Below are 144,179 nucleotides of genomic sequence, written 5' to 3'. Positions count from 1 at the left end.
TCCGCATAGTTTTAAAATAAAAGAAAATTTTTGATTTTATTTATTTTAAAATATCCTTACAATGGCATTTGAGGAAAAATTGTTGCTTATATGATTCCATTAATAGCAAAAGTGGAAATATGAAATTGATTCTTTCATTTGTGGTAATGTCTAAATTTACCAAATAAGGAAAGATTCTCATCATCCAAAGTCTCAATTGGACCGGGACTTGGAATCATGCAAGTTGTATAGCATGATGAATGAGAACTTTCAAGTATTGGAAAAATTAAGACTAATTACTTGTTCACATGGATGTGTGAGTCAAAGTAATGGACTAAGGGATCGAGTACATAGTCATGTGCACTGATTAAGTCCACCACAAAAGATATAAGGCTATTCGTCATAGTTTACTAAAGCTCAGTAAATATGATTATACTTACAAGCTTAAGTGTAACTCTGAGACATTGGAAAAAGGTTCCAATGTAAGGCAGAGCGAATAAGAAGAATCAAATTAGGCAGAAGGATAAAAGTTTCTCAAATCTGAAAAGATGGGAGAGTACTTTAGTATTAGTTTTGTGATCATCTTAATGATTAAGAAACCATATCAAAATTAGTTCTCTAAGGAAGTCTTAGTTCATTCTTATGACTAAGAAGAAGGGATCTTGAATTGTTGAAATGGTTAAATCAAGAAGATGAGTCATACTTCGTTCCAATACAAGTCTTAGAGTCATACTCCAAGATTGTAATTTGAGTGACATGTCTTAAAGAAGGTTTAAAACACTTATCAAATGTAAGAGTAAAAGTTTTCTACTCTTGTACATTTGAAATTGGTAAGTTGTGATGTTTTGGATAAAACAAAGACCAACTAAGGCCAATTGTGTGAAGTGTTTGTCTTGATTAGAATCCACACTATCTCTTGGATGTTTGACAAGGAAGTCTTATAGGTTAAGAGGACAGTGGGAGTCTTAAAGGTCTTGAAATTCTCAAGAACTAATCAAGAATGAAACCTGAAGTTCTTCACTAGCACACGACTTAAGGTTTATAACCTATCGTGTTGACATATTCTGTGCCCATTCTAGTTAAAGTTGGCTTTGCATATGAGTTCTTAGAGTTCTCAATGTGTTGCACAACAACTTGGAAGCAATGGTAGGCCCTTGAGCTGCCAGGTGGCAAGAAATTAAGATTGAGTTCAATCCATATTGTTTTGGATTTGTCATTATCCTTGTCTTGAGATTATGGTTTTGACAAATTCATATGGGTAGGAACTCATACACCAATAAATCTAAGTGTCATAAGGTTTCTCTCTGATTCATGAAAATGATGGTGAGGAAACACTTCCACTAAGTAGATTTTAGCGAGATAGCAATTGGGATATTTGCATTCTCAAAGTCGTTAGTGGAGCGTGTGTGGTTTACCGGCACACTAACTTGGACTTGTGAGAAATGGCAAAGGTCAAAACAATCAAGACTATGATTACGGCATCCCTTTTCATAGTTCTTAAAATTGTTTTGACACACCCATGAGCTATCTAAGGAAAGGTGTATGTTTTTGATATAGTTTTATCAAAACAATCTAGTATCAGAAATCTGAACTTTGGTAAGAAAGTCAATAAAGTATTGATTTCTAGAAGTCCAGTGATTTCTGAGTACATGTCAAAGCTAGTGGGAGCATAAGTGTTATGCTAATAATCATCATGTTAGTGGGAGCATGATAATTACGATAAGTATTGCAAGCTAGCAATGTTAATTATAGAAAACAAAAGGTTTCAATTGGGAAAAAGTTGTTTTGCTATAATTAAGGGAGAAGAAATTATACTTCATCTCAAATCTATAAGCTTAGATCGTGAGGTTTTAATCATTTAGTCAAGGATATATATAATTTCATGTTGAATATGGCTCAACATAAGGAAATTCTGTATATGGGTCCGTTATTTGCATTCTTAAATTCGATTATGATTACGGCATCCCTTTTCATAATCTGAATTATGAGAACTTGGCGAATTGAAATGGAAATGTTATAGCAAAAGACTGGTTTAGTCTTTATGTGAGACATCATGGATCGTGTCCCATATGCTTCGGATATAGGATCGATTACATGTGCTATATTCATCCTTTCTAAAAATTTCCCAATGCCTGGGGCATTAAGAAGGAAAAAGGTTTAGAACTGGATATGACTAAAAGGATTAAACAATTGTCGAGGACAATCTAAGGTTTACCAAAGATTGGTTGCTCAAGGACAGTTGGAAGTGTAGTGATAATTCTGGAAGGACCATATTGACATAATCTGTAAGGAGGCAACTCTTGTTCAGAAATGATAGTCGAAATGGAATCTGGAAATGTTTCAAAGTTAGAATTTTTCCAATCTATTTAAGATTAAGGAAACTTAATGCAAGAAGGATGTTTCCAAGGAATTGATCTCCTTTGGAATACTCTGTAGTGATTGTTGCAAAGTCTTTCTGACTTTGTGCATAATCATTACAAGAGAATCGTTGCATATAAGTTTAGAATCTAACAGATTTCAGTAAATGACATGAATTTGGAATTCTTGCATTTGCAGTAAGGATTTGGGAGTGTGAAAAGAGAATCATTGAAGTTATGTTCATTTGATCTAGTTCACAAAATAAAGATCATAGTCAAACATATTATGCATACTTGGTGTATGGCATGACTATTGTTTAGAAAACATAGTGTGCATGCTTGGAGCATGGGACAACTATTGTTTTTAAATTCAAGAATAATGTTGATAGCTGAAACAATATACAATGAATAATGTGTAATCATATGGTGATAAATAAAAGGAGTTTTATTTATATTCATAAGTTCTGAGACCATATTGGATTCAATTATTATTGTACAATGAATAATGTTGATAGCTGAAACAATATACAATGAACCTTTCAATTCTTCGATCTTGTGGGTTAGGGAGAACAATTGGAGGAGGAGGAGGAAGTGAAGCATGATTTCTTGTTCCTTGATCGAATTGTGGAATATCTGTTGGATTAATGTCTAAGTCCATAACTATAATTGGTAAGACTTGACCCGACTCGGCATGGTCCATTTGGGTTGCATGGCATCATGCACTTGGATAGACTATAATGAGAGAAATAAGACACTTACGGTTATTAATATATTATAAGTTCTAGTATATTAATAATAAGAATAATGAGATTATTTAATTAGTATTGATCAAGAATTAATCTAGTATTAATTAAGTGATCAAAAGTAGACTAATTAAATATATGGGTTGATTGTGTAAATCATTCATTCTTATATATGTGGGCTTGTGATCCAAGATTCCTTATGTTGGACTAAGTCCATGGGGTGACCCATGGATACTCCATGGAGGTTAAAACCCATGGAGCATAAGGAATGGGTAAAGTCATGAGTTACATGGTGTAACCCTAATAGCCACCATATAAAAGAAACCCATGGCTCAAGAAATCGTGACTATGACACTAACACTATGTGTATGTATGAGGGCTACACGATTTCATGAAGTGTTCTAATTTCTCTCTAAGTTATTCCAAGTGCTTATGGTGTTGTGTGAACCATTTGAGGTGTCACACTTGGGGCACTAAGCACTCAAGCTTCATGAAGACAAGCACTATCAAAGAGGTATGTATTCTATCTTGTTATATCCATTATTTTGTATGCTAGATTAGGATAATACCTTGGATGTTCATATTTGCATGTATAATAGAGAAAACATAGATCCAAGGTATTTAGGGTTGCATGTACACTTAGGAGTGTTAGAATGCTCAAAACCCAACAATATCATCTTCATGTGGAATGCTTGTTCCACGGGATTTGGGAAGACCATAGTTGTCGAACTTTGACATCTACAAAACGGGAGAAACAAATTCAAGTTAGTTGATTGATTGAGTCCTTGGTAAATCACCCAAATGAAATTCCAAGGCTAGGACCCAACACAATACGCTACAACCTAGAAAAAGGATGCCGCAATCTAGTTGCAGAATATTTGAAGGTAAGTGAATGACGATTCACTAATTTCCACCATGAAAAACGAAAAAGAAATTTAGGTTTTAAACCAATGAAAACTCCTAGATCCTTTGAGATTCATTGAACATTTCAATGGCATGTTTAAATCTCGATATGCCCCTCTAGTTTGTGACTGGGATGCCGAGGATCACAAAACGTGTGTGAATATGCAAACTTACATGGTGCCCTCACATGTTACAGTCACCTATTCGATGTACCGGTAAACCACACACGCTCCACCGAACTATGACAAACATTGAGTCACCCTTTGGTACCTTTGCTTAGAACCATTTAGTGTGCCGGTAAACCACACACGCTCCACTAACGTCTTCGCAAGGGCACAAAGTGTAATTTCATGGAATTTCATCAATTCACTTTTGCCTAAGTAACTAATATTGGGAATTTGAAAATCATTTAGTTACTTTTGTACTTCATTATACTTATAATGGAAGTTTTCGTCCTATCCTACCCGTTCGGCTAACGACCCTCCACTAGTCAAGAGTGCGGTGGGTAAGAGTGGATACCCATTCAATCGCCATATTATAGGCAATTTCCTTAAACACCCCTTATAGACCAGCTTCGTGAATGAGGCCTACTAACGGTAAGACTGACTTTTACTCATACATATATATAATGTTATACTTTTAATGTTATATATAGTATAGGGTGTATTTTACACTTTGAAAATACTAGGTGCTCAAATTTAATAATTATACCTTTAATTCAATCAAATTGTATACCTAAACTTTTATGGATTTATTAAACCTCTTTTAATTATACACCTTAATTAATTAATAAAACCATAAGGGTGTGATTTGAACTTTTCAAAACATTACTAGGGTTTTAGAATTTAACATTCCTAATTAAACCTTTTAATCAACTTTTAAATTCCAAAACTTGAGGGCAAGTTTTGAAACATTTCAAAAACATTAGGGTTAGAATTTAAATATACATCAAAATTAAACTTTTAATCAAAATTTAAATTCCAAAACTTGAGGGCAAGTTTTGAAACCTTTTTCAAAACATGAGGGTTTTAACTATTTAAATTTCAAAACAACAAAACTTTTGAGTTCAAATTTAAACTATAAAACCTAAAAGGGAAAATATGAAACTTTTCATAATAACAAGGATCAAATAACAAATAATCTAAATTAATATTTAATCACATAATTATCCATGTTTGATTTATTTAATGATTTCTTGCAAAACAATTTACCAATTTAATCAAATAATTAATCAATTATCACATAAGGAAACAAATATTTTTATTAATTGATAAATATCTTCAGTTAGATCAAGAATATATATATATATATATATATATATATATATATATATATATATATATATCATAAAATAGGATTTATATTAATCTAATATGATAAAGGCAAGTATCTCAAAGATAAACAGCAAGAAATCCCGAAAATATCTCCATCTGATGCTCGAACTCGTCGAGTACCCCCATGGACTCGCCGAGTAGGGGCAACTCGTCGAGTCCACAGTGGGACTCACCGAGTCTATGATGCAGAACCACAAATATCAAAATTTTCAACGTACAAGGGATCAATACAATAGAAACCAATCTAGTCTCTAATACCACTGATGGGTTTTGGTCATAAGAACATCCTATGTGCTCATACAAACCCTAATGCTTAGATCTAGGTTTCTTTATGGTACATGCAAGTTATCCAAGACTATAAACCCTAGATCTAACATATGATAATCAATATAACATATAATTAGGGTTTAGCTCATACCTTGATTTTTATATAGCAATAATAATCTCAATTCCTCCTTTGACTTTAGAAAGCTTAGAGTCACAAATGTCACTCCTTTAATGGTTCACAAACACAATAAGCAAGAGGATGAAGAGGAGAGAGGATGGAGGCTGCCCAAAAACGTTTGAAACCCTAAAACAAAGCTTAGCCACGTTTTTGGTCCTTAAGGGGTCTATATATAGTGAGGCTATTCGGGTTATCTAACAAGGAAACCCTAATTTGGATGCTTAAGCCCTAAGCAACCCATGGACTCCTTTCCTTAAAGCCTTGGATGATTTCCCCATGGATTTTCCCATAAAATTTGTCCACTCCTCAATACAAGACAATCTATGGCCCAAATTGCAATTATCTTATAATTACAATTCCAGTCCCTTAAGTTTAATTAATCTCTTTCAGTCACAAAACTAATTACCAATTAATTATTGACTAATATTAATTAAACAATATGATTTCTCCTTTAATATATTATTCTCATAATATATTAATAAATCATATTTAATACTTTCTCTCCATAATTCATCCTATCAAGTTGCTTTGGTGAAGGTAACCTAAAAGGACCATGGACCATTGGGTCATGTACATACCAAAATAGTTATGGACTTAGACACTAATCCAACAGGTGCAAGATGGGACCATTAGGTTCCTTGATGAGCCATTATATCCCTGATGAGCCAAGTATGCTATGAAGTCCTATATGATTGTGTCACACCCCAAAACCGGAACGACGGAATTATTCTGCGGTCGATGACGTCATGTCAAGTATCACAACATATGCAGTATAGTAATCAAAGTACAACAACCATTGCGTTAATAGTAATAATTTTACATAGTTTACATTGAATAGAAACATCAAAGTAATACAATAACTAATATAGATGCCGCTTGGTACTAGGCTGGCTTAAAAAACGCTCCCGGGATGTACCTGTCTATTGCTGACCTGAGAATACATGTTATTTTGAAAGCGAGTATCAACATTTTTATAAATGCTAGTGAGTTCATAAGTATTTAGTTTCATTTATGTAATTAAACATTTTATTCAAAATAACTTTAAGATAAGTAGTAGTTTAGAATCTACAGTGTATTAGTGTCCTTTCCAGAAAATCCTATATTTTCTAAATAAAAGCAGTCTTCTACCAAGACTCGACGGACTTATGTTTTAAAGAGTAAATTTCCATGAAATACTATCATTAACAAAATACGGTATTTGATTTTAAAGAAAGTAGGAGAATAAACATTAGGGAAAATAACATATGCCTCAGCAGAGAATACTGCTGACTAAGGCAAAAGAAATCATAGACTCCAAGAGAGTATCAAATAAATGATACGCCTAGCTCAGTCTAACAAAAGGGAACACAGAACCCAAACGGTATCAAATGTACGATACGTCTAGCAAGGTCTAAAACAAAGAAGCACAGACCCTAGACAATTTCAAATGAAAGATACAGCTAGCAAGGTCTAAAACAAAGAAACACAAACCCCAAACAGTATCAAATGAAAGATACAGCCAGCAAGGTCTAAAACAGTGAAACACAAACCCCAGACAGTATCAAATGAAAGATACAACTAGCAAGGTCTAAAAATAAAAAGGGAAATCCTAAGTGGGTTGTTTTAAGAAGACATTGTTAAATTCTCATTACCTTAAGGCCATGAATTATAAGGTGACCCCGAGATACTAGTAACCATACTGATAGACACTAGAGAACATGACGGTCTGCAAGCGTCGGAAAGAATGTGATATTTGTCACCCCTTGGCTTGGTAGGCCGTGGAATGTAGCTAGCAGTTAGGGTATGGGGTTGTCAATCCTATATAGATCTATACACAGAATTCCCGCTCTCCCTACATGAGACTCTGGTTACCAACTAGACAACGGAGAAGGCCGTGTCCTGAGGATGCATCTCGTATAGTGAGATCTGATGTAAAATACTGGACTAGTGAAAGAGACATACAACTGAACTGACCGATGTAACGCTATATGTCTATGCTTGTATACATAATATATAACTAATGATCAAATTGTTGGAATAGTGTCTAAGGCTGCAACTATATTAGGCAAGTATTTGATCCGGTTGTGCATGGTCCTTTTGGGTTGCCTTCACCATAGCAACTTGATGGATGATTTGTTAAGAGAGAGTAAATATTATAAGGAATAATATATGGTTATTTGATTAATATAAGTCATAGATTAATTGGAATTAATTTGGTGACTTAAAGAGATTAATTAAATAAGAGGTTATAAACTGTCAATTGTTTGATAATTACACTTTAGACTATAAATCCTTATCCAAGATAGGATGGACGATTTCTAGGGCTTGGATAAGCCAAAATCATCCATAGGGTTATCAAGGAAAGGATATGCATCAACTTAAAGTCTAAGTTATCCAATTAAGGTTAAAGTTGTAATCCTTAAGGAGTCTACAAGTATAAATAGACCCTAGGGGTGAGGGAATTCGACAGATCATCAAAAGTAGAGATACTCTGGCCGAATTCCTCCCCTCTCCTCTCTCTTAAATCATCCTTCTTGCTATTGGTGTTTGTAAGCCATAAGAGGAGTGACATTTGTGACTCTAGAAGCTCCAAGACAACAAGATCAACAAGGAATCCAAAGGTATGATTCTAGATCTATTTCAATGTTGTTATTTATTCTAATTAGCCATTAGAAGTCTTGGATTCAAAGCATGTTTAATTAGAAAGCCTAGATCCGAGCATTAGGGTTTTGCATGCGCACATAGGAAAGTTCTTATGGCTAAAACCCATCAGTGGTATCAGAGCCTAGCTTGGTTTTCTTTAAATTCTTGCTTGATTAACTGAAACAATCCTGCAAAATTCGATTTTTGGGTTTCTGAGTCATGGACTCGGCGAGTTCCAAAGTGGACTTGGCGAGTAGGCCTGACTCGGCGAGTCCCTTTGTGTACTCAGCGAGTCCGGGCGTCAGGATTAGGAAAAACCAAGATTTTTTCATGTTTATCTTATGGAAACCTACCTTAATCATATTAGATCAACCCTAATCCGATTTTTTGTTATATATGATTATAATCTTCATCTAATTAAAGATATTTATCATCTAATAAAATATTTAATCTCCTTATATGATAAATGATTAATTATTTTGATAATTATCTTAAAAGAAATCTTGGATAAATCAAATAAAGATAATTAGGATATTAATTGTTAATTGGAATTATTTGTTATTTGATCCTCCATGTTTTAAATGTTTAAAACTTGCCCTCAAGTTTTGAAATTTATATATTGTGATTAAAAGGTTTTAATTTAGACAACTTAAATTTCAAACCCTACGTTTTAAAAGGTTTAAAACACAACCATATACTAATATGATATTACTAGAATAATATATATATGTATAACTAAATGCTAGTCTTACCGTTAGTAGGCCTCATTCATGAAGCCAATCTATAAGGTGGGTATAAGGTTGCGGCCTATAAAATGGTGCTTAATGGGTGTACACTCACACCCACCGCTTGCTTGATTGGTGGAGGGTCGTTAGCCGAACGGGTAGGATAGGGCAACCTCATCCTCTCATTAAAAGTATAATAAGAAATACAAAGTAACTACACGTTTTAAAAATTTCCCAATCTTAGTTACTTTAGGAAAAGTGAATTGATGCAATCCCATGAAATTACACTTTGCACCCTTGCTAAGAAGTTAGTGGAGCGTGTGTGGTTTACTGGCACACTAATTGGTTCTAAGCAAAGGTGGCAAAGGGTGATTCATTGTTTATCATAGTTCGATGGAGCGTGTGTGGTTTACCGGCACATCGAATAGGTGATCGTTACAATGAAGGCACCATGTGAATTTGCATGGTAATTCACACCCGCTTTGTGATCCTCAGCATCCCAGTCACAAACGAGAGGGGCATATCGAGATTTAAACATGCCATTGAATAGTTTCAATGAATCTCATCCGAACCTAGGAATTCTCAAAAACACTTAGGACTAATAGTTTAAGTTTTGTAATGGAGAATTAGTGAATCGTCATTCACTTACCTTCAATTTATTTTCATGTTAGATTACTGCATCCCTTTTCTAATATGTAAATGTTATTGTTGGATCCTAACCCTAATTTTTCTTATTGGGTGATAATTAGGGATTCTTATTCTAATCCATCTTTTTCCTTTCGATAGATGTCGAACACAAACAACGCTGCTGCGAGTTCTTTCACGTTGATGAGCCTTTGCCAAAAGCTCACCTTCGATGGAACGAACTTTAGCGAATGGATAAGATACATTCGCACCATTGCTCGCTATGAGGATAAGGAGTATGTCCTCGATGAAAAGCTTGAGAAGATCAACCCCGAAATCGCTACTCCGGCCGAAATCACCGCTTTTGAGACTCATGAGCGAGATGCAACGAAGGTACATTGCATCATGATTGCCACCATGAACTCCGAATTCCAAAAGTCCTACGAGGACATGTATCCATACGAGATGCATCAAGACTTATTGGAGAGATACCACCAAAACGCGAGACAAGAGCGTTATGAGATTTTCACTAACATGATCTCCGCTAAGATGGGTCATGGAGAATCTCTTACCGTGCACCTGCAAAAGATGCAAAGGTATGTCGATCGCCTTCGCAAATTAAATGTTGAGTTTGGGGAAGACTTGGCGATCGACATGGTGCTTCACTCTTTGCCTCCGATGTACAACCAATTTAGGATGACCTACCACATGAACAAAGAGGAGGTCACCCTAAGCAAACTCCAAGGTCTTTTGAGAGTCGCTGAGAGCAACTTCAAAGACAAGTTTGTTGCACCTACTCCCAATCTGTCTGCTGCTCCTGTCTTGGCAATTGGTCAAGGAAAGGGAAAGAAGAGGAAGGCTTCATCAAAGAACTATCACAAGGTTAAAGCCCGAGATGGTGCCTCTTCTAGTGGGACCAAAGTTGATCCCTCTAAGCCTTATCCTAACCCGAAGGAGGCAGACTGTCACCACTGCCACAAGATAGGACATTGGAAGAGAAGCTGCCCAGAATACCTGCAAGAAATCAAAGAAGGAAAGATCAATCCATCTTTCGCAGGTATATACACAATTAAATCTAACGATTCTAATCTTGTTATTTCTTGGGTTCTTGACACCGGTTGTGGTTATCACATTTGTTCAAATGTGCAGGGACTAAGAAGAAGTAGGGATGTGGAGCAAGGAAGGATCAATCTAATCATGGGGAACAGAAGATCGTCGCCTGTTACCAAGATTGGAGTGTATTCTTTAGTGCTTAGGAATAATTTATTTTTAGATTTGAACAATTGTTGCTATTCGCCAGAAATGGCTAGAAACATCATTTCATTTCATGGTTTATATAGACAAGGATTTAGATTTTCTTTTAACAATGAGAATGGTTCCATTATGGCTTATCTAAATAGTGTCTTTTACTTTGAATCTATACCATGTGATGGAATATATGAAACTGTTATGATTGTTGATAACTTAGGAAATGATGTTTTGAACATTGATTCATCCACTAGTTTGGATAAAGCATCCTTGTGGCATTGCCGTCTTGGACATGTCAACAAGAAATGCATAGCCCAACTCCAAAAGGATGGAGTGTTGGAGTCATTCGACCTTAGGGAAGATGACACATGCGAGTCTTGTTTACTTGGAAAGATGACTAAGTCACCCTTCACAAATACTTGTGAAAGGGGTGAGGGGCTATTGGACCTAATACATACCGATGTATGTGGACCCTTTAGATCAACCACGAAGGATGGGAACCGCTTCTATGTGACTTTTACCGATGATTATAGTAGATATGGGTATATCTATTTAATCAAGCAAAAGTCAGAAACCTTTGAAAAGTTCAAAGAGTTCAAGAATGAAGTGGAGAATCAATTGGGCAGGAAAATCAAGATGCTTCGATCCGATCGAGGAGGAGAGTACCTAAGTCTTTAATTCCACGATTATCTCAAGGAGTGTGGAATAGTTTCGCAATTGACGCCTCCTAGGACACCGCAGTTGAATGGTGTGGCAGAAAGGCGTAATCGAACCTTATTGGATATGGTTCACTCTTTGATGAGTCGTGCTTCACTACCTATATTCTTTTGGGGGTATGCCTTAGAGACTGCCGCCCATATACTTAACCGAGTCCCTACTAAGAAGGTTTCCAAAACACCTCACGAGATGTGGACGGGGAAAGCTCCCTCGTTGGCACATATCAGGGTTTGGGGTTGCGAGGCTTTCGTAAGACGAGATACTCACGACAAGCTTGAACCTCTAAGTGAGCGATGTATTTTCATCGGCTACCCGCAGACATCCTTTGGATATCTCTTCTATATACCGAAGGACAATGTTGTCTTTGTTGCGAGGAGAGGTGTTTTCCGAGAGCGAGAACTCATAAGCCAAGGAGACAGTGGGAGGCAAATCGAACTTGAAGAGATTCAAGAGTCGATAGATGAAGTAACCTCTACTGCTGGCATTCAACTCGAGGAGGAAACTCCGGTTGAACCGATTGACGAATCCTTACCTCTTAGACGTTCCGATAGAGTTAGAGTTCATCCCCAGTTTTATGGTTTTCATATTACTACCGAAGGGGACACGTATATTAGTGATGGTACACTAGTAAATCTTGATGAACCTAATAGCTATAAGGAAGCCATGGCAGGCCCGGAGTCTGCGAAATGGAAAGAGGCAATGGATAGCGAGATCCAATCCATGTATGATAACCAAGTTTGGAATTTGGTTGATTATGTGCCCGGACGTAAGACCGTTAGGTGCAAGTGGATCTTCAAGAAGAAGACCAACGTGGATGGGAACGTACACACATATAAAGCGCGATTGGTTGCGAAGGGCTTTACTCAAACTCCAGGAGTTGACTATGATGAGACCTTCTCACCAGTTGCGAAGATTAAATCTATTAGAGTGATGCTAGCAATTGCCGCATTTCATGATTATGAAATTTGGCAAATGGATGTCAAGACCGCCTTCCTTAACGAAAAGTTGGCTGAAGATGTTTACATGGCTCAGCCAGAGGGGTTTGTGAATCCGAAGCATCCAAATAGAGTGTGTAAGCTTGAGAAGTCCATTTATGGACTTAAGCAAGCGTCTCGCAGATGGAATCTTTGCTTCGATGAGAAAGTCAAAGAGTTTGGATTTGTACGAAGTGAAGACGAATCTTGTGTATAAGTCAAAGCCAGTGGGAGTATAGTAAGCTTCCTCGTTCTATATGTCGATGACATATTACTCATAGGAAACGACGTCCCGACTCTGCAGGAAGTCAAGTCCTGGCTCGGGAAGTGTTTCGCTATGAAGGACCTCGGAGAGGCTTCTTACATTTTGGGAATAAGGATAGTAAGAGAAAGAAGTAAGAGACTAATTGGACTTAGTCAGAATACTTACTTAGAGAAGGTACTAAAACGTTTTAGTATGGAAAACTCAAAGAAGGGAGAACTACCGATACAAGGAAATGCCAAGTTGAGTAAGACTCAAAGTCCGACTACTGAAGCTGAAATAGCATAAATGAGTCGAATATCGTACGCTTCCGCAGTTGGCTCAATCATGTACGCTATGACTTGTACTCGCCCTGATGTAGCCTTCGCTTTGAGCATGGTTAGCAGATATCAAGGGAACCCTGGCAAAGCACATTGGATTACGGTGAAGAACATCCTTAAGTACCTTCGGAGGACGAAAGAATGGTTCTTAATCCTTGGAGGGAGTGATGACTTGAAGGTGCGAGGGTATAGTGATGCCAGTTTTCAGACCGATAGGGACAACTACCGTTCGCAGTCGGGCTGGGTCTTTACCCTAAACGGAGGAGCAGTAACTTGGAAGAGTTCCAAGCAAGAAACCGTAGCTGATTCAACGTGCGAATCAGAGTACATCGCAGCGAGCGAAGCGTCGAAGGAGGAAATATGGCTAAAGAACTTCATTGGTGATCTTGGAGTTGTGCCTGCCATAAAGGAGCCCATGGAGATTTTCTGTGATAACGAAGGTGTTGTTGCCTTGACCAAGGAACCGAGGGATCATGGTAGATCAAGACATATCGACAGAAAATATCACTTCATTAGACATCATGTAGAAAAAGGACAACTCATAGTTAAGGGGATATCATCAGAAGATAACTCAGCAGATCCGCTTACGAAGGGACTGAGTAGGGTTAAGCACTTGCAGCATGCTAGGAGTATTGGGCTGAAGGATGATATTAGTATAGATTAAATAGTATTAGAAACGTATAATAGATAAATGTAATTAGCATTTGATGATTAAATAAAGGAGTTTTATTTATAAGTAAAGTTACTGTCATATGTTAATTGTTTAACTATTGTTTCACTTTGCATGTTTTGACTTCCAGAATAATTGAGTTTATTAGGAATAATCGAATTATTCAAATTGTCCACAATCGTTCATATGTTGGAAGTAGATATGAATGAAGATTGTCATGAATTGGTGTGTAGATTGTCTAAATGGTGTTATACATAGCAAGGGTTGCTGCAACGTTCATGAGTGCTTACGAACTGGTTTTGAGCATTGGAACAAACCCGCGCTTGCTGGAATCACTTTATGGAATACGATATAAAAGGTGATCGCAAGACGATAATATCATATAGTCTTAAAACCTAGATATATGGTTTATTATTTGTTAATTGATTGTACATTGATAATGCGAAAACGCATCAGTAACTTGGTGTTATAAAACGCATTATTGTGTATAGTTGGTTAATGAATAAGTAAATGCATATAAGTCGAAGTTTATCTGTAAATTTTATCCTAAGAGGGTAGAAGAGATATCTTGGCCACTCGATGATTTGATTTGACTTATGTGCCGGGCCCGGTTAGAACTGAATTGATGTGTTTGATTAAGTTCTATGTCGAATAAATCGGAGATCGAGAAATCTAATCCTAGACTAACCATTCCATAGGATTGTCAGCATGATATCTAACAGAGGACTGTACGATCCCTTATCTAAAGGACAAGATTGATTAGATCAGAGTTTGATAGCGTCTTTGAGAGCTACGATTGCAAACCGAATTGTACTTGTATAGTTACTAGACTTATCCAAGTGGGAGACTGTTGGAATAGTGTCTAAGGCTGCAACTATATTAGGCAAGTATTTGATCCGGTTGTGCATGGTCCTTTTGGGTTGCCTTCACCATATCAACTTGATGGATGATTTGTTAAGAGAGAGTAAATATTATAAGGAATAATATATGGTTATTTGATTAATATAAGTCATAGATTAATTGGAATTAATTTGGTGACTTAAAGAGATTAATTAAATAAGAGGGTATAAACTGTCAATTGTTTGATAGTTACACTTTAGACTATAAATCCTTATCCAAGATAGGATGGACGATTTCTAGGGCTTGGATAAGCCAAAATCGTCCATAGGGTTATCAAGGAAAGGATATGGATCAACTTAAAGTCTAAGTTATCCAATTAGGCTTAAAGCTGTAATCCTTACGGAGTCTACAAGTATAAATAGACCCTAGGGGTGAGGGAACTCGACAGATCATCAAAAGTAGAGATACTCTGGCCGAATTCCTCCCCTCTCCTCTCTCCTAAATCATCCTTCTTGCTATTGGTGTTTGGAAGCCATAAGAGGAGTGATATTTGTGACTCTAGAAGCTCCAAGACAACAAGATCAACAAGGAATCCAAAGGTATGATTCTAGATCTATTTCAATGATGTTATTTATTCTAATTAGCCATTAGAAGTCTTGGATTCAAAGCATGTTTAATTAGAAAGCCTAGATCCGAGCATTAGGGTTTTGCATGCGCACATAGGAAAGTTCTTATGGCTAAAACCCATCACAAATGACCTTCGGACGGATATCCGATCCGACCAGACCACATCTCAACGAAGAAAAGGAAATAGGGCTAACTAGCCTTCCTAAGTCCTTTAAACATTATTTATATAACTATACAAGCACAGACATACATTTAACCAAGTAGAAGCATTTAACGAAGTTGAAGTGTTTAACAAGTAGAAACGTATCGTGAAGTAAGAACGTATTACGAAGTAAAAGCATATCACAAAGTAAAAGCGTATCACGAAGTAAAAGCGTTACGAAGTAGTAGCATTAACTAAGTGGAAGTATAACGAAGTAGTAGTATCTAAGAAAGTAGGAGTATAAAACATGGAAGAAAACTTTGATGAAAACTTTGGAAAACCTTTATACTTGAGAAAATCACGACTTGGTATTCTATTGTAAAATAAGTTTGAAAAACCTTTAGAAATCCTTTGAAAACCTTTCATTAACATGCTTTGAATGTAATTTCTGAAAAAAAAAACAATATAAGTGAAGAAAACCTTTGTTTTGAATATTGTTGTAACTGAATTTAAAGTACAACATACAGCGCTAGAGACAATTTGAGAAAAACTTTGAACAAGTAAAGACGTTTTGGGAAACCATTTACAGTATCATACTTGGTAAAACAGCTGACAGTGTAGTAAATCATTGTGCATGCGGGTTATCAATCACAGGTGATTGATATGATAACTGCCATGTTTTAACTTGTATTCCCCCCCCCCCCCATAAAAGCATGTAAAAACATTCAAAAGGTTAATTTAGGGGCATGAACTCACCTGATGTAAAACGAAAGTGTCGGTTGGGTGCTCGGTGTCAAGTAAAGACTTGAACACACTTAGCGACCTATTAACATATGATGACATATGTTTACATACAATTAGTAAATATATTACTAATTAAACATTTATACGCATCCTAAAGTGCGGAAAACACTTTCATTAAGTGCTAAGGGTGTCCCGGGTAACATCTATAGGTATGTATAGGGAGAGTAAACTCTTTATAGATTTCACGGCCCTAAGACCAACTCCCCATGAGTTTACGGCCGTAAACTCATGGTGGGGGTGTTCTAGGATGCTAAATGGTCTTATATTATTCATAGAATTAGGCTAGGTCCAAATATAAGGCATATGAATGGGTTTAAGGCAACAAATGGACCATTTGAAGAGTTTACGGACCTAAGAAAGGAGTTTACAACCATAAGTTCCTAAGTGCACATTCCTTTGGTGTATTAGGGTCTTAAATGGTAGGAAATAAAGTTCTATGCATTTTTCCAAGTCAAATGAAAAAGTTATGGCATCATTTGGGCACTCTTTGGGAGTTTACGGGCCATCGACCAATCCTAGGGGGGTTTATGGCTATAAACTCCTATTTCCTTGCTTTAATTGATGTTTAATGCCTTTACTTCAATGGGGGTCGCTTCTAGACCTTTTCCAAGGCCATAGGAGGTGTTTGAGGGCATTTCTAACACCTTAAAATGTGTTCACGGCACTTGAAGAGGGATTTACGGTCCAAGAGTGTTCTTGGGCCATAAACTCATGTTTATGCTCCATATCATAAGGTTTTGGTGTTCTAAGCTCGAAGGTGTAATTCCACAAGTCATATCTAAGCCTTAGGGGTAGTTTAAAGGGGTTTTGGGGCTTAAAAATTGCACTTAAGGGTGTTCACGGACCAAGAGTGTTCTTGGGCCGTAAACACATAACTTGACCCCTATTTGATGTCTTAAACACGAATTTGTATGTTGACTAAGCCACACAACAAGTTAGGATAGATTACTTACTAGTTTGGGGCTCGGAATGGGCGTTTTCGGCTTGAAAACAAGTTGTATCGAGAGAGTGTAGAGAGAGAGAGTGTGTGTGGAAAGAGTGTGAATGGAGTCCACTTCCTCTTATATAGGGGTTGGAGTTGGGGGTCAGTGTAAATCTACCCGATACTGCCGTTAAACGGGGCTTTTTGGTCGCACCCGATTAAACGGTCGTATTTTGACTTGGTTGAAACAAAAACTTTTTAAGGGGAATTTTGTGGGTGTTTCTAATTTGTTTCAACCCTTACCAAGTCATTATAAAAGTCCCACATTAATTAACCTCTTCCAAAAGGTTAACGGACAGTTTAATAAAATGAGGCTTATTGACGGAAGGAGGGGTTAAATATGACGGAATAAATTTCGGGTTGTCACACCATCCCCCCGTTAGAGGGAATTTCGTCTCGAAATTCAGATTTAGGCAAGGAAGTAGGTATGAATGATCGAGTAATGAGATGAAGGTACTTGCAATTAGGCTGGTCCTCGCACTCCCAAGTGAACTCTGGCCTTTGCTTGGCGTTCTAACAAAACTTCACTTACGGGATGCAGATTTCATCTCGTGCCGTTAGCGATTCCTACTGGTTCTTCTACGAAGTTAGGGTTCCTAATGGGTTCTATCAAGATGAGTGGGATATAAAGAGCGACGTCGGGCAACCCCTTATCAAGTCTAAGAAGTGGATTGATCTGGGGTGAAACTTGTGGAATTTCCGAAAGTAGTAGTGGTCTGACGAGGGTTGGACCAATCTCCGTAAAGAATCTCGGATGGTCCTAAACTCTAGGAAGGGTAGAGCTTTTTAATACTTAGAACATAGTGTACTTCTATGGCGAGATCATCACTGGCGTGATCACCATTCCGAAGTTCCAAACGTTCTATCTCATACTCGAAGTGTTGTCCTTCTGGTTGGTTCTTAGAAAGCTTCGGTTGTCCTTGGATTCGTGTAGTAGTGGTCTGACGAGGGTTGGACCAATCTCCGTAAAGAATCTCGGATGGTCCTAAACTCTCGGAAGGGTAGAGCTTTTCAGTACTTAGAACATAGTGTACTTCTATGGCGAGATCATCACTGGCATGATCACCATTCCGAAGTTCCAAACGTTCTCTCTCATACTCGAAGTGTAGTCCTTCTGGTTGGTTCTTAGAAAGCTTGGGTTGTCCTTGGATTCGTGTTTCTACTGTTGATTGGCTCTCCGAGGTTTTCCGGATCATCGGATGGATTGCATGCCTTCGGGTATCTGTTTGCTGTAGAGTGGATACCTCAATCTTGTGCAAAATGAATCTGCACTTCTAATTGTTGAGATATTTCTAACGGAAACCCTTAGGGTCGGGGTGATAGGGTTTCACCAGACGAGTGTTGGACTATTCTGGGGAGGTGGTTCTACTATCTCTGCACGAGATAGTATTCTCGGAACACCTATCAGTCTAGTGAAACTCTAAGACATGCCCTATTGTCTAAGGTGTTGGTTTATTCTAGTAGCAGAAAGTGCGTGTTCTTTTATAACCCATCGACTAACACCTAGACTGGTGTCAATTCTATAATCTCTTCAGGATCTGGGTTATAAGGCTTAACACCACCTACTTTCGCACTTTATTCATGTATTCTTGGCTGTGGAGGTTATCATGTGGTTCTTGGTATTCTAGTGTTCGCTTCGGAGAATGCAGTCTATCGTCTATAGGGCGACGATGACTTCTTCCAAACGAGAGGGCGGAGGGTCCTAGGCACTATTCATCAGTAACGGGCTGGACGAAGTGCCTGAGTAGTGTGAACATATTCTGCAACTACTCTTCCAAAGGTTCTGAGTTTTCTCGATCTAGGTCAAATCTAGTGAGTATAGGGTTCCATCACTCGGAACTTTAATCTCTTCATCCACTCTTCTCGGAGTCTAACTTATCGTAGCTTCCAGGGTTCCGGGATATTCGCTGAGATGCTTAATTTGTGGGATTAAGCATGAGTGGACGTTCGTAGTCAATGTCCTTGACTCTTACGACTCAGATTTTCTTACCAACCGAGGGTGTTGGCTACGATGTCGGCTTAACAGGGATGAAAACAAACTTTGGATTTGTGGTCATTATAGTAGCTCAACCCGCAGGGGTTCTCTTGACTCTAGTTCCTATTCCATGGAATAGGATGAAGGGTTTTACTATGAGGTTCGTGGTAGAGCTCATACTTGGCTTAACCACTAATACTTGGTGTATGCAAGCCGTATATAATTGAGGTCGGCAGGATGTTCAGTTGTGCAACTCCACCCCAGACCCACAACCCAACGAGGAACAGGGAGTACGGAGGAAGCACACATCTTAAATCTTTTTGATCTCAATTATATACCACCCTTAGGCATATACTCAGTCATAGTGGTCAGTCCCATGAGTTCTATCCTCTTGATTCACGAACCTGATTGCGAGGTGCGAGGGTCATTCTGGGGAATCTACGAAGTCCGCTTCGGGTGGTTATCGTCTTCTGGGATGTTTGCAGTGTCTTTTGTTTTGGTTTCTATTTGTCTAAGAAGGGTTGGTTAACAGCGCGCGGTACCTTTCTCCTGGGTACTTCGGAAGGTTTGAAATACGAGCGACGATTGACGGATCATATTAGTCTTTATTATTTTTATTTTGTTTAGGTTCGGAAGAACCTTTATTTGCCGAAATGGCTATGGAGAAAGTTCTTTATACACAGCACTAAGGATTTACACATGGTTGCACGATGTCGAACCATGATTGATAGTAGCGTCGAAGTTGGCATACTTTAATGTGATATAGAATGAGGGTCGATAGAGTCATGTGCCGAACGGGCACACAAGTTCTAGGCATCTCGGGTTTCGTCCCGTGTATCACTATCGCGGATACTTGGACCGATAAAGTCGACGCAGAACTGTAGAGGGTCCTGAGTGTTTCTGAATAGGGTACGTTTCATTAATGGATTCTCACTAGGCCTTTCTATTATCGCCTAACATATACTGGTCATGTATAATTAAGGTGGGGAGGACTGTTGACTGAATGACTCTGCCTTAAATCCACAACCAAACGAGGAACAGGAAATGAGGTGGCATTCACTCACTCTAGGTCTATCCATCTCAATTATACATGGATGTAACGTATATATCTAGCCATTATAGTTTTACCTGATGAAATTTTAAATTTTAAAACCGTGCTGCGACTTTCGCCTTAACGGGGAAGTATTTACATTTATAATTAGCCTTTTAATGTTTTCGGTTAGTTATCTGAGATTGACAGACGTAGCAAAAAAATCTACCGGTTTCCTTGATGCTTCTCCCAAAGCATTAGAGTTAGACTCTTCCTGTACCCCTGTCGTTTCTCCTACAGCAGTGATCCTTAGTATCCTCCTGTATGCACTGGAGTTATTTATTATTGGACAATCCCTTTTGAGGTGTCCTGTCTCACCGCACTGATGACATGATTGGTTCGTACTGGTATTGGTAGTAGGAGTGAGGTGCTTAGTTAGAGTTACGTGTACACAGGTGCCCTCCTCGTTCCTCCACTTTGAAAATTTCCCTTCAAAGAGTCCGACTTTGACACAACCATTGTGTGTAGGGTTGGACCCGATGCCAGGGACTTGTGAAAGGGGTTGTGTTGGCGATGAAGGGGTGGGGGTTTCCACTTGCTGCTGTTGCATGGAAAGTCTGTTGAGTCGTTGGCGCTCCATTCGAGCTTGATGATTTCGTTTCCTCCTTTCTGTTTTACCACTTTGCATGTTCGTGACTGTCGCCATTCGTTGGCTTCCTAGGTTTAGTCTTGTAGATGTTGGGATGGAATGGTTGGTAGGGTTATTGACTGTCTCGGCTCGTTGCTCTTCGAAAGGTCCTTGAGCTGAGGTACTTCCCTCCTTTATCTTGAGTTTTCTCTTCAGTGGATTTGGTTGAGGTTCTTGAGTGGCTGGGTATACAGGTGTTGGTTGCTACTGTCCATTGTTAGGATCGGGATTCCCGATAGAGCTCTTGCTGACACTTGCGTTGTTAGCATTCAGTTGAGCTATGGCAGCTGCAACGGCTGCCGAGAATGCAGCCTGGAAAGTAGCTTCATCGAATAGGAGAGTCGGTTTCTTGCCGGCGGATGGGTTACGCTTCCTCGGAGGCATGGTTTTCCTACACGGAAAGGAACACAAGCTGATGAGAGACGATGCTTAACCCGGGACATATCTATCCTTACTATATTAGGCATAATTTTTTTTCTCATGCTTCGGATACTGGTTGTCTGAGTGTCGACCTACATCCCTATGATGTAGTCCAGATATTCAAGGTAGGAGTATGAGTATCGGAAAAGGCCATAAGATGGTAATCGTTCCTACTACGTTACCTTTATAATGGGAAAGGTTCACTCTCCTCCTTAGAAAGATTTGAGAACAGTTCGGAACGAAGACCACGGGAAGAAAGGCTCATGAAGACTTATGGCTAAACACTCTCAATAGAGGTGTTGGGGATCCGCTCTAAGCGTATTACTTGCAACGGGAAAAGGCGACTTACCTAACACATAGTGTGACTAGTGTAATCACTAACTCACTAAATTGTATTATTTTATAGGTGTATTAGCGTGACGAACATGCGGAAAAGACACTTCCCGGGTTCCATGTACTGGCTCCCTCTGTCTACCTCGTATCTTTGACTGGGACCAATGTTGGTTTCCTTCGGGTAGTTACCTAGGGTTCTCTCCTCGTATGGACATATTGAATCTCTACTCCGCCTTCCTTCTGATTCCGACACTGAGTGTCATCACTTCAGGATGGATGAATGGAAATCTCAGAAGTTTAGGCGAATTTCCCACCATGTCCCTAAAAAGATATAGTCACTTGGTGGTTTCAATAGTCTCGACCTTATTCATTTATTTCCGAACTGGAAATATTCTCAATGAACTTTTCCTACATCGGCATCACCTCTTCTGCCGAGTACTGAAGTGGATAGGGTTTTCTACAGGGTTCGTGCGAGAATGGAAATGTCTAAAGAATCCTAAGAGATTATTAACATTTCACTGGGTGATCCATATCGAGTCCTGCTATGATTACATAGGGTATACAAATCATATATAGCTTAGATCCGATAGGACTTCAAATTATGTGATACTACTCTATATCCACATCCCAACGAGGAAAAGGAAGTAGAGCGAAACCACACATTCTTAGCCTATGGGATCCTGATTATAAACAACCTTGGGAGTATACTCTCTGTAATTGTAGGTATATCAATAAGGATCTTTTTAGTTCTTCACACAAGGTTATCTATGGATCCTAAAATACCCTTATCGTATTTTAATTTCTTGTTTGTTTCTTATCTTTTGAATATGATTCTGGGATTAATGTGAGTCTTTTATTATTCCAAAATACTCCCATAGTATTTTAAACTTTATGTTTGGCTCTAGCATTCCTAGTTGGTAAGTTTCAGACTCGTTCCAACACCACTATCACTCCCAAGAACACGTTCATCGCATCTCGAATAAATGTAGTTGATCAGGTTACATTTATTCCAGCTTACAATTACATAACTGCCCAGGTTTGACGGTAATGCTCAACATCCGAAGACTTTTATTCTTGTTCTTCTTGTGATACGTGTGTTCGAGTGTTTAGATTCTGGATGTTCTTATACTTTGGTAAAATATGGTTATATTTTAAAGTATAATTCTTGGTCAGAGCGTTTTATCCCTATGTATTCATAGGCTGTATATCTTTTATGAATTGATATACTTAGCTCACTATAAACAATGCTCTGATACCAATCTGTCACACCCGAAAACCGGAACGGCGGAAACGTTCTGGGGTGGATGACGTCATGTCAAGTATCACAACATATGCAGTATAGTAATCAAAGTACAACAACCATTGCATAGAAACATCAAAGTAATACAGAAACTAATATAGATGCAGCTTGGTTCTAGGCTGGCTTCACAAAAGCTCCTGGGATGTACCTGTCTAGTGCTTATTATTTTGAAAGCGAATATCAGCATTTTTATAAATGCTAGTGATTTCATAAGTATTTAGTGTCATCTATGTAAGTAAACATTTTATTCAAAATAACTTTAAGATAACTAGTAGTTTAGAATCTACAGTGTATTAGTGTCCTTTCCAGAAAATCCAATATTTTCTATAAAAAAAAAAAATAAAAAAAAAAAGCAGTCTTCTACGAAGACTCGACGGAGTTATGTTTTAAAGAGTAAATTTCCCTGAAATACTATCATTACCAAAATAAGGTATTTGATTTTAAAGAAATTAGGAGAATAAACATTAGGGAAAATAACATATGCCTCAGCAGAGAATACTGCTGACTAAGGCAAAAGAAATCATAGACTCCAGGAGAGTATCAAATGAATGATACGCCTGGCTCAGTCTAACAAAAGGGAACACAGACCCCAGACGGTATCAAAAGTACGATATGGCTAGCAAGTTCTAAAACAAAGAAGCACAGACCCCCAAACAATATCAAATGAAAGATACAGCTAGCAAGGTCTAAAACAAAGAAACACAGACCCCAGACAGTATCAAATGAAAGATACAGGTAGCAAGGTCTAAAATAGTGAAACACAGACCCCACACAATATCAAATGAGAGATACAACTAGCAAGGTATAAAAACAAAAAGGGAAATCCTAAGTGGGTTTTTTCAAGAATACAGTGTTAAATTCTCGTTACCTTAAGGCCATGAATTATAAGGTGACCCCGAGATACTCGTAACCATACTGATAGACACTAGAGAACTTGATGCTCTACAAGCGTCTGAAAGAATGTGACATTTGTCACCCCTTGGCTTGGTAGGCCGTGGACTGTAGCTAGCAGTCAGGGTATGGGGTGTCAATCCCGTATAGATCTATACACACAATGCCCGCTCTCCCTACATGAGACTCTGGTTACCAACTAGACAACAGAGAAGGTCGTGTCTTGAAGATGCATCCCGTATAGTGAGATCTGATGTAAAATACTGGACTAGTGATAGAGACTCGCAACTGAACTAACCAATGTAACCCTATATGTCTATGCTTGTATACATAATATATAACTAATGATCAAATGACCTTCGGACTGATATCCGATCCCACCAGACCACATCTCAACGAAGAAAAGGAAATAGGGCGAACTAGCCTTCCTAAGTCCTTTTAACATTATTTTATATAACAATACAAGCACATGCATACATTTAACTATGTAGAAGCATTTAACGAAGTTGAAGTGTTTAACAAGTAGAAGCCTATCATGAAGTAGAAGCGTATCGTGAAGTAGGAGCATATCATGAAGTAGGAGCGTATCATGATGTAGGAGTGTATTACGAAGTAAAAGCATATCACGAAGTAAAAGCGTTACGAAGTAGTAGCATTAACTAAGTGGAAGTATAACGAAGCAGTAGTATCTAACAAAGTAGGAGTATAAAACATGGAAGAAAACTTTGATGAAAACTTTGGAAAACCTTTATACTTGATAAAATCACGACTTGGTATTCTATTGTAAAATAAGTTTGAAAAACCTTTAGAAATCCTTTGAAAACCTTTCATTAACATGCTTTGAATGTAATTTATGAAAAAAAAAAAAAAACAATATAAGTGAAGAAAACCTTTGTTTTGAATACTGTTGTAACTGAATTTGAAGTAAAACATACAGCGCTAGAGACAATTTGAGAAAAACTTTGAACAAGTAAAGACGTTTTGGGAAACTATTTACAGTATCATACTTGGTAAAACAGTTGACAGTGTAATAAATCAATCTGCATGCAGGTTATCAATCACAGGTGATTGATATGATAACTGGCATGTTTTGACTTGTATTCCCCCCCCCCCCCTACATAAAAGCATTTAAAAACATTCAAAAGGTTAATTTAGGGGTATGAACTCACCTGATGTAAGCAGATCGAACGAAAGTGCCGGTTGGGTGCTCGGTGTCAAGTAAAGACTTGAACACACTTAGCGACCTATTAATATATGATGACATATGTTTACATACAATTAGTAAATATATTACTAATTAAACACGTATACGCATCCTAAAGTGCGGAAAACACTGTGATTAAGTCCTAAGGGTGTCCCAGGTAACATCTATGGGTATGTATGGCCTAGATAGGGAGTTTACTCTTCAAGAGTAAACTCTTTATAGAGTTCACGATGCTAAGACCAACTCCCCATGAGTTTACAGCTGTAAACTCATGGTGGGGGTGTTCTAGGATGCTAAATTATCTCATATTATTCATAGAATTAGGCTAGGTCCAAATATAAGGCATATGAATGGGTTTAAGGCAACAAATGGACCATTTGAGGAGTTTATGACCCTAAACAAGGATTTTACGGTCGTAAGCTCCTAAGTGCACATTCCTTTGGTGTATTAGGGTCTTAAATGGTAGGAAATAAAGTTCTATGCATTTTTCCAAGTCAAATGAAGTTAGGGCATCATTTGGGCACTCTTTGGGAGTTTACGGCCTATGGACCAATCCTAGGTGGGTTACGGCTGTAAACTCCTATTTCCTTGGTTTAATTGATGTTTAATGCCTTTACTTCAACGGGGGTTGCTTATAGACATTTTCCAAGGGCATAGGAGGTGTTTGAGGGCATTTCTAACACCTTAAAAGGTGTTCACGACCCTTGAAGAGGGATTTAGGGTCCATGAGTGTTCTTGGGCCATAAACTCATGTTTACTCTCCATATCATAAGGTTTTGGTGTTCTAAGCTCGAAGGTGTAAGTCCATAAGTCATATCTAAGCCTTAGGGGTAGTTTAGAGGCGTTTTGGGGTTTAAAAACCCCACTTAAGGGTGTTCACGGACCAAGAGTGTTCTTGGGCCGTAAACACATAACTTGACCCCTATTTGATCTCTTAAACACGAATTTGTATGTTGACTAAGCCACACAACAAGTTAGGATAGATTACTTACTAGTTTGGGGCTCGGAATGGGCGTTTTCGGCTCGAAAACAAGTTGTATAGAGAGAGTGTAGAGAGAGAGAGAGAGAGTGTGTGTGGAAAGAGTGTGAATGGAGTCCATTCCCCCTTATATAGGGGTTGGAGTTGGGGCTCAGTGTAAATCTACCCGATACTACTGTTAAATGGGGCTTTTTGGTCGCACCCGATTAAACAATCGTATTTTGACTTGGTTGAAACAAAAAATATTTAAGGGCATTTTGTGGGTGTTTCTAATTTGTTTCAACCCTTACCAAGTCATTATAAAAGTCCCACATTAATTAACCTCTTCCAAAAGGTTAACGGGCAATTTAATAAAACGAGACTTATTAACGGAAGGAGGGGTTAAATATGACGGAATAAATTTCGGGTTGTCACTAGTGGTCAAGATCGTTCAAGGATACTCAATAGTTGGTCTTGCTTAAGGATTACATTGATGTGTGTTGCTAATGCTCATGGGTTGCATTTCATAGAAGAATGTTCTAGAAGATGCTGAATGGGGGAGTATGATTGGTTGTCACCATTAATGGGCCTATGGGCCAATGGGCTTGGCCCATTGGGGTTTTAGGTCTGATCTCTCAAGTATAAATAAGGATACATGCAGAGTCATTTTAAGCGTCTTGTGTCTTGTATCTTGAATCCTTAGTGAGTAGGACGACTATTTGGTGAATTTTACATGTAACCACTGTTTGAGAACTCTAAAATAAAGAATATTCCCCTCCTACCTGTGGATGTAGGTCACCTTGACCGAACCACATAAATATTGTGTCTTTGTGTGCTTATAGTTTTGCTTGTTATCCACATTACCTCATAACAAGGGGCATGAAAACCTAGCAAGTGGCATCTGATTTGTTCCGAATCTTGACAAGCATCGATTATTTTCCCTACCAACCGTTTGCACTGCCCTCGTCGTCACACATTTGACCTTCGACATCGTCATTGACCTCGTTTCGCCATTAGCTTCCACCGTTCTCCTTGTTGGCTTGCTCTTCAGAATGTCACTTAGAGTGAGCATCGAGCTTCTCTCTTTCTCCCTTTGAGGTAAATAAGAAGTACATGTTTCGTAAATGATGCTTTTAGTTTTTGATAAATGTGATAGCTTTTAGTTCCAACACCATTTTTTGATATATGAGCCTAAAATATGATGATGTGCTTTTGATATATGAGCCCTATATGTGTTGATGTGCTGGAAGTTTTTTACATGGTGATATTATTTTATTTTAATTCTCTTTAGTTTAAATGTTTAGCATTATATATATCGACATAAAAAAAATATAGATTGTAGTTTATCATTTTTTTAAAGATAGGTTGTGTAAATCAAATGGTGTCATAACTATGTTTTAGGAGACCAAATTTGTTTATTGCTATGATTACAAATATTTAGATATAATTATTAGACTTTTAGTTATAAAATCCTAATATCCATTATAATATTTAAATAAATAAGTTATTTTATTGTAGAAAATCTATTTTGCTCCATTTGAACAATTATATTGATGTAGTGTTGTTCGTATACCCTGTTATTTTCGTTCATATATATATATATATATATATATATATATATATATATATATATATATATATATATATATATATATATATATATATATATATATATATATATATATATATATATATATATATATATATATATATATATATAGTTTAAAGGTGATATATTGGCATACTTACATTGACATTAAAACAACATTAATCTTTTTCTTTTGCACTTAAAATTAAAGTTAATAACCAACACATTATTAGAATGTCATATTATTGTGAAATCATATACGTTTCTGATATTGTAAATTTCTGGTTCCGCTCGTGATATGATTTTGAGATGTTTTGAACTTATGAATGTATTACTCTAATTTATGTTATCAAATAATCAAATATTACGTTTATGATTTAATGATATTGTTTACTCCGTTTTAAAAATGAAAATTTTGGTTTGATATTTAAGACATTATATGGTTTATTTTCATTTTTGGTAAATAATGAGGAAAAAATGCATTTTTCTGTAAAAATAAATTCTAACTTCTTTTTGTATATTAAAAACTAAAAATATAATGACCTATACAGATTTTCCTAGATGATTATATCTATAAACAATTACATTGTATTCTCATTGTTATAGCTTCCATGTCTTTGTCAAACAAATAACAAATTTATGTCAAACGCAATCTATATATATATATATATATATATATATATATATATATATATATATATATATATATATATATATATATATATATATATATATATATATATATATATATATATATATATATATATATATATATATATATATATATATATATATATATATATATATATATAGGGGCGGATTTAGGGTGGGTCACCGGTGGCACCGGCAACCCCTAACTTTTCCGGCCGTAGTGGAAAAATTTTCGAAAATTTTTAAAATTTTTATTTTTTCTACTATCGTGCAACCCCTAACTTTCCTGTGCACCCCCTACCGAGAAATCCTGCGTCCGCCCCTTATATATATATATATATATATATATATATATATATATATATATATATATATATATATATATATATATATATATATTTTACATTTTTCGTGTTTACACTTATAACACGCTATATCTTGTTTTGTCAAAGAAGTATGATGTCTTTTTCCTTAAATATATATTCTTAATTATGCATCCGTAAGTCTTTCCATGATACACCATAAATATATTTACGACCATTGTATTGCTATAACCAACAAAATAATATTAACAAGGTACATCCATTATCATAAAAATAAGAGTGACGTAGTTTCGATTTCGGCATCGACTTTTATATTTTGTGTTTTCAAATCTTATATATGTATTTTAAAATTAGTTTCAATAGTACTTTACCTATATTTCATTATATTCATATCTTTTATTTTCGTTTTTTCCTATAAATATTGACATCTCAAAAAGTTTTAATTTAGGATGTCGGTATATGTTAAAGTAATGAATGATACATGTTTATATCTTGTACGAACGGAAAGGCCAAGGCCCTTAAGCAATGTAAAAATTGGACAAAATGTATAATATTATGGCGGAAAGTATATTGAGAGATGTTATGATATTTTATAACGACTTGTGTGACAAATACATAGATAAAGTTGAGTTGCTATGGTGTGTAAAACAAGATAATGTTGAGTGGTTATAGTTTGCAATTTGCAAATGGTACAAAAATATAATCGCTTCGGCATAAGTACATAGAAATAGCAAACTAAGTGGCTACCGTTTGCAAATGGGACAAAGTGAGTTGCTATGGTGTGTAAAACAAGATAAAGTTGAAGAAACTTTTTAATGGATTATGGTGTAAGAATTACAACAAAAATTATTGTTTGTGCAATACATATAAACGTATTAGGAACACAGAACCGAAACACATATACTTGTATTCAACTTCTATAGTGATTTATATGGGTGTTCCGCTAACAGCCCCATTAGTTTTATCAGGAGGAGAATTCTGAATGTTTAAACTAGCTTTAAAATCGTTGAATAGTTGAGTAGGAAGGCCTTTGGTGAAGATGTCAGCATACTGAACGGAAGATGGAACATAAAATACACAAACATCACCTCGAGCAACCAGGTGACGAACAAAATGAATATCAATCTCAATCTGCTTCGTGTGTTGGTGTTGAACCGAGTTCGATGTCATGTAAACAGGGCTAATATTGTCATAGTAAACAATAGTTGCTTTGGTAGGAGGGCATCGAAGCTCACGAAGTAAATTACGAACCCAGCAAGTCTCGATGATAGCATTGGTAACGCCGCGATACTTCGCCTCTGCGCTGGATCGAGAGATGACCCCTTGTCTTTTAGAAGACCAGGAAATAAGATTATCACCGAGTATTAAAAAAATACCCGAAGTTCGAATGACGAGAGACGGGACATCCGCCCCAATTGGTGTCTGAATATGCATGAAGATCAGAAGTCGGGGAAACATGAAGTTGGAGACTGTGGTCCAGAGTCCCTCGAACATAGCACATTATACGCTTGAGTGCATTCATATGAGGCTTCCGGGGATCATGCATGAATAAACATATATGCTGAACAGTAAATGCGATGTTCGGGGGAGTAAACGTGAGATACTGAAGAGCACCGACAAGACTGCAATATATTTATGGATCCGCATCAGGAGTTCCAGTATTTTCCATCTTATGAGTGGTCTCTGCAGGGGTACGAGCTGGATTACACTAAAACATATTGGCTCTCCCAAGAATCTCAGAAGCATATTTCCGTTGAGACAAAAAGAGTCCTTGAGGAGAGTGAGTAGCAGAAATGCCGAGAAAATAGTACTTAAGGGCCCCAAATTCTGTCATGGCCAACTCTCTGCTAAGTTGAGTAATGATTGAATGGAGGAGAGAAGTAAAGGAGCATGTGAATACAATATCATCCATATAGAGTAACAAGTAGGCAGTGTCGCCTCCATGATGATGGATAAATAGAGACAAATCGGTAAGGCTGTGGTGAAATCTTATATGAAGAGCATGTTGAGTGAACCGCTAGTACTAGGCTTGAGGTGCCTGCTTGAGACCATATAGAGATCTATGAAGATGAAAAACATGGTCCGGGTGTTGAGGATCACGAAGACCGGGCGGTTGATGCATGTAAACGGTCTCCTAAAAAGCATTTTTCGCATCTAGCTGGTGAATGGACCAGTCCCGTGAAATAGCCAAACTGAGTACCAGGTGTATAGTAGCCGGTTTGACAACCGGGCTGAACGTCTCATCACAATCAATCCCCTGCTGCTGATTACGCCCATTTGCCACCAGGCGAGCTTTATATCGAGAAAGAGATCCGTTAGCATTAAATTTCTATTTAAAAAGCTACATAGAGCAAACTACGTTAACCCTTGAAGATTGTGGTATTAGGACCCAAGTACCATTTGTAATAAGAGCATTATATTCCTCGTGCATGGCTTTATGCCAGTTTGGATATTTCAAAGCCTGGAGATGTGACTTGGGACAAAGGAAATGGAAGTAGTGTGAAGTTTTAGGCGGGTGACAGTTTTGACAGTACCACTTTTGGAGCGAGTGTGCATGGGATGAGGAGGAGGTGAGGTTGTGGGGGGCTCAAGAGGAGAAGGTAGGAAGGGAGACTCCTCATGATCATAAGTGGGAGGGGTAGGAGAAGAACTAATATGTTCTATAGGAGCAGAAGTAGGAGGGGTAGGATGTAATATATGACGAAGGGTAGGAGAAATATCATATCAGATAACAAGTTATAGGAAGGAGGTTTGATAGGAGTGATTGAATCATATTGTAGCACCTGGTTTCCGGTTTTGAGGAGAAAGAGGAGTAGATCAAGAAGAGGAGAAGGAGATCAGTCATCCTTGTGTCATTTCAACATTTTCCTTGAGGTATATCTCGTTTTTCCCCTGTCTCTATGCTTAGGATTTCATTTGGGACACTCTTGAGCAATTCTTCAAGCTTGCTTGTGCTTAATGTTTCGTAATAAGTGGATTAACCTTTAGATCTAGGCAAGATTGAGCTCCAGGAGCTCAGATCTGTGAGCTTTATGGCCCCATGTGGCTTGTTCATCCTAGATCTACCCTTTTGAGGCATTTTGCACCCTAAAATCCACATTAGTGAATATCCACACGTAAAGTTGGAAACTTTACGTGTGATTTGGGTCCTAGAAGTCCAGATCTATGAATGGCATGGACTGAAATCGAGTAAATCTGTGTATTTGGTGGATGCATGGCGACGACTCGGCGAGTCGTATAGGTGACTCGGCGAGTCTGGTCACGAATCACCGATTTGGTCCCTTCATGATGTGTCGAGTTGAGCCGTGAGTCACAGGGGGTGACTCGGTGAGTTGGGAGCTGAACTCACCCATGTTAGGACTCGGCGAGTCAATGCCCTGACTCGGCGAGTCCAAGGCAATCTTCATAGATCAAGAACAGACTCGGCGAGTTGTTCATACAACTCGGCGAGTCTTAGCATAAAGTGTTCTTCGGATGAAGATGAACTCGACGAGTTGTTCATACAACTCGGCGAGTAGGATGAAGGAGTTGAATGACAGTTAGAAGGTGAACTCGTTGAGTCATAGCCCGACTCGACGAGTAGAATCAGGGACCCAGGACAATGGTTTGCTAGGGACTCGGCGAGTGGTGATCCACTCGGCGAGTCGGGTCAACTGAAAGTTGACTCTAGCATTGGCTTAGAGCTAGACCAGGGGTAAAATGGTCATTTTACCTAAAGGACAGTTAGCAGTGTTTGATTGAGTATGTTGTGGGAATTGCAGCCGGAGGACTCCCGGAGCAGCAGCAGTCAGTTAGTTCCCGATCAGTTCAGCAGCTACTTTGAGGTGAGTTACCTTCCAGTAGTAGTGGGTCTAAGGCCACACGGCCGGCCCACCAGTAGGAGATGTATGATAGATGATTGTCTTTGTGATATCATCTAGGTTTGCTATTACCTGTTATGTTGCATGCTATCATGATACTGTTGGATTAGTGTCTAAGTCCATAACTATTTTGGTATGTACTTGACCCGATGGTGCATGGTCCTTTTGGGTTGCCTTCACCAAAGCAACTTGATTGGAGAAATGAATAAAGAGAGAGAGGATAATATGATTTATTAATATGTTATAAGAATAATATATTAAAGGAGAAATCATATTTGTTTAATTAATATTGGTCAATAATTAATTAAGAATTAGTTTTGTGATCAAATGTAATTAATTAAACTAGAGGGGCTGAATTGTAATTATGTGATAGTTACAATATAAGGTAAGGATTATCTTATATAGATGGTGAACGAATTAGAGGTGTAAATCCCTTAGAATTCGAGTATGATAAGGATTCAAGGATTATCTTATTGGTTGCTTAATGGATAATCAACTAGATAAGGATAATGACTGAAACCCTATCTCTACACCTATATAAACACCCCTAGGGCCATGAATCCGTGTATCCCTTCCCAAGAGGTCCTAAATACGAATTCTAACCTCTCACCCCTCTCTTTATACCTTCTCCACTTGCTTATGGTGTTTGTGAGCCATTAGAGGAGTGACACTTGTGACTTTAAGCCTTCCAAAGTCAATACAAGGAGATTTGTGATTGTTATTGCTACATAACAATCAAGGTAACATTATAAACTCATTCTTATGTTAATATGATTATTTGAATGCTAGAATTAGGGTTTATAGTCTTGGATTCAAAGCATGTACAATAGAGAAACCTAGATCCAAGCATTAGGGTTTGTATGAGCACATAGGATGTCTTATGACCAAAACCCAACAGTGGTATCAGAGCCTTGATTGGTTTCAATTGTATTGATGCATATTTGATCGAAATAAGCACTGAAAATCGATTTTTTGAGTTTCTGAATGTTTGACTCGCCGAGTCACTTGGTGAACTCGCCGAGTCAGCTGTACTCGACGAGTCCAGGTCCAGACTCGACGAGTCAAAGGGTCTGACAGCTCAGATTCGCGATTTTCTTCCTGTTTTGGTTTTGGATAATTACCATAAACTTGTTTTTGTGATAAAATCCAAATTTTTTCATTATTATGTGATTATCCTTACCAAAATAGAAGATAATTTTCAAAGTTTAGATAATCACTTGTTTTATTAGATAAAGTTTGATTATTTGTAATTTAGATTTGAATTATCTTGTGAAATAGTTTCAATTTATCCCTTTAGGTTTTATAGTTTAAATTTGAACCCCAAAAGTTTTGTTGTTTTGAAATTTAAATAGTTAAAACCCTAATGTTTTGAAATGTTTCAAAACTTGCCCTCAAGTTTTGGAATTTAAAGTTGATTAAAAGGTTAATTAGAAATGTTAAATTCTAAAACTCTAGTAATGTTTTGAAAAAGTTCAAATCACACCCTTATGGTTTTATTAATTAATTAAGGTGTATAATTAAAAGAGATTTAATAAATCCATAAAAGTTTAGGTTAACCTTTTAATTGAATTAAAAGTGTAATTGTTAAAGTTAACCATATAGTATTTTAAAAGTATAAAATACACTCTATACTATATATAACATTAAAAGTCTAACATTATATATATGTATGAGTAAAAGTCAGTCTTACCGTTAGTAGGCCTCATTCACGAAGCTGGTCTATAAGGGGTGTTTAAGGAAATTGCCTATAAAATGGCGATTGAATGGGTATCCACTCTTACCCACCGCACTCTTGACTAGTGGAGGGTCGTTAGCCGAACGGGTAGGATAGGACGAAACCTTCCATTATAAGTATAATGAAATACAGAGTAACTAAATGTTTCGCAAATTCCCAATCTTAGTTACTTAGGCAAAAGTGAATTGATGCAATTCCATGAAATTACACTTTGTGCCCTTGCAAAGACGTTAGTGGAGCGTGTGTGGTTTACCGGCACACTAAATGGTTCTAAGCAAAGGTAGCAAAGGGTGACTCAATGTTTGTCATAGTTCGGTGGAGCGTGTGTGGTTTACCGGCACATCGAATAGGTGATTGTAACATGTGAGGGCACCATGTAGTTCGCATGGTTATTCACACCCGCTTTGTGATCCTCGGCATCCCAATCACAAACAAGAGGGGCATATCGAGATTTAAACATGCCATTGAAATGTTCAATGAATCTCAAAGGATCTAGGAGTTTTCATAGATTTAAAACTTAAATTTCTTTTTCGTTTTTCATGGTGGAAATTAGTGAATCGTCATTCACTTACCTTCAAATGTTCTGCATTTGGGTTACGGCATCCCTCTCCCGAGTTGTAGGATATTGTGTTGGGTCCTAGCCTTGGAATTTCATTTGGGTGATTTACCAAGGACTCAATCAATCAACTAACTTGAATTCGTTTTTCTCCCGATGTCAAAGTTCGACAACTATGGTCTTCTCAAATCCCGTGGAACAAGCATTCCACATGAAGATGATATTCCATGATTCGATCGAGGAACAAGAAATCATGCTTCACTTCCTCCTCCTCCTCCAATTATTCTCCCTAACCCACAAGTTCAAAGGCTTGAAAAGTTCAAGATCACTCAAGCCCTTTTGGCAAGTAAACATAAAGAGGGCAAGTCAGTGTGTGCACACGTCTTAGGGATGAAGTCACACATTGATAGGTTAAGAATGTTGGGATCCGTTGTCTGTGAGGAAATGGCTGTTGATTGGGTTCTTCAGTCACTTCCCAACTCATATAGTAAGTTCGTAAGAGAGTACTATATGATGAGCTATGACGTGACCCTTATAGTTTTCACCTATATGCTTGTTGCTGCTGAATCAGCAATGGTTTGGCGCAATAGAAAAGCAAAGTTAATTGGTGAATCTGCCTTCAAGACCTCTATGGATATAGACAATGGCAATGAAAGACATGCAATGATCGAAAAGTTTGATCATAAGAGAAAGGCGATGTCTGAAGTAGTTCCATGTGTTGTTCCAAAAGAGTCAATTTGCTTTTATTGCCAAGAGAAGGGGCATTGGAGATGAAGTTGCCCTATTTACCTAAGAGATCTAAGAGATGGGAGAGTCAAAAGTATGACTACGCTTTAGGTAAGAATCCACTATCTAACTCCATTAAGTTCCTATTCATTGATTCTTAATACATGATGTGATAAGATTGCATTTGAATGTTTTGAAGGATCGGTGAAAAGAAAGGAAGCTTAATAAGAGAGCAAGATGAATCTAATCACAAGAGATGGATCTTGATCGCATGGACTTGAAGATTGGATTTTGAGCTTAGATAGTTATGATAGAGTTGTTAGAAATTTTCCTTTTACATAGTTTTCAATGGATTTTGCATTGTAAGGACAAATGTTTTTCCGCTGCTTTTATAAATAAAATAATTTTTTGACTTATTTATTTATTTGTTTACTTCCTTGCAATGAAATTGTTATGAAAATTGATGTTTGCATATTTCTACAACGAATGGATATGATTCTTAGTTATGTTATTTATGGAAGGGTCAAGAATTTACCAAATAGGGAGAGTTTCTCATCGCCCAAGTTTCAATTGGACCGAAACTTGGAATCATGCAACTTGGTTGCACGATGAATGAGAAATTACGTATTTGGAAATTAGACTAACTCATTGACAAAGTGTCAAGTGAAAGGACTAGGAGATCGAGTACACAAAGTTGTGTGTTGATCAAGTTCACCATAAGAGTAACAAAGATATTCGTCATCATTTACTGAAGGTTTAGTAAATATGATTATACTTACAAGATTAAGTGTAATTTTGAATTGATTAAAGGGTTTAGATCAATAGCAAAACGAATAAGAAGAATCAAATAGGCAGAAAGATAAGAGTTTCTCCATTCTAAGAAGAAGGGAGAGTGGCTTTTATGCTTTATGATAGGTCTTAATGATTAAGAACCATATCTCAATTGATCCTCTAAGTGAGTCTTGGTACAATTGTATGTCCAAGAAGAGGAATCAAAGATTGATGAAATGGTCAAATCAAGAAGACAATCATACTTTGTTCCAATAACAAGTCTTAAAGTTAAGATTGTGACAATGAGTAAAAAGTATTAAAGGTTTATAACATTCATCAAATGTGGAAAGTTGTGATGTCTTGGATAAGACAAAGACCAACTATGACCAATTTATGAAGTGTTTTGATACAAGCTACACTAACTCTTGAAAATTTGTTTGTCAAGAAATGTTTATTGACAAAAGAATCTTATATGTCAAGGAGTCAGTGGGAGTCTTAATGGTCTCGAAAAGTTTCAAGAACAAATCAAATAAACCTTATCGATCATCACTAGCACACGAGTTGAGGTTTACAACCTATCGTGAAGACATTATTTTGTTTCTGTGCCAATCCAATCGAGTTAATTATGCATGTGAGTCCTATGAGTTCTCATTTGAATGCGTAAAACGCAAGGACCTTGATCAATGAAAGGTACATTGATAGGAAAAAGGTAAGATACTTAACTACTTGGAAGACGTGGTGGGCAGCTGTGCTACCATAAGGCAAGAAATCAAGATTAAGAAAGTTCGATCCATATGAGTTTGAATTTGTCGTAAACTTTGGTTTTAACAAATTCGCATGGATAGGAACACATATACCGTTTAAATCTAAGTGTCATAAGATTTCCTCCTTCATGAAAATGATTGTGAGAAAATGCTTTCACTAAGAAAGATTTTAAAAGATAGTGATTGTAAAATTGCATTCTCAAATTCGATCATGGTTACGACATCCCTTTCCATAATTTGAATTGTGAGGTTTGGCAATTAGTCTTAATTATTAAGACACACATATGAGCTATCTAAGGCAAAAGTGTATAAGTTCAAGAAGCCTTGATAAAAGATTATCAAAGCACTAAGTATTAGAAACATGAACTTAAGAAATTCAATAAGTATTGTTTTTCTGAAAGTTAAGATGTTTATGAATACATGTCGAAGCTAGTGGGAGCATAAGTGTTATGTTTTATAATAATCATCATGATAGTGGGAGCATAAATGTTATGATTGTATGATTATTAAGGCACGTATTGCATAGTTGGCAATATTAATTATAGAAAACAAGAGTCATACTTTGCAAAGTTGTAAGAGTTGAAAGGTTGTTTTGCTATAATTAAGGGAGAGAATATTATGCTTCATTTCAAATCTAAAGGATTAGATTGCGAAATGTTGATAAATTTAGTCAAAGGTACATAGTGTGTTCTTAAAATTTCGATTGTGATTACGGCATTCCTCTTCGCAATTCAAGTTTTGAGAACATAGCAAATAAAACATTATGCGTCGTGTCCCATACGCTTTGGGTATAGGATCGATTGCGAATGCTTTAATGTTTGACCATTCTAAAATTTTCCAAATGTATAGTGCATTTAGAGGGAAAAGGGACTAGAATTGGTTTTGACTAAAATAATTAAACAATTATCAAAGGACAATCCAAAGTTCGACGAGGATTGGTCGCTTGCGAGTAGTTGGAAGTATAGTATTGGAAATTATGGAAGTGTTTCCATATTGGATGGACGATATCGACATCATTACGAATAGATAAGATTCTATTAAGAATGAGTTGTCATATGGAAAATATGGAAGTGTGTCCATGTTGGGAAGTAAATATTGAAAATCTATGTCTAGATTAGAAACTTTTATGCAAAAGGATGTTCAAAGGAATGTACTTTGAGAGAGAGACATCATATCTAAGGAATTGTCTTGTAACAATCTCCGATAGAGGACTTTGTAATATCATTGGCAATAGTCTTTGTGACTTTGGTGCAGTGACATTACGAAAGGATCGTTGCATAAAGTGTTAGAATCTAATATATTCTATAAGTAACAAGAATTTGATATTCTTACACTTAAGAAAATGGATTTGGAGTTGTAAAATGAGAATGATTGGAAATGTGTTCAATTTGTCTATTTCACAAAAGTAAGAACCATAGGTAAACATTGTGTGCATGCTAGGAGCATGGGACAAGTTTTGGAATTCAAATGCGAAGTTGATTACCCGAAACGACAAATAATGAGTAATCGATATGGTGATAAATAAAACGTGTTTTGTTTATACTCAAAGGTTTGAGGCCATATGGGATTAGTATTATTCTTGTGTTTCACCTTGCATGTTTTGACTTCCAGAATAATTGAGTTTATTAAGAATAATCGAATTATTCAAACGGGCCACAGTCGTTCATATGTTGGAAGTAGATATGAATGAAGACTGTCGTGAATTGGTGTGTGGATTGTCTAGAAGAGTATTAGACATAAGCAAATGTTTGCTGCAACGTTCATGAGTGCTTATGAATATGATTTGAGCATTGGATTAAACCCACGCTCACTTGGATCACTCCATGAATTGTATTACGGGTGATTGGTGAGACGATAACATCTTATATTCTTGAAACCGAGATGTGTGAGTTGTATCTTGCGAATCGGTTGCACATTGATAATATGTAAACGCACTAGTAACTTGGTGTTATAAAACATATTGTTGTGTGTGATTTGGTTAGTGAGTGCAAGCGAACATTGTATCAAAGTTTATCCGTTCCTTTTATCCAAAGTAGGATAAAAGCGATATCTTTGGGCCCCTCGATGGTTTAGTGATGACATACGTAAATGCTCGGCCGGGCTAGGGCTAATTTGATTTGTTCAATTAGTCTGTTGTCATAAATCGGAAATCGAGAAGTAGTACAAAGAGAATGATTAGAAATCATATCTCATACGATATCTAGAATGGAGGAATATATGATCCCTTATCTAAGGACACGTGTATCTGATATGATCAGAGTTGACAGCAGCTTTGGAAAGCTACGATTGCAGATCAGGATCTGAAGTCATACGCAGAATAGTTGTTAGACTTATCCAAGTGGGAGACTGTTGGATTAGTGTCTAAGTCCATAACTATTTTGGTATGTACTTGACCCGATGGTGCATGGTCCTTTTGGGTTGCCTTCACCAAAGCAACTTGATTGGAGAAATGAATAAAGAGAGAGAGGATAATATGATTTATTAATATGTTATAAGAATAATATATTAAAGGAGAAATCATATTTGTTTAATTAATATTGGTCAATAATTAATTAAGAATTAGTTTTGTGATCAAATGTAATTAATTAAACTAGAGGGGCTGAATTGTAATTATGTGATAGTTACAATATAAGGTAAGGATTATCTTATAAAGATGGTGAACGAATTAGAGGTGTAAATCCCTTAGAATTCGAGTATGATAAGGATTCAAGGATTATCTTATTGGTTGCTTAATGGATAATCAACTAGATAAGGATAATGACTGAAACCCTATCTCTACACCTATATAAACACCCCTAGGGCCATGAATTCGTGTATCCCTTCCCAAGAGGTCCTAAATACGAATTCTAACCTCTCACCCCTCTCTTTATACCTTCTCCACTTGCTTATGGTGTTTGTGAGCCATTAGAGGAGTGACACTTGTGACTCTAAGCCTTCCAAAGTCAATACAAGGAGATTTGTGATTGTTATTGCTACATAACAATCAAGGTAACATTATAAACTCATTCTTATGTTAATATGATTATTTGAATGCTAGAATTAGGGTTTATAGTCTTGGATTCAAAGCATGTACAATAGAGAAACCTAGATCCAAGCATTAGGGTTTGTATGAGCACATAGGATGTCTTATGACCAAAACCCAACAGATACGTTATATGCAATAGTAGTAGAGTTCGGTTGTTAGGACTGCTGGGTAGTCAGACACCCCAGAATTATCTGACTGTATGTGATGGTATGCTTGTATGTTGGTCTATTATGTTATGCGATAGAGGTAGCGGAAGGGGACCAGTCCCCGAGGATCGGTTGTTAGGACCGATGGGTAGTCAGCACCCCAGAATGGCTTGACATGGGTAGTTAGCACCCCAGAATGGCTTGACACGGGTAAGACGGCACCCCAGAATGGCCGTATGGGTAGGTCGGCACCCCAGAATGGCCGTACTGGGTAGTCAGGCACCCCAGAATAGCCTGGCATTGCGTATGTTATGTGATTGTATGGTATGTGGTACGTTGGGGGAACTCACTAAGCTTTGTGCTTACGTTTACAGTTTTGTTTTCAGGTACCTCTGCATCGAAGGGGAAGGAGCCGGCGCGGTAGCGGCACGTCATACACACACTCTTCGGTTTCCGCATTTACGAGATTTACTGGGATTGTACTCTGATATTTTGATGGTATGTATGGTTTGACCTTTTAGAACATGGTTACGATGTGTTATGGTGTGATCAAACAATGTTTTTATTTGTTTTCTAAAGTAATATTTTAAAATGAAATTTTCGGACGTAAAAATTGGGTCGTTACAAGTTGGTATCAGAGCCCTGGTTTGAAGGATTCGGACACGCCTTCGGGAGTGTTTGGACTCAAATCGAGGGATTGAAAGATTTTCCAAAAGAAATTGTTCTTTAAAACCCAGAAAAGAGTCATAAGAAAGAGCAAAGTGTGTGACGTGCGCAACCGGCCGAGCTCAAGTAAGTATTCCCCATAGTACCCATACAAGTTTATGTTATGTTTATCAGCTTACGTAGAACTGCATGCTAGAATAGGCTAAGGATCTAGGAGTGATGCCTTATGTGCCTGCTTATGTGTTACAGCTTTATGAATATTGCATGCTAGAATTGAGTAGACAGCAGTAGGATAGCCTGTTTAGGTTATGCCTGAAAGTATGAGCTTAGCATCCTATGCTAAGTGTCGTTTCTTGTTATAAGAATAGTTTTGGCTTGAGTCTGTTTTTCCCTTATCCGAATGCTGCTTGCTTCGTGCTTGGTGGGATTCTGAGTAATGGGAGTTAGCCACTAGGTAAACACGTCACACCACATGTAATCAAGGTTGAATAATCCCAAAGTATTAGAACTGGCCCTATTGCGTAGCTCTTGTTTGAGTCCAACCGTTGTAGGGACGGATCTTTTACTTGAAGGATTATCTAATCCTCATCACATGTGATGGTGTTTAGGTGGTGGCTAACTGGCATTATGAGGAGACCTACAGCAGCTGAGGACCAGTCGTGTTGAACTTGAGTTTTCCCTAGGGCAAGCCTAGGATGAGAATAACAGAGAGTAGCGGTAGTAAAGGGGAGCTGGTGGAGTCGAGGAATTCCTCGAGAAGGTACGGATAGATGTGGAAGGTAGTATGGGCCCGTACTACTGAAAGCAGAGGATCCGTACCCGAGCCGAGGAAGGCCAAGACGAGACCAAGGAACCTGTAAGTAGTTGAGATCCCTCAGAAAGTAGCAGTACCACTAATGATTATTATGATGTTGTGCAGAATGGTGGTACTTCGACCGAGACCGACAGATGGCGGGTCAGGAGAGGGGTCAGGTTCGGGATCAGGCACCGAGCCGATTGATGAGAGGCTACGTGAGTTCATCACGTCGGAGATCACTAGGGGCATCCTTGAGTCGACCCCCATCATCTTTGGGTCGATCAAGGAAGGGATCGTGGAGTTGATGGAGGATCGCCTACGGGCATTCAGGAGCGACTTGGCCTCTAGCCAGTCGGGATCTCGCACACTGTCCTTCAAGGACTTCAGGGGCAGTGGTGTGCCGGATTTCCATGGGGTGAAGGACCCCATTGTTGCCAGGCGATGGATTGCGGATATTGAGTCCGCCCAGTTGACCAGCTTCTGCCCTGAGGGGTCGAAGGTGAGGTACGCAGCAGGGTGTTTACGGGACCGAGCCCGGGATTGGTGGGAGTCAGTGGGTGACTCGTTGGGAGCCTCGGCTATCGAGGCAATGACCTGGTCGGACTTTGTGGCTAGTTTCAGGGCGGAGTTTGCACCAGCGGTCGAGCTTCAGCAGCTGGCCAGGGAGTTTCTAGACATGAGACAGACGACAGAGACCGTGGCGGAGATCACCGCCAAGTTTCGGGAGAGGGCTTTATTGGTGCCCCAGTATGCAGGTGACGAGGATATGAGGAGGACTCGTTACCATGATATGCTACGAGCTGACATTCGGGAGCATGTTAGCTTTTCGGCTTGCCCTACCCTGGACTCCATGATTGCCAGGGCTAGGGAGAGAGAGATAGATTTGGAGCACATCTGGAAACGGAAACTTGAGGACGGTCAGGCAGCAGGGGCTTCGGGGAAGAAGCCCAAGGGATCAGATGGGAGGCCGAAAGGCCAGTCGGGACCGAGCCGCTGCAGGAGGTGCGGCAGGCCGCACGAGGGGGCGTGCAGGATGGGATCGTCAGGCTGCTACAAGTGCGGCAAGTTTGGGCATATCAGCAGGGATTGCACTGCTCCTGCGACAGTTATTCAGACATCGGAGTTGCTGTGTTTCCACTGCAACCAGAGGGGCCACAAGAAGGCCAATTGCCCCATGTTGACAGTTTCAGCGTCAGTGAAGGCGCCAGCTCCAGCGACCCTGCGGATCACGGATGGCCGTTAGGGCAAGGCAGAGGCTCCAGTGGTGAGGAGTCGGGCATTTCAGTTGACTGCCGAGGAGGCACACGCCGCGCCCGATGTGGTGACAGGTATGATTCCTTCCTTCTATCTTTTATTTTACGTTGTTATGATATTGATATGTGCTCCGTGTGTATACATGTGTATTAGGATCGTTCCATGTGAACGGCATCCCAGTTCAGGTATTGTTCGACTCGGGTGCATCCCGATCGTTCGTTTCTCTTGCCCTTAGCAAGAGATTTCATGAGACCTCAGGCAAGTTAGATTGCCCGTTAGAGGTAGAGATTGCTGACGATCGATCGGTGCGAGCATCGATGGTGTTTTGAGATTATGTTCTGCGACTGTTTGAGGAGCGTTACCTGGTAGACTTGGTTCCCATTCCATTGCGTGGGAACAAGGTGATTATTGGTATGGATTGGTTGAGCCCTAATGGGGCAGTGATAGATTGCGCACAGCAGCTAGTGCGAGTCAGGACCCCAAGCGGGGGAGAGTTAGTGATTCATGGAGAGCGGCCGCAGTGTGGACCCACTGTATGTTCAGCAGCAAGGGCTAGGCGCTACCTTCAGCAGGGATGCGCGGGTTATGTCGCGTATGTGATGGATACCCGGGAGGCGGGTAAGGCGACCGTGAGCGAGGTCCCGGTGGTTCGAGATTTTGCTGATGTTTTCCCGGAGGAACTACCTGGGATACCTCCGGAGCGACAGGTGGAGTTCAAGATTGACCTCATTCCCGGTGCGGCTCCGATAGCCAAAGCACCATATCGGTTGGCTCCTCCCGAGATGCAGGAGTTGTCTACGCAGCTGCAGGAGCTGCTGGACAAAGGATTTATTCGGCCGAGCAGTTCACCCTGGGGAGCACCGATTCTGTTTGTAAGAAAGAAGGACGGGTCGCATCGGATGTGTATAGATTATTGGGAGCTGAACAAGGTAACGGTGAAGAACCGATACCCGCTTCCAAGGATTGACGACCTATTTGACCAGCTTCAGGGAGCATCTTGGTTCTCCAAGATTGACTTGCGTTCGGGGTATCATCAGATGAGGGTCAGGGAGGAGGATATGCAGAAGACTGCGTTTCGGACGCGCTATGGTCATTACGAGTTCGTGGTGATGCCGTTTGGGCTCACCAATGCTCCTGCCGCGTTCATGGACCTCATGAACCGCGTGTGTAGACCGATGCTGGATCGGTCTGTGATAGTCTTTATCGATGATATCTTGGTCTATTCCAAGACTCGGGAGGAACACGAGGAGCATCTGAGGGAGGTATTGGAGACCCTGAGGAGGGAGAGCTTGTATGCCAAGTTCTCCAAGTGTGAGTTTTGGTTGCGCGAGGTGCAATTTCTTGGACACCTCGTCAACCAGAACGGGATTCTGGTTGATCCAGCTAAGGTCGAGGCCGTGATGAGATGGGAGGTCCCGAAGTCTCCATCCGAGATTCGGAGCTTCCTGGGATTGGCAGGCTACTATCGGAGATTTATCCAAGATTTCTCCAAGATAGTCGTACCCCTGACACGACTGACGAAGAAAGCCGTGGTCTTTCGGTGGGGACCCGAGCAGCAGGCTGCGTTTGAGATGCTGAGACAGAAATTGTGTGAGGCACCGATCCTAGCCCTGCCTGAGGGCGTAGAGGATTTTGTGGTTTACTGCGATGCGTCCATTTCAGGGTTGGGCGCAGTTCTGATGCAGAGGGGGCATGTCATTGCCTACGCTTCGCGGCAGCTCAAGCCTGACGAGGCAAATTACCCGACGCACGATTTGGAGTTGGGGGCGGTGGTCTTTGCCCTCAAGATTTGGCGGCATTACCTCTACGGGGTTCGGTGTACCATCTACACGGACCACAAGAGTTTGAGGTACCTCATGGACCAGCCGAATCTGAATGTGAGGCAGCGGCGGTGGTTGGACGTGGTGAAGGATTATGATTGCGAGATCCTTTACCACCCGGGGAAGGCCAATGTGGTGGCCGATGCGCTTAGCCGCAAGACGGTGCCGATCAGGGACGTCTGTTTGAGGATGACTGTGGTGACTCCCCTGTTGGAGCAGATTCGGGAGGCTCAACAGGAGGCTATCAAGGAAGAGCATCGGAAGAGCGAGCGTGTGGTGGGTCAGGTTTCCTCCTTTGATTATGATGGCAGAGGACTTTTGACATTACACCGTAGCGTGTGGGTGCCGTATCACGGTGGCGTGCGTCAGACTTTGATGGAGGAGGCGCACAAGTCCCGATTTTCTATTCATCCCGGGGCGACGAAGATGTATAGGGATCTTCGTCCGGATTATTGGTGGCCTTGCATGAAGCGGGATGTGGCATGGTACGTCGAGCGGTGTTTGACCTACAGGAAGGTCAAGGCCGAACATCAGAGGCCGCATGGCAAGATGCAGCTGTTGGACATTCCACTGTGGAAATGGGAAGATATCACGATGGATTTTATCACAAAGCTTCCCAGGACCGCACGGGGAGTGGATTCGATTTGGGTCATCGTGGATAGATTGACCAAGAGTGCTCACTTTATTCCGATTCAGGAGAGCATATCGGCCGAAAAATTGGCCGACATCTATATCAGGGAGATTGTGGCATGGCATGGGGTGCCAGTATCGGTAATCTCGGACAGGGATGTGCGTTTTACTTCCAGATTCTGGAAGAAATTTCATGACGAGTTGGGCACTCGTCTGCATTTCAGCACCGCCTTTCACCCGCAGACAGATGGTCAGAGTGAGCGGACCATCCAGACTTTGGAGGACATGTTGCGGGCATGTGTACTGGATTTCGGTGGTAGCTGGGATACCTATCTTCCTTTGGCTGAGTTCTCCTACAACAAAAGCTATCACGCGAGTATTGACCGACCCCCGTTCGAGATGTTGTATGGGTGGAAGTGCAGAACCCCGATATGTTGGGGGGAGGTTGGCCAGAGAGTCATGGGAAGCACCGAGGTGGTGCTAGAGACGACCGAGAGGATCCAGCAGGTTCGGCGCAGACTTCAGACTGCTCAGAGTCGGCAGAAAAGCTACGCCGATAGACGTCGATCCGACTTGGAGTTCCAAGTCGGGGATATGGTCCTCCTGAAAGTCTCACCTTGGAAAGGTGTCATTCGATTCAGGAAGCGGGGCAAGTTGGGCCCAAGATTCATCGGGCCGTTCAGGGTTGCAGCCCGGGTGGGCAAGGTGGCGTATAGGCTGGATCTGCCAGTCAAGCTCAGTCAGATCCACAACACCTTCCATGTTTCGCAGCTGCGGAAGTGCCTGGTGGACGATTCAGCAGTAGTACCGTTGGAGGATATTCAGGTTGATGACAGCTTGAATTACATTGAGCGCCCAATCGCAATACTTGATAGAAAGACCAAGACGTTGAGAAACAAGAGGGTAGAGTTAGTAAAGGCGCAATGGCAGCACCGCAAGGGTTCGGAATGGACTTGGGAACCGCTGGACGAGATGATGGAGCATTACCTCGAGCTGTTTCAGGACCGGGCAGCAGACTTCGAGGACGAAGTCTAAAATAAGTGGGGGAGATTTGTAGCACCTGGTTTCCGGTTTTGAGGAGAAAGAGGAGTAGATCAAGAAGAGGAGAAGGAGATCAGTCATCCTTGTGTCATTTCAACATTTTCCTTGAGGTATATCTCATTTTCCCCCTGTCTCTATGCTTAGGATTTCATTTGGGACACTCTTGAGCAATTCTTCAAGCTTGTTTGTGCTTAATGTTTCGTAATAAGTGGATTAACCTTTAGATCTAGGCAAGATTGAGCTCCAGGAGCTCAGAATTGTGAGCTTTATGGCCCCATGTGGCTTGTTCATCCTAGATCTACCCTTTTGAGGCATTTTGCACCCTAAAATCCACATTAGTGAATATCCACACGTAAAGTTGGAAACTTTACTTGTGATTTGGGTCCTAGAAGTCCAGATCTATGAATGGCATGGACTGAAATCGAGTAAATCTATGTATTTGGTGGATGCATGGCGACGACTCGGCGAGTCGTATAGGTGACTCGGCGAGTCTGGTCGCGAGTCACCGATTTGGTCCCTTCATGATGTGTCGAGTTGAGCCGTGAGTCACAGGGGGTGACTCGGTGAGTTGGGAGCTGAACTCACCCATGTTAGGACTCGGCGAGTCAATGCCCTGACTCGGTGAGTCCAAGGCAATCTTCATAGATCAAGAACAGACTCGGCGAGTTGTTCATACAACTCGGCGAGTCTTAGCATAAAGTGTTCTTCGGATGAAGATGAACTCGACGAGTTGTTCATACAACTCGGCGAGTAGGATGAAGGAGTTGAATGACAGTTAGAAGGTGAACTCGTCGAGTCATAGCCCGACTCGATGAGTAGAACCAGGAACCCAGGACAATGGTTTGCTAGGGACTCGGCGAGTGGTGATCCACTCGGCGAGTCGGGTCAACTGAAAGTTGACTCTAGCATTGGCTTAGAGCTAGACCAGGGGTAAAATGGTCATTTTACCTAAAGGACAGTTAGCAGTGTTTGATTGAGTATGTTGTGGGAATTGCAGCCGGAGGACTCCCGGAGCAGCAGCAGTCAGTTAGTTCCCGATCAGTTCAGCAGCTACTTTGAGGTGAGTTACCTTCCAGTAGTAGTGGGTCTAAGGCCACACGGCCGGCCCACCAGTAGGAGATGTATGATAGATGATTGTCTTTGTGATATCATCTAGGTTTGCTATTACCTGTTATGTTGCATGCTATCATGATACTGTTGGATTAGTGTCTAAGTCCATAACTATTTTGGTATGTACTTGACCCGATGGTGCATGGTCCTTTTGGGTTGCCTTCACCAAAGCAACTTGATTGGAGAAATGAATAAAGAGAGAGAGGATAATATGATTTATTAATATGTTATAAGAATAATATATTAAAGGAGAAATCATATTTGTTTAATTAATATTGGTCAATAATTAATTAAGAATTAGTTTTGTGATCAAATGTAATTAATTAAACTAGAGGGGCTGAATTGTAATTATGTGATAGTTACAATATAAGGTAAGGATTATCTTATATAGATGGTGAACGAATTAGAGGTGTAAATCCCCGAGAATTATCTGACTGTATGTGATGGTATGCTTGTATGTTGGTCTATTATGTTATGCGATAGAGGTAGCGGAAGGGGACCAGTCCCCGAGGATCGGTTGTTAGGACCGATGGGTAGTCAGCACCCCAGAATGGCTTGACACGGGTAAGATGGCACCCCAGAATGGCCGTATGGGTAGGTCGGCACCCCAGAATGGCCGTACCGGGTAGTCAGGCACCCCAGAATAGCCTGGCAGTGCGTATGTTATGTGATTGTATGGTATGTGGTACGTTGGGGGAACTCACTAAGCTTTGTGCTTACGTTTACAGTTTTGTTTTCAGGTACCTCTGCATCGAAGGGGAAGGAGCTGGCGCGATAGTGGCACGTCATACACACACTCTTCGGTTTCCGCATTTACGAGATTTACTGGGATTGTACTCTGATATTTTGATGGGATGTATGGTTTGACCTTTTAGAACATGGTTACGATGTGTTATGGTGTGATCAAACAATGTTTTTATTTATTAATGTTTTCTAAGGTAATATTTTAAAATGAAATTTTCGGACGTAAAAATTGGGTCGTTACACATATGGTAAAATAGACTCATCAAATGTAACATGATGAAAGATGATGATCTTTCGAGAGGACAAATCATAGCATCAAAACCCATGATGGTGTGTTGGGTAGCTAAGGAAGATACATGGGGTGGAGTGGGGATGAAGCTTATTATTAGGAAGAAGGTGAGGAAAGCAGAGAAAACCAAACACACGAAGATGGTCATATGTACGGTGGCAATGAAAGAGATGATAGTGAGGGGTATCGTTTGAGATGGAAGCGGATGGTAATATATTGAGAAGGTGGGCAGGCATATGAAGCGCTTCATGACTACTAACATTATTTTTTGATAAACGACTAGAAATTGAACTATTGGATGACAAATGATTCAAAACTTGATCGTTAGGATGACCAAGTCGTTGATGCCACGTGGTGGGAGTGGTAGTGACAAAGAACATGGTTTGGCATGCGGAATTAAAGTTTGCACAATTGAACACGGTGATTTGGGTGTTTAAGGGATGTATTGATTGTATATGGTGTTACAAAAAGGATCTAGATCTAGACTACATAAATAACACACACTTACGCACTCACTTTTACATCTCTCAAGCACACCTCTACAAGTGGTATGAACCCACTATTTATAGAGGTGTTTACATGTCTCTCTCTCACTCTCTATCTCTCATGTGTCACAAGGCTAATACTCCACATGCAAGTGGTTTTTACAAAAGTCAAACATTACAAAGTCATTCATGGAAAACTTTGCACCGTAACATTCTCCCCCTCAAAGTTAGGAATGAATGACCCACTTCAAATCTTCCAAAATCAAACACTACGCGGTTCGAGCCTCAAAGGTGACAGATGTCGACACGAACTTCAATCTTCAATTCTTCCATGATTCTTCAATTTGGGCTCTAGGATGTGAGACAATACAATCCGAGCAGCAACGAATTATCAAGAGTATTCTAAACTCCAAATAGTCATCCTAAAGTTGCGCATAAAAACACACCCCAAAAATCTTCAATAATTCCAAACCCAATTCAAATACATCACTTCTGAACTTCCAATTGCATCATCTCGTAGGCTTCAAATCTTCAAGATCACTTCGGTCTTCAAATCCGCGTAATGTGAAAAATTCATGTTCGAATTTCCATATAAAACTTCTCCCCTTTTTTATAATCGAAATTTGATTATAAAACTCCAAGGAAAAAGAATGTTGAATATGTCAAAACTTACATAGTCAATTTTTCATGTACTTCAATCTGGAAAACCAAATAATATTCAATTTTTATTGTCGTTCACGGATTACCTTTGACAAAATTTCTAAAAAATGGGTAGCAATTGTCAATTTCAAAATTCTGCAGTGACCCGTTGCGCCAAAAACAGCCAAATATGTGAAACACACCCCCATTTGCGAAACTGGGTTGAATATGTAAATTCACACAAACTACAGGGATCTGATTCGAAAATATTCCCATTGCTCAAATTTGTTACCCCAAATGCGAAACTGGGTAAAAAATTTCACCTTGCGTAGACTACAGGGATGCGAAATGGAAATTCTGCATTTTTGTCATTTTATGACCCTATTTGCGAAGTTGGATCAATTTTACCATGTTTTTTAAATTTCAGGGACTAATTTTGAAACTTGTGTGTTTTCTTCCCCAATTCATTTACCAGTCAAATTTTTCGTATCTTTGCACGTGAAACATAGATGCGAACCATGGATGAGATGACTTCGCATTTTGACTCCAAAATTGAACAAAACACATTCTCATATGCGAACCCAATTTTGATCTCTGTAACAAAATGCGAACTGATTTTGAAACCTTTTGAAACCCAGATGCGAACTTCATATCACATCTTGATATGCGAATCATTTTGAGACTCATATGCGAACTCAATTAAAATCGAACAAATCAATCTGTTCATTCATAACTTCAAACAGCATCAAACGAACTCACACAAACCAATCTTGCGAACTCACACAATGAACCAAATCAATAATCCAAACTCGATTTCTTGACCCATCGATTCTTCAAAATCGAAATTTTCACAGACAAATTTGAAGAATCTAATGCATTATACCAAAAACAATCGATCGAACTTTGACTCTAACAAGCCAACTTTCAAACCACTTCCAATTCATCAGCCTTTGAAATCATCAATCGACTCATCCAGTTCGTCAACATCAAACGATATTTCAGTGCCCTTCATGATCAATCATCCAAACACATAATCAACCCGTCGATTACACATCTTCAAAAGCAAAGTCAACTCTATCCAAGTTGATTCTAAATATCGACTGAACACCCCATACATTCAAAACAAACGACGAAATACAGTCAATATCGATTTCGAAAACAATGGATTCCAGTTTCTTTCGATTTCATCTAATAACCATTAGATATCAACTTTTCTTCATCAAATCGAACTGCAATTTAGACATCGATACATCTTTATCAAATCGACTTTTCTCAGTTTGTCAGTTAACAAACACAAATCGAAAACTTTTCAGAGCAAATTCTGATCAAACACAATATTCGAACTGCTCATCATCGTTGTTCATAATGTTCTTGACTTTTGCTTGAGATTTCATCATCGAATTCAAATCGGCTCAAGAACACATATTAATCGATATGAAATCGTATCTCAAATTTGGATTATCGATCAACTATAAATGATTAGTATAAACAAATAGATCAAATCGGAACTCAAGAAAACATGATTAAAGAATAATCGATTATTAACTGAGACATAATTATCCGATGGTACAACTGGGTAAGAAAGCGTACAAATGTACAATTCGATCTCAGAACAATGTTTTTAGAATAATCCCAAATGATGGCTTTTGGATCTCAATCAACTATATCGGATCTTTAAAAGAATGATTGGGCTCCAAATAATTGATCAATGAACAACAACATGTTAATAATTTTGGGCTCAAATGATTTCATTTATTAACAGTGACAAACATATGAGTGGGCTAAATGTTTGGATCGAATGAATCAGTGAAAATATTTTGATTTGATAGATTTTGGGCTAAATTTTGATTCAAATGAATATTTGCAAATTGAGAATCGAATCAAACAAATCAATTTGAGATTGGATTGGACTTTGATAAACAAAAAAATTATTGGATTATAACAAACGGGTTTTTTGAGGAAAATTTGATCCGAGTCAAATGATCACAAATCAAAAACGTCACGCACGAATTCAATGAAATTAAGAGAGATCATAGAGAGAGACTCACCAAAATTGCTCAAATTGCGACAAAAATTGCCAAACCGAGAATTGTTCTTCAAATATCACCTTGATCTTGAAGACTCGCTCTGATACCAATTGTAGTGACAAAGAACATGGTTTGGCATGCGGAATTAAAGTTTGCACAATTGAACACGGTGATTTGGGTGTTTAAGAGATGTATTGATTGTATATGGTGCTACAAAAAGGATCTAGATCTAGACTACATAAATAACACACACTTACACACTCACTTTTACATCTCTCAACCACACATCTACAAGTGGTATGAACCCACTATTTATAGAGGTGTTTACATGTCTCTCTCTCACTCTCTATCTCTCATGTGTCACAAGGCTAATAATCCACATGCAAGTGGGTTTTACAAAAGTCAAACATTACAAAGTCATTCATGGAAAACTTTGCACCCTAACAAAACACATGACTAGAGGAGCTTGTGATAGGATAGAGGGGGGCAGAGCTATCACAACGGATTAGAGGGTGACGAGTGTGATAATTGTAACACTCGTGTTTCTAGCCTAGGCATTAATATTGAGGTGATAGTCTAGGTTAACCTTTGTAACTCATTTTGAAGAAATGAAAAGTAATTATGTGAATATTATGTGAATTATATGTTTTATGCTTAATTATTAGGGTTTAATTAATTAAGAATAAAAATAAGCATCAAAAATAAATATTAGATGAAGTTGATATTAATTTAGAAAGTTGTAGTGGTCGTGACAAGGATTACAGATATGTATAAAGAATGTCGAAATCAGAGTTATAACGAAAAAGTTATGACATGTCGAAGTTTCGCGCCAAAACCGACACGATGCCAAATGTCGTAAAAAATGAGATTTTGACTAACTACTTTTTAGCCTTGGTGATCTAAACGAAATTCGTTGTGTTCGTTAAACCGAGAGTATGTATAAAAAGAACGTCCAAATCTGACTTCGTATGAGGAAGTTATGATTTTTCGAAATTTCAGCTTAGCAGTAGACAACTAAAAACTTGAATTTTTTATCGATTGATTTTTATCCGACACAAACTAAACTAGAATCAAAGGTCTCGTAAATATTAGTACATCGGTAAAAAGATAGACGAAAACAGACGTCAGATGAAGAAGTTATCAATTTTTAATGGATTTCCTGTCCCAGTCTATTAAAAATAATAATATAAAAATTAAAATCAAAATTAGCCGACGAAGTCTAAATGAAAGTTGTAGAGCATAATTTTACCTACGCATTCATATAAAGAAAGTCAAAAACGGAGCTCGTATGCGAAAGTTATGGATTTTAGAAGTTTTGGCGCGAAAATAAAGCAATTATTTCAAAATCAGAGAAATTTCGCATAGGCCACGTCACCTTCGCTGTATGAGTGCCACATATCCGAAATCGGTGAGTCATCCAAAGCGGTCCACTAAAAATCCAACGCGTGCCCCTTTCCTCTTGTCTTAGCCTTCGTAGGAGGAGCCACGAGCCACCTGAACTTCGGTCCAATCAGGAGCTGCCAGCGAGGCCCTCCCATGCGCAGCCCACGTGCGAGCAGGTGCTGCCCTTGTAACACCGTGATTTTCAAGACAAGATTTTTCATTTAAATAATCAATTTAATATTAAAAACACTTGTTTAAAATCTTATTCACATTCGAATTACAAAACATAGTTTCATTTTCATTATAATAGAAGTCCAGGATCCTCCAAAACACAACTCTTTCTTCGGTGTGTACAATCGAACCGTTGCCATCCTGCGTTACTGTAAGAACCTGAAACAACATAACATAAACAACGTAAGCACGAAGCTTAGTGAGTTCCCTAATATACACCTTACGCACGTACGCCTTTCCAGGCCCTGACCTTCCGGTCCACTGCACAATGTCTTCCGGCCCATGAGATAATCGCCTTCCGGCCCATAAGATATTTGCCTTCCGGCCCATAAGATAATTGCCTTTCGGCCCATAAGATAATTGCCTTCCGGCCCATACACATATATAACACATAATACAAATACTCTAACACATAAAGCACATATATCATATATCAACCTGCCTTCCGGCCCGTAACATACTCTAACACATAAAGCACATATATCATATATCATACCTGACCTTTCTGTCACATAATACTTTGCCTTCCGGCCCATATATAAACATGTATATCACGCGTAGCAGCTAACTTTCCATTTATAGCATATAAACATAACACATAACATACTTGACCTTCCGGTCACACAATCAAACCCTTCCGGGTGAAGTATAGTGAGAAGACTCACCTCGCGGACGCTGGGAGATAGCAACTCCTGAAGTCCCTTGCACTTGATCCTCCGAGCTACAAGCTCCCTGTAACATCATATATCTCTTATTAACACTTCTACCTTCCACGTTAACTGACCCTAAGAAATCACACCGGTCATCTCTGGTCAACAGTCCATTGTCAGCTCGACTGGACTCGGCGAGTTCCTTGGCGACTCGGCGAGTCTGGTCGTTCTTCAATCCTCTAAAATTCCCCTTCTACTCGTCGAATATCCCCTTTGACTCGACGAGTTACTCCTGGAAGAATCGCGGGGCCACCCCGACTCCACTCGCCGAGTCTGAAGAACAAACTCGGCGAGTCCCAGTGAATCTTCAAGCTACTCGCCGAGTCTGACCATCCGACTTGGCGAGTCCACGCCATGCAGTCGATCGAACTGCTTCCTGAGGTACATATTTTCCCGAATATACAAACATGGATCCTTCTGGACCTCTAAGGGTCCTAATGCAAGGTTATAAACGTTGAATAACAACACAACAAACCATCTAGACTCCAAATGGGTTCCATAAACCCTAAATCTATATACACATCAATCACAGGAGAATGTAATCCGAGTTATTACCTGAATGATGTACCTTCCATGTTCCCCAAACTTCAGAACTCGAACTCCCTGCAGTTCCTTTTGTCACACCCCCAAACCAAGGATGGCGGAAACGTCTGGGGGTGGAGGACTTCATGTACAGTATCACAACAACGTGTATAATAGTGCTCAAAGTAAAAACAACCACCATAAATATAATTGCAAAAGTTACACCAAAGTATATGTTTACATGTTTCAAAAGCAATTACATTATGATGACAAAATAAATTGTTGACGGTTTAGCGTCCCATCCTCAAAGCGATGAAGTTTTCCTGTTTCACTGATTTCCTGAGAATACAAGTAGTTTTAAAGAGTGTCAACACAAAGGTTGGTGAGTTCATAAGAGTTTTGTTTGAAGCAAAAACCGTTTTTCCTTGTAAAATCGATTTAGTTTGATTTCCAGAAAATCCAATATTTTCTTAGTTAAGTATGAATAGAAATAATCCTACATGATGCTGTAATGAACCCTAGAGTAATCCGTAGAGTTCCTCTATAATCGTCCAACATATAAAGTTATATAAGGCTTAACTTAGATAAAACGTTGAATATAGTGGGTCTGCCCTAGGTCCACAACCCAACGAGGAACAGGAGATGAGGCGGGCACCACCAATTCTAGGCCAATCAAGACTAAATTCTTATATGACTCAACATATACGCTCAGCGACTATAGTTGAAGTCTAACAATTTTAGAGGATGTGTAGTTTTAATATCATAATAGCTTTGTATAGAGACCCGGCACTTTGTATTTGTACCCCTTTTTGTATAGAGACCCGGTACTTTGTATTTGTACCCCTTTTTGTATAGAGACCCGGTACTTTGTATTTGTACCCCTTTTTGTATAGAGACCCGGTACTTTGTATTTGTACCCCTTTTTGTATAGAGACCCGGTACTTTGTATTTGTACCCCTTTTTGTATAGAGACCCGGTACTTTGTATTTGTACCCATAGAGATAAAAGGTGATTTTAAATCGACATAAAACTCATTTAGGTTTTAAAAATAAAATCCCGTAAACTTATGGATTGTTCCCTATGTGAGCCGTTATAATCATACTATGACTATGTGAACCTGCCACGACGTTCTCAGTGTCGCGAAAAATGAAATGACATTTGTCACCCGTAGACCTGCAGGTCCAACTGTAGCTAGCAGCAAGGTGTGGGGTGTCAATCCCAATGTAGATCTATATACAAGTATCACGTTCTCCCTCAAGGAGATTCTGATTATAACTACCAGGAATTATATCCCGCACTCGGACGTACGGGGAGAGAGAGAGAGAGAGAGAGAGAAATAGAGAAACTCACAATATAGGATAACAAGTTTACGTTAAATGTGTGTGAATATAAATATTTCTTGTATGAATGTACCCTTCTTGTACGAGTGCGTAGAGTGATGTATCATAAACTATACCTATTATAGTTTATCTAAAATGTGTATAATATGTATGAACCCTTTTATGGAAATGTATTAGTGTTATAAATATATTCAAACTATACTTTTTATAGTTAAATAATACGTGTTCCAAAATGAATGGATAATATTTAATATGAATGTCTTAGTTTCAGTTCATAATGATAAACTAACTAGGAAACACATTCAAACATTAAAACTTATGATTATACACTTTGCTCAACATAATACAAAGTGTTATGATATTTACATGTTGTTGGTAAAATTTAGCAATTCTGCCCTGTTTTGGAAAAATCATAGAAAAATCATACGAAGTCGAAAACTAGATCCGTAAATTCTGAGAGTTCACAAAATGTGTCTAGTTTGCTCATAATTTTTATCACAATTTATAATGACCTCTAACTTGGGTGAAAAAGTCCATAATCACAGACTGGTCCGGATTGTTGTTTGAAGTGATAGGCAGTTTTGTAAAAATCGCCATAAATTGTAGAAAAATCGTATGGAGATGTGCAAGTAGCCATTTTAAAGCTAAAAACTTGAACTATTTGCACCTTGTACAGTTTTGAAAACAAAAATATTTAAGATGCCCAAAACAGTCCGTGAATGGAGTTGAACTTTTCTGATGAAGGCTGTTAGAGAAATTTAGTTATGTTCTTAGTGTTTTAACTTGTATTCTCCCCCTGAAAACTTGAGAAAACATGAAAACGTAGGGGTATGAACTCACCTTGAGTGATTTCAGTAGATGATTGTTGAAGAATGGAAGTGTTTAATTCAAGAACACTTGGAGATGCCTTGAAGGTTTTCGAGAATCTAACATCATAGTTAGGGAGTTTGTGTAAGCAACCAAGGATTTGAGTAGAATGAAGTGAAATAATAATAGGGAGGATGAATTTTTACTTACTAAGTGTGGAAGAACACTTGAATCCAGCCTTGGATCTCGAAAATTTGTGTAGAAGAGTTTGAGAGAAAAAGTGATGTTTGTTACTTAGTGGAGTGAGAGAAATGAGAGAAAATGAGGAGTGTGGTTGATTTGTTCCAGCTCAAAAAACGTGGGAGTGAGTGAAATTTGAGTGTAAGGGAACATTGAAGTGACATAGGTAAGGTGGGGAGGTATGGCTGGTCATAGAGTGGGTGTGGGGTGGTTGCTTGTGACTTTGATTTTTTTTTTTTTTTTTTTTTTTTTAACTTGCAAGGCACAATGGAATATATTACTCCTATAAAGGAAATTGACTCAATCAAGGACGATTTCACAATTAAAGTTCGGATCATACGTCTTTGGACTCAAAAGTCAAGAACAATGTCTTATAATAGTCTATATCCCATTTTTAGTTTAATTTTCTAAATATATGTGTGGTTGTCTATGTGTGTGTATCTCTTTAAAAATTCTGCAATTTCATCATTTTATGACCCCCATTTGCGAAGTTGAGTATTTATTTCCAAAAATGCGAAACTCCAGGGACAATATTTGAAATCTTCTGTTTTCTTCCCCAATTCGCATTCTACTGTGAAATACTTCGCATCTTCATTCTTACACCCTTCGCATCCCTTCGCATTAATCACCTTCGCATTTTCATTCTTACACCCTTCGCATCCCTTCGCATTAATCACCTTCGCATTTTCATTCTTACACCCTTCGCATCCCTTCGCATTAATCACCTTCGCATTTTCATTCTTACACCCTTCGCATCCCTTCGCATTAATCACCTTCGCATTTTCATTCTTACACCCTTCGCATCCCTTCGCATTTTAACCTAATTAATCAAATGCGATTCACAAGATTTTTCATTCCAGATGCGAACACAGTTTAGTTCTTGAACTCTAAACTTGCGAAAACAAAATTTTCATATGTTGAACCCATATGCGAATATTAACCCAATTGACTTCAAATTGATTCATAGATGCGAACACTCGATTGTTTTACTTTCGCAAAATGAGCATCAACAACTCCACAATCGAGTTTTTAAATTCTTGCAACCAACAATTTCATAGTCCTTGACTTCGCGTTTTTCTTCATGAATCATCCCTCAATCATCAATCCAATTGCGAATCAAAAACTCATATGTTCTTGCTTTATCGATTCATCGACCTAATACACAAGGTTTAATAGAGTTGACCGGCTTGACTTGATGACTTGACTTGACTCAAGATTGACGATTGTCACAAATTGACCCGAATATGACGGTTGTCACACCTTTAACTAAAACCCTTCTCCTCCTTGCACAACAATTCCTTCAAGGTCACCCATGACCTTCAAGCTTGCTCTAGACGCCTCAGTCGTTTAGGGTTCTCTTCAATCGGCCAAAAGACGAGCAATGACGGCATAAGATCCCTTATATACGTCCCAAACTGAACGGCTAGGGTTTTCCGCTGAACAGCGTCGACTCGCCGAGTCCATACCTGGACTCGTCGAGTCCAGCCACGAACCCGCGACCACAACTGCGACCCTACTCGGCGAGTCTGGCTCCAACTCGCCGAGTCCCCCCTTTAAAACACCCCAAAATGCTATTAAACAATACTTAAGATTTTGGGCTGTTACAATTCTCCCCCACTAGAATTAGACTTCGCCCTCGAAGTCTCACTCTGAAAATAGTTCTGGCTGCTGCTCCCACACCACACGTTTCGGCTTCCCTAGACACTTCCGATCTCTTCCGCGGTTGCCACTGAATCAATACCAGAGGTACCTCCTTGTTCCTCAGAAACTTGATCTTCCGATCCCTGATGGCCACTGGCTTCTCGGCGTAACACAGGCTCGCATCCACCTAATTGTTCTCTAGTAGAACCACTGCTGACTCATCTGCTATAGAACTCTTCAATGGCGACACCTAAAAGTGTCATGGATCCATCCCAATTCCGTTGGCAGCTCCAACCGGTAGGCCACCTTTCCTACCTTCGCACCTTCACACACAGACCCAACATACCGAGGCCCCCACTTACCCCACTTCCTGGATCGAAACACCCCTTCCCAGGGAGAGACTGTCAGGAATACGAAGTCACCGACCTGAAACCCATGCTCGAAACGGCGTCTGTCAGCATAACCTTCCTGTCAACTCTAACGATCTTTAACCTCTGGTTAATCCTGATGCATCTGCTCTGTCGACCAAAACACGATCGCTGTACTGTCCACCGCTTCCTGCAACCGAGAATTACCCAAGACGCGACTCTGATCTAAATTTCAATGATCACACGACCCATAAGGGTTATGAAACTCTGAATCACCGGTTCCCCGTTCCTAAGCCCACTTTATCCATATCGGACAACTGAGGGACCCATTCTCAATTCTCAGGTCAACTCTCACGATTTCTCCTCTTGCAATCGTATACACATGCTGCACTCGCCCCCCACGTACCTTTCTCTTCCCTTACCTAGGAAATCCGCTTGACGACCTTGTCACTATTCCATGTACCACACCCGTTCCGGATCTACTCGCAAGGACTCTCGGGTCCATGCATTACCTTTCCTCAACGAACGAGATTCCGACATCACCTTCCATGCAACAGCTCAAAGGGCGGCATACTAATGCACTAATGATGGCTGTTAATATGGAACAACTCAACCAATGATAATTACGTACCGCGGCTTCCTCCGACAGCTAATACACATGCCCGAAACATGTCTTCGAACGTCCGCATCGTTCGCCCTCTCTAAAGTGTCCTCAGATGTCATCATGATAAGCTCCTTTCCCATATTCCTCTTCAAGACTAAGTACCAGATCAACTTTTGGCTCCACCTCTGAGCCCCCAACGGTCACCCATATCGCGATCCAAATATTCCACTAACTTTTCTCCCCGTGACCACTATCCCGACCCAGTGACACGTAAGTCACAAAATCTTCTTTTCCTCGTGAGAGAAAATACAATCCCACCGAGGATCGTCTCAACTCTAATCTCTGGTTTCTGCTGTGCCTCTTCCTTGCGTATCGCCCCGCATCTCCCGACAGAGACAAAGACCCCCGTCTCGCCCCTGACTCAACATCCAAGCTCCAAAGACTCAATACTAGGGCTACCCAAACTCGAAACTCTTCCACCTCATACGCTGCTCGAAAATATTCCAACATAAAAATTCTCTTGTCACCCAGTGAGTACTGCAACTCCACGCAGTATCACAACACCCTCTGACTAGTGAGTACTGCGACTCGAACATCCACCACAGACTATGGAGGCAATCAACATAACGAACGCCCATCTTGCGAAAATCCATCCTCTCAAATAATCTCCCTAAATGCCCATACTCGAAGACTCCTACTAAATCCGCAGATACCTAATATGCCACACGTCGATTCAATTCGGGATTCCCGAATAACTCCAAAATAAGGATATCATACCCGAATATCCCAGAATACTACCACCACCACTGATCCCCTGCACCCCATAATTAATCTATATTTTCCCCGCCTTACAACCTTGGTGCATATAATTTCTCGATTGGAATGCGAGATAATGTTGACGTACGAAATGCGCTGATAATTCTCCAATCCCTTTTTCCCGACACTCAAAATCCAAACAAGGATACGCATACCGACTCCGGAAGTTGACTGCCCAATCATTCTCTATCTTCTTGCAACAACACCAATCAACTGTCATGAATACGTTCGTTCTCCTCTTCAAGTACTTCCCGCATTAACTCACTCTGACCCCTTTACTCGATCATCGACACCTCTGGTCTCATGATTTCCTACTGTATCTCTATACTCCACTTATAACTACTCTTGGCAATTCTTTGTTTTCTACGTACTGCACCCGGTTCTCCCCCACTAGGGTTCGAACCGTCACTAGTTAGCATACCATTAACCCACGACTATCTTTCACCAGCGAAATCGTACCTGCTCCAGGAAAGTGCTATGCAACACCCAATAGTCCCTCCCCTTATAAAGTCGATCAACCCTCTATACTCTGAACCTCTGGTTAACTCTCCAAGAACTTCTCATCACGGCTGCCTCTAATCGTTCCAAATCCCATACCAACCTAATACTAAGCATCTGCACTGCTCGATAACGTCTTTGACTCGTAGACTGCACCGCAAAATCATCGTTTCTCTCATCTCAACTCATCAACCCATATCCAACGCCGGATTTGTCCCAAGGACAGGAACTCACTCTCAACATAGACGAAAACTCTCTGCACTGCAAAACTTGACTGAACTCTTCACGGCTACCACTATAACACAACCTATTATTCTCAATTAGGTGTGGTGTGGTTCTCGACTACCTCAGTCCCAACTGACTGTCTGCTCACGGTAAATCACTGCCTCGCGGCACACCCGCCACCTGATGCTCTGAGGGAAATCATTATCGATAACTACCTGCAGGGTGTACTCCAATCCAAAACTGAAACACCAGACCTCTCGTGTCTTGCACACGAACATAAATGGCACTACCCACCTAGAAGGTGACCTCTCCTCTATCGACTGATTTCTCGACTCAGACCGAAATTTCCTCTCCTTTTAACTCCCTACCACAATACTCTGATAGGTACTCGCCTTTCCCCTCAAGGAACGCCTCTCCATCCTCAATCATGATCTACTGGCCTAAAACCCATAGCGTCCGATCTTTACCTCATCGATCATAACCGGATAACAAGATAGTCACCAGCATCATCCACTACGAACCATGGTACTCATCCCATGACATCCCTTCTCAATTTGCTTCGGTGTATGGTACCTGAACCATAGCATCACTCCTCAATCTGCTCCAATGTATAGCACACGGACCACAACATCTAACTCAATCTGTTCCGATGTATGGTGCCCGGACCATAACATCACTCCGCAATCTGCTCCGATGTATGGTACTCGAACCATAACATCACTCCTCGTTCCGTTCCTTAGGACCTTCAGAATGCTCCTTGTATCAAGTATGGGTCCTCTGCTTTCAGTAGTACGGGCCCATACTACCTGCCACATCTACCCATACTTTCTACACGGACCATCCCAAAGTTCCTAAGTAGCTGATCAATCTTCTCTTTCACCAATCCCATCGCGCGTGCTCGCTCTCCAGCGAAATCCTCTACTCTACCAGCGCACTCATCTGGCTAGGTTTACTCCTTAGTCCCTTCCACCGTCCCCCCACTTCTTTGCTATCAGCTGCTGAAGAGTTCCTAATGATGCCAGCCATCTACCTCCTGAGTATCGTCATACTCACTTAGTAGCTGACTCCCATCATCGAGAACTCCACAAAGCACGAAGCAAGCAGCATTCGAGCATCGAAGCATACATAGGACTCCCTATCTGTGATAGCTCCACCTTCTCGGCTCATCCTCGGAAGTACTATTGTACTCTGTAGCTCTACCCCTCGTGCGTTCTAACTAGATACCCTCACTCATCACATACACACAAAAGCATAACGCACATATAACAACCAACCCTAGACTAAGGCATCACAAATCAGGCCACTCTAGTCCTAAGATATGAAATACCTAGCCTGTCTCTAGCATGCAATAATATCTCATAAAGTGCATAATAAATATTTCATAACACAAAAGTAAGGGTATTTTGGGAAATCACCGTTTGGCTCTGGCTGATTGTACACACTGCTCTTTCTTGCTTTCTCTTTGAACTCTTATTCACTTTTAGAAAACCATTTATTTGGAAAACTTTTTCTTACTTCCTCAGTTTGAGTCCAGATTTACCCGTAGGCGCGTCCGAATCCCTCAAACCAAGGCTCTGATACCAATTGTAACACCGTGATTTTCAAGACAAGATTTTTCATTTAAATAATCAATTTAATATTAAAAACACTTGTTTAAAATCTTATTCACATTCGAATTACAAAACATAGTTTCATTTTCATTATAATAGAAGACCAGGATCCTACAAAACACAACTCTTTCTTCGGTGTGTACAATCGAACCGTTGCCATCCCGCGTTACTGTAAGAACCTGAAACAACATAACATAAACAACGTAAGCACGAAGCTTAGTGAGTTCCCCAATATACACCTTACGCACGTACGCCTTTCCAGGCCCTGACCTTCCGGTCCACTGCACAATGCCTTCCGGCCCATGAGATAATCGCCTTCCGGCCCATAAGATATTTGCCTTCCGGCCCATAAGATAATTGCCTTCCGGCCCATAAGATAATTGCCTTCCGGCCCATAAAATAATTGCCTTCCGGCCCATACACATATATAACACATAATACAAATACTCTAACACATAAAGCACATATATCATATATCAACCTGCCTTCCGGCCCGTAACATACTCTAACACATAAAGCACATATATCATATATCATACCTGACCTTTCTGTCACATAATACTTTGCCTTCCGGCCCATATATAAACATGTATATCACGCGTAGCAGCTAACTTTCCATTTATAGCATATAAACATAACACATAACATACTTGACCTTCCGGTCACACAATCAAACCCTTCCGGGTGAAGTATAGTGAGAAGACTCACCTCACGGACGCTGGGAGATAGCAACTCCTGAAGTCCCTTGCACTTGATCCTCCGAGCTACAAGCTCCCTGTAACATCATATATCTCTTATTAACACTTCTACCTTCCACGTTAACTGACCCTAAGAAATCACACCGGTCATCTCTGGTCAACAGTCCATTGTCAGCTCGACTCGACTCGGCGAGTTCCTTGGCGACTCGGCGAGTCTGGTCGTTCTTCAATCCTCTAAAATTCCCCTTCTACTCGTCGAATATCCCCTTTGACTCGACGAGTTACTCCTGGAAGAATCGCGGGGCCACCCCGACTCCACTCGCCGAGTCTGAAGAACAAACTCGGCGAGTCCCAGTGAATCTTCAAGCTACTCGCCGAGTCTGACCATCCGACTCGGCGAGTCCACGCCATGCAGTCGATCGAACTGCTTCCTGAGGTACATATTTTCCCGAATATACAAACATGGATCCTTCTGGACCTCTAAGGGTCCTAATGCAAGGTTATAAACGTTGAATAACAACACAACAAACCATCTAGACTCCAAATGGGTTCCATAAACCCTAAATCTATATACACATCAATCACAGGAGAATGTAATCCGAGTTATTACCTGAATGATGTACCTTCCATGTTCCCCAAACTTCAGAACTCGAACTCCCTGCAGTTCCTTTAACTAAAACCCTTCTCCTCCTTGCACAACAATTCCTTCAAGGTCACCCATGGCCTTCAAGCTTGCTCTAGACGCCTCAGTCGTTTAGGGTTCTCTTCAATCGGCCAAAAGACGAGCAATGACGGCATAAGATCCCTTATATACGTCCCAAACTGACGGCTAGGGTTTTCCGCTGAACAGCGTCGACTCGCCGAGTCCATACCTGGACTCGTCGAGTCCAGCCACGAACCCGCGACCACAACTGCGACCCTACTCGGCGAGTCTGGCTCCAACTCGCCGAGTCCCCCCTTTAAAACACCCCAAAATGCTATTAAACAATACTTAAGATTTTGGGCTGTTACAGCCCTCTTCGGATCTGCTACCGCGTATCTCCTTTTCAGCCGTTGATCCTCGATCTTGCACACTATAAATAGGAGGGTGTGAACCATACCGGCTAGAATTTAGAAATTGGCAATTTTGTCCCCCTTTTTCAATATTTTGGCTATTTTCACATCTCCCGAAGCCCTGATATCGATTATAACCCCCAGAATACACCACGAAGTACCCGAGAAGCCCGAAAAATTTATCTTTTCGGTTTCGAAGCCCAGCCCTCGCAGAGCCCGGTTTCTCAATAAAACTCCCAGTTTTATTAGAAACAATCGTTTTAGGCAACGAAGTGCTTCCCGCTTATCGTTAAATCATGTGAGTGTATAGTCACTTTCACCTTACACACACACACATACACACACACACACACACACATATATATATATATATATATGAAGTATTTTCTTTAAAATACATGGTATGTGTATTTATATTTATTGTTTAATTAAGGTGACTGTTGAATAGATGTTTTATACAAGTTTTAAACTATATATGTATTTTTATCTACAAATATGTTGGCTAAAACATGGGTAGATGAATTAGATGATGTGTGATGAAATAATGGTGATGAGAGGTATCGATGATTAAGATGATCTAGCCAGATAGCAGAGTAAAGATAACTGCCACAGACTATTTTAGATAGTCTAGTGGAATGTTAGCTGGCTTGTAATCGGTAGGTATGTTTGAACTATATGTTCATGAGTTGTTCTCGAACTATATGTTCATTAGGTGTTTTCGAAGTATGTGCTCATCCGTTAGTTCTTCTTTTTTACACTATTACATGTCGGGGTACAGGAGTGTACAGGAGTACTTTATTAGTATTTTCCCAATACTTTTATTTTGAAGAGGTTTGGAGTCTTTGTTTCTTTTATGAAGTGATCGGACGAGCCTCATGAGTTAGTGTTTCCATTCTCGATGTCGGATAGGAGTGAGTCTGGGGGTTCAGATCACAGCCTAGGCATTAGTCAGTGTTTCCATTCTCAATGCTGGATAGGAGTGAGTCTGGAGGTTATATACCTCATGATATTCAGACCACAGCCTAGGCATTAGTTAGTGTTTCCATTCTCGATGCTGGATAGGAGTGGGTCTGGGGGTTATATACCTCACGGTATTCAGACCACAACCTAGGCATTAGTCAGCGTTTCCATTGCCGGATAGGGTGCGTCTGGAGGTTATATACCTCACGATATTCAGACCACAACCTGGGCTTTTGTCAGCGTTTCCATTGTCGTATATGGTGCGGCTGGGGGTTATATACCTCACGATATTCAGACCATAGCCTAGGCGTTAATAATTACCCTTGACCTAATTGTCTGGTGTTTTTTTATTTGTTTTTTGTTTTTTTTATGATCAAAGGTTTGTGGTTAAACTTATTTCATTCATTTGATGTCTTTTGTAATCCTCGTTTACTGCTAGGGAATTTCCGAAGCAGTTTCGTTAGTTGGTTGTTCATATCGATCCTTTAGGCTAGATCTAGTAAGATCACTGTATAGGATCAGTATGTGGGGAACGACGTTGTTAGTGCTTGTAATATAAACCTTGGGCAGCAATGGACTTCATGCCTATTCCTTAGGATGAATCCTTAGGAATGAGTAATAGTTGATTCTTACGGTAAATCCTTAAGAAATGAATAAGATAATGAGGATTGGGTAATTAGGTTGATTGTTTGATGTTTAAGCATAATAAATTTATTTATTGTGGGCTGAAAACCCTATATGCTCACCAAACTCCCAAGCCTGACCCACTCAGTTTAATTGTATCACAGGTATGGATACGAAGTTGCTTTACACTGAGAGATTAAAAGAGAAGTAGATCACTAGTGTAAATGAATATAAGTTTTATTTATGCTTATGTTTTTTTGTATTGACAATGACATCCCAATGGTTTAAGTGAATAAATTACATTTCTTCAGAAATGATTTAATAACATATTTCTCATGTTTTTCTTGGAACAAATTCCGCAACACCTTTAATCAAATGATTACTCTGAAATTATTTTAAAAGCATAAATTAAACCAGTCTTTTCTGGCCATAAAATTGGGGATGTCACAGTTGGTATCAGAGCATTAATTTAAGCGAACTAGGAATTTGTAGGATTTTTAGACTTAAACTTAGAATGCTAAGCGATGATTATGAGATGAGTGTCTGCTATATTTTAAACACGAGCGCAATTTTATTTTAGGAAAGATGCCTAAAATGTTTTATGTGTTAAATATTTTATGTTATAGCTATAAGGATGCCTTATATGCTATTATTTGTTCGGATCTATGGTCTGTTGCCGACCGGATCTTGAAACCTTATGTGTGTAGGATTCTAAGCGTATAATTACGAGATTAGACCTAACATGTAAACGTTTCGAAGTGATAAGGAGATTTATACTTCTATCGTAAATAAAGCTTTCCTATCTTAAGTTCTCGCCCAGTACACCGAACATCTGCTTGGGTGTACAAAACGTTATGGTGAAGACTCGTAGAGAATTTAGTAAATGGAAGAAATGAAAAGCTTGTGATAGTGAATGATACCTATCCGAAGATATCATAAGAGTGGTATCTTGCCTTTACAAAATGTCTAATAAAATAATAGAACATTTATAGGGGTACGGTACATCTAAAGTATAGCTTCGATTGGCAGGATGATGGAATGGTTGGTGTAATTCTTGAAGTTGTCCCATCGTCTGGAATTTCCATCACCAACCAAGTTGAAGTAGAATTGATGATTGAAGATACGTATGGAAGAAGTCCTAGTAGAGTCTAGGAAATTTTTTTGATTAATTAGACACATTCGTATGTGTTAAATTGTTTTGTGATTTTAGGACTTTGGGACTGCGAGACAATACTTGGGACGAGTATGAGTAGGTGTGAATAGTAGTAGAGATCTATACTACTGGAAGCACAGGACTCACACTTGGATCAGGGAAAGTCACAAGGTTACCAAGGAGCTAGTAATTGATTCCGTCTTATTCTAATTTGTCGTTACCATCTTTCGGTAATGACTAAGAAGATGATTCTTATTCCGAACCTCATGGTCATATCAAATTGAGTCCGACTACGATGAGTTTGTTACATGGTTCAAAGAACCAAGTTCGATGTAGCAGTTGACTTTAAGTCGAATTGAAGTAAAGGATTGACGAATCAAAGAATCGAGTATAGAATGAATTATAGTGTGAATTCAAAGTAAGTATGCGAGATTTGAACACCGATGTAAATATGATCTGTTTGGCTCTATTACGCTTTTTCAAAGTTTACAGAGTACAATGAATATTCTGTAAAGACTTTGTTACTAAGATAGTAGTAACTTCTCCTATTTATAGGAGAGGAAAGCGTACAAAAAATATACTAAGGACTAAAACATTATGCTTCAAATATTATGCCCTAGTAAAATAAAATTACAGAAATGTTTGAAGACCCTAAATACAAACTTCGACAATTACAACACTTCGACCCTAACAATCTCCCCCTTTGTAATCTTAGTCGAAGTCTTCAGTTTGTTAGTAGAGTGATGGAGTATAGCAAAAGTCTTCAAACATCAGTGTACCAAGAAATAATCTTCTTCAATTCCTTCTTATCGCCTTCATTATTCTTTTTACAGTGGTTCATACGAACAATTAAGTTTGTATATTGAGATGTTGAATATCTCTCCACTTCGCTGGCTTGAAACAAAAATCTCTTCGCTTTTTCAGTTTTATCCTTCCCAGCAAAAACAATTCCAAATGGCTTTAAACATATTTCCCCATCTGCAAACTTCTTTAACTCAGTCTGAGTCAACGAAGGAGCCTTTGGAACTTTAACTTCCATTCCTTTCGCAGTTCCCAACTCCACATCAGTTAGTGCAAGACACTCATAATAATTTTCAATGAAAATTTTGATATGAGCAACTCCAAGTTTGAATTCTTCAGGATCGGTATTTTGCAAATAAGAGATAGATACGTCTTTAAGAAGCAATGCAACTTGTATAAGATTATACAATTTCATCAGAGGAAAGTCAGCAATGGTGAATTCGCACGTTTTACCATTTGCCCTGGCCACAATGTATTTAACATTTTGAACAATATTTTCGAAGAGCACATCTTTCTTCATGCTAATCACCTTTTTAATCTTGATTAGTGACTAGACTTCCTCAAGTGTTTTACCAAGAACTGCATGAAATCGAATCTTCATATGGGTTCCTTCATTCTTTTCTTTGAAATTCCCTTCTGCTTTGAATTGAGGCATGATGAACATCATCTCATTAACAGGGAAATCCAACTGGCAAACGTCAGTGTTTGTAACCACATAACTCAGTTTTGGCTTCTTATCAAAATAGTACATGTGGTTAAAGGCAACCAAGGCTTCGATTGTTTCATAATTGTAATGCTTAGTTGGATCACCTTTATTCATGCCCTTCGGTTCTCCAGCCCTCTGAGTCATGATGCTTTGAATAAGGCTCATTCTCTCGAGTTCAAGTTCAACTTCAGCCTTCTTTTCTTCTTTGGATTTTTCAACTAAAATTGATTTGCCTTTGTCTTTCGAAGCAGATTTTTCAGTTAAGTCTTTTGGCTTCGAACCACTCCCACCAGACACCAAAGGTTTACCAATAACAATTCCTTTCGAAATTGTTTGTGTAATTGGAAATGTTGTAACAATTGTTGAAGTCACTGGTTGAGTAGACCCAAACATTGGCTTTGTTGATGGGATGTTCGAAGGGAATACCTTGCCCACAACTTTCGCTTCTTCTTCTATGGACTTCCTTTCTCCCCCTTGCACCCCTGTGAAAACAGGAGGGGCACTTGTTGTGGGAAGAAGACTATATATTCGAAAGAGTGGAGCAAGTTGCTTGTTTAGAATAACTTCGAATTGTACAAACATTTGTGACAAAAATTCAGGAGTGATCAACGGAGACGAAACTGGTTTTGTTGATATCTCCTTCAACTCTTTCAACAGCTTCATCACTCCTTCAAAAATTTCATTTTCAGACTTGGAGATTTGAGCGATTTGTGGACTCAAACCTTCGTACATCTTGACAAATTTAGTAACAACATCACATATGATATCGACCTTCTGATGTAAGGACGCATAATCATGTTGACCAGATAAAATTTTCAATATGTATCTTTTTCTCTTTTACAATTTTTGATTCTTCAACCAATTGTTTTTGTGGTTTTTGTCTTTAAAAAACTATACGGATTCTTTGTTAAGGTGTTTTCAACGTTGTTTTGATTTGCGAAAAAACCTTCCTCAAATTTTTTTGAGTTGTCTTCCTCAACCATCTTCTTTAACTCTTGTTTGATATTCTTAACATTGCCTGTAGTTACGAAGACTTGATTTGGAAAAATGACATCATCTGTGCACTTGAAATTTGGAATGACCATCATGTTTGTTTCAAGATAATGTGGACCTTTTTCATTCATCACTTCTTTGAACATTTGTGTATCACCATACACTTGGTCAACTACGATTCGTGGAATTTCTTCTTCCTTTGACGATACCTTTTCTCTCAAAACTTTCTCAACATCTTCATCATCACTATCATCGGTTTGACAATCTTTGAGATCCACGAAGTTCATTTCACTAACTTTCGAAGTTGAGGGTATATCAGTTTCATACTCAAATATCAAATCCTTAACTTTTTCTTTCCCTTTAGAATTCGAAGCAACATTAACAACAGTCAACTGAGAACAATCAACATCTTCAAGCTCACTAATTTCACTAATATTGTTAGAATCATCTTCAATATCAGCAAAATTAGATTGGGTCTTTTTCAAAATATGAATTTGTTTAGATTTAGTCAAAGTATCATTTACAATGTTAATTAAATCATTCGAATCAAGAAATTCATCGACTTTGACAATTCCATATCTATACTTGTCATTTGGAACCTTGTCAAAATCAGCTATCTCTTTTTCACAATCATACGAAATGTTATCTACCTTAGCTCTTTCAAAAGCTAAAAATGGCAGCAATTTCCTATGTTGTTCTTTACTGATTTCACACGAATGATGAAGTTCAGTTATTTTTCCATATAATCTCTTAGCAGCATTACAGTAGATGTTTCTTTGTGCTAATAACAGTTTATTATCTCTTGATAAATTGTCCCTATCTACCATGATATTTTTTATTTGGAGTTCTAGACAATCTATCCTAGATATTTTCGAATCTAACTTCTTCTGGGTCTCTAGCAATTGCATTGACAGCTTCTTAGCCTCATTGCTAGCAGATACCACAATTGAATCAAAATAAGTAACAGATTCATCAAAAGATACTAGTTCAGAATTATAAGCATGTACTGGAATATTAAAAGATTCAAGAATGTTTTGTACCTTTCTTGTCATTGGTGATTTGTCAGCAGCCTTTGATACAAAGCATTTTCTACAGACTTCGTATGTTTTCTCCTCAGAATCCTCCTCCATCTTTGCAAACATGGCTCCATGGGTTGGATTGCCCATTTCTTCATCATCTGATCCAGATGACCAGATTTGATATGTACCATCTTCCTCCTCATCAGTGCCCTTTGCAGCTAAAGACAAATTCTTAGCTTTCGTACGAACCTCCTCTAACTTTTCAGCGTAGTATGCCTCATCTTTCACCTTCATCGTGCTCTCATCTTTCTTCCGAAGCATAGAGTTATTTGCAAGGTGATTCGCACCATTACAATAATGATAGTCAATCCCAATATCTCCCTTCAGCTTCTTCTCACTCTTTCCCTCAACAGCCTTTGAATCTATCTTCTCTTGCTTTTTCTTCTCTTCCCTAGAATTTTTACTCAGAAAGTTCCCTTTTATCTCAACCGACTTTGCCTTTGGATTGAAAGGCTTTTTAAAGAACTTTTTCACCCGATTGTTTGAGTAAAAGGCAAATGCTTCATCATCAGAGTTCATGATGAACCCTTCATTTTCATCTGAAGCATCTTTCTCAGAAATCTTTGACATCAAAGCTAGTGGACCTCCCAACATAGCCTTCGATTCTTTAGCTATTTCATTCACTTCATCTTCATGAGTTTTAAGCTGGTTGTACAAGTCATTCAATGTAGATGTGTCAAAGCTCTGTTGGTTCTTCACCATCATGCTCATGCTCTGCCATTCCTTTCGAAGTCCCATGACAAATATCAGATTGAATTCCATTGCATATCTGGTGATCCCATATCGATTGCATCGATATATCAAATCATTCAGATGATCGTAATATACTTCAATTGATTCACCATCTTTCTGTCTGAAGTCCTTCAGCTCAACAAAGCATTGTTTGACAGAATTAACCTTTGTTTTCACACTTCCTTGAAACATTTCGTTGAGATTGTTCTAGATTTCTTTTGCAGTTTTACAACTCCTCACGTAGTTGTAAACAACTTGAGGCAAAGCTCTTCTTAGCACTCTCATACATCTTTTCTCCAGCTTTTTCAGACGATCACGTTGATTTTCAACTTCAAAGTTTCCAGAGGAAGAACCAAGTGGTTGAACATTTGATGGAGGATTGAGATTCTCAGAAATGCAATTCCACAATTCTTCATCCAATCTATTAAGATAATCCTACATACGATCATCCCACTAATCGTAATACTCAGGGATGAGCATAGGAATTTTGGTGGAAGATCCTAGAAGATGAGAAAATGAATTCATTGAATTCAGATTGAAGGACGCCATATTTGTACGGAAGAAATCCTAGAGATTTTTAGAAGAAACTATGAGAATTTGACAACAAACTGTATGATTCAGATCACAATCACTCTTAGAACACTCGATTCAATGAATTAAGTGAAGAATCTAATCACAATCTTAGATCTAAAGAAATTTTCACTTCCAAAAAGTGCGAAAACTTTTGAATCAAAAAGTTAATTCAAAAACCTTTTGAATAGAGTGAAAATCAGATCAGAGATGTGATTCTTGCTCTGACACCAATTGATGAATCAAAGAATCGAGTATAGAATGAATTATAGTGTGAATTCAAAGTAAGTATGCGAGATTTGAACACCGATGTAAATATGATCTGTTTGGCTCTATTATGCTTTTTCAAAGTTTACAGAGTACAATGAATATTTTGTAAAGACTTTGTTACTAAGACACTAGTAACTTCTCCTATTTATAGGAGAGGAAAGTGTACAAAAATATACCAAGGACTAAAGCATTATGCTTCGAATATTATGCCCTAGTAAAATAAAATTATAGAAATGTTCGAAGACCCTAAATACAAACTTCGACAATTACAACACTTCGACCCTAACAAGGATGATCAAAGCGATAAATAGAAGTATCGTGTTCATTGTTAAAGAAGTTGGGTTAGGTTGTGTTCCGACCCAAAGGGATAAAGTGATAACGTATGTATTGAGGCAATTGAAGGAGCATGAAAAGAACTACCCCACTCATGATTTGGAGTCGACAGCGGTAGTATTCGCCTTAAAGATATGGAGGCACTATCTTTATGGTAGCAAATGCAAACTTTTCACTAATCATAAGAGTCTTCAATATCTTTTTAATCTGAAGGAATTGAATGTGAGGCAACGACGGCTGGCTAGAGTTACTCAAGGACTTTGATTGTGAGATTGTAACAGCCCGGAATTTCAGGTATTTCTTTAAATTATTTTTGGGGCACATTTAGGAGGGGACTCGGCGAGTTGGTGCATGACTCGCCGAGTAGGACCATGGTTTTGGTCACAGATACGCGACTGGACTCGACGAGTCCAATAGGGACTCGGCGAGTCGACGCTGTTCAGCTGAACCCTAGCCGTTTTGATTCTGAATCGTATATAATGACTTTATGGCCGTCATGTCCCGTCTTTTGGCCGATTGAAGATATCTTAGAGGTTTGTGGGCATCTAGAGCAAGGGGGAGGGCTAGTGGAAGCTTGAAGAGATCGTTAGACAAGGAGAAGCAAGGTGGTGATCAAAGGAGGTTCAAGGGGTCGAGTTCTGAAGGTTGGGGACACAGGGAACACGTTTCCAGGTAATCTTCGGATCATAATCTGCAGCTTTTACGTTGTATGCGAATTTAGGGTTAGGAAACCCATTTAAGGAATTGGTAGATTATAGTGTTGTTACAAGTGTTGAAGCCCCTGTAATAATATATGTGAAAGTCCGGGAAGCCCCATATCTATATACTACGGAATCATGCGAGATACAGGAGGCAGTGGATTGACTGCATGGCGAGGACTCGCCGAGTCCAATGATCAGACTCGGCGAGTAGCTTGAAGGTTCACTAGGACTCGCCGAGTTGTTCTTCAGACTCGGCGAGTAGCTTGAAGATCTACTGGAACTCGTCGAGTCGTTCTTTAGACTCGGCGAGTAGAGTCGGGGTGTCTAGACTCGCCGAGTTGCCTTTGCACTCGACGAGTCCGGTCAAGTTGACCGTTGACCTGTATGTAATTTAGTAGGGTCAGTTGTCTTGTTTGATAAGATCATTAATAAAAGTATGTGGTATTATAGGGAACCTGCAGATTAGCGGATCGAGTGCGAGTAGCTTGAAGGGTTTATAGCTTGCATACTACGAGGTGAGTCTTCTCACTATACTTCACCCGTAAGGGTTTGACTGTGAGACCGGAAGGTTGTATGTGCTGTATTTATGCTATGTCTAGGGAGGTAGATGCTTGTATGTGATGTATGCTTATACGGGCCGGAAGGCGTGACTTATGTGATAGAAAGAACGGTATGATGTATGACTTATGTGTTATGTGTGATATGCTATATGTGTTATGTTTATATTGTTATGGGCCGGAAGGAAAAATACTGTGGGCCGGAAGGCAATGTAATACGGGCCGGAAGGCGATTATGTTATGGGCCGGAAGGCAATGTTATGTGGACCGAAAGGTCCGGGCCGGAAGGCGTATGTGGGTAAGTCGTATACTGGGGAACTCACTAAGCATTTATGCTTACTAGTTGTGTTTATGTTTTTCAGGTACTAGCGATGACCGTTGGAAGGCGCCGGCGTGACACGTACACACACTGCCATCGTTGAAGATCTTGAGGATTTATTATTTATACTTCTGCAATAAACTTGGAATAAACTCTTTTGTCGAATACTGATGTTTTATTTTAAATGAAAAATTTATTTGAAAATTTGAGCCGTTACAATTGGTATCAGAGCCTTGGTTTGAGGGATTCGGGTGTACTTTCGGGTGCAACTGAACTCAGACCGGGGATTTGAGGAAAAACCTTTTTAAATGATAAGGACATAACATTTCATAAATGTAAGGCGGTAAAACAAGGATGGAGCAGTGTGTACGATCAGCCAGCGCCCGAACGGTAAAGAATTTGGGTTTTAGCCATAAGAACTTTCCTATGTGCGCATGCAAAACCCTATTGCTTGGATCTAGGCTTTCTAATAAACATGCTTTTGAATCCAAGACTTCTAATGGCTAATTAGGTTAAACAACAACATTAATACAGATCTAGAATCATACCTTTGAGTTCCTTGTTGATCTTCTTGTCTTGGAGCTTCTAGAGTCACAATTGTCACTCCTCTAATGGCTTACAAACACCAATAGCAAGCAAGATGATTTAGGAGAGAGGAGAGGGGATGGAATTCGGCTAGAGGTTCCTTGCTTTAGGTTCTGAAAGATTGTCCACGAATTCCACACCCCAAGGGCCTATTTATACCTTTAGACTCCTTAAGGGTTTCACCCTAAACCCTAATTGGATAATCTTCACTTAAGGCTATCCAAATCCATTCCATAGATATCCTTATGGACTATTTTGAGCTATCCTAAAGCTCTTAGAAACCGTCCAAAGTCCATCCTAATGGATTTATAGTCCAAAGTCTAACTATCAAACAATTGACAGTTTATACCCTCTTATTTAATTAATCTCCTTAAGTCACCAAATTAATACCAATTAATTTATGACTTATATTAATCAAATAGCTAAATATTATTCCTTATAATATTTACTCTCTCTTAACAAATCATCCTTCAAGTTGCTATGGTGAAGGCAACCCAAAAGGACCATGCACCACCAAATATAGTTATAGCCTTAGACACTATTCCAACAGTCTCCCACTTGGATAAGTCTAGTAACTATACAAGTATAATACGGTTTGCAATCGTAGCTCTCAAAGACGCTGTCAACTCTGATCTAATCAATCTTGTCCTTTAGATAAGGGATCGTACAGTCCTCTGTTAGATATCATGCTGACAATCCTATGGAATGGTTAGTCTAGCATTTAGATTTCTCGATCTTCGATTTATTTGACATAGAACTTAATCGAACACATCAATTCAGTTCTGACCGGGCCCGACACATAAGTCAAATCAAATCATCGAGTGGCCAAGATATCTCTTCTACCCTCTTAGGATAAAATTTACAGATAAACTTCGACTTATATGCATTCACTTATTCATTAACCAACTATACACAACAATGCGTTTTATAACATCAAGTTACTGATGCGTTTTCGCATTATCAATGCACAATCAATTAACAAATAATAAACCATATATCTAGGTTTTAAGACCATATGATATTATCGTCTTGCGATCACCTTTTATATCGTATTCCATAAGGTGATTCCAGCAAGCGCGGGTTTATTCCAATGCTCAAAACCAGTTCATAAGCACTCATGAACGTTGCAGCAACTCTTGCTATGTCTAACACCATTTAGACACTCTACACACCAATTCACGACAATCTTCATTCATATCTACTCCCAACATATGAACGATTGTGGACCATATGAATAATTCGATTATTCCTAATAAACTCAATTATTCTGGAAGTCAAAACATGCAAAGTGAAACAATAGTTAAACAACTAACATGTGATAGTAACTTTACTCATAAATAAAACTTCTTTATTTAATCATCAAATGTTAATTACATTTATCTATTATACGTTTCTAATACAATCTAATCTATGCTAATATCATCCTTCAGCCCAATACTCCTAGCATGCTGTAAGTGCTTAACCCTACTCAGTCCCTTCGTAAGCGGATCTGCTGGGTTATCTTCTGATGATATCCTCTTCACTACGAGTTGTCCTTCTTCTACACGATGTCTAATGAAGTGATATTTTCTGTCGATATGTCGAGATCTACCATGATCCCTCGGTTCCTTGGTCAAGGCAACCGCAACTTCGTTATCACAGAAAATCTCCATAGGCTCCTTTATGGCCGGCACAACTCCAAGATCACCGATGAAGTTCTTCAGCCATATTGCCTCCTTCGACGCTTCGCTCGCTGCGATGTACTCTGATTCGCACGTTGAATCAGCTACGGTTTCCTGCTTGGAACTTTTCCATGTCACTGCTCCTCCATTTAGGGTAAAGACCCAGCCCGACTGTGAACGATAGTTGTCCCTGTCGGTTTGAAAGCTGGCGTCACTATACCCTCGCACCTTCAAGTCATCACTCCCTCCAAGGACTAAGAACCATTCTTTCGTTCTCCGAAGGTACTTAAGGATGTTCTTCACCGCAATCCAATGTGCTTTGCCAGGATTCCCTTGATATCTGCTAACCATGCTCAAAGCGAAGGCTACATCAGGGCGAGTACAAGTCATAGCGTACATGATTGAGCCAACTGCGGAAGCGTATGGTACTCGGCTCATTTCTGCTATCTCGGCTTTGGTACTCGGACTTTGAGTCTTACTCAACTTGGCATTTCCTTGTATCGGTAGTTCTCCCTTCTTTGAGTTTTCCATACTAAAACGTTTTAGTACCTTCTCCAAGTAAGTATTCTGACTAAGTCCAATTAGTCTCTTACTTCTTTCTCTTACTATCCTTATTCCCAATATGTAAGAAGCCTCTCCGAGGTCCTTCATAGCGAAGCACTTCCCGAGCCAGGACTTAACCTCCTGCAGAGTCGGGATGTCGTTTCCTATGAGTAATATGTCATCGACATATAGAACGAGGAAGCTTACTACACTCCCACTGGCTTTGACATATACACAAGATTCGTCTTCGCTTCGTACAAATCCAAACTCTTTGACTTTCTCATCGAAGCAAAGATTCCATCTGCGAGACGCTTGCTTAAGTCCATAAATGGACTTCTCAAGCTTACACACTCTATTCGGATGCTTCGGATCCACAAACCCCTCTGGCTGAGCCATGTAAACATCCTCAGCCAACTTTCCGTTAAGGAAGGCGGTCTTGACATCCATTTGCCAAATCTCATAATCATGAAATGCGGCAATTGCTAGCATCACTCTAATAGATTTAATCTTCGCAACTGGCGAGAAGGTCTCATCATAGTCAACTCCGGGAGTTTGAGTAAAGCCCTTCGCAACCAATCGCGCTTTGTATGTGTGTACGTTCCCATCCACGTCGGTCTTCTTCTTGAAGATCCACTTGCACCCTACGCTCTTACGTTCGGGCACGTAATCAACCAAATTCCAAACTTGGTTATCGTACATGGATTGGATCTCGCTATCCATCGCCTCTTTCCATTTCGCAGACTCCGGGCCTGCCATGGCTTCCTTATAGCTATTAGGTTCATCAAGATTTACTAGTGTACCATCACTAATATACGTGTCCCCTTCGGTAGTAATATGAAAACCATAAAACTGGGGTTGAACTCTAAACCTATCGGAACGTCTAAGAGGTAAGGATTCGTCAATCGGTTCAACCGGAGTTTCCTCCTCGGGTTGAACGCCAGTGGTAGAGGGTCCTTCATCTATCGATTCTTGAATCTCTTCAAGTTCGATTTGCCTCCCACTGTCTCCTTGGCTTATGAGTTCTCGCTCTCGGAAAACTCCTCTTCTCGCAACAAAGATAACATTATCTTTCGGTCTATAGAAGAGATATCCAAAGGAAGTTTGCGGGTAGCCGATGAAAATACATCGCTCACTTCGAGGTTCAAGCTTGTCGTGAGTATCTCGTCTTACGAAAGCCTCGCAACCCCAAACCTTGATATGTGCCAACGAGGGAGCTTTCCCTGTCCACATCTCGTGAGGTGTTTTGGCAACCTTCTTGGTAGGGACTCGGTTAAGGATATGGGCGGCAGTCTCTAAGGCATACCCCCAAAAGAAGATAGGTAGTGAAGCACGACTCATCATAGAGCGAACCATATCCAATAAGGTTAGATTACGCCTTTCTGCCACACCATTCAATTGCGGTGTCCTAGGAGGCGTCAATTGCGAAACTATTCCACACTCCTTGAGATAATCGTGGAATTCAAGACTTAGGTACTCTCCTCCTCGATCGGATCGAAGCATCTTGATTTTCCTGCCCAATTGATTCTCCACTTCATTCTTGAACTCTTTGAACTTTTCAAAGGTTTCTGACTTTTGCTTGATTAAATAGATATACCCATATCTACTATAATCATCGGTAAAGGTCACGTAGAAGCGGTTCCCATCCTTCGTGGTTGATCTAAAAGGTCCACATACATCGGTATGTATTAGGTCTAATAGTCCCTCACCCCTTTCACAAGTACTCGTGAAGGGTGATTTAGTCATCTTTCCAAGTAAACAAGATTCGCATGTGTCATCTTCCCTAAGGTCGAATGACTCCAACACTCCATCCTTTTGGAGTTGGGCTATGCGTTTCTTGTTGACATGTCCAAGACGACAATGCCACAAGGATGCTTTATCCATACTAGTGGAAGAATAAATATTCAAAACATCATTTCCTAAGTTATCAACAATCATAACAGTTTCATATATTCCATTACATGGTATAGCTTCAAAATAAAAGGCACCATTTAGATAAGCCAAAATAGAACCATTCTCATTATTAAAAGAAAATCTAAAACCTTGTCTATATAAACCATGAAATGAAATGATGTTTGTAGCCATTTCTGGCGAATAGCAACAATTGTTCAAATCTAAAACTAAACTATTCTTAAGCACCAAAGAATACACTCCAATCTTGGTCACAGGCGACGATCTTCTGTTCCCCATGATTAGATTGATCCTTCCTTGCTCCACATCCCTACTTCCTTTTAGTCCCTGCACATTAGAACAAATGTGATAACCACAACCGGTGTCAAGAACCCAAGAAATAGCATGATTAGAATCGTTAGATTTTATTGCATATATACCTGCGAAAGATGGCTTGATCTTTCCTTCCTTGATGGCTTGCAGGTAGTCCGGGCAGCTTCGCTTCCAATGTCCTATCTTGTGGCAGTGGTGGCACTCTGCCTCCTTCGGGTTAGAGCAGGGCTTAGAGGGATCAACTTTTGTCCCACTAGAAGAGGAACCATCTCGGGCTTTCACCTTTCGATAGTTATTTGAAGAAGCTTTCCTCTTCTTTCCCTTCCCTTGACCAATTGCCAAGACAGGAGCAGCAGACGGATTGGGAGTTGGTGCAACAGACTTGTCCTTGAAATTGCTCTCAGCAACCCTCAAGAGACCTTGGAGCTTACTTAGAGTGACCTCCTCTTTGTTCATGTGGTAGGTCATCCTAAATTGATTATACATCGGAGGCAAAGAGTGAAGCACCATGTCGATCGCCAAGTCTTCGCCGAAGTCAACGTTTAACTTGCGAAGGCGGTCGACATACCTTTGCATCTTTTGCAAGTGCACGGTAAGAGATTCTCCATGACCCATCTTAGCGGAAATCATGTTGGTGAAGATCTCGTAACGCTCTTGTCTCGCGTTTTGGTGGTACCTCTCCAACAAGTCTTGATGCATCTCGTATGGATACATGTCCTCGTAGGACTTTTGGAACTCGGAGTTCATGGTGGCGATCATGATGCAATGTACTTTCGTCGCATCTCGCTCATGGGTTTCAAAGGCGGTGATTTCAGCGGGAGTAGCAATTTCGGGGTTGATTTTCTCGAGCTTCTCGTCGAGGACATACTCTTTATCCTCATAGCGAGCAATGGTGCGAATGTATCTTATCCATTCGCCAAAGTTCGTTCCATCGAAGGTGACCTTTTGGCAAAGGCTCATCAACGTGAAAGAACTAGCAGCAGCGTTGTTTGCGTTTGACATCTATAGAAAGGACAAAGATAGATTAGAACAAGAATCCCTAATTATCACCCAATAAGAAAAATTAGGGCTAGGATCCAACAATAACATTTACACACTAGAAAAGGGATGCCGTAATCCAACATGCAAATAAATTGAAGGTAAGTGAATGACGATTCACTAATTCTCCATCACAAAACTTAAACTTTTGGTCCTAAGTGTTTTTGAGAATTCCTAGGTTCGGATGAGATTCATTGAACTATTCAATGGCATGTTTAAATCTCGATATGCCCCTCTTGTTTGTGACTGGGATGCCGAGGATCACAAAGCGGGTGTGAATTACCATGCAAATTTACATGGTGCCTTCATTGTTACGATCACCTATTCGATGTGCCGGTAAACCACACACGCTCCACCGAACTATGATAAACAATGAATCACCCTTTGCCACCTTCGCTTAGAATCAATTAGTGTGCCGGTAAACCACACACGCTCCACTAACATCTTAGCAAGGTGCAAAGTGTAATTTCATGGGATTGCATCAATTCACTTTTCCTAAAGTAACTAAGATTGGGAAATTCGAAAAAGATTTAGTTACTTCGTATTTCTTATTATACTTTTAATGAGAGGATGAGGTTGCCCTATCCTACCCGTTCGGCTAACGACCCTCCACCAATCAAGCAAGCGGTGGGTGTGAGTGTACACCCATTAAGCGCCATTTTATAGGCCGCAACCTTATACCCACCTTATAGATCGGCTTCGTGAATGAGGCCTACTAGCGGTAAGACTAGCATTTAGTTATACCTATATATATTATTCTAATAACATCATATAAGTATAGGGTTGTATTTTAAACTTTTCAAAATCTTGGGTTTGAAATTTAAGTTGTCTAAATTAAAGCTTTTAATCACAAATTTAAATTTCAAAACTATAGGGTAGGTTTTAAACATTTAAAAAAACATGGAGGATCAAATAACAAACAATTTCAATTAACAATTAATATCTTAATTATCTTTATTTGATTTATCTTTGATTTCTTTGAGGATAATTACCAAAAAATAATTAAAACAATTAATTAATTATCATATAAAGAAACTAAATATTTAATTAGTTGATAATTACCTTTAACTAGATCAAGATAACACTTATATTTATCAAAAAAACGGATTCATATTGATCTAATTAGTTTATGGTAAGTTTGGATAAGATAAACACAAAGAAATCCCGAATCTGGCCCTTCCTGACGCTTGGACTCGCCGAGTGCACAAGGGGACTCGCCGAGTCAGGCCTACTCGCCGAGTCCACCATGGAACTCGACGAGTCAGTGACTCAAAACCCAAAAAATCGAATTTTGCAGGTTTGTTTCAGTTATTCAAGCAACAATTTGTAGAAAACCAATCTAGGCTCTAATACCACTGTTGGGTTTTAGCCATAAGAACTTTCCTATGTGCGCATGCAAAACCCTATTGCTTGGATCTAGGCTTTCTAATAAACATGCTTTTGAATCCAAGACTTCTAATGGCTAATTAGGTTAAACAACAACATTAATACAGATCTAGAATCATACCTTTGAGTTCCTTGTTGATCTTCTTGTCTTGGAGCTTCTAGAGTCACAATTGTCACTCCTCTAATGGCTTACAAACACCAATAGCAAGCAAGATGATTTAGGAGAGAGGAGAGGGGATGGAATTCGGCCAGAGGTTCCTTGCTTTAGGTTCTGAAAGATTGTCCACGAATTCCACACCCCAAGGGCCTATTTATACCTTTAGACTCCTTAAGGGTTTCACCCTAAACCCTAATTGGATAATCTTCACTTAAGGCTATCCAAATCCATTCCATAGATATCCTTATGGACTATTTTGAGCTATCCTAAAGCTCTTAGAAACCGTCCAAAGTCCATCCTAATGGATTTATAGTCCAAAGTCTAACTATCAAACAATTGACAGTTTATACCCTCTTATTTAATTAATCTCCTTAAGTCACCAAATTAATACCAATTAATTTATGACTTATATTAATCAAATAGCTAAATATTATTCCTTATAATATTTACTCTCTCTTAACAAATCATCCTTCAAGTTGCTATGGTGAAGGCAACCCAAAAGGACCATGCACCACCGAATATAGTTATAGCCTTAGACACTATTCCAACAAAAGATCCCCAGGATACCTTACAATGTTATATTATGCACTGAATTATGAATTGTTATGCATGCTAGAAGACTAGGTATACATGATAGGACTAGAATGGCCTGTTTTGTGATGCCTTGTCTAGGGAGAATGCTTATATGGGATGTTTGGCAGCATACAAGTAGATAGTGCATACTAGAGATAGAGTACTCATTATTCGGGATTTGGGGAGGAAGACTTGGGATGAATACTGATACGGTGTGGTCGGTAGTATTGGGCCCATGCTACCGAAGACACCGGATCAGTGGAAGACCCAAGTAAGAATCCCTGGAAATCGGAGACTGAGTAGGGCGCGTATCGAGTACCATTGTACTTGATGGAGTCTCTGATGATTTTATGTTGTATTTCAGAGACATCATGGTCATCACACGCAATGGGGCGAGTTCGAGCGGTGCGAGTGACGAGGAGATTCGTCAGATTATTCAGGAAGAGGTAGCTGCGGCGGTCCGGGCTGAGATCCCGGAGATGTTTGGGTCTATTAAGACCACGCTGATGGAGGAGTTTGAGGAACGGTACGCCGCACTTACTGAAGCTGCAGTTGCTGCCGCCACCGCAGCTGTGGCTGCTGCTAGGCCGCAAGGGGGTGATTCATTCCTATTCAGGGAATTCAGCAACACGAAACCCCCTGAATTTGATGGGACGCAGGATCCGATTGCAGCTATGAGGTGGATCTCCGACATCGAGGGGTGCTTCTATACTTGCTCATGCCCGGAGCACTTGAGGGTACGGTTCGCCTTGAACCAGCTCCGTCTGGGGGCGAAGGATTGGTGGAAGTTCGTGACGGCGAACTTCACTCAGGCAGAGATTTCGGCGGTGACATGGGAGAGGTTTACGGAGATGTTCAGGGACGAGTACGTTCCCCCGGTGGAGAGGGAGCGATTGATTCAGGAGTTCTTGACCCTTAAGCAGGGTACTGATTCCGTGGCAGTGATCACACGGAAGTTTCATGAGAGGGCAATGTTCTGCCCCGAGCTGGTATCTACGGAACAGTCGCGGATGAGCCGGTATTTGGGTGTTTTGAAGAGGGAGATCCGGGAGTTTGTGTCAAACTCCACCTATCGTACTTTCACTGAGCTTCAGGCGAACGCCAGGAAGCGCGAGATCGAGTTGGAGACTCAAGCGAGGGAGGAGGCTGAGTCTTGGCAGGTGGATCGACGGCCGGCTCAGTCTCAGCCGGCAGCCAAGCGGACTAAGTTCGCTGATTCGAGGATGGGAGGTCCGAAGGGTCGCACTTGCGCGAAGTGCGGCAAGAGTCACGAGGGGGTGTGTCGAGCTGGTGGTTACTACAAGTGTGGCAAGGAGGGACATATTGCCAAGGATTGCCCTAAGGGGTTTATGGTTTGCTTTCACTGCAACCAGACAGGCCATCGGAAGGCCGAGTGTCCGCAACTTCGTCAGGGAGCTACACCTACTACCCGGACTACTGAGACCCGACCGGCGAAGGTCGAGGCCCCGAGGGCTCGCGGGAGAGCCTTTCAGCTGACTGCGGAGGAGGTTCGCGCTGCGCCCGATGTTGTGGTAGGTATGTTATCATCCACGTATTTACTTAAAGGTCGAAATGCTATGCTTATGTTAATGTATGTGTAGGTACTTTCCTTGTGAACTCTATGCCTGCTCTAGTGTTATTTGATTCGGGTGCGAGTAGATCGTTTGTATCGTTAGCTTTTAGTCAGCACATCGGCATTAGTCGTGAGCCGTTAAGTCGGCCTTTGAGCGTTTCTATTGCGGCTGAGAGGGTGATTTGTGCTACGGAGGTTCTTCGGGGATGTGTGCTAGAGATCTTCGGGGTCGCGTTTCCGATTGACCTCATTCCTATTGCGATGGGGGATGTCTGTGTCATTGTAGGCATGGACTGGTTGAGCCGATTCAGCGCTGTTATCGACTGCGAGCGTCAGCTGGTGACTATACGAGACCCTAGTGGGGGAGTTCTTACGGTATACGGCGAGGGTACCCGTTCGGGATCAGCTTTTTGTTCGGCCGCTAGGGCGAGGCAATGCCTACAGCGGGGATGTAACGGTTTTGTGGCGTATGTGATGGATACGCGGGAGAGTTCCGAGAGACCAAAGACACTGAAGGAGGTTCCAGTGGTACGCGAGTTTCCAGATGTTTTTCCCGAGGATCTGCCGGGAGTACCTCCTGCGAGGCAAGTAGAGTTTGGTATCGATCTAGTTCCAGGGGATGCGCCTATTGCGAAGGTGCCTTATCGTCTTGCACCTCCAGAGATGCAAGAATTGTCCTCGCAACTTCAAGAGTTGTTGGGGAAGGGATTTATTCGGCCGAGTAGCTCGCCGTGGGGAGCACCGATTCTGTTCGTCAAGAAGAAGGATGGTTCACACCGGATGTGTATCGATTACCGGGAGCTGAACAAGGTGACAGTCAAGAACCGCTATCCGTTACCGAGGATCGATGATCTACTCGATCAGTTGCAAGGGGCATCTTGGTTTTCCAAGATTGATTTGAGATCAGGGTACCATCAGGTAAGAGTGCGGGATGAGGACGTCCAGAAGACAGCCTTTAGGACGCGGTATGGGCATTACGAGTTCGTGGTGATGCCTTTTGGGCTCACCAATGCCCCAGCAGTGTTCATGGATCTCATGAACAGGGTATGCAGGCCGATGCTGGATCGGTCTGTGATTGTATTCATCGACGACATTCTGGTGTATTCGCGGTCTAGGGAGCAGCATGAGGGATATTTGAGGGAGGTCCTTGAGGTACTGAGGTCGGAGAAGCTATATGCAAAATTCTCCAAATGTGACTTCTGGTTACGGGAGGTTCAATTTCTGGGGCACGTTGTAAATCAGGCAGGGATATTGGTCGATCCGGCCAAGGTGGAAGCGGTGATGAGTTGGGAGGCACCGAAGTCACCTTCGGAGATCAGGAGTTTCCTTGGGTTGGCGGGGTACTATCGAAGGTTCATTAGGGACTTCTCCAAGATCGCGGTGCCGCTTACCAAATTGACCCGAAAGGGTGTTACATTTTCATGGGGACCCGAGCAGCAGACTTCCTTCGAGACACTTCGTCAGAGACTGTGCGAAGCACCAGTATTAGCTCTCCCGGAGGGGATGGAGGACTTTGTCGTATATTGCGACGCATCGATTTCAGGACTGGGTGCAGTGTTGATGCAGAGGGGCCATGTGATAGCCTATGCATCGAGGCAGCTGAAGCCTCACGAAGCGAGATATCCCACGCATGACTTAGAGTTGGGGGCAGTAGTGTTCGCCCTCAAAATTTGGCGTCACTACCTGTACGGGGTTCGTTGTACCATATACACGGACCATAAGAGTTTGAAGTATTTGATGGATCAACCCAACCTAAACATGCGTCAGAGGAGATGGTTAGATGTGGTTAAGGATTATGACTGTGAGATCCTATACCACCCAGGCAAGGCTAATGTGGTAGCTGATGCATTGAGTCGTAGGGCGGAGAGTACTCCATTGCGGGACGTATGTTTGAGATTGACGGTGATGACTCCGGTATTAGATGCTATTCGTGGGGCACAGGCCGAGGTTGTGAAGTCTGGGATGCAGAAACAGGAGCGGGTCGTCGGGTTGATTTCAGAGTTCGTTACGGATGGGCGGGGACTTCTGACATTTCAGGGTCGGATCTGGGTACCATTCGTGGGCGGTACGCGTGTTACTTTGATGGAGGAGGCACACAGATCAAAATTCTCGATCCATCCCGGTGCTACGAAAATGTATTTGGATTTGAGAAAGGAGTACTGGTGGCCTTGCATGAAGAGAGACGTTGCCTGGTTCGTTGAGAGGTGTTTGACCTGCCGTAGGGTTAAGGCCGAGCACCAGAGACCGCACGGTAAGTTGCAACCCTTGGAGATTCCTGAGTGGAAGTGGGATCAGATCACGATGGATTTCATCACCAAATTGCCGAAAACTGCCAGGGGAGTCGATGCGATTTGGGTGATTGTGGATAGGCTAACAAAGAGTGCACACTTCCTTGCCATTAGCGAAAGTTCATCACCAGAGAAGTTGGCAGAGTTATACGTGAGAGAGATAGTATCTCGGCATGGAGTGCCGACCTCGATTGTTTCGGACCGCGATGTACGTTTCACTTCCAGGTTCTGGAAGAAATTCCATGAGGAGTTGGGTACTAAACTGCATTTTAGTACCGCATACCATCCCCAGACCGACGGTCAGAGCGAGCGGACGATTCAGACATTGGAAGACATGCTTAGAGCATGTGTGTTAGACTTCGGGGGTAGCTGGGATGCGCATCTGCCGTTGGCTGAGTTTTCCTACAACAACAGCCATCATTCGAGCATTGGTATGCCACCTTTTGAGTTGTTGTATGGTAGGAGGTGTCGGACTCCCATTTGCTGGGGAGAAGTGGGACAGAGAGTGATGGGCAGTACAGAGATCGTACTTTAGACGACCGAACAGATTCAATGGGTGAGGCAGAGGTTATTGACCGCCCAGAGCCGACAGAAGAGTTATGCGGACAGACGTCGGTCCGAGCTTGAATTCCAGGTCGGCGACTTCGTCCTCCTAAAGGTTTCTCCTTGGAAAGGGGTGATTCGGTTCAGGAAGAGGGGCAAATTGGGGCCCCGGTTCATAGGCCCATTTCGGGTAATTGCAAGGGTAGGTCGGGTAGCTTATCAGTTGGAGTTGCCAGCGGAGCTGAGTCAGATTCACAATACCTTTCACGTATCACAGTTGAGGAAGTGTATAGCCGATGAAGCGGCAGTGGTTCCGTTAGAAGATATTCAGGTGGACGCGAGCCTGAATTACGCCGAGAGACCAGTAGCTATCAGAGATCGGAAGATCAAGGTTCTACGGAACAAGGAGATACCTCTGGTGTTGGTTCAGTGGCAACATCGGAAGGGATCGGAGATGACTTGGGAGCCGGAAAGAGAAATGCGGGAGCAACATCCGGAGTTATTCGCAGAATGAGACTTCGAGGGCGAAGTCTAGTTCTAGTGGGGGAGAGTTGTAACAGCCCGAAATTTCAGGTATTTCTTTAAATTATTTTTGGGGCACATTTAGGAGGGGACTCGGCGAGTTGGTGCATGACTCGCCGAGTAGGACCATGGTTTTGGTCACAGATACGCGACTGGACTCGACGAGTCCAATAGGGACTCGGCGAGTCGACGCTGTTCAGCTGAACCCTAGCCGTTTTGATTCTGAATCGTATATAATGACTTTATGGCCGTCATGTCCCGTCTTTTGGCCGATTGAAGATATCTTAGAGGTCTGTGGGCATCTAGAGCAAGGGGGAGGGCTAGTGGAAGCTTGAAGAGATCGTTAGACAAGGAGAAGCAAGGTGGTGATCAAAGGAGGTTCAAGGGGTCGAGTTCTGAAGGTTGGGGACACAGGGAACACGTTTCCAGGTAATCTTTGGATCATAATCTGTAGCTTTTACGTTGTATGCGAATTTAGGGTTAGGAAACCCATTTAAGGAATTGGTAGATTATAGTGTTGTTACAAGTGTTGAAGCCCCTGTAATAATATATGTGAAAGTCCAGGAAGCCCCATATCTATATACTACGGAATCATGCGAGATACAGGAGGCAGTGGATTGACTGCATGGCGAGGACTCGCCGAGTCCAATGATCAGACTCGGCGAGTAGCTTGAAGGTTCACTAGGACTCGCCGAGTTGTTCTTCAGACTCGGCGAGTAGCTTGAAGATCTACTGGAACTCGTCGAGTCGTTCTTTAGACTCGGCGAGTAGAGTCGGGGTGTCTAGACTCGCCGAGTTGCCTTTGCACTCGACGAGTCCGGTCAAGTTGACCGTTGACCTGTATGTAATTTAGTAGGGTCAGTTGTCTTGTTTGATAAGATCATTAATAAAAGTATGTGGTATTATAGGGAACCTGCAGATTAGCGGATCGAGTGCGAGTAGCTTGAAGGGTTTATAGCTTACATACTACGAGGTGAGTCTTCTCACTATACTTCACCCGTAAGGGTTTGACTGTGAGACCGGAAGGTTGTATGTGCTATATTTATGCTATGTCTAGGGAGGTAGATGCTTGTATGTGATGTATGCTTATACGGGCCGGAAGGCATGACTTATGTGATAGAAAGAACGGTATGATGTATGACTTATGTGTTATGTGTGATATGCTATATGTGTTATGTTTATATTGTTATGGGCCGGAAGGCAAAATACTGTGGGCCGGAAGGCAATGTAATACGGGCCGGAAGGCGATTATGTTATGGGCCGGAAGGCAATGTTATGTGGACCGAAAGGTCCGGGCCGGAAGGCGTATGTGGGTAAGTCGTATACTGGGGAACTCACTAAGCATTTATGCTTACTAGTTGTGTTTATGTTTTTCAGGTACTAGCGATGACCGTGGGAAGGCGCCGGCGTGACACGTACACACACTGCCATCGTTGAAGATCTTGAGGATTTATTATTTATACTTCTGCAATAAACTTGGAATAAACTCTTTTGTCGAATACTGATGTTTTATTTTAAATGAAAAATTTATTTGAAAATTTGAGCCGTTACAGAGATACTTTACCACCCCTAGTAAAGCAAAGGTTGTTGCTAATGCTCTCAGTTGGAAGGTAAATCTTGAAAAGAAAAGGTCAAGATCATTGAGGATTGAAGTTGTCTCGACCATTGTGAAAAGTATAAAGAAAGCTCAAGAGGAAGCTTTAGAGAAAAATGACCGAAAGGAAGAACGTTTGGGATAAAACGCTGGTGTTTGATACAAATGGTCAAGGACTGAAGGTATTAAAAGGTAGGATTTGGGTACCTAAAATGGGAAGAGTAAGAGGTCTTCTGATGGAAGAAGCTCACAAGACCATGTACTCGATTCATCCTGGTAGTACAATAATGTATATGGATCTAAAACCCTATTATTGGTAGCCGACGACGAAGCTCGATGTTGCTAAAGTATGTGGCTGAGTGTGTAGCATGTGTTAGGGTTAAGGCACAGCATCTGAAACCGTATGGGAGTTTAGAACCTTTATCTATACCCATGGGTAAATGGGAACTTATGACCATGGATTTTGTGACTAAACTGCCCAGAACAAGGAACGGTCAGACAATATTTGGGTGGTCGTTGATCGCTTCACTAAGAATGCGCATTTCATAGCATGCAAAGAGAAATGGTCTATGGATAAACTTGCGAATTCTTACATGAAGGAAAATTGTGAGACTTCACGGTATTCCGTTAACGATTGTATCCGATCGTGACAGTCGTTTTACCTCAAGGTTTTGGAGGACTTTACAATAGGAATTGGGTGCCAAGTTGTGTTTGAGTACAACTTACCATCCGCAAACTGATGGTCAAAGTGGACAAACAATTCAAACATTGGAGGATATGCTGAGAGCATGTACCCCGAAATTCCAAGGTAATTGGGGTAAACACTTACCTCTAGTAGAATTTTCCTATAATGATAGTTTCCACTCGAACATCTAGGTGGCACTTTATCACGCTTTGTATGGGGAAAAATGTTGAACGCCATCATGTTCGCTGGAAGCTGGGGAAAAGTAGTTTTTGGGAACTGAAATAGTCCATCAAACTGTTGAAAAGTTGAAAGTGATAAGGGAAAGGATGTTAGCTGCTCAAGATAATCAAAAGAGCTATGCTAACAAGAAAAGACAATCGATACCCTTCGAAGTTGGAGATTTGGTTTTACTTAAAGTCTCGCCGTGGAAGGGACTTATAAGATTTTGTAAAAGGGGAAAGTTGAGTCCAAGGTTTATTGGACCATTTAAAGTTCTTCAGAGGATTGGAAAACAAGCTTACAAGGTAGAATTACTGAAAGAACTATAGGGTATTCATAACACCTTTCATGTGTGTTATTTGAGAAAGTTCATGGGACATGTTCCCGACATAATTCCCATTTCTGAACTAAGGATGGATGAAAACAAGAGGTTGATCGAAGATCCTGAGGCAATCATTGACCGTAAGACTAAGAAGTTACGATGCAATATGGTTGATTTAGTGCTTGTGCGCTGGAAACATACGAATGGACCAAATTGTTGGGTTTTAGCCATAAGAACTTTCCTATGTGCGCATGCAAAACCCTATTGCTTGGATCTAGGCTTTCTAATAAACATGCTTTTGAATCCAAGACTTCTAATGGCTAATTAGGTTAAACAACAACATTAAAACAGATCTAGAATCATACCTTTGAGTTCCTTGTTGATCTTCTTGTCTTGGAGCTTCTAGAGTCACAATTGTCACTCCTTTAATGACTTACAAACACCAATAGCAAGCAAGATGATTTAGGAGAGAGGAGAGGGGATGGAATTCGACCAGAGGTTCCTTGCTTTAGGTTCTGAAAGGTTGTACACGAATTCCACATCCCAAGGGCCTATTTATACCTTTAGACTCCTTAAGGGTTTCACCCTAAACCCTAATTGGATAATCTTCACTTAAGGCTATCCAAATCCATTCCATAGATATCCTTATGAACGATTTTGAGCTATCCTAAAGCTCTTAGAATCCGTCCAAAGTCCATCCTAATGGATTTATAGTCTAAAGTCTAACTATCAAACAATTGACAGTTTATACCCTCTTATTTAATTAATCTCTTTAAGTCACCAAATTAATACCAATTAATTTATGACTTATATTAATCAAATAGCTAAATATTATTCCTTATAATATTTACTATCTCTTAACAAATCATCCTTCAAGTTGCTATGGTGAAGGCAACCCAAAAGGACCATGCACCACCGAATATAGTTATAGCCTTAGACACTATTCCAACAGTCTCCCACTTGGATAAGTCTAGTAACTATACAAGTATAATACGGTTTGCAATCGTAGCTCTCAAAGACGCTGTCAACTCTGATCTAATCAATCTTGTCCTTTAGATAAGGGATCGTACAGTCCTCTGTTAGATATCATGCTGACAATCCTATGGAATGGTTAGTCTAGCATTTAGATTTCTCGATCTTCGATTTATTTGACATAGAACTTAATCGAACACATCAATTCAGTTCTGACCGGGCCCGGCACATAAGTCAAATCAAATCATCGAGTGGCCAAGATATCTCTTCTACCCTCTTAGGATAAAATTTACAGATAAACTTCGACTTATATGCATTTACTTATTCATTAACCAACTATACACAACAATGCGTTTTATAACATCAAGTTACTGATGCGTTTTCGCATTATCAATGCACAATCAATTAACAAATAATAAACCATATATCTAGGTTTTAAGACCATATGATATTATCGTCTTGCGATCACCTTTTATATCGTATTCCATAAGGTGATTCCAGCAAGCGCGGGTTTATTCCAATGCTCAAAACCAGTTCATAAGCACTCATGAACGTTGCAGCAACTCTTGCTATGTCTAACACCATTTAGACACTCTACACACCAATTCACGACAATCTTCATTCATATCTACTCCCAACATATGAACTATTGTGGACCATTTGAATAATTCGATTATTCCTAATAAACTCAATTATTCTGGAAGTCAAAACATGCAAAGTGAAACAATAGTTAAACAACTAACATGTGATAGTAACTTTACTCATAAATAAAACTTCTTTATTTAATCATCAAATGTTAATTACATTTATCTATTATACGTTTCTAATACTATCTAATCTATGCTAATATCATCCTTCAGCCCAATACTCCTAGCATGCTGTAAGTGCTTAACCCTACTCAGTCCCTTCGTAAGCGGATCTGCTAGGTTATCTTCTGATGATATCCTCTTCACTACGAGTTGTCCTTCTTCTACACGATGTCTAATGAAGTGATATTTTATGTCGATATGTCGAGATCTACCATGATCCCTCGGTTCCTTGGTCAAGGCAACCACACCTTCGTTATCACAGAAAATCTCCACGGGCTCGTTTATGGCCGGTACAACTCCAAGATCACCGATGAAGTTCTTCAGCCATATTGCCTCCTTCGACGCTTCGCTTGCTGCGATGTACTCTGATTTGCACGTTGAATCAGCTACGGTTTCTTGCTTGGAACTTTTCCATGTCACTGCTCCTCTATTTAGGGTAAAGACCCAGCCCGACTGCGAACGATAGTTGTCCCTGTCGATTTGAAAGCTGGCGTCACTATACCCTCGCACCTTCAAGTCATCACTCCCTCCAAGGACTAAGAACCATTCTTTCGTTCTCCGAAGGTACTTAAGGATGTTCTTCACCGCAATCCAATGTGCTTTGCCAGGGTTCCCTTGATATCTGCTAACCATGCTCAAAGCGAAGGCTACATCAGGGTGAGTACAAGTCATAGCGTACATGATTGAGCCAACTGCGGAAGCGTATGGTACTCGGCTCATTTCTGCTATCTCGGCTTCGGTACTCGGACTTTGAGTCTTACTCAACTTGGCATTTCCTTGTATCGGTAGTTCTCCCTTCTTTGAGTTTTCCATACTAAAACGTTTTAGTACCTTCTCCAAGTAAGTATTCTGACTAAGTCCAATTAGTCTCTTACTTCTTTCTCTTACTATCCTTATTCCCAAAATGTAAGAAGCCTCTCCGAGGTCCTTCATAGCGAAGCACTTCCCGAGCCAGGACTTAACCTCCTGCAGAGTCGGGATGTCGTTTCCTATGAGTAATATGTCATCGACATATAGAACGAGGAAGCTTACTACACTCCCACTGGCTTTGACATATACACAAGATTCGTCTTCGCTTCGTACAAATCCAAACTCTTTGACTTTCTCATCGAAGCAAAGATTCCATCTGCGAGACGCTTGCTTAAGTCCATAAATGGAATTCTCAAGCTTACACACTCTATTCGGATGCTTCGGATCCACAAACCCCTCTGGCTGAGCCATGTAAACATCCTCAGCCAACTTTCCGTTAAGGAAAGCGGTCTTGACATCCATTTGCCAAATCTCATAATCATGAAATGTGGCAATTGCTAGCATCACTCTAATAGATTTAATCTTCGCAACTGGTGAGAAGGTCTCATCATAGTCAACTCCGGGAGTTTGAGTAAAGCCCTTCGCAACCAATCGCGCTTTGTATGTGTGTACGTTCCCATCCACGTCGGTCTTCTTCTTGAAGATCCCCTTGCACCCTACGGTCTTACGTTCGGGCACGTAATCAACCAAATTCCAAACTTGGTTATCGTACATGGATTGGATCTCGCTATCCATCGCCTCTTTCCATTTCGCAGACTCCGGGCCTGCCATGGCTTCCTTATAGCTATTAGGTTCATCAAGATTTACTAGTGTACCATCACTAATATACGTGTCCCCTTCGGTAGTAATATGAAAACCATAAAACTGGGGTTGAACTCTAACTCTATCGGAACGTCTAAGAGGTAAGGATTCGTCAATCGGTTCAACCGGAGTTTCCTCCTCGGGTTGAACGCCAGCGGTAGAGGTTCCTTCATCTATCGATTCTTGAATTTCTTCAAGTTCGATTTGCCTCCCACTGTCTCCTTGGCTTATGAGTTCTCGCTCTCGGAAAACTCCTCTCCTCGCAACAAAGATAACATTATCTTTCGGTCTATAGAAGAGATATCCAAAGGAAGTTTGCGGGTAGCCGATGAAAATACATCGCTCACTTCGAGGTTCAAGCTTGTCGTGAGTATCTCGTCTTACGAAAGCCTCGCAACCCCAAACCTTGATATGTGCCAACGAGGGAGCTTTCCCCGTCCACATCTCGTGAGGTGTTTTGGCAACCTTCTTGGTAGGGACTCGGTTAAGGATATGGGCGGCAGTCTCTAAGGCATACCCCCAAAAGAAGATAGGTAGTGAAGCACGACTCATCATAGAGCGAACCATATCCAATAAGGTTCGATTACGCCTTTCTGCCACACCATTCAATTGCGGTGTCCTAGGAGGCGTCAATTGCGAAACTATTCCACACTCCTTGAGATAATCGTGGAATTCAAGACTTAGGTACTCTCCTCCTCGATCGGATCGAAGCATCTTGATTTTCCTGCCCAATTGATTCTCCACTTCATTCTTGAACTCTTTGAACTTTTCAAAGGTTTCTGACTTTTGCTTGATTAAATAGATATACCCATATCTACTATAATCATCGGTAAAGGTCACATAGAAGCGGTTCCCATCCTTCGTGGTTGATCTAAAAGGTCCACATACATCGGTATGTATTAGGTCTAATAGTCCCTCACCCCTTTCACAAGTACTCGTGAAAGGTGACTTAGTCATCTTTCCAAGTAAACAAGACTCGCATGTGTCATCTTCCCTAAGGTCGAATGACTCCAACATTCCATCCTTTTGGAGTTGGGCTATGCATTTCTTGTTGACATGTCCAAGACGACAATGCCATAAGGATGCTTTATCCATACTAGTGGAAGAATCAATATTCAAAACATCATTTCCTAAGTTATCAACAATCATAACAGTTTCATATATTCCATTACATGGTATAGCTTCAAAATAAAAGACACCATTTAGATAAGCCAAAATAGAACCATTCTCATTATTAAAAGAAAATCTAAAACCTTGTCTATATAAACCATGAAATGAAATGATGTTTCTAGCCATTTCTGGCGAGTAGCAACAATTGTTCAAATCTAAAACTAAACTATTCTTAAGCACCAAAGAATACACTCCAATCTTGGTCACAGGCGACGATCTTCTGTTCCCCATGATTAGATTGATCCTTCCTTGCTCCACATCCCTACTTCTTTTTAGTCCCTGCACATTAGAACAAATGTGATAACCACAACCGGTGTCAAGAACCCAAGAAATAGCATGATTAGAATCGTTAGATTTTATTGCATATATACCTGCGAAAGATGGCTTGATCTTTCCTTCCTTGATGGCTTGCAGGTAATCCGGGCAGCTTCTCTTCCAATGTCCTATCTTGTGGCAGTGGTGGCACTCTACCTCCTTCGGGTTAGAGCAGGGCTTAAAGGGATCAACTTTGGTCCCACTAGAAGAGGAACCATCTCGGGCTTTCACCTTTCGATAGTTATTTGAAGAAGCTTTCCTCTTCTTTCCCTTCCCTTGACCAATAGCCAAGACAGGAGCAGCAGACGGATTGGGAGTTGGTGCAACAGACTTGTCCTTGTAATTGCTCTCAGCAACCCTCAAGAGACCTTGGAGCTTACTTAGAGTGACCTCCTCTTTGTTCATGTGGTAGGTCATCCTAAATTGATTATACATCGGAGGCAAAGAGTGAAGCACCATGTCGATCGCCAAGTCTTCGCCGAAGTCAACATTTAACTTGCGAAGGCGGTCGACATACCTTTGCATCTTTTGCAAGTGCACGGTAAGAGATTCTCCATGACCCATCTTAGCGGAAATCATGTTAGTGAAGATCTCGTAACGCTCTTGTCTCGCGTTTTGGTGGTACCTTTCCAACAAGTCTTGATGCATCTCGTATGGATACATGTCCTCGTAGGACTTTTGGAACTCGGAGTTCATGGTGGCGATCATGATGCAATGTACTTTCGTCGCATCTCGCTCATGGGTTTCAAAGGCGGTGATTTCGGCGGGAGTAGCAATTTCTGGGTTGATTTTCTCGAGCTTCTCGTCGAGGACATACTCTTTATCCTCATAGCGAGCAATGGTATGAATGTATCTTATCCATTCGCCAAAGTTCGTTCCATCGAAGGTGACCTTTTGGCAAAGGCTCATCAACGTGAAAGAACTAGCAGCAGCGTTGTTTGCGTTTGACATCTATAGAAAGGACAAAGATAGATTAGAACAAGAATCCCTAATTATCACCCAATAAGAAAATTAGGGCTAGGATCCAACAATAACATTTACATACTAGAAAAGGGATGCCGTAATCCAACATGCAAATAAATTGAAGGTAAGTGAATGACGATTCACTAATTTTTCAAAACTTAAACTTTTAGTCCTAAGTGTTTTTGAGAATTCCTAGGTTCGGATGAGATTCATTGAACTATTCAATGGCATGTTTAAATCTCGATATGCCCCTCTTGTTTGTGACTGGGATGCCGAGGATCACAAAGCGGGTGTGAATTACCATGCAAATTTACATGGTGCCTTCATTGTTACGATCACCTATTCGATGTGCCGGTAAACCACACACGCTCCATCGAACTATGATAAACAATGAATCACCCTTCGCCACCTTCGCTTAGAACCAATTAGTGTGCCGGTAAACCACACACGCTCCACTAACATCTTAGCAAGGTGCAAAGTGTAATTTGGTGGGATTGCATCAATTCACTTTTCCTAAAGTAACTAAGATTGGGAAATTTAAAAAAGGTTAGTTACTTCGTATTTCTTATTATACTTTTAATGAGAGGATGAGGTTGCCCTATCCTACCCGTTCGGCTAACGACCCTCCACCAATCAAGCAAGCGGTGGGTGTGAGTGTACACCCATTAAGCGCCATTTTATAGGCTGCAACCTTATACCCACCTTATAGATCGGCTTCGTGAATGAGGCCTACTAGCGGTAAGACTAGCATTTAGTTATACCTATATATATTATTCTAATAATATCATATAAGTATAGGGTTGTATTTTAAACTTTTCAAAATCTAGGGTTTGAAATTTAAGTTGTCTAAATTAAAGCTTTTAATCACAAATTTAAATTTCAAAACTATAGGGTAGGTTTTAAACATTTAAAAACATGGAGGATCAAATAACAAATAATTCCAATTAACAATTTAATATTCTAATTATCTTTATTTGATTTATCTTGATTTCTTTGAAGATACTTACCAGAAATAATTAATTATTATCATATAAGGAAATTAAATATTTTATTAGATGATAAATATCTTTAATTAGATCAAGATAACAGTCATATTTATCAAAAAATCGGATTTACATTGATCTAATATGATTAAGGTAAGTTTCCATAAGATAATTATGAAAAAATCCCGAATTTGGCCATTCCTGACGCTTGGACTCGCCGAGTGCACAAGGGGACTCGACGAGTCAGGCCTACTCGACGAGTCCACCATGGAACTCGACGAGTCAGTGACTCAAAACCCAAAAAATCGAATTTTGCAGGTTTGTTTCAGTTATTCAAGCAACAATTTGTAGAAAACCAATCTAGGCTCTGATACCACTGTTGGGTTTTAGCCATAAGAACTTTCCTATGTGCGCATGCAAAACCCTATTGCTTGGATCTAGGCTTTCTAATAAACATGCTTTTGAATCCAAGACTTCTAATGGCTAATTAGGTTAAACAACAACATTAAAACAGATCTAGAATCATACCTTTGAGTTCCTTGTTGATCTTCTTGTCTTGGAGCTTCTAGAGTCACAATTGTCACTCCTCTAATGGCTTACAAACACCAATAGCAAGCAAGATGATTTAGGAGAGAGGAGAGGGGATGGAATTCGACCAGAGGTTCCTTGCTTTAGGTTCTGAAAGGTTGTACACGAATTCCACATCCCAAGGGCCTATTTATACCTTTAGACTCCTTAAGGGTTTCACCCTAAACCCTAATTGGATAATCTTCACTTAAGGCTATCCAAATCCATTCCATAGATATCCTTATGAACGATTTTGAGCTATCCTAAAGCTCTTAGAATCCGTCCAAAGTCCATCCTAATGGATTTATAGTCTAAAGTCTAACTATCAAACAATTGACAGTTTATACCCTCTTATTTAATTAATCTCTTTAAGTCACCAAATTAATACCAATTAATTTATGACTTATATTAATCAAATAGCTAAATATTATTCCTTATAATATTTACTCTCTCTTAACAAATCATCCTTCAAGTTGCTATGGTGAAGGCAACCCAAAAGGACCATGCACCACCGAATATAGTTATAGCCTTAGACACTATTCCAACACAAATATCACCTGGGAAACGGAGAGTGACATCATGAGTCGCTACTCGCAGTTGTTTGTTGAGGTGTGATTCTGGGGACGGAATCAGCCTAAGAGGGAGAGAATTGTAACACTCGTGTTTCTAGGCTAGGCATTAATATTGATGTGATAGTCTAGGTTAACCTTTGTAACACATTTTGAAGAAATGAAAAGTAATTATGTGAATTATATGTTTTATGCTTAATTATTAGGGTTTAATTAATTAAGAATAAAAATAAGCGTCAAAAATAAATATTAGATAAAGCCGATATTTATTTAGAAAGTTGTAGTGGTCGTGACAAGGATTACATATATATATATATATATATATATATATATATATATATATATATATATATATATATATATATATATATATATATATATATATAAAGAATGCCGAAATTCAAGTTATAACAAAAAGGTTATGACCTGTCGAAGTTTCGCGCCAAAACCGGGATGATGCCGAATGTTGTAAAAAGTGAGTTTTTGATAAACTACTTTTTACCCTTGGTGATCTAAACAAAATTCGTTGTGTTTGTTAAACCGAGAGTATGTATAGAAAGAACGCCCAAATCTGACTTCGTATGAGGAAGTTATGATTTTTCAAAGTTTCAGCTTAGCAGTAGACAACTAAAAAACTCAAATTTTCGATCGAATGATTTTTCGCTGACACAACCTAAACCAGAATCGAAGGTCTTGTAAATAGTAGTACAACGGTAAAAAGACAGATGAAAGCGCACGTTGGATGAAGAAGTTATGAATTTTTAACGGATTTCCTGTCCCGATTTGTTAAAAATAATAATATAAAAATTAAATTCAAAATTAGCCGACGAAGTCTAAACGAAAGTTGTACAGCGTAATTTACCTATGCGTGCATATAAAGAACGTCAAAAACGAAGGTCGTATGCGAAAGTTATGGATTTTAGAAGTTTTGGCACAAAAATCGAGAAATTTTTTCAAAATTCCGAGAAATTTCGCACATGCCACATCACCTTCGCTGTATGAGTGCCACATATCCAAAACCGGTGAGTCATCCGAAGCGGTCCACTGAAAATCCAACGCATGCCCCATTCCATGTGTCTGAGCCTTCGCAAGAGGAGCCACGAGCCACCCGAGCTTCGGTCCAATCAGGAGCTGCCAGCGAGGCCCTCGCATGTGCAGCCCACGTGCGAGCAGGTGCTGCCCTCTTCGGATCTGCTGCCGCGTGTCTCCTTCTCAGCCGTTGATCCTCCGTCTCGCACAATATAAATAGGAGGGTGTGAACCCTCCCGGCTAGAATTTAGAAATTGGCAATTTTGGCCCCCTTTTCAATATTTTGACTATTTTCATATCCCCTAAAGCCCCGGTATTGATTATAAGCCCCAGAATACGCCAGGAAGTACCCGAGAAGCCCGAAAAATTTATCTTTTCGGTTTCGAAGCCCGACCCTCACAGAGCCCAGTTTCTCAATAAAACTCCCAGTTTTATTAGAAACGATTGTTTTAGGCAACAAAGTGTTTCCTGGTTATCATTAAATCATGTGAGTTTATAGTCACTTTTACTTTATACATATATATGAAGTATTTTCTTTAAAGTCCGCGCTATGTGTAATTATATTTTTTGTTTAATTAAGGTGACTGTTGAATAGATGTTTTATACAAGTTTTAAACTGTATATTATTTTTATCTACAAATATGTTGGGTAAAACATGGATAAATGAATTAGATGATGTGTGATGAAATAAAGGTGATGAGAGGTATCGATGTTTAAGATGATCTAGTCATCTAACAGAGTATAGACAATGGCCACAGACTATTTTAGATAGTCTAGTGGAACGTTAGCAGACTTGTAATCGGTAGGTATGTTTGAACTATATGTTCATAAGATATTCTCGAACTATATGTTCATTAGGTGTTTTCAAACTATGTGTTCATCCATTAGTTCTTCTTTTTGACACTATTACGTGTTGGGGTACGGGAGCGTACGGGAGTATAGACAACGGCCACAGACTATTTTAGATAGTCTAGTGGAACGTTAGCAGACTTGTAATCAGTAGGTATGTTTGAACTATATGTTCATAAGGTGTTCTCAAACTATATGTTCATTAGGTGTTTTTCGAACTATGTGTTCATCCATTATTTCTTCTTTTTGACACTATTATGTGTCGGGGTACAGGAGCATACAGGAGTACTTTATTAGTATTTTCCCTATACCTTTATTTTGAAGAGCTTTTGGAGTCTTTGTTTCTTTTACGAAGTGATCGGACGAGCTTCATGAGTCAGTGTTTCCATTCTCGATCTCGGATAAGAGTGAGTCTGGGGGTTTCAGACCACAGCCTAGGCATTAGTTAGTGTTTCCATTCTCGATGTTGGATAGGAGTGAGTTTGAAGGTTATATACTGTTGGGTTTTAGCCATAAGAACTTTCCTATGTGCGCATGCAAAACCCTATTGCTTGGATCTAGGCTTTCTATCAAACATGCTTTTGAATCCAAGACTTCTAATGGCTAATTAGGTTAAACAACAACATTAAAACAGATCTAGAATCATACCTTTGAGTTCCTTGTTGATCTTCTTGTCTTGGAGCTTCTAGAGTCACAATTGTCACTCCTCTAATGGCTTACAAACACCAATAGCAAGCAAGATGATTTAGGAGAGAGGAGAGGGGATGGAATTCGGCCAGAGGTTCCTTGCTTTAGGTTCTGAAAGGTTGTACACGAATTCCACACCCCAAGGGCCTATTTATACCTTTAAACTCCTTAAGGGTTTCACCCTAAACACTAATTGGATAATCTTCACTTAAGGCTATCAAAATCCATTCATAGATATACTTATGGACTATTTTGAGCTATCCTAAAGCTCTTAGAAACCGTCCAAAGTCCATCCTAATGGATTTATAGTCTAAAGTCTAACTATCAAACAATTGACAGTTTATACCCTCTTATTTAATTAATCTCTTTAAGTCACCAAATTAATACCAATTAATCTATGACTTATATTAATCAAATAGCTAAATATTATTCCTTATAATATTTACTCTCTCTTAACAAATCATCCTTCAAGTTGCTATGGTGAAGGCAACCCAAAAGGACCATGCACCACCGAATATAGTTATAGCCTTAGACACTATTCCAACAGTCTCCCACTTGGATAAGTCTAGTAACTATACAAGTATAATATGGTTTGCAATCGTAGCTCTCAAAGACGCTGTCAACTCTGATCTAATCAATCTTGTCCTTTAGATAAGGGATCGTACAGTCCTCTGTTAGATATCATGCTGACAATCCTATGGAATGGTTAGTCTAGCATTTAGATTTCTCGAGCTTCGATTTATTTGACATAGAACTTAATCGAACACATCAATTCAGTTCTGACCGGGCCCGGCACATAAGTCAAATCAAATCATCGAGTGGCCAAGATATCTCTTCTACCCTCTTAGGATAAAATTTACAGATAAACTTCGACTTATATGCATTCACTTATTCATTAACTAACTATACACAACAATGCGTTTTATAACATCAAGTTACTGATGCGTTTTCGCATTATCAATGCACAATCAATTAACAAATAATAAACCATATATCTAGGTTTTAAGACCATATGATATTATCGTCTTGCGATCACCCTTTATATCGTATTCCATAAGGTGATTCCAGCAAGCGCGGGTTTATTCCAATGCTCAAAACCAGTTCGTAAGCACTCATGAACATTGCAGCAACTCTTGCTATGTCTAACACCATTTAGACACTCTACACACCAATTCACGACAATCTTCATTCATATCTACTCCCAACATATGAACGATTGTGGACCATTTGAATAATTCGATTATTCCTAATAAACTCAATTATTCTGGAAGTCAAAACATGCAAAGTGAAACAATAGTTAAACAACTAACATGTGATAGTAACTTTACTCATAAATAAAACTTCTTTATTTAATCATCAAATGTTAATTACATTTATCTATTATACGTTTCTAATACAATCTAATCTATGCTAATATCATCCTTCAGCCCAATACTCCTAGCATGCTGTAAGTGCTTAACCCTACTCAGTCCCTTCGTAAGCGGATCTGCTGGGTTATCTTCCGATGATATCCTCTTCACTACGAGTTGTCCTTCTTCTACACAATGTCTAATGAAGTGATATTTTCTGTCGATATGTCGAGATCTACCATGATCCCTCGGTTCCTTGGTCAAGGCAACCGCACCTTCGTTATCACAGAAAATCTCCATGGGCTCCTTTATGGCCGGTACAACTCCAAGATCACCGATGAAGTTCTTCAGCCATATTGCCTCCTTCGACGCTTCACTTGCTGCGATGTACTCTGATTCGCACGTTGAATCAGCTACGGTTTCCTGCTTGGAACTTTTCCATGTCACTGCTCCTCCATTTAGGGTAAAGACCTAGTCCGACTGCGAACGATAGTTGTCCCTGTCGGTTTGAAAGCTGGCGTCACTATACCCTCGCACCTTCAAGTCATCACTCCCTCCAAGGACTAAGAACCATTCTTTCGTTCTCCGAAGGTACTTAAGGATGTTCTTCACCGCAATCCAATGTGCTTTGCAAGGGTTCCCTTGATATCTGCTAACCATGCTCAAAGCGAAGGCTACATCAGGGCGAGTACAAGTCATAGCGTACATGATTGAGCCAACTGCGGAAGCGTATGGTACTCGGCTCATTTCTGCTATCTCGGCTTCGGTACTCGGACTTTGAGTCTTACTCAACTTGGCATTTCCTTGTATCGGTAGTTCTCCCTTCTTTGAGTTTTCCATACTAAAACGTTTTAGTACCTTCTCCAAGTAAGTATTCTGGCTAAGTCCAATTAGTCTCTTACTTCTTTCTCTTACTATCCTTATTCCCAAAATGTAAGAAGCCTCTCCGAGGTCCTTCATAGCGAAGCACTTCCCGAGCCAGGACTTAACCTCCTGCATAGTCGGGATGTCGTTTCCTATGAGTAATATGTCATCGACATATAGAACGAGGAAGCTTACTACACTCCCACTGGCTTTGACATATACACAAGATTCGTCTTCGCTTCGTACAAATCCAAACTCTTTGACTTTCTCATCGAAGCAAAGATTCCATCTGCGAGACGCTTGCTTAAGTCCATAAATGGACTTCTCAAGCTTACACACTCTATTCGGATGCTTCGGATCCACAAACCCCTCTGGCTGAGCCATGTAAACATCCTCAGCCAACTTTCCGTTAAGGAAAGCGGTCTTGACATCCATTTGCCAAATCTCATAATCATGAAATGCGGCAATTGCTAGCATCACTCTAATAGATTTAATCTTCGCAACTGGCGAGAAGGTCTCATCATAGTCAACTCCGGGAGTTTGAGTAAAGACCTTCGCAACCAATCGCGCTTTGTATGTGTGTACGTTCCCATCCACGTCGGTCTTCTTCTTGAAGATCCACTTGCACCCTACGGTCTTACGTTCGGGCACGTAATCAACCAAATTCCAAACTTGGTTATCGTACATGGATTGGATCTCGCTATCCATCGCCTCTTTCCATTTCGCAGACTCCGGGCCTGCCATGGCTTCCTTATAGCTATTAGGTTCATCAAGATTTACTAGTGTACCATCACTAATATACGTGTCCCCTTCGGTAGTAATATGAAAACCATAAAACTGGGGTTGAACTCTAAACCTATCGGAACGTCTAAGAGGTAAGGATTCGGCAATCGGTTCAACCGGAGTTTCCTCCTCGGGTTGAACGCCAGTGGTAGAGGGTCCTTCATCTATCGATTCTTGAATCTCTTCAAGTTCGATTTGCCTCCCACTGTCTCCTTGGCTTATGAGTTCTCGCTCTCGGAAAACTCCTCTTCTCGCAACAAAGATAACATTATCTTTCGGTCTATAGAAGAGATATCCAAAGGAAGTTTGCGGGTAGCCGATGAAAATACATCGCTCACTTCGAGGTTCAAGCTTGTCGTGAGTATCTCGTCTTACGAAAGCCTCGCAACCCCAAACCTTGATATGTGCCAACGAGGGAACTTTCCCCGTCCACATCTCGTGAGGTGTTTTGGCAACCTTCTTGGTAGGGACTCGGTTAAGGATATGGGCGGCAGTCTCTAAGGCATACCCCCAAAAGAAGATAGGTAGTGAAGCACGACTCATCATAGAGCGAACCATATCCAATAAGGTTCGATTACTCCTTTCTGCCACACCATTCAATTGCGGTGTCCTAGGAGGCGTCAATTGCGAAACTATTCCACACTCCTTGAGATAATCGTGGAATTCAAGACTTAGGTACTCTCCTCCTCGATCGGATCGAAGCATCTTGATTTTCCTGCCCAATTGATTCTCCACTTCATTTTTGAACTCTTTGAACTTTTCAAAGGTTTCTGACGTTTGCTTGATTAAATAGATATACCCATATCTACTATAATCATCGGTAAAGGTCACATAGAAGCGGTTCCCATCCTTCGTGGTTGATCTAAAAGGTCCACATACATCGGTATGTATTAGGTCTAATAGTCCCTCACCCCTTTCACAAGTGCTCGTGAAGGGTGACTTAGTCATCTTTCCAAGTAAACAAGACTCGCAAGTGTCATCTTCCCTAAGGTCGAATGACTCCAACACTCCATCCTTTTGGAGTTGGGCTATGCGTTTCTTGTTGACATGTCCAAGACGACAATGCCACAAGGATGCTTTATCCATACTAGTGGAAGAATCAATATTCAAAACATCATTTCCTAAGTTATCAACAATCATAACAGTTTCATATATTCCATTACATGGTATAGCTTCAAAATAAAAGACACCATTTAGATAAGCCAAAATAGAACCATTCTCATTATTAAAAGAAAATCTAAAACCTTGTCTATATAAACCATGAAATGAAATGATGTTTCTAGCCATTTCTGGCGAATAGCAACAATTATTCAAATCTAAAACTAAACTATTCTTAAGCACCAAAGAATACACTCCAATCTTGGTCACAGGCGACGATCTTCTGTTCCCCATGATTAGATTGATCCTTCCTTGCTCCACATCCCTACTTCTTTTTAGTCCCTGCACATTAGAACAAATGTGATAACCACAACCGGTGTCAAGAACCCAAGAAATAGCATGATTAGAATCGTTAGATATACCTGCGAAAGATGGCTTGATCTTTCCTTCCTTGATGGCTTGCAGGTAGTCCGGGCAGCTTCGCTTCCAATGTCCTATCTTGTGGCAGTGGTGGCACTCTGCCTCCTTCGGGTTAGAGCAGGGCTTAGAGGGATCAACTTTTGTCCCACTAGAAGAGGAACCATCTCGGGCTTTCACCTTTCGATAGTTATTTGAAGAAGCTTTCCTCTTCTTTCCCTTCCCTTGACCAATTGCCAAGACAGGAGCAGCAGACGGATTGGGAGTTGGTGCAACAGACTTGTCCTTGAAATTGCTCTCAGCAACCCTCAAGAGACCTTGGAGCTTACTTAGAGTGACCTCCTCTTTGTTCATGTGGTAGGTCATCCTAAATTGATTATACATCGGAGGCATAGAGTGAAGCACCATGTCGATCGCCAAGTCTTCGCCGAAGTCAACGTTTAACTTGCGAAGGCGGTCGACATACCTTTGCATCTTTTGCAAGTGCACGGTAAGAGATTCTCCATGACCCATCTTGGCGGAAATCATGTTGGTGAAGATCTCGTAACGCTCTTGTCTCGCGTTTTGGTGGTACCTCTCCAACAAGTCTTGATGCATCTCGTATGGATACATGTCCTCGTAGGACTTTTGGAATTCGGAGTTCATGGTGGCGATCATGATGCAATGTACTTTCATCGCATCTCGCTCATGGGTTTCAAAGGCGGTGACTTCAGCGGGAGTAGCAATTTCGGGGTTGATTTTCTCGAGCTTCTCGTCGAGGACATACTCTTTATCCTCATAGCGAGCAATGGTGCGAATGTATCTTATCCATTCGCCAAAGTTCGTTCCATCGAAGGTGACCTTTTGGCAAAGGCTCATCAACGTGAAAGAACTAGCAGCAGCGTTGTTTGCGTTTGACATCTATAGAAAGGACAAAGATAGATTAGAACAAGAATCCCTAATTATCACCCAATAAGAAAAATTAGGGCTAGGATCCAACAATAACATTTACATACTAGAAAAGGGATGCCGTAATCCAACATGCAAATAAATTGAAGGTAAGTGAATGACGATTCACTAATTCTCCATCACAAAACTTAAACTTTTAGTCCTAAGTGTTTTTTTGAGAATTCCTAGGTTCGGATGAGATTCATTGAACTATTCAATGGCATGTTTAAATCTCGATATGCCCCTCTTGTTTGTGACTGGGATGCCGAGGATCACAAAGCGGGTGTGAATTACCATGCAAATTTACATGGTGCCTTCATTGTTACGATCACCTATTCGATGTGCCGGTAAACCACACACGCTCCACCGAACTATGATAAACAATGAATCACCCTTCGCCACCTTCACTTAGAACCAATTAGTGTGCCGGTAAACCACACACGCTCCACTAACATCTTAGCAAGGTGCAAAGTGTAATTTCATGGAATTGCATCAATTCACTTTTCCTAAAGTAACTAAGATTGGGAAATTTAAAAAAAATTTAGTTACTTCGTATTTCTTATTATACTTTTAATGAGAAGATGAGGTTGCCCTATCCTACCCGTTCGGCTAACGACCCTCCACCAATCAAGCAAGCGGTGGGTGTGAGTGTACACCCATTAAGCGCCATTTTATAGGCCACAACCTTATACCCACCTTATAGATCGGCTTCGTGAATGAGGCCTACTAGCGGTAAGACTAGCATTTAGTTATACATATATATATTATTCTAATAATGTCATATAAGTATAGGGTTGTATTTTAAACTTTTCAAAATCTAGGGTTTGAAATTTAAGTTGTCTAAATTAAAGCTTTTAATCACAAATTTAAATTTCAAAACTATAGGGTAGGTTTTAAACATTTAAAAAACATGGAGGATCAAATAACAAATAATTTCAATTAACAATTAATATCTTAATTATCTTTATTTGATTTATCTTTGATTTCTTTGAGTATAATTACCAAAAATAATTAAAACAATTAATTAATTATCATATAAAGAAACTAAATATTTAATTAGTTGATAATTACCTTTAACTAGATCAAGATAACACTTATATTTATCAAAAAAACGGATTCATATTGATCTAATTAGTTTATGGTAAGTTTGGATAAGATAAACACAAAGAAATCCCGAATCTGGCCTTTCCTGACGCTTGGACTCGCCGAGTACACAAATGGACTCGCCGGGTCAGGCCTACTCGCCGAGTCCACTTTGGAACTCGACGAGTCAGTGACTCAAAAACCAAAAAATCGAATTTTGCAGGTTTGTTTCAGTCATTCAAGCAACAATTTGTAGAAAACCAATCTAGGCTCTGATACCACTGTTGGGTTTTAGCCATAAGAACTTTCCTATGTGCGCATGCAAAACCCTATTGCTTGGATCTAGGCTTTCTATCAAACATGCTTTTGAATCCAAGACTTCTAATGGCTAATTAGGTTAAACAACAACATTAAAACAGATCTAGAATCATACCTTTGAGTTCCTTGTTGATCTTCTTGTCTTGGAGCTTCTAGAGTCACAATTGTCACTCCTCTAATGGCTTACAAACACCAATAGCAAGCAAGATGATTTAGGAGAGAGGAGAGGGGATGGAATTCGACCAGAGGTTCCTTGCTTTAGGTTCTGAAAGGTTGTACACGAATTCCACACCCCAAGGGCCTATTTATACCTTTAAACTCCTTAAGGGTTTCACCCTAAACCCTAATTGGATAATCTTCACTTAAGGCTATCCAAATCCATTCATAGATATACTTATGGACTATTTTGAGCTATCCTAAAGCTCTTAGAAACCGTCCAAAGTCCATCCTAATGGATTTATAGTCTAAAGTCTAACTATCAAACAATTGACAGTTTATACCCTCTTATTTAATTAATCTCTTTAAGTTACCAAATTAATACCAATTAATCTATGACTTATATTAATCAAATAGCTAAATATTATTCCTTATAATATTTACTCTCTCTTAACAAATCATCCTTCAAGTTGCTATGGTGAAGGCAACCCAAAAGGACCATGCACCACCGAATATAGTTATAGCCTTAGACACGATTCCAACATATACCTCATGATATTTAGACCACAACCTAGGCATTAGTCAGTGTTTCATTTCTCGATGCTGGATAGGAGTGCGTCTGGGGGTTATCTACCTCACGATATTCAGACCACACCCTAGGCATTAGTAAGTATTTCCATTGTCGGATAGGGTGCATATGGAGGTTATATACCTCACAATATTCAGACCACAACCTAGGCATTAGTCAGCATTTCCATTGCCGTATAGGGTGCCTCTGGGGGTTATGTACCTCACGATATTCAGACCACAACCCAGGCATTAATAATTACCCGTTACTTAATTGTTTGGTGGTTCTTTTTTTTTTTTACGAACAATAATTCGATGTTAAACTTATTTCATTCATTTGATGTCTTCTTCGATCCACGTTTGCTACTAGGGAATTTCCGAAGCAATTTCGTTAGTTGGCTTTTCATATCGATCCTTTAGGATAGATCTAGTAAGATCACTATATAGGATTAGTATGTGGGGATCGACGTTGTTAGTGCTTGTAATATAAATATTGGGCAGCGATGGACTTTGTGCCTATTGCTTAGGATGAATCCTTAGGAATGAGTGATAGTTGATTCTTAGGGTAAATCCTTAAGAAATGAATAAGATAATGGGGATTAGGTAATTGGGTTGATTATTTGATGTTTAAGCATAATAAATTTATTTATTGTGCGGTGAAAACCCTATATGCTCACCAGGAAACCAAGCCTGACCCACTCAGTTTAATTGTATCACATGTATCAATACGAAGTTGTTTTACACTAAGAGATTAAAGGAGAAGTAGATCACTAGTGTAAATGAATGTAAGTTATGCTTATGTTTATGTTTTTTTTTTGTATTGACAATGACATCCCAATGGTTTAATTGAATAAAATACATTTCTTCGAAAATGATTTGATAACATATTTATCATGTTTTTCTGGGAACAAATTCCGCAACACCTTTAATCAAATGATTACTCTAAATTATTTTAAAAGCATAAATTAAACTGTAAGTCCCCAAAATTGCTTGTGTATCAATCTGGTCCAATTGATGGTGTGGAATCCCAATCAATTGGATGATGTCAGATCAAATAGAAGAGAAGGAGAAGAAGAATTCAGATGAATCTAATGATGTATTGATGATATGAATTATGCTCCTTACAATAGATTCTCTCTCACACACACTTCTTCTCTCTAACTTTCTCTCTCTACTCTGACCTTCTCTTCCACATGCACTCCTCTATTTATATGGACCTCCATCCATACACATGTGTACAGCCGCACACCCTGTGTACGACCGTACACAGGGTGTACGGCTGTACACACAAACTGCAAACACATACAACATTACATAAATATATATTTTCCTAGAAAAGAAAAGTATAAACCATATTTTTGACCTAACAATCTCCCCCTTGGTTTATAGCTTTTTAATCTTCATTTGCAGCTTGGCTTCAACATTAATCTTCAGATTCTTCACAGCTTCAAGATGAACTTGATGAATCTTCAATGAATGAATTCATATCGAGCGGTTGGGCTTTTCTTCAAGATTTGACATTGAACGCACATTGGGTGAGGAGGCTTGATAAAAGGATTCTTGAAAGATAGCACTTTCAGCTTGAGAATCTTTAGAGAGAACTATCAGAGAGAAATAATCTTCTAGATCACTTCAACAGGTTTAAGGTAGCAACAGACTGATTGAGGAGGCTTCAATGCAATCCGTGACATAATCTTCAATTTCAGCTTCACTTTGCTTCTAGGTTGAAGGATTGAATGTTTAAAGAATAATCTTCATTTCTTGCTCCTCCGAATGCGAATTCTTCGATGCTCACAGATGAAGCCTTGGCTCAGAAATCTTCAACACAAACTTCATGAGTCTTATCTATAACTGAAATCACTTTTCAAGACAAAACAAAACTAAAAGAAAAATTAACACACAAAATCAAAATAGAAACAAAAAATATTTTTTTTGGATTTTCTGAATTTTCTAAACAAGAAATAACACCATTTTTGGATTTTTTAAATTTCTGATTTTTGTTTGATTTTTGAATTATTTTTAATTCTCCCCCTAAATATTATGCATAGAGGAAAACTATGAAAAAATTTAACAAAAATAAAATGATATCTAACTTTAAGAATGATTTGGGATCAATGTTTTTAGACAACCTTTATCCGCTTGTCGGTACCTTCTATCTTCACGTCTTTGACTGGTCGATCGCCGATATTGTTGTCCACTTAAACACGAAAAATTGTGACAAAATTAGGACATACTATAAGTGACAAGACAATGTGATCCTAAGTTCCTAGATATTATATCTGATCCTAAGTTTCTAGATACTATATCTTAAGGACCATTCAGCTGACGACGACCAGGGATATTATTGTCCACCTAAATTAAGCAGTGAGATCTATAGACAATCTTTGAGTGTTCAATTTTAATGTATTGGAACATGTTTCCCGCTTCCAGATATGCCCCGGTAATCAAGGACTTCCAGAGTAATCCTTACATCGGGTGAGCAGACAATCATTAATAGAGAAGATAGATTCAGATTATTATCCCTTATAGTTTTTAAGGGATTGAGAAGTAGAAGGTTGCATATGTTGTGTACCAGGTCGGATTGTTAGTCACGCAAAGGAGACAACATATGGCTAACAGATAAGAGGAATTTCATATATATAATATGCAGAGAAATAGATTTGCATATGTTGCAGTCCAGGTCAGATCTCTTCCAATCACGTAGAGGAGGCAACATATGACTAACAGTAAGAAAGAAAGAAAATAATTTTCTACAGACCTAATTCATCGGAATTTACCAATCGCCCCATCAATACCGGAATTAAGGACATAATCCGCACATCAAGGAAAAGTTAAACCACGTTTCCAGATACGGGTTCATTTAATGTGGCGAGTAGATTCCCATATATATCTCCCTGCTCAACCTATCCGAGCGTCGTATTGTCAGGCTGAATGGATCTAACTAGGTCAATATTTGTCAAGTCTCTAGATTCCTTAAGTTCATCTGCACCTAGTCAAGTCTGTTAAATTCTTTGTGCATACCAACGCATCAAACCAGAGCATAGACCCTTCAACTTTGGGTACGTTACGCCGACTCAGATTGCCCATTATCACTCACTTCCCAAAACATCTCCCTCAAGCACATTCCATAAGCAACATATTATTTTTATTTTTTTTAATTTTTTTTAAATATTCTATTTTTTTGTTTTTATTTCTCCCCCTAAATTTGTGCATAGGAGAGAAACAAAAGTAAATGCGCAAATTTAAACTACCCTAAAACAAAAAATTTTCTTTAAAGCGAACCAGCTTAAGAAAAACTCAGGAGTATAGAGAAGAAAACTTAAACTGTAAGTCACCGATTGAATTTGCATCCAGAAGGTCTGAGAACAGCATGCGTAATCTCAGAACAGATCTGAAAATTCTTCATGTCATTAAGCACAAATCCCGTGAGTGATCACTTCCTTTTTTCCCTTCCCGCAAGGACACATACTCTAAAACAATGTTCTGAGTGTTGTACAGTTGAGAGATGCCTCCTATCATGTGCCTGGAGCAACCACTATCAACAAACCGAAGTCTGATGATATGCCTCCATAGCTGCTCCAGCACAGAGCGGGATCAGTTGGTCTTTGGAACCCAGTCCATTTTGAAACTGGGTTGACCTTTGTCATCCTTGCATGGTACTCTCTCCCATGACATGTGCTGCTTATCACAAAAAGAAGATGAAGAAATATTAGAGTCGTTAGAAGATTTGGGAGAGTGAGCCTTTGGAACCCATTTGTAGTTGGGTTTAACCCATTTCTTTTTCGATCTGATGGGTGGCTCAGTACTTGCTTTTGAACTTGATGCCGGCCGTTGAGATGATTTTGATTTTGACTTCACGGGAGCATCTCTTGGATTTGGCTTCTTGGTCGACATTCCATTCTTGACCATGGGATTTGATTTCTTGAGCTATGGAGTTGAACTCTTGCCCTTCGTGGCATTCCAGTCGCTATTGTTTGAACATGACCATGAGGGGTTTCTTTTGAAGTATCTCCCTCTTGGCGTGTTCTTCCACCCTTGTGCGTAGTAGGGAACGTATGCTCGATTAGGATAATTTCTGGAAATGTGTCCAGGTGTTCCACAGTGAAAGCATGTCTTTTTCTTCATTGTGGAGTTGTTTCTTCCTGCCCCTGGTGGCGTATCTTTGCCTTGTCTCTTGCTTTTCCCACACGCACAGTTGCAACAGGCACTCTGTTTAGCTTGAAATTGTGGTCTGTATTTACCAACAGCAGGTTGATCAGAAGGAGTTGAGTTCGAAGCAACAAATTCAGAGTTCAATGAGATGTTGGTTTGTTCAATGGTGTTCTCTTTGTTCTCATCCTCTACTACTTTACTTGCACATGAAGTAGAAGCATTAGTATCGTTCAACTCAGCACCCTCAGTTGGCTATTCAACAACTGGTTTACCATATACCATAAATGGTTCTCGGTCAGTCTCTTCCTGAGTAAAAGGTATGGATATATAGTTATGATTGAAAGGGGGAGGGACACTATCATACCCTAGACCCTTGTTTTGATTATCTTTGAATTTCAATTGATTTTCAAATAAGGACTCGACTGTCTTACTTGACGCAGTGTAATTTTTGAAACTAACATCTGTTTTTCCACACTTTATTTTCAAAGCGTCAAGTTCTTCAGTTACAGCAGCAAGTTTGCGTTTAATGTGATCATAATTTTGACATTTGTTGTTGTACTCTTCCTGAAGCTTCCTAAAGTCTTTGGTTTTTGCTTCTAGTTGTGCTTTTAACGGTTTCTGACCTTTCCTTAGAGTATAGCCTTCATATTTAAGGTCCTCATTTCCCCATTTTAGCAAATCAATTTGTTCGCGAAGAAATTTAATCGTAGCTTTACAAGATGGAGTACATGAAACTTCATTAACCGGAATTGATGTGGAAGTCATTATTTATTTATTTATTTATTTTTAATTGTTATTTATTTTTTTTATATTTTTAATTGCCCTTTGACTTAAAAATCGAGAAAGTCAAATTTAAAAAGTCAAACTCAAAAGGCAAACTTGACAAATCAAACCGAAAAGCCAAATTTGAAAATTAAAAGTCAAACGAGAAAGTCAAAATTTAAAGTCAAAGGTCAAATTCAAAATTTTAAAGTCAAAAGTCAAAAACTAAAATAAAAATTTTTTGAGTTGAAAAAGGATTTTAAAAATAAAATTTTGAATATTTGGGGTTAAAGTTGGAACCGAGAAAACTAGGTTATGTTCTAAAAACCGAAGGAATGTCACAAAAGAATGGTTGGATTAGATGGCAAGGCGCTTGGTTGATGTACCAAGGGATCCGGGTTCGAATCCTGGCAGTCCCAATTCCCGTTCATATTTTTTAATACAAAGTTGTTGTGCGAGGACCAGAGTTGCCAAACGAGGAGAGCCAAATGCGAGCCGAACACGCTGCTGACACGTGAACCAGAGGCGAGACCGAGTTGTGCGACGACCAGAGTTGCCAAACGAGGAGAGCCAAACACGCTGCTGAGCCCGGAACCGGAGGCGAGACCGAGCCGTATACCGAGGCCGCACACTGCATAGCCACACACACCGAGCCACACACCGAGGCTGCTGAGCCGCACACCTTCAAGTGGCCGCACTTCTTCAATAGATTCGCGAAAAAACGATGTTTTCACCCTTTTTTTGTTCTAAAACTCGATCAAAAACTCGTTTTTATGAAAAATGCAAAGAAGTAACCCCCCTTATTTTTGCGAGATCTATCCAAAAACGTTATTATCTTTTCAAAATAAGATCTAATAAGCTACAGATCTGAAAAAACAAATGATTGACACAACCATGATACCAATCTAAGTCCCCAAAATTGCTTGTGTATCAATCAGATCCGACTGATGGTGCGGAATCCCAATCAATTGGATGATGTCAGATCAAATAGAAGAGAAGAAGAAGAATTAAGATGAATGTAATGATGTATTGATGATATGAATTATGCTCCTTATAATAGATTCTCTCTCACACACACTTCTTCTCTCTAACCTTCTCTCTCTACTATGACCTTCTCTTCCACATGCACTCCTCTATTTATATGGACCTCTAGCCATACACATGTATACATCCGTACACCCTGTGTACGGCCGTACACAGGGTGTGCGGCTGTACACACGTGTACGACCGTACACACAAACCGTAAACACATACAACATTAGATAAAAATATATTTTCCTAGAAAAGCAAAGTATAAACAATATTTTTGACCTAACATAAACCGGTCTTTTCTGGCCATTAAATTGGGGATGTCACAAGAATCAAGAACAATAAAACCATTAGGATCAAAGTCAATAGAACAATTATTATGAGTTGTGATTTTTCTAACATATATAAGGTTTTTAATGATGTTGGGTGTTGTGAGAATATTTTGTCTGTGAAGTGGACGGTAAATATTAGGGACACGAAAATTTGAATGTCCCAAGGTTACAACGGGTATTGCAAATCCATTACCGACATAAATAGAGTGAGGTTTATATGAATTATAGCAAAAGGAAGTGAGTATACCTACGTTAGTGTGGACATGGTTGGTTGCTTCGGTGTCCATTATCCATCCGTTTTGCCCCGGGTCCGAAAGTGACACTATGTTGAATAGATGTAGAAGGGATGTGGGTTGATCGCCACTATCGAGCCATGCCCACGGGGGTTGATCGTAGCCTAAATTATGATAGTGGGACTGAGGACTCAAAGAATGGGGTTGTTGCACACTAGAATGGTCCGAAGAGGGTCTACTGCCAAGCAGGCCTTGGGTGCTAGATGTTGGGCTGCTCCATTTCTGGGCCGACTGAGGAAATTGATTCCCAATCTAGATGTTGTTATAGGGCGACATAGGGGGACCCCACTGAGATGAAGGGCGGTGCACAAGATGAAAGGCGGTGGTATATAAACCCAACAATATTGACTGTGAGCAGGGGCACCTCCGGCGGAATGAGGATTCTATCGAGATCGGCGATTGTTACCGCCACCACATCGGTCGTTGCGATGTGAAGTAGGGAATTGGACAAGGGATGCTGTCGAGATCGGCAATTACTAGTATGTTTGTTTAAACTGTTACTGACTTAAATCAAAGACTCATTTATCTACTTAGTTATGATTGCACTTTAAAAATAGTGTTTTATAGACAATAAAGTAATATAACTTGAAACAGTTTTAGAAATGGTTTTGATCACTTATAATGTATAAGAAGTCCTTTGAATAACCTTTACACAATTATCATCGTGTTCAACTTGTATCCCTGCCTCCCCCCCTTAAAAGTATTTAAAACAATTTAAAAGATTGAGTATAGGGGTATGAACTCACCTCATGTGGCTGATTCAACTGCAGAGTTGTGTGAGGATGAGAAGTTCCACGAATGAACTCCTGAGAAACAAATGAGTCCTAACGACATATAATGGCATATATTGGCATGAATTTAGTGCTTAAAGCAATTATCTGATGGGTTTTAGCCATAAGAACTTTCCTATGTGCGCATGCAAAACCCTAATGCTTGGATCTAGGCTTTCTAATAAACATGCTTTTGAATCCAAGACTTATAATGGCTAATTAGGTTAAATAACAATATTGAAACAGATCTAGAATCATACCTTTGAATTCCTTGTTGATCTTGTTTGTCTTGGAGCTTCTAGAGTCACAATTGTCACTCCTCTAATGGCTTACAAACACCAATAGCAAGCAAGATGATTTAGGAGAGAGGAGAGGGGAGGAATTCGACCAGAGGTTCCTTGCTTAAGGTTATGTGTCGAACTCCCTCATCCATAGGGTCTATTTATACTATCAGACTCCTTAAGGGTTTCACCCTAAACCCTAATTGGATAATCTTCTCTTAAGGCTATCCAAATCCATTCCATAGATAACCCTATGGACGATTTTGAGCTATCCTAAAGCTCTTAGAATCCGTCCAAGGTATATCCTAATGGATTTACAGTCTAAAGTTTAACTATCAAACAATTGACAGTTTATACCCTCTTATTCAATTAATCTCTTTAAGTCACCAAATTAATACCAATTAATTTATGACTTATATTAATCAAATAGCTAAATATTATTCCTTATAATATTTACTCTCTCTTAATAAATCATCCTTCAAGTTGCTATGGTGAAGGCAACCCAAAAGGACCATGCACCACCGGATATAGTTATAGTCTTAGACACTATTCCAACAGTCTCCCACTTGGATAAGTCTAGTAACTATACAAGTACAATACGGTTTGCAATCGTAGCTCTCAAAGACACTGTCAACTCTGATCTAATCAATCTTGTCCTTTAGATAAGGGATCGTACAGTCCTCTGTTAGATATCATGCTGACAATCCTATGGAATGGTTAGTCTAGCATTTAGATTTCTCGATCTCCGATTTATTTGACATAGAACTTAATCGAACACATCAATTCAGTTCTGACCGGGCCCGACACATAAGTCAAATCAAATCATCGAGTGGCCAAGATATCTCTTCTACCCTCTTAGGATAAAATTTACAGATAAACTTCGACTTATATGCATTTACTTATTCATTAACCAACTATACACAACAATGCGTTTTATAACATCAAGTTACTGATGCGTTTTTCGCATTATCAATGCACAATCAATTAACAAATAATAAACCATATATCTAGGTTTTAAGACTATATGATATTATCGTCTCGCGATCACCTTTTATATCGTATTCCATAAGGTGATTCCAGCAAGCGCGGGTTTATTCCAATGCTCAAAACCAGTTCATAAGCACTCATGAACGTTGCAGCAACCCTTGCTATGTCTAACACCATTTAGACACTCTACACACCAATTCATGACAATCTTCATTCATATCTACTCCCAACATATGAACGATTGTGGATCATTTGAATAATTCGGTGATTCCTAATAAACTCAATTATTCTGGAAGTCAAAACATGCAAAGTGAAACAATAGTTAAACAATTAACATGTGACAGTAACTTTACTCATAAATAAAACTCCTTTATTTAATCATCAAATGTCAATTACATTTATCTATTATACGTTTCTAATACTATCTAATCTATGCTAATATCATCCTTCAGCCCAATACTCCTAGCATGCTGCAAGTGCTTAACCCTACTTAGTCCCTTCGTAAGCGGATCTGCTGGGTTATCTTCTGATGATATCCTCTTCACTATGAGTTGTCCTTCTTCTACACGATGTCTAATGAAGTGATATTTTCTGTCGATATGTCGAGATCTACCATGATCCCTCGGTTCCTTGGTCAAGGCAACCGCACCTTCGTTATCACAGAAAATCTCCATGGGCTCCTTTATGGCCGGCACAACTCCAAGATCACCGATGAAGTTCTTCAGCCATATTGCCTCCTTCGACGCTTCGCTCGCTGCGATGTACTCTGATTCGCACGTTGAATCAGCTACGATTTCCTGCTTCGAACTTTTCCATGTCACTGCTCCTCCATTTAGGGTAAAAACCCAGCTCGACTGCGAACGATAGTTGTCCCTGTCGATCTGAAAGCTGGCGTCACTATACCCTCGCACCTTCAAGTCATCACTCCCTCCAAGGACTAAGAACCATTCTTTCGTCCTCCGAAGGTACTTAAGGATGTTCTTCACCGTAATCCAATGTGCTTTGCCAGGGTTCCCTTCATATCTGCTAACCATGCTCAAAGCGAAGGCTACATCAGGGCGAGTACAAGTCATAGCGTACATGATTGAGCCAACTGCGGAAGCGTATGGTACTCGGCTCATTTCTGCTATCTCAGCTTCGGTACTCGGACTTTGAGTCTTACTCAACTTGGCATTTCCTTGTATCGGTAGTTCTCCCTTCTTTGAGTTTTCCATACTAAAACGTTTTAGTACCTTCTCCAAGTAAGTATTCTGACTAAGTCCAATTAGTTTCTTACTTCTTTCTCTTACTATCCTTATTCCCAAAATGTAAGAAGCCTCTCCGAGGTCCTTCATAGCGAAGCACTTCCCGAGCCAGGACTTAACCTCCTGCAGAGTCGGGATGTCGTTTTCTATGAGTAATATGTCATCGACATATAGAACGAGGAAGCTTACTATACTCCCACTAGCTTTGACATATACACAAGATTCGTCTTCGCTTCGTACAAATCCAAACTCTTTGACTTTCTCATCGAAGCAAAGATTCCATCTGCGAGACGCTTGCTTAAGTCCGTAAATGGACTTCTCAAGCTTACACACTCTATTCGGATGCTTCGGATCCACAAACCCCTCTGGCTGAGCCATGTAAACATCCTCAGCCAACTTTCCGTTAAGGAAAGCGGTCTTGACATCCATTTGCCAAATCTCATAATCATGAAATGCAGCAATTGCTAGCATCACTCTAATAGATTTAATCTTCGCAACTGGTGAGAAGGTCTCATCATAGTCAACTCCGGGAGTTTGAGTAAAGCCCTTCGCAACCAATCGCGCTTTATATGTGTGTACGTTCCCATCCACGTCGGTCTTCTTCTTGAAGATCCACTTACACCCTACGGTCTTACGTTCGGGCACGTAATCAACCAAATTCCAAACTTGGTTATCGTACATGGATTGGATCTCGCTATCCATCGCCTCTTTCCATTTCGCAGACTCCGGGCCTGCCATGGCTTCCTTATAGCTATTAGGTTCATCAATATTTACTAGTGTACCATCACTAATATACGTGTCCCCTTCGGTAGTAATATGAAAACCATAAAACTGGGGATGAACTCTAACTCTATCGGAACGTCTCAGAGGTGAGGATTCATCAATCGGTTCAACCGGAGTTTCCTCCTCGGGTTGAATGCCAGCGGTAGAGGTTCCTTCATCTATCGACTCTTGAATCTCTTCAAGTTCGATTTGCCTCCCACTGTCTCCTTGGCTTATGAGTTCTCGCTCTCGGAAAACTCCTCTCCTCGCAACAAAGATAACATTATCTTTCGGTCTATAGAAGAGATATCCAAAGGAAGTTTGCGGGTAGCCGCTGAAAATACATCGCTCACTTCGAGGTTCAAGCTTGTCGTGAGTATCTCGTCTTACGAAAGCCTCGCAACCCCAAACCTTGATATGTGCCAACGAGGGAGCTTTCCCCGTCCACATCTCGTGAGGTGTTTTGGCAACCTTCTTAGTAGGGACTCGGTTAAGGATATGGGCGGCAGTCTCTAAGGCATACCCCCAAAAGAAGATAGGTAGTGAAGCACGACTCATCATAGAGCGAACCATATCCAATAAGGTTCGATTACGCCTTTCTGCCACACCGTTCAACCGCGGTGTCCTAGGAGGCGTCAATTGCGAAACTATTCCACACTCCTTGAGATAATCGTGGAATTCAAGACTTAGGTACTCTCCTCCTCGATCGGATCGAAGCATCTTGATTTTCCTGCCCAATTGATTCTCCGCTTCATTCTTGAACTCTTTGAACTTTTCAAAGGTTTCTGACTTTTGCTTGATTAAATAGATATACCCATATTGTAACAGCCCGGAATTTCAGGTATTACTTTAAACTATTTTGGGGAATATTTAGGGGGGGACTCGGCGAGTTGATGCCTGACTCGCCGAGTAGGACCACGGTCTTGGTCACAGATTCGCGACTGGACTCGACGAGTCCATTAGGGACTCGGCGAGTCGATGCTGTTCAGCTGAAACCCTAGCCGTTTTGATTCTGGAGCGTATATAATGTCTTTAGGGCCGTCATGTCTCGTCTTTTGGCCGATTGAAGATAACCTAAAAGTCTGTGGACATCTGGAGCGAGGGTGAAGGCTAGTGGAAGCTTGAAGAGGTTGTTAGGCAAGAAGAGGCAAGGCTGTGGTCAAAGGAGGATCAAGGGGATTGAGCTCTGAAGGTTAGGGACACAGGGAAACGTTTTCCAGGTAATCCTCGGATCATTTCTGTAGTTTTGGTGTTGTACACGAATCTAGGGTTTAGGTAACCCATTTAATGATTAGTTAGGTTATAGTGTTGTTACAAGTGTTTAAATCCCAGTAATAGTATGTGTAAAGGTCCAGGAAGTCCCATATTTATATATTACGGAACCATGCGAATTACAGGAGGCAGTTGATTGACTGCATGGCGTGGACTCGCCGAGTCCAATGATCAGACTCGGCGAGTAGCTTGAAGATCCGCTTGGACTCGCCGAGTTGTTCGTCAGACTCGGCGAGTAGCCTGAAGATTTACTAGGACTCGCCGAGTTGTTCTTCAGACTCGGCGAGTAGCTTGAAGACTTACTGGGACTCGTCGAGTCGTTCTTTAGACTCGGCGAGTGGAGTCGGGGTGGCCCCGCGATTCTTTCACAAGGACCTCGTCGAGTCAAGGGGGGGTACTCGACGGGTAGAAAAGGGAATAACAGGGATGTTGGGGAGGACGCTTAGACTCGCCGAGTAGCCTTTGCACTCGACGAGTCCGGTCGAGTTGACCGTTGACCTATATGTAATTTCGTAGGGTCAGTGTCTTGTTTGATAAGATCATTAATAAAGGTATGTGGTATTATAGGGAGTCTGCAGATTAACGGATCGAGTGCGAGTAGCTCCAAGGGGTTATAGTTTGCAAACTGCGAGGTGAGTCTTCTCACTATACTTCACCGGAAGGGTTTGACTGTGTGACCGGAAGGTCGTATGTGATATATGTGATTTATGCTATAACTGAAAAGGTAGATGCTATACTTGTTATGTATGTTTATACAGCCCGGAAGGCGATATGTTATGTGGTAGAAGGAACAGGTATGATGTATGATATATGTGCTATATGTGTCATGTTATATGTGTTATGTTTTGTAAATGTTATGGGCCGGAAGGCAATATACTATGGGCTGGAAGGCAATATAATACGGGCCGAAAGGCGATATGTTATGGGCCGGAAGGCGATTATGTTACGGGCCGGAAGGCAATGTTATGTGGACCGAGAGGTCCGGGCCTGGAAAGGCGTATGTGTGTAAGTCGTATACTGGGGAACTCACTAAGCATTTATGCTTACTAGTTGTGTTTATGTGTTTCAGGTACTAGTGATGACCGTGGGAAGGCGCCGACGTGACACGTACACACTGCCATTGCTGGAGATCTTGGGGACTCGTTATTTGTATTTTTGAAATGAACTTGGAATAAATACTTTTGTCGAATAATGCTGTGCTATTTTAAATGAAAATTTTATTTGAAAATTTGAGCTGTTACAATTGGTATCAGAGCCTTGGTTTGAGGGATTCGGGTGTACTTTCGGGTGCAACTGAACTCAGACCGAGGATTTGAGGAAAAATCTTTTTAAAAAAATAATAATAAGGACATAACATTTCATAAATGGTAAAGCGGTAAAACAAGAACAGAGCATTGTGTACGATCAGCCAGCGCCCGAACGGTAAAGATCCCCAGAATACCTTACAATGTTATGTTATGCACTGAATTATGAATTGTTATGCATGCTAGAAGACTAGGTATACATGATAGGACTAGAACGGCCTGTTTTGTGATGCCTTAGTCTAGGAAGATTGCTTATATGAGATATTTGGTAGTGTGCAAGTAGATAGTGCATACTAGAGGTAGAGTACTCATTATTCGGGGTTTGGGGAGGAAGATTTGGGACGAATACTGATACGGTGTGGTCAGTAGTATTGGGCCCGTACTACCGAAGGCACCGGGTCGGTGGAAGACCCAAGTAAGAATCCCTAGATACCGGAGACTGAGTAGGGTTGCATTATCGAGTACAAATGTACTTGATGGAGTCTCTGATAATTTTATGTTGTATTTCAGAGACATCATGGTTACGACACGCCACGGAGCGAGTTCGAGCGGTATGAGTGACGAGGAGATTCGTCAGATGATTCAGGAAGAGGTAGCTGCGGCGGTTCGGGCTGAGATCCCGGAGATGTTTGGGTCCATTAAGACCACCCTGATGGAGGAGTTTGAGGAGCGGTATGCTGCACTGACTGAAGCTGCAGTCGCTACCGCTACCGCAGCGGTGACTGCTGCCAGGCCGCAAGGGGGCGATTCGTTGCTCTTCCGAGAATTCAGCAACACGAAACCCCCTGAGTTCGATGGGACACAGGATCCGATTGCAGCGATGAGGTGGATCGCCGACATTGAGGGGTGCTTCTATACTTGCTCATGCCCGGAGCACCTGAGGGTACGGTTCGCCTTGAACCAGCTCCAACTGGGAGCGAAGGATTGGTGGAAGTTCGTGACGGCGAACTTCACTTTGGTGGAGATTACAGCGGTGACGTGGGAGAGGTTCACGGAGATGTTCAGGGACGAGTACGTTCCCCGGTGGAGAGGGAGCGATTGATTCAGGAGTTCTTGACCCTTAAGCAGGGTACTGATTCCGTGGCAGTGATCACGCGGAAGTTTCATGAGAGGGCAATGTTCTGCCCTAGCTGGTATCTACGGAGCAGTCGCGGATGAGCCGGTATTTGGGCGTTTTGAAGAGGGAGATCCGGGAGTTTGTGTCAAACTCCACCTATCGTACTTTCACTGAGCTTCAGGCGAACGCCAAGAAGCGCGAGATCGAGTTGGAGACTCAGGCGAGGGAGGAGGCCGAGTCTCGGCAGGTGGATCGGCAGCCGGCTCAGTTTCAGCCGGCAGCCAAGCGGACTAAGTCCGCTGATTCGAGGATGGGAGGTCCGAAGGGCCGCACTTGCGCGAAGTGCGGCAAGAGTCACGAGGGGGTGTGTCGGGCTGGTGGTTGCTACAAGTGTGGCAAGGAGGGACACATTGCCAGGGATTGCCCTAAGGGGTTTATGGTTTGCTTTCACTGCAACCAGACAGGCCATCGGAAGGCCGAGTGTCCGCAGCTTCGTCAGGGAGCTACACCTACTACCAGGACTACTGAGACCCGACCGGCGAAGGTCGAGGCCCCGAGGGCTCGCAGGAGAGCCTTTCAGCTGACTGCGGAGGAGGTCCGCGCTGCGCCCGATGTTGTGGCAGGTATGTTATCATTCACGTATTTACTTGAAGGTCGAAATGTTATGCTTATGTTAATGTATGTGTAGGTACTTTTCTTGTGAACTCTATGCCCGCTCTAGTGTTATTTGATTCGGGTGCGAGTAGATCGTTTGTATCGTTAGCCTTTAGTCAGCATATCGGCATTAGTCGTGAGCCGTTAAGCCGACCTTTGAGCGTTTCTATTGCGGCCGAGAGGGTGGTTTGTGCTACGGAGGTTCTTCGGGGATGTGTGCTAGAGATCTTCGGGGTCGCGTTTCCGATTGACCTAATTCCTATTGCGATGGGGGATGTCTGTGTCATCGTAGGCATGGACTGGTTGAGCCGATTCAGTGTCGTCATTGACTGCGAGCGTCAGCTGGTGACTATACGAGACCCTAGTGGGGGAGTTCTTACGGTATACGGCGAGGGTACCCGTTCGGGATCAGCTTTTTGTTCGGCCGCTAGGGCGAGGCAATGCATACAGCAGGGATGTAACGGTTTTGTGGCGTATGTGATGGATACGCGGGAGACTTCCGAGAGACCGAAGACAGTGGAGGAGGTTCCAGTGGTGCGCGAGTTCCCAGATGTTTTTCCCAAGGATTTGCCGGGAGTACCTCCTGCGAGGCAAGTAGAGTTTGGTATCGATCTAGTTCCAGGGGCTGCGCCTATTGCGAAGGTGCCTTATCGTCTTGCACCTCCAGAGATGCAAGAGTTGTCCTCGAAACTCCAGGAATTGTTGGGAAAGGGATTTATTCGGCCGAGTAGCTCGCCGTGGGGAGCACCGATTCTGTTCGTCAAGAAGAAGGATGGTTCACACCGGATGTGTATCGATTACCGGGAGCTGAACAAGGTGACGGTCAAGAACCGCTATCCGTTACCGAGGATCGATGATCTATTCGATCAGTTGCAAGGGGCATCTTGGTTTTCCAAGATTGATTTGAGATCAGGGTACCATCAGGTAAGAGTGCGGGATGAGGACGTCCAGAAGACAGCATTTAGGACGCGGTATGGGCATTACGAGTTCGTGGTGATGCCTTTTGGGCTCACCAATGCCCCAGCAGTGTTCATGGACCTCATGAACAGGGTATCCAGGCCGATGCTGGATCGGTCTGTGATTGTATTTATCGACGACATTCTGGTGTATTCGCGGTCTAGAGAGCAGCATGAGGGGCATTTGAGGGAGGTCCTTGAGGTACTGAGGTCGGAGAAGCTATATGCAAAATTCTCCAAATGTGACTTCTGGTTACGGGAGGTCCAATTTCTGGGACACGTTGTTAATCAGACAGGGATATTGGTTGATCCGGCCAAGGTGGAAGCAGTGATGAGTTGGGAGGCACCGAAGTCACCTTCTGAGATCAGGAGTTTCCTTGGGTTGGCGGGGTACTATCGGAGGTTTATTAGGGACTTCTCCAAGATCACGGTGCCGCTCACCAGATTGACCCGGAAGGGTGTTACATTTTCATGGGGACCCGAGCAGCAGACTTCCTTCGAGACACTTCGTCAGAGACTGTGCGAAGCCCCAGTATTAGCTCTCCCGGAAGGGATGGAGGACTTTGTCGTATATTGCGACGCATCGATTTCGGGACTGGATGCAGTGTTGATGCAGAGGGGCCATGTGATAGCCTATGCATCGAGGCAACTGAAGCCTCACGAGGCGAGGTATCCCGCGCATGACTTAGAGTTGGGGGCAGTAGTGTTCGCCCTCAAAATTTGGCGTCACTACCTGTACGGGGTTCGTTGTACTATATACACGGACCATAAGAGTTTGAAGTATTTGATGGATCAACCCAACCTAAATATGCGTCAGAGGAGATGGTTTGACGTGGTTAAGGATTATGACTGTGAGATCCTATACCACCCAGGCAAGGCTAATGTGGTAGCCGATGCATTGAGTCGTAGGGCGGAGAGCACTACATTGCGGGACGTATGTTTGAGATTGACGGTGATGACTCCGGTATTAGATGCTATTCGTGGGGCATAGGCCGAGGTTGTGAAATCCGGGATGCAGAAGAAGGAGCGGGTCGTTGGGTTAATTTCAGAGTTCGTTATGGATGGACGGGGACTTCTGACGTTTCAGGGTCGGATTTGGGTACCATTCGTGGGCGGTACGCGTGTTACTTTGATGGAGGAGGCTCACAGATCGAAATTCTCGATCCATCCCGGTGCTACGAAGATGTATTTGGATTTGAGAAAGGAGTATTGGTGGCCTTGCATGAAGAGAGACGTCGCTTGGTTTGTTGAGAGGTGTTTGACCTGCCGTAGGGTTAAGGCCGAGCACCAGAGACCGCATGGTAAGTTGCAGCCCTTGGAGATTCCTGAGTGGAAGTGGGAACAGATCACGATGGATTTCATCACCAAATTGCCGAGAACTGCCAGAGGAGTCGATGCGATTTGGGTGATTGTGGATAGGTTGACAAAGAGTGCACACTTCCTTGCCATTAGCGAAAGTTCATCAGCAGAGAAGTTGGCAGAGTTATACGTGAGAGAGATAGTATCTCGGCATGGAGTGCCGATCTCGATTGTTTCGGACCGCGATGTACGTTTCACATCCAGGTTCTGGAAGAAATTCCATGAGGAGTTGGGTACTAAACTGCATTTTAGTACCGCATACCACCCCCAGACCGACGGTCAGAGCGAGCGGACGATTCAGACATTGGAAGACATGCTTAGAGCGTGTGTGTTAGACTTCGGGGGTAGCTGGGATGCGCATTTGCCGTTGGCTGAGTTTTCCTACAACAACAGCCATCATTCGAGCATTGGTATGCCACCTTTTGAGTTGTTGTATGGTAGGAGGTGTCGGACTCCCATTTGCTGGGGAGAAGTGGGACAGAGAGTGATGGGCAGTACAGAGATCGTACTTCAGACGACCGAACAGATTCAACAGGTGAGGCAGAGGTTATTGACCGCCCAGAGCCGACAAAAGAGTTACGCGGACAGACGCCGGTCCGAGCTCGAATTCCAGGTTGGCGACTTCGTTCTCCTAAAGGTTTCTCCTTGGAAAGGAGTGATTCGGTTCAGAAAGAGGGGCAAATTGGGGCCCCGGTTCATAGGTCCATTTCGTGTAATTGCAAGGGTAGGTCGGGTAGCTTATCGGTTGGAGTTGCCAGCAGAGCTGAGTCAGATTCACAATACCTTTCACGTATCACAGTTGAGGAAGTGTATAGCCGATGAATCGGCAGTGGTTTCGTTAGAAGATATTCAGGTGGATGCGAGCCTGAATTACGTCGAGAGACCAGTAGCTATCAGGGATCGGAAGATCAAGGTTCTGCGGAACAAGGAGATACCTCTGGTGTTGGTTCAGTGGCAACATCGGAAGGGATCGGAGTTGACTTGGGAGCCGGAGAGTGAAATGCGGGAGCAACATCCGGAGTTATTCGCAGAGTGAGACTTCGAGGGCGAAGTCTAGTTCTAGTGGGGGAGAGTTGTAACAGCCCGAAATTTCAGGTATTACTTTAAACTATTTTGGGGAATATTTAGGGGGGGGACTCGGCGAGTTGATGCCTGACTCGCCGAGTAGGACCACGGTCTTGGTCACAGATTCGCGACTGGACTCGACGAGTCCATTAGGGACTCGGCGAGTCGATGCTGTTCAGCTGAAACCCTACCCGTTTTGATTCTGGAGCGTATATAATGTCTTTAGGGCCGTCATGTCTCATCTTTTGGCCGATTGAAGATAACCTAAAAGTCTGTGGACATCTGGAGCGAGGGTGAAGGCTAGTGGAAGCTTGAAGAGGTTGTTAGGCAAGAAGAGGCAAGGCTGTGGTCAAAGGAGGATCAAGGGGATTGAGCTCTGAAGGTTAGGGACACAGGGAAACGTTTTCCAGGTAATCCTCGGATCATTTCTGTAGTTTTGGTGTTGTACACGAATCTAGGGTTTAGGTAACCCATTTAATGATTAGTTAGGTTATAGTGTTGTTACAAGTGTTTAAATCCCAGTAATAGTATGTGTAAAGGTCCAGGAAGTCCCATATTTATATATTACGGAACCATGCGAATTACAGGAGGCAGTTGATTGATTGCATGGCGTGGACTCGCCGAGTCCAATGATCAGACTCGGCGAGTAGCTTGAAGATCCGCTTGGACTCGCCGAGTTGTTCGTCAGACTCGGCGAGTAGCCTGAAGATTTACTAGGACTCGCCGAGTTGTTCTTCAGACTCGGCGAGTAGCTTGAAGACTTACTGGGACTCGTCGAGTCGTTCTTTAGACTCGGCGAGTGGAGTCGGGGTGGCCCCGCGATTCTTTCACAAGGACCTCGTCGAGTCAAGGGGGGGTACTCGACGGGTAGAAAAGGGAATAACAGGGATGTTGGGGAGGACGCTTAGACTCGCCGAGTTGCCTTTGCACTCGACGAGTCCGGTCGAGTTGACCGTTGACCTATATGTAATTTTGTAGGGTCAGTGTCTTGTTTGATAAGATCATTAATAAAGGTATGTGGTATTATAGGGAGTCTGCAGATTAACGGATCGAGTGCGAGTAGCTCCAAGGGGTTATAGTTTGCAAACTGCGAGGTGAGTCTTCTCACTATACTTCACCGGAAGGGTTTGACTGTGTGACCGGAAGGTCGTATGTGATCTATGTGATTTATGCTATAACTGAAAAGGTAGATGCTATACTTGTTATGTATGTTTATACGGGCCGGAAGGCGATATGTTATGTGGTAGAAGGAACAGGTATGATGTATGATATATGTGCTATATGTGTCATGTTATATGTGTTATGTTTTGTAAATGTTATGGGCCGGAAGGCAATATACTATGGGCCGGAAGGCAATATAATATGGGCCGGAAGGCAATATAATACGGGCCGGAAGGCGATATGTTATGGGCCGGAAGGCGATTTTGTTACGGGCCGGAAGGCAATGTTATGTGGACCGAGAGGTCCGGGCCTGGAAAGGCGTATGTGTGTAAGTCGTATACTGGGGAACTCACTAAGCATTTATGCTTACTAGTTGTGTTTATGTGTTTCAGGTACTAGTGATGACCGTGGGAAGGCGCCGACGTGACACGTACACACTGCCATTGCTGGAGATCTTGGGGACTCGTTATTTGTATTTTTGAAATGAACTTGGAATAAATACTTTTGTCGAATAATGCTGTGCTATTTTAAATGAAAAATTTATTTGAAAATTTGAGCTGTTACACATATCTACTATAATCATCGGTAAAAGTCACATAGAAGCGGTTCCCATCCTTCGTGGTTGATCTAAAAGGTCCACATACATCGGTATGTATTAGGTCTAATAGTCCCTCACCCCTTTCACAAGTACTCGTGAAGGGTGACTTAGTCATCTTTCCAAGTAAACAAGACTCGCATGTGTCATCTTCCCTAAGGTCGAATGACTCCAACACTCCATCCTTTTGGAGTTGGGCTATGCGTTTCTTGTTGACATGTCCAAGACGACAATGCCACAAGGATGCTTTATCCTTACTAGTGGAAGAATCAATATTCAAAACATCATTTCCTAAGTTATCAACAATCATAACAGTTTCATATATTCCATTACATGGTATAGCTTCAAAGTAAAAGACACCATTTAGATAAGCCAAAATAGAACCATTCTCATTATTAAAAGAAAATCTAAATCCTTGTCTATATAAACCATGAAATGAAATGATGTTTCTAGCCATTTCTGGCGAATAGCAACAATTGTTCAAATCTAAAACTAAACTATTCTTAAGCACTAAAGAATACACTCCAATCTTGGTCACAGGCGACGATCTTCTGTTCCCCATGATTAGATTGATCCTTCCTTGCTCCACATCCCTACTTCTTCTTAGTCCCTGCACATTAGAACAAATGTGATAACCACAACCGGTGTCAAGAACCCAAGAAATAGCATGATTAGAATCGTTAGATTTGATTGCATATATACCTGCGAAAGATGGCTTGATCTTTCCTTCCTTGATGGCTTGCAGGTAATCCGGGCAGCTTCTCTTCCAATGTCCTATCTTGTGGCAGTGGTGGCACTCTGCCTCCTTCGGGTTAGATCAGGGCTTAGAGGGGTTAACTTTGGTCCCACTAGAAGAGGAACCATCTCGGGCTTTCACCTTTCGATAGTTATTTGAAGAAGCTTTCCTCTTCTTTCCCTTCCCTTGACCAATAGCCAAGACAGGAGCAGCGGATGGATTGGGAGTTGGTGCAACAGACTTGTCCTTGAAATTGCTCTCAGCAACCCTCAAGAGACCTTGGAGTTTACTTAGAGTGACCTCCTCTTTGTTCATGTGGTAGGTCATTCTAAATTGATTATACATCGGAGGCAAAGAGTGAAGCACCATGTCGATCGCCAAGTCTTCGCCAAAGTCAACATTTAACTTGCGAAGGCGGTCGACATACCTTTGCATCTTTTGCAAGTGCACGGTAAGAGATTCTCCATGACCCATCTTAGCGGAAATCATGTTAGTGAAAATCTCGTAACGCTCTTGTCTCGCGTTTTGGTGGTACCTCTCGAACAAGTCTTGATGCATCTCGTATGGATACATGTCCTCGTAGGACTTTTGGAATTCGGAGTTCATGGTGGCGATCATGATGCAATGTACTTTCGTTGCATCTCGCTCATGAGTTTCAAAGGCGGTGATTTCAGCGGGAGTAGCAACTTTGGGGTTGATTTTCTCGAGCTTCTCATCGAGGACATACTCTTTATCCTCATAGCGAGCAATGGTGCGAATGTATCTTATCCATTCGCTAAATTTCGTTCCATCGAAGGTGACCTTTTGGCAAAGGCTCATCAACGTGAAAGAACTAGCAGCAACGTTGTTTGCGTTTGACATCTATAGAAAGGACAAAGATAGATTAGAATAAGAATCCCTAATTATCACCCAATAAGAAAAATTAGGGCTAGGATCCAACAATAACATTTACATACTAGAAAAGGGATGCCGTAATCTGGCATGCAAATAAATTGAAGGTAAGTGAATGACGATTCACTAATTCTCCATCACAAAACATAAACTATTAGTCCTAAGTGTTTTCGAGAATTCCTAGGTTTGGATGAGATTCATTGAACTATTCAATGGCATGAATAAATCTCGATGTGCCCCTCTTGTTTGTGACTGGGATGCCGAGGATCACAAAGCGGGTGTGAATTACCATGCAAATTCACATGGTGCCTTCATTGTAACGATCACCTATTCGATGTGCCGGTAAACCACACACGCTCCATCGAACTATGATGAACAATGAATCACCCTTTGCCACCTTCGCTTAGAACCAATTAGTGTGCCGGTAAACCACACACGCTCCACTAACATCTTAGCAAGGTGCAAAGTGTAATTTCATGGGATTGCATCAATTCACTTTTCCTAAAGTAACTAAGATTGGGAAATTTTTAAAAAAAATTTTAGTTACTTCGTATTTCTTATTATACTTTTAATGAGAGTATGAGGTTGCCCTATCCTACCCGTTCGGCTAACGACCCTCCACCAATCAAGCAAGCGGTGGGTGTGAGTGTACACCCATTAAGCGCCATTTTATAGGCCGCAACCTTATACCCACCTTATAGATCGGCTTCGTGAATGAGGCCTACTAGCAGTAAGACTAGTATTTAGTTATACATACACACACATATATATATATATATATATATATATATATATATATATATATATATATATATATTATTCTAGTAATATCATATAAGTATAGGGCTGCATTTTAAACTTTTCAAAATCTAGGGTTTGAAATTTAAGTTGTCTAAATTAAAACTTTTAATCACAAATATAAATTTCAAAACTTTAGGGTAGGTTTTAAACATTTAAAACATGAAGGATCAAATAACAAATAATTCCAATTAACAATTAATATTCTAATTATCTTTATTTGATTTATCTTGATTTCTTTGAAGATAATTACCAAAATAATTAATCATTATCATATAAGGAAATTAAATATTTTATTAGATGATAAATATCTTTAATTAGATCAAGATAATAGTCATATTTATCAAAAAATCGGATTTACATTGATCTAATATGATTAAGGTAAGTTTCCATAAGATAATTATGAAAAAATCCCGAATCTGGCCATTCGTGACGCCTGGACTCCCCGAGTGCACAAGGGGACTCGCCGAGTCAGGCCTACTCGACGAGTCCACCTTGGAACTCGCCGAGTCAGTGACTCAAAACCCAAAAAATCGAATTTTGCAGGTTTGTTTCAGTTATTCAAGCAACAATTTAAAGAAAACCAATCTAGGCTCTGATACCACTGATGGGTTTTAGCCATAAGAACTTTCCTATGTGCGCATGCAAAACCCTAATGCTTGGATCTAGGCTTTCTAATAAACATGCTTTTGAATCCAAGACTTATAATGGCTAATTAGGTTAAATAACAATATTGAAACAGATCTAGAATCATACCTTTGAATTCCTTGTTGATCTTGTTTGTCTTGGAGCTTCTAGAGTCACAATTGTCACTCCTCTAATGGCTTACAAACACCAATAGCAAGCAAGATGATTTAGGAGAGAGGAGAGGGGAGGAATTCGACCAGAGGTTCCTTGCTTAAGGTTATGTGTCGAACTCCCTCATCCATAGGGTCTATTTATACTATCACACTCCTTAAGGGTTTCACCCTAAACCCTAATTGGATAATCTTCTCTTAAGGCTATCCAAATCCATTCCATAGATAACCCTATGGACGATTTTGAGCTATCCTAAAGCTCTTAGAATCCGTCCAAGGTATATCCTAATGGATTTACAGTCTAAAGTTTAACTATCAAACAATTGACAGTTTATACCCTCTTATTCAATTAATCTCTTTAAGTCACCAAATTAATACCAATTAATTTATGACTTATATTAATCAAATAGCTAAATATTATTCCTTATAATATTTACTCTCTCTTAATAAATCATCCTTCAAGTTGCTATGGTGAAGGCAACCCAAAAGGACCATGCACCACCGAATATAGTTATAGTCTTAGACACTATTCCAACATTATCATGCAAGGAAACACTCCAAGGGACTAAGGAATACTTGAAACGAAGCACAGAATCACATGTGATTGATCAAAGGGGTGTTTATGGCCAAATGAAGTGTGTATACGGCCAAACTTGAGTTTACGGCCATGGGTTTACGACCATGGAGATTACGGCCGTAAACTCATGTTAAAACATGCATAAGAGGGTCTTTGACTCGATAGGAAAGCTAGTGGGTCGATTGCTCATCAAGAATGTGAACTAGATTCTCACTTTGGAGGCCCTTTTGGGGTGTTTTAAGGTGTGTATGGACAAGCAAGGGTGTACAACAGTACACTCCTTTTGTTCCATCCAAATGGTCGATTCAAAGGTGTTTAACATGAGTTCTAGCGTATACTAAGCATAGGGAGAGGATACTTACGTTTTCGAGGCTTGAAGGAGGGTTCACGACCACCAAGAACTAGTGTGTGTTCTTGGTGAAGGATGAAGATCTTGAAGATCTATTCAAAAAGATGATTTCCATGGATGAAGTCAAAGGGTGATTCATGATTAAGAAGGATAAAAACTCAAGGATGGAAGGAATAGTTACGTTTTTAAATATCTAGGATGATGAACTCAATAATACTTGAGAGAGAATCGATTTTCTAGACTTGGAAATGTGAGAAATGGTGAAAAATGAAGGAGTATCATGTATATGGGAAGAGTTTACGGCCTGCCAAGAGTTTATGGCCGTGAACCCCTAGTTTGCGACTGTAAACTCTTTGTGATGGAGTTTCCGACTCGATTGCAAACCAATGAACTTAAGTTGTCATTCCTTACATCCAATACTTAAGTGTACTAGGCTTAGAACTCATTAGAATGACCCTTAACAAGACTAAAAAGGCAAAAGGATTTAGTCTGATCCTCGATTGGCTGGACTTATAAAGCAAAAAAATTTCGGGTTCTCACACAATTGGCCTAAGTTGGTCTCTGAACTTACCAATTTCAAATGTAGAAGAGTAGGACACATTTTACTCTTACATTTGACAAGTGTTAATATACTTTCTTTAAAGTGTGTTACTCAAACTACAATCTCGAAGTATAACTCTAAGACTTGTGCTGGAGCGAAGTATAACTCTACTTCTTGATTTATCCATTTCAACAATTCAAAATTCGTCTTCTTAGCCATAGGAATGCACTAAGATGTACTTAGAGGACTAATTGTGATATGATTTCTAAATCATTAAGATGAGCACAAAACATGATGCTAAAGTAATCTCCTATCTTTTCAGATTTGAGAAACTTTTATCTTTCTACCTAACTTGATTCTTCCCATTAGTTCTGCCATACATCGAAACATTTCCAATGTTTCAGAATTATACTTAAACTGTTAAGTATAACCATATTACTAAACTTCAGTAAATCATGACGAATAGTCTTATAGATCTTTTGTGGTGGACTCGACTAGTGCACATGAATGTGTACTCGATCCCTTAGTCCTTCACTTGACTCACACATACATGTGAACAAGAAATTAGTCTGAATTTTCCAAAGATGAAAATTTTCATTCATCATACTATACAACTTGCATGATTCCAAGTTTCGATCCAATTGAAACCTTGGGTGATGAGAATCTTTCCTTATTTTGGTAAATTTAGACATTAACACAAATAAAAGAATCAAAATCATATTTCCATTATTGATAGAAATATACAAACATCAATTCTCATAAATGCCATTGTTAGGAGATATATTATAAATAGAACAAATTTTTTATTTTTTTATAAATTCAGAAAAAACTTTTTCCTTACAATGCAACTTTAGATGAAAACTATGCTATTACATATTTTCTAGCAATCTATCATATCTCCTAAGTAATAGCTCAGGAATCCAATCTTCGAAACACAAGATTAAAATCGATCTTCGCGATCAGATTCAACATACTCTTTCTTTAAGTTTCATTCCCTTTTCTTGATCCCGCCTTACATTAAAATGTATTAAGAATCTTCAAATAGGAACTTAAGAGAGTTAGATAGTGGAGTTACCTTAAGCAGAGTCAAATTTTTTGACTTGACCTTCTCTCAAATATTTCAGGTAGTTATGGCAGCTTCGCAACCAATTTCCTTTCCGTTTGGCAAGAGAAACATATGGAACCTTTGGGAAAGGTACACAGGACAATGTCAGAATTAGCCTTTCTCTTTACCATTTGGTCAACCGAGTTGACTATGGCCGATCCCTTTCCATGGGAAGAGAAAGCTTTTATGAATATCTAATGTTACCAATGTCAATGTCCATGGTAGTTTGGGAAGTTGATCTTCTAATCAAATTTGCGTTACTAGTGCTCCGAATCATTGCTGATTCAGCAGCACCAAGCAAATAGATAAGATCATTAATGGTCATGTCATAGTGTGTTACATAGTAGTCTTTAAAGAACTCACTATGTGACTTAGGAAGTGATTAGTCAGCATCCGACTTCCTCATGACTTTGACACCCAACTCTCCTGACTTGTCAATATGTGACTTCATCTCCACGATGTGAGAACACATAGACCTTGTTTGCCAATAGGACTTGAGTGACCTTGAACTTGTGGGTTGGGGAGAATAGTTGGAGGAGGTGGAGGAAGTTAAGAATGATTTCCAGGACATCATCTTCATTAGGAAAGCTTGTTCCAAGAGATTTTGGAAGATCATAATTGTCTGAACTAGACATCTTTTGGGACATATGCAAGTTAGTTGATTTAAGTGCTTAATATATCATTCAATATGAAATATTAAGGCTAGGACTCAACACAATATTTTATAACTTGACGGATGCCGAAATCCAAGCTATAAAATATTTGAAGGTAGGCGAATGACGATTCACCAATTTCCAACATGAAAAAAGAAATAATTTATTAGGTTTTTCATTGGATTTGAAACAAATAGATCTTTTGAGATTCATTGAACTTTTCAATGGCATGTTTCAATCTTGATTGTGCCCTCTCAAGTTTTATGACTGGGATGCCGAGGATCATTAAAAAAGGTGTGAATAACCACGTAAATATAGTTGGTACCTTGTTAAATCCAAGTTAGTGTGTCTGTTAACCACACACACTCTATCGATCCTATGATAAACATTCAGTTACCCTTTGCCTACCTTGTTAAATCCATGTTAGTGTGCCGGTTAACCACACACGCTCCACGAACGATTTAAGCAACGTGCAAAGTGTAATTTCATGTGTTAGCACCAAATTCACATTTTCCTAAAGTAACTAAGATTGGGAATTTATAAAAGGTTTAGTTACTTTATCTTTATAATTATACTTATAATGAAGGGAGAATTATTGTCCTTGTCCTACCCGTTCAGGTAACGACCCTCCACCAGTCAAGGAAGCGGTGGGTGAGAGTGAACACCCATTAAACAACCCTTTTATAGGCAGTAACCTTATAACCCCCTTATAGACCGACTTCGTGAATGAGGCCTACTAACGATAAGACTGAGTTGTTCTTATACATATATATATATATTATTAACTTATAATACTATAAACTATAAGGGTTGAATTTTAACTTTTAAAATTCTAAGGGTTTAATTTGGAATTAAAGTATTCATGAGGGAAAATTTAAAAATTCCAAAACTTGAGTGCAAGTTTTGAACTATTCAAAAACTTTTTATTACATAACTCATGTGTTTAAAGTAGTTTTAATGAACAATTCTTCATGTTCCATAAGTTGAGGACAAATTGTGGAAGACTTTAAAACATGAATAAATGAGACTTTCCATTTTCATTACTTATGGAAATCTTATGATTTTTAATAATCATAAATGTGACTTTTCATATAACTTGAGGTCAAGTTACAAAAGAAGATTTTATGAACAACTTTAAGATCAATTTGGATTGAAAACATATTATCACATAACTTTTCTACTAATCTAAATCAACTCATGGGAACAAGATAATTCAAATCAAACAATTTTCATGTAATTAGCCTAACCATTAAACTAATACAAAACATGAATCTATTGACAATTATCTATGAAATTGGATTAGCATGAAGATTACCACATCAAAACCAGGTTTACAAGTTCAAAAACAGCTTAGTTAATGTTCCTAGTGCATTTCCAGCCAAAAAAACTCGAAAATATGCACACTAGAAGACTAAATCATCGAGTTCTTTAAGGAACTCATCAAGTTCATGTACTAAATCATAAACTCGACGAGTTTTAGGCCAGAACTCGTCAAGTTTTCTAGTCTGGGCAGATTTTGGTTTTGGAAAACAAGTTTGCATCAAGTATCAATGAAAACAAGCCTAGTCTCTGATACCACTGAAGGGTTTTAGTATACTACAACATCCTATGGTGCACATACAACCCTAAATACCTTGGATCTATGTTTTCAGTAATTATACATGCAATCTGTTTCCAAGGCATTAACCCTATAACTAGCATGGATTCTTATCTACCAAATAACATACTAGTTAGAGCAACATACCTTTACGTGTTTTAACTTGATTTCATGGAGCTTAAGAGTCGAGTGCCTCAAGTGTGACACCTCAAATGGTTCACACAACATCACCAACAACTTGGAATGACTTGAGTGAGAAATTATATTGCTCAAATCGGCTAGCCCTCATGTGTACACACACTAGTGCCCATTTTCTTGAGCCATGGGGTCCTTATATATTGTGGCTACTAGGGTTACACCATGTAACTCATTTTTTTCCATTTTCTTCATGTTCCATGGGTTAAAACCTCCATGGAGTATCGATGGATTACTCCATGGGTTTATCCCAACATGAAGAACAATGGATCATAAACCCACATAAATAAGAATGAATGATTTACACAATCAATGACCATATATTTAATTAGTCTCCTTATGATCACAAAATTAATTCCAAATTAGCTCTTGATCAATACTAATTAAATAATATGATTTCATATTGATATATTAGATCTTATAATATATTAAAAAATCATAATTATCCTTTTCTCACAAAAGTCTATCCAAATTGTTCTGATGCCATGCAACCCAAATGGACCTTGCCAATAGGGTCAAGTACATACCGATAATTGTTATGGACTTAGATACTAATCAAACAGGGTGGAATCAAGAGATGGGGAAACGACACAAGGATTGGCGAGCCTGGTTTCTTCTGTAGCAAAAATGGAGTGCATTTCGGAAAAAGTACGAAATGGTTTTGACAGGCGGATGATGTTGGCAAGACCCTCGAATTTGCTAGACAGTCCATTAAGAGCATGAATAACCACATGCCTTTCTTTCACTTTTTCACCTAAACCTTGAAGAAGATCAGGTTTCTTGATTTTGTTACAGTATTCATGAAAACTTAAGTCTCCCATGTGATGCATCAAAGCTCGCTTTCTATCTGCATAATGGTGGTTTCTTTGTTGTCATTGAAGATAGAGGATATGTTTGACCATATTTTACAGGCAAATGCAAGAGGAGAGTAGGCGTTGGTGATGAGACTCTTGGAAATAAAGTTGAAAAGCCAAGTAACTCATTTTTTTTTCAATTTTCTTCATGTTCCATGGGTTAAAACCTCCATTCTAGATTGCATATAGACTGAGACATGGATTGTAGTAATTCTCTCTTTTTATTTGTTGTTTTCAGATTTCCAATTTATGACGACCAACAAATTGAACAAATCAAATCAGTCCAGGCTTGGCCAAGCACTTCGGGGTGTCATCACTAAATCATCGAGGGGCCTACATATATCACTTTTATCCCTTTAAGGGTAAAAGGAATGGATAAACTTTGACTCATATGCTTTTTATACTACTTGTTGAATCCTACACAAAGGCACGTTTTATAACATCGAGTTACCAATGCGTTTTCGTACAATCAATGTATAACCAACTCATAGGCAACAACTCGTATCTCTAGGTTTGAAGAATATATGATATTATCGTCTCATGATCACTCGTGATAGAATCCATGAAGTGAGTCAAATGAGCGTGGGTTTAATCCAATACTCGGAACTTATGAGCACTCATGAGTGTTGTGGCAACTCTTGCTATGTCCAACATCTTAGACATCCACAAGCCAACTTCATGAAAGTCTTGATTCATATCTACTTCCAACATATGACCGATTGTGGATGGTTTCAATAACTTAGTCATTCGGGAAGAATAACCTGGTTGTTCTGGTAGTCAAAACATGCGAAGTGAAACACAATAATAATCGAATCCAATATGGTCTCAGAACTTATGCATATAAATAGTTTACCTTTTATTTATCACCATATTGATTACACATTATTCATTGCATACCGTTTCAAATTATCAACTTTATACTTGAATTAAAACAATAGTTGTCCCATGCTCCAAGCATGTACACTATATTTTCTAAACAGTAGTCATGCCATACACCAAGTACGCACACTATGTTTTTCCAAACACTAGTTATACCATACAACAAGTATGCACACTAAGTTTGTCTATAATCTTTACTTTGTGAAATAGATCGATTGAACATAATTCCAATTATTCTCATTTCACAATCCCAAATCCTTATCGCAAATGCAAGAATTCTAAATTCCTGCCATTTACCGAAATCTATTAGATTTTAAACTTATTTCTACTCATCCTCTGTAATGATTATGCACAAAGTCACATAGACTTGTCAACAGACATTATAGAGTATTCCAGTGGAGATCTACTCAATGGAAACGAAGTCTCATATTCAAAGTACATTGCTTTGAACATCTTTTTTTCATTAATTTTTCTAATCATACACAAATTGAATAATTTCTACTCATGGAGACATTTCCATATTCCTATTTTGACTATCACTTCAGAACAAGAGTTGCCTCCTTTAAGAATATGTCAGTATGGTCCTTCCAAACTTAACACTATACTTCCAACTGTCGCTGAGCAACTAATCATTGGTAAACCTTAGATTATCCTCGACAATTGCTTAATCAATATAGTCATATCCAGTTCTAGTACTTTTCCCCTCTTAATGCTCTAGGCATTTGGAAAAATTTAGAACAGATGAATATTATATCACATTCAATGGATCCTATATCTGAAGCATATGAGACACGATTCATGATGTCTCACATAGGGACATGACACTAGACCAGTCTTTTGCTATAATATTTCTATTTCTATTTTCCATGTTCTCATAATATAGATTGTGAAAAAGGATGACGTAATCATAATCGAATTTTAGAACGCAAATAATGTTCCCATATATAGAATTTCCTTATGTTGAACCATTCTAAGATAACAGTCATATATATATATATATATATATATATATATATATATATATATATATATATATATATATATATATTGTTGACTAAATTTGATTAAAATCTCACGATCTAAGTTTTTATATTTGAAATGAATTATAATTTCCTCTCCCTTAATTATAGCAAAAGAACTTTTTCCCAATTGAAACCTTTTGTTTTCTATAATTAACATTGCTAACTTGCAATACTTATCATAATTATCATGATCCCACTAACATGACGATTATTAGCATAACACTTATGCTCCCACTAGCTTTGACATGTACTCAGAAATCAAATCGACTTCTAGAAATCAATACTTTATTGACTTTCTTACCAAAGTTCAGACTTCTGATACAAAATGCTTTGATAAAACATTATCAAAATCATACACCTTTCCTTAGATAGCACACATGTGTGTCTAAACAATTTTAGAACTATGAAAACGAATGTCGTAATCATATTCTCAATTGTTTAGACCTTTTCCATTCCTCACAAGTCCATGTTAGTGTGTCAGTTAACCACACACGCTCCACTAACGACTTTGAGAATGCAAATATTACAATTGCTATCTACTTAAAATCTACTTAGTGAAATCATTTCCTCACCATCATTTTCATGAATCGGAGAGAAACCTTATGACACTTACATATTATGGTGTATGTGTTCCTATCCATGTGAATTTGTCAAAACCATAATCACAAGACAAGGGCAGTGGCAAATCTAAACTTTTATGGAACTTATGCAATCTTAACCTCTTGCCACCTAGCAGCACAAGGGTCTGCCATTGCTTCCAAGTTGTTACGCGACCAATTAAGGACTCTTAGAACTCATATGTAAAGGCAAATTTAACTGGAATGGGAACAAAAATAGGAATAAGTCAACACGATAGGTTATAAATCTCAAGTTGTGAGCTAGTGAGAACCTACTTGTTTTTATTCTTAATTAGATCTTGAAATTCTTTCAGGGTCTTTTAGACTCCCACTATCCTATTAACATATAAGACTCTCTTGCAAAGACCCATTCTTTGAAAAACAAATATTCAAGAGATAGTGCAGATTCTTATCAAGACAAACACTTTACACAATTTGTCACACCCCCAAACCGGAACAGTAGAAATGTTCGAGGGCAGAGGAAGTCATGTTTATTATCACAACACATGTATCATAGCAATCATAGTATCAACAACCATTGTATTAATATTAAAGTGTTTACAAGTAGTGATTCACAAAAGATTGAAGGCAAACGTAAATAACAAAAATAAGACATCAAGCTGCTATACTGCATCTTCTGAATCCCGGCGAGCGTACCTGTCTACTAGTTTCTGGAGAATACAAGTTGTTTTGAAAGAGTAGATCAACATTTAAGCTGGTGAGTTCATAAGTATTTTAGTGATGTTAAGTATGTTGAAAGTTCTATTTTAGAAAAGTTCGTTTGTTCCTCCAAAAGATCCTATATCTTATGCTATGTTGAAAGATAAGTAAAATGACTCTTCAATCCTTTCTATGAATGCTAAATGGATACAACTTATATAGAATCCAGGTTAAATAAACAACTGATTGGGTGAATCTGCCCTAAGGCCACAACCAAACAAGGAATAGAGAATGAGGCGGAAGTCACACATCCCATCATTTGTTAGATCTCTATTGTATATAACCCTGGTGTATCCCCCTGGTACTCGTGGAGTTAACTGTAATAGTTTATTTATATTTAATGAAAACATTCGTTAAGAAAAACCCTTATTTCCTTTAGTAAATATAGTAACACCAATAGTTCCTTCTATAATCACTTAGTTTATACTAGTTATATATAATCTAAAATCGAACGGATAGTTAATTGTGTGAATGTGCCTTAATCCCACAACCAAACAAGGAACATGAAGTAAGGCAGAAAGAAACATATCTAACTGCCTATCGGATATTAATTATATATATAACCCTGATGTATAAACTAAGGTATTATAGAATTAACCACTAGCGGTCCTTTAAGTTATACTCGTTTAATAAAATGGATTAAACCCTTTTACTGATAAGTTTCTAGTTTAGTTTACTACATATTCTATCTAAAAAGTATGTTCTTGTACTAGAAAACGATGTATTGAATTAGTATACTATGACCTGACATATACCTGGTACTCCTTATGATTACTTGGTGTATACGGTATATATATATATATATATATATATATATATATATATATATATATATATATATATATATATATATATATATATAACTAAGATCGGATAGATAGTAGACTGGGTGCATCTGATCTAAGCCCAAAAGCAAACAAGGAATAGGATGTGAAGTGGAAAGCACACGTCCTACTATTTGCTAGACCCAATTAATATATATCCCTGATGTATACACTAAAGAATATTAAAGTTAGCATTATAGACCCCCTCTAAATTGATACCTTATAACTAGTTCATTGATTTAGATTAAAAAGTGATGTGGTTATAACCATACTGATACGACACGTGATAAACCTAACGACGTAATGATGTCATCACAAAATGTGGTATTTGTCGCCCTTGGACGTGAAGTCCTACTATGGCTAGCAGCAAGGTGTGGGCTGTCAATGCCGTATAGATCTATACACAAATTCATGCTCTCCCTCTAGGAGACTCTGGTTACAAAACGCAACCTAGCATGTAAATTGCCAAGTCGTGAAGTAGTTTCACATACTTGTTATCTAGTTCCTGTTTTAGTATGTTCCTTCTGTTCTAGTGTGTAGTATGTTCCTCCCTGTTTCTCATTATAGTATGTATTGAACCCCAAAACTATACCTATTATAGTTTACTAGTATGTTAGTTTGAACTGTTACTAACTTAAATAAAAGACTTATTTATCTACTTAGTTATGATTGCACTTTAAAAATAGTGTTTTATAGACAATAAAGTAATATAACTTGAAAAGAGTTTTAGAAATGGTTTTGATTACTTATAATGTATAAGAAATCCTTTGAATAACCATTACATAATTATCATTGTGTTCAAGTTGTATTCCCCCCCCCCCCCCCTTAAAAGTATTTAAAATAGTTTAAAAGATTGAGTATAGGGGTATGAACTCACCTTATGTGGCCGATTCAACTGCAAATTTGTGTGAGGATGAGAAGTTCCACGACTGAACTCCTGAGACACAAACGAGTCCTAATGACATATAACATCATATATTGGCATGAATTTAGTGTTTAAATCAACTATCATGCAAGGAAACACTCCAAGGGACTAAGGAACACTTTAAATGAAGTGAATAACATGTGATTGATCAAAGGGGTGTTTATGGCCAAATGAAGTGTGCATACGGCCACACTAGAATTTATGGCCATGGGTTTACGACCATGGAGTTTATGGCCTTAAAATCAAGGTAAAACATGCATAAGAGGGTCTTTAACTCGATGGGAAAGCTAGTGGGTCAATTGCTCATCAAGAATGTGAAGTAGATTCTCACTTTGGAGGCCCTTTTGGGGTGTTTTGAGGTGTGTATGGTCAAGCAAGGGTGTACGGTAGTACACTCCTTTTGTTCCATCCAAATGGTCGATTCAAAAGTTTTTAACATGAGTTTCTAGCATATACTAAGCATAGGGAAAGGATACTTACGTTTTGGAGGCTTGAAGGAGGAATTTACAGCTAGCCAAAAGTTTACGGCTGTGAACCCCAACTTTACGGCCGTAAACTCTTTTCGATGGAGTTTCCGGCTCGATTGCATACCAATGAACTTAAGCTGTTATTCCCTACATCCAATCCTTAAGTGTACTAGGCTTAGAAATCATTAGAATGACCCTTAACAAGACTAAAAAGGCAAAAGGATTTAGTCTGATCCTCGATTGGCTGGACTTATAAAGCAAAAAAAAATTGGGTTCTCACACAATTGGCCTGAGTTGCTCTCTGAACTTACCAATTTCAAATGTGCAAGAGTAGGACACATTTTACTCTTACATTTGACAAGTGTTAATAAAATTTCTTTAAGGTGTGTCACTCAAATTACAATCTTGAAGTACAACTCTAAGACTTGTTCTGGAGCGAAGTATGACTCTACTTCTTGATTTATCCATTTCAACAATTCAAGATTCGTCTTCTTAGCCATAGGAATGCACTAAGATGTCCTCAGAGGACTAATTGTGATATGATTTCTAAATCATTAAGATGAGCACAAAACATCATACTAAAGTACTCTCCCATCTTTTCAGATTTGAGAAACTTTTATCTTTCTGCCTAATTTGATTCTTCCCATTAATTCTGCCATACATCGAAACATTCCCAATGATTCAGAATTATACTTAAATTGTTAAGTACAACCACATTACTAAACTTTAGTAAATCATAATGAATAGTCTTATCGATCTTTTTTGAAGACTCGACCAGTGCACACGAATGTGTACTCGATCCCTTAGTCCTTCACTTGACTCACATATACATGTGAACAAGGAATTAGTCTGAATTTTCCAAAGATGAAAATTTTTCATTCATCATACTATACAACTTGCATGATTCCAAGTTCCGATCCAATTGAAACCTTGGGTGATGAGAATCTTTCCTTATTTTGGTAAATTTAGACATTACCACAAATAAAAGAATCAAAATCATATTTCCATTATTGATAGAAATATACAAACATCAATTTTCATAAATGCCATTGTAAGGAGATATAAAATAAATAGAACAAAAGTTTTATTTATTTATAAATTTAGAAAAAACTTTTTCTTTACAATGTAACTTTAAATGAAAACTATGCTATTCCATATTTTCTAGCAATATATCATAACTCCTAAGTAGTAGCTAAGGAATCCAATATTCGAAACATGCGATTGAAATCCATCTTCGCGATCAGATTCAACATACTCTTCCTTTAAGTATCCTTCCTTTTCTTGATCCCGCCATA

This window comes from Lactuca saligna, chromosome 1 (genome assembly GCF_052625555.1).
Source record: "Lactuca saligna cultivar CGN05327 chromosome 1, ASM5262555v1, whole genome shotgun sequence".
Classification (NCBI taxonomy): domain Eukaryota; kingdom Viridiplantae; phylum Streptophyta; class Magnoliopsida; order Asterales; family Asteraceae; genus Lactuca; species Lactuca saligna.
Note: the sequence above shows the minus strand (reverse complement) of the source record.